The sequence below is a fragment of the Colletotrichum orchidophilum genome (genome assembly GCF_001831195.1).
Source record: "Colletotrichum orchidophilum strain IMI 309357 chromosome Unknown Scaffold_45.1, whole genome shotgun sequence".
Taxonomy (NCBI): domain Eukaryota; kingdom Fungi; phylum Ascomycota; class Sordariomycetes; order Glomerellales; family Glomerellaceae; genus Colletotrichum; species Colletotrichum orchidophilum.
In genome coordinates this window covers 165,199-309,377 of record NW_019173001.1, presented here as the reverse complement: position 1 = coordinate 309,377, position 144,179 = coordinate 165,199, and the positions used below count along the sequence as shown (strand labels likewise).

The following is a 144,179-nucleotide window of genomic DNA, read 5'->3' as shown; positions in this document are numbered from 1 at the left end:
AGAGGCTATCTTAAGCACTTTAACGTTTCTTAACACAAGGACTATAGTCTAGATTAATTAAATAAGTATCTTAAGTTTAATAATCTTTTAAATAAGCTCGCTTTTGCTTACGTTTAAAACGCTTAGGAGCTTAAAAATAGTGTTTATAATATCTATAGGTTTTTAAATATTTTCGATAATTAAGCTAGCCGTAGTTATAAATAATACTTTTATAGTATCTTTTTTTAAATAAAAAGTAGTTTTATTGAAATATATATTATATATAATTATTACCTATTTAAATATAAAAACTTAGATTTTATATAAATTATAAATATTTATTATGTATTTAATAAGGTATTCGATATACCCCTATAGAAATACTTTATAATATTTTCTTTCTATTCCTTTTTTATGATTTTTTAAAAACGGGTAAGCTTTATAATTATAAGTATAAAGGCTTTTTTAATATAAGTATAGGTCTTAAGTTATTTTATAAATAAACTTAAGCGCTTACTATTTAAAATATTATTTAAATTATTTTTTTTTATTTAGTTAAGCGATTTTTAAATTATATTTTAATATAGTAAGATATTATAAAAGAATATTTTTATTAATATATATTTATCTTATAAGCCTTTTAGAAATTTAACTATTAGCTTTATTTTAATATTTTTAATAATTACTTTTTTTTTTACGCGCTTACCTTTTCTTATTAGTTTTTTTATATACGTAAAAGGGAGCTTAAAATCGATCTTTTTATTTTTTATTTATATTTAAAATAGGGTTTTTTTACATATAGCGATTATTATTTTTTTATTATTTATATAGATTTTATAAATTATTAAGCCTTTTTAATAACGTATTTAAAATTTAAAAACTTTTATGATTTTAAAAACTAATTTTATTTATTTACTTTTTAAAAGGAATTTAAAAAGCTTTATAAAATATTTATTTTTAATTATAAATAATTAAAAATAGCTTTTAAAAGATTTTAGGAAGTCGAAAAGGTTTTAAAATATATAATAATATAGTCTTAAGGCTCGATTTTTTAAAAAGGATTTAAAAATTATTTTTTATATATATATAAAAGCGTAGTGCTCGTATTTCATTTTTAATAGCCTTTTTATATTTACTTTTTAAGCGCTACGGATTAAATTTTAAAAGGCTTTTAATCTTAAATAGTTAGCTCGGAGGTACTAAATTATTACGTCGTTTATTTTATTTATATAAATTATATTAAAATTAGGTTTATAATATAATAAAATATTAAACTAAACCGTTATTATAAAATATAAAAAGCTTATTAATATTAAAAAATAGGTTATAAAGTAATAAGTAATAAGCTTATATTAAAAAAAATAAGATTATTTTTTTTAAATAATTAGGTTATTATTATATTCCTATTTATATTTTTAAAATATAAAGTCGTATCGAGGCCATAGTACTAAATTTTAGTTTTTAATAAGCGCGTTTTAAAAACGATATTAATATAAAACCCTTTTATAATAGCGACGTCTTTTAAAATGAGGTTTTTAATATTAAAGCCTTTTTTATTATAAAAAGCTTTCTTAAAGACTTTAATATTTATTTTTATAATATAAATACGGGTAGTATTTATTTTTATAAATTCTTTTTTTAAATAGGGTCTATAAGAACCTTTTTTTAATAAGGCCTTATTATTAATTAAATAGTATCCTTTATAGCTATTATAGATTATATTATTTAATAAGGCGTAGCGTTTTTTAAAAAGTATTAAAAATATTAAAAAGCTTATAAAACCGCTTTCCTATAGTTCTTTATTATTATTAAATATAATAACCGTTACGATGTTTTTAAAATAGTTTTTTAAACGGGTTTTATCGTCCCTTTGGTTTTTTTAATATACGCTTTTAGTATTATTAATTAATTACCCTTTTTTTTAATATTTAGCTTAAATATAATTAAAAGTTAATAATATTACTCGGTTTTTTATTTTAACCGTTTTTTTATTTATAAGCTTTTTTATATATTTAAACGTTTTTATAAAAGCTTTCCGGACTTTTTTATAATTTTATAAGGATTAATAATAATCTTTTTTATATAAATAGGCCCTAAATGTCGTTATTTAATTATTAAGCTTATCCGAACGTCTTTTAAAAATAATAAAAAAGCTAAGGCTTTTATTATTATTTTTTAAAAGTTAATCTTTTTAATAAAAGATTTTAAAAATCCGTCCGTATTTTTTTAAAATTAAAATAAAGCGCTTAAGATTTTTATTTATAATAAGCTCGTTAAGTATTTATATTATTTAAGTCGGTATAAAACGGGTTTTAATAATTTTAAAAAAGCTTTTTATTATTAAAACCCTTTAGACCTTAGGTATATTATAAGCCTAAGATCGCTTATATACTTTATATTAATCGAAATATTAAGTAGTTAAGGAGACGTTACCTTAAGAGGCTTTAAAAAGTATATTATTATACTTTTTATAAATTATTAAAAAAGTTATAAATTTAAAAAGTATTAAATTACGTTTTGATATACGTATAAGCTTTTAAAAGTTAGTTTTATTTTTATATAAAAGTTTTATTTAGGCGTTTATAAGCTTTTATAAATTAATTATTTAGAAAATAAAAGATTTAATCGTTCGATAGTTTATTATAATTATTACTTATATTTAGCTTCGATTAATATAGTTTTTAATAAGTCGTTTATACTCGTTTTTAATATCGTTAAACTTAATAGGACATGGTTTTATAAGCTTATTAATTAAAAAAATTTAAACTTAATTAATTTTATTATCGTTAAGCGTTTGAATTTTATTTTTATTACTACCGTTCTTTTAAACGGTTAATTATTTATAATAATTATTTTTTAATTTAATAGTACGCTTAGTAATTAATTTAGTAAAGTTTAGTTTTTTTAATAATTAAATATTATCGTCGCTAACATACTTTATATTTAAATTAATAAGATTTTAAACGAATACGTTTTTTATACGTATTTAGAAATTAATATACTAAGCTAGCTAGTCCGCTCTTATATTAAAGCGTTAACTATTATTAAATATAAAAAGTTAAGCAATTATTAATAACATTAATAAGCGCTTTATATTTTCATAAATTTTAAAATAATAAAAATATTCGTTCGCTCTTATATTTTAAAAAAAAGGTTTATAAAAGCTAAGTTTATAATTATTATAAGCTAAGAATATAAAAATATAATTTTTATAATTTAAAATATTTATTTTTTTAAAAAGATTTTTTATAAATTGATTAAATAAATATACCGGCTAAGGGCGCCTAAGAAGTAGGTTAGTGGGCGCACTTAAGCGGGTACTACCTCAGCTATACGTGGCTATGCGCTGGACCTCCTACGACATATATTTTATAATATAATTCTTAAGCTTTTAAATTCCGTAATAATCAGTTCCTTAGTCATAACTACCGGTATACTTTCGGCGTTAAGGGTTTATTTAAGGGTTATTAGTCCTCTTCCTCTTTTAAAAGCTATCCTAAGCGCTTCGACGTCTTTTAATATAGGGATTATAATCTAAATTAATTAAATAAATATCTCGAATTTAATAATCCTTTAAATAAGCTCGCTTTCGCTTACGTTTAAAACGCTTAAAAGTTTAAAAATAATATTTATAATATCTATGGGTTTTTAAATATTTTTAATAATTAAGCTAACCGTAGTTATAAATAATGTTTTTGTAATATCTTTTTTTAAATAAAAAGTAATCTTATTGAAATATATATTATATATAATTACTACCTATTTAAATATAAGAACCTAAATCCTATATAAATTATAAATATTTATTACGTATTTAACAAAGTATTTAATATATTTTTATAAAAATATTTTATAATATCTTTTTTTTATTCCCTTTTTATAATCTTTTAAAAACGGGTAAGCTTTATAATTGTAAATATAAAAGCTTTTTTAATATAAGCGTAAGTTTTAAATTATTTTATAAATAAACTTAAGCGCTTACTATTTAAAATGCTATTTAAATTACTTTTTTTCTATTTAATTAAGCGATTTCTAAATTATATCTTAGCGTAGTAAGATATTATAAAAGAATATTTTTATTAACGTATATTTATCTTATAAGCTTTTTAAAAGTTTAATTATTAATTTTATTTTAATATTTTTAATAATCGCTTCTTTTTTTATACGCTTACCCCCTTTTATTAATTCTTTTATATACGCGAAAAGGAATTTAAAATCGATCTTTTTATTTTTTATTTGTATTTAAAACGGGGTTTTTTTATATATAATAATTATTACTTTTTTATTATTTATATAGATTTTATAAATTATTAAGCCTTTTTAACGGCGTATTTAAAATTTAAAGATTTTTACGACTTTAAAGATTAATTTTATTTATTTATTTTTTAAAAAGAATTTAAAAAGCTTTATAAAATACTTATTTTTAATTATAAATAGCTAGGAATAGCTTTTAAAGGATTTTAAAAAGTCGAAAAGGTTTTAAAATATATAATAATACGGTCTTAAAGTTTAATTTCTTAAAAGAGATTTAAAAATTATTTTTTATATATATATAAAAGCGTAATGTTCGTATTTTACTTTTAATAGCCTTTTTATATTTATTTTTTAAACGCTACGGATTAGATTTTAAAAAGTTTTTAATTTTAAATAATTAACTCGGAAATACTAAACTATTACGTTGTTTATTTTATTTATATAAGCTGCGTTATAATCGGGTTTATAATATAATAAAATATTAAACTAAACCGTTATTATAAAATATAAAGAGCTTATTAGTATTAGAAGGCGGGCTATAAAGTAATAAATAATAGGCTTATATTAAAAAAAAGTAAATTTTTTTTTTAAATAGTTAAGTTATTATTATATTTTTATTTATATTTTTAAAATATAGAGTTATATCGAGGCCGTAATATTAAATTTTAGTTTTTAATAAGCGTGTTTTAGAAACGATATTAATATAAAACCCTTTTATAATAGCGACGTTTTTTAGGATAAGGTCCTTAATATTAAGGCCTTTTTTATTATAAAAAGCTTTCTTAAAGACTTTAATACCTATTTTTATAATATAGATATAAGTAATGCCCGTTTTTATGAATTCTCTTTTTAAATAAGGTCTATAGGAACCCTTTTTTAATAGGGCTTTATTATTAATTAAATAGTATTCTCCGTAGCTATTATAAACTATACTATTTAATAAGGTATAGCGTTTTCTAAAAGGTATTAAAAATATTAAAAAACCTATAGAACCGCTTTTTTATAGTTTTTTATTATTATTAAATATAATAACCGCTATAACGTTTTTAAAATAGTCTTTTAAACGGGTTTTATTATACCTTTAGTTCTTTTAATACGCGTTTTTAATATTATTAATTAACTACCCCTTTTTTTAATATTTAATTTGAATATAATTAAAAGTTAATAATATTACTTAGTTTTTTATTTTAACCGTTTTTTTATTTATAAGCTTTTTTATATATTTAAATACTTTTATAAAAGCTTTTTAAACTTTTTTATAATTTTATAAAGATTAATAATATTTTTTTTTATATAAATAGGCCCTAAAAGTCGTTTTTTAATTATTAAGTTTATTCGAGCGTTTTTTAAAAGTAATAAAAAAGCTAAGGCCTTTATTACTACTTTTTAAAAATTAATTTTTTTAATAAAAGATTCTGAAGATCCGTTTATATTTTTTTAAAATTAAAATAAAACGTTTAAGATTTTCGTTTATAATAAGTTTATTAAATATTTACGTTATTTAAGTCGGTATAAGGCGGGTTTTAATAACTTCAAAAAAACTTTTTATTATTAAAACCCTTTAGACTTTAAATATATTATAAACCCGAGATCGCTTATATACTTTATATTAATCGGAATACTAAGTAATTAAAAAAGACGTTGCCTTAAAAAGCTTTAAAAAGTACGTTATTATACTCTTTACGGATTACTAAAAGAATTATAAACTTAAAAAATATTAAATTACGCTTTAATACGTATATAAACTTTTAAAAATTAATTTTATTTTTATATAGGAGTTTTATTTAAACGTTCGTAAGTTTTTATAAGTTAATTATTTAAAAGATAAAGGATTCGATCGTTCGGTAGCTTATTATAATCGTTACTCGTATCTAGCTTCGACTAATATAATTTTTAATAAGTCGTTTATATTCGTTTTTAATATCGTCGAACTTAAAAAGACGTGGTTTTATAAGCTTATTGATTAAAAAAATTTAAATTTAGTTAATTTCGTCGTTATTAAATGTTTAGATTTCGTTTCTATTATTACCGTTCTTTTAAATAATTAACTATTTATAATAATTATTTTTTGATTTAATAATATACTTAGTAATTAATTCGATAAAGTTTAGGTTTTTTAATAATCGTATATCGTCGTTACTAACGGTTTTCATATTTAAATCGATAAAATTTTAAATAAATACGTTTTTTACGTATACTTAAAGGCTAATATATTAAGTTAGTTAGTCCGTTTTTATATTAAAATATTAATTATTATTAAATATAAAAAGTTAAGCGGTTATTAATATTATTAATAAACGCTTTACGTTTTTATAAGTTTCGGAATAGTAAAGATACTCGTTTACTTTTATATTTTAAAAAAAAAGTCTATAAAAGCTAAGCTTATAATTATTATAAACTAAGGATATAGAAACGTAATTTTTATAATTTAAAATACTTATCTTTTTAAAAAGATTTTTTATAAATTAATTAAGTAAATATACCGGCTAAAGGCGCTTAAGAAGTAGGTTAGTAAGCGTATTTAAGCGGGTATTACCTTAGCTATACGTAGCTGTGCGCTAGACCTCCTGCGACATTAAATTATTATTATATTCTTACTTATATTTTTAAAATATAAAGTTATATTAAAACCGTAATATTAAATTTTAATTTTTAATAAGCGCGTTTTAAAAACGATATTAATATAAAAACCTTTTATAATAACAACGTTTTTTAAAATAAAGTTTTTAATATTAAAGCCTTTTTTATTATAAAAAGCTTTTTTAAAGACTTTAATATTTATTTTTATAATATAAATATAAATAATACCTATTTTTATAAAAAGAATTTTTAAATAAGGTTTATAAAAACCTTTTTTTAATAAGGCCTTATTATTAATTAAATAATATCTTTTATAACTATTATAACCCGTATTATTTAATAAAATATAACGTTTTTTAAAAAATATTAAAAATATTAAAAAGCTTATAGAACCGTTTTTTTATAATTTCTTTTTATTATTAAAAATAATAACCGTTACGATATTTTTAAAATAGTTTTTTAAACGGGTTTTACCGTCCTTTTAATTCTTTTAATATACGTTTTTAACGTTACTAATTAGCTACCCTTTTTCCTAATATTTAACTTAAATATAATTAAAAGTTAATAATATAACTCGGTTTTTTATCTTAATTACTTCTTTATTTATAAGCTTTTTTATATATTTAAACGCTTTTATAAAAGCTTTTTAAACTTTTTTATAATTTTATAAAGATTAATAATAATCTTTTTTATATAAATAAGTTTTAAACGTCGTTTTTTAATTATTAAACTTATCTAAATATCTTTTAAAAATAATAAAAAGGTTAAGACTTTTATTATTATTTTTTAAAAACTAATCTTTTTAATAAAGGATTTTAAAAATCCGTTTATATTTTTTTAAAATTAAAATAAAGCGCTTAAGACTCTTATTTATAATAAATTTATTAAATATTTAAATTACTTAGGTTAGTATAAAGCGGGTTTTAATAACTTTAAAAAAGCTTTTTATTACTAAAACCCCTTAGACCTTAGGTATTTTATAAACCCGAGATCGCCTATATATTTTATATTAATCGAAATACTAATTAATTAAAGAGACGTTACCTTAAAAGGCTTTAAATAGTATATTATTATACTTTTTATAAATTATTAAAAAAGTCGTAAATTTAAAGGGTATTAAATTACGTTTTAATATATATATAAACTTTTAGAAATTAATTTTATTTTTATATAAAACTTTTATTTAAGCGTTTATAAGCTTTTATGAATTAACTATTTAAGAAATAAAAAATTCGATCGTTTAATACCTTATTATAATCGTTATTTATATTTAACTTCGATTAATATAGTTTTTAATAAATCGTTTATATTTATTTTTAATATTATTAAACTCAATAAGACGTAATTTTATAAGCTTATTAATTAAAAAAATTTAAATTTAATTAATTTTACTATCGTTAAATATTTAAATTTCGTTTTTATTATTACCGTTTTTTTAAATAATTAATTATTTATAATAATTATTTTTTAATTTAATAATACGCTTAGTAATTAGTTTAATAAAGTTTAGTTTTTTTAATAATCGTATATTGTTGTTACTAATATTTCTTATATTTAAATTAATAAAATCTTAAGCGAACGCGTTTTTTATATATATTTAAAAGCTTATATATTAAATTAACTAATCCGTTTTTATATTAAGGCGTTAACTATTTTTAAATATAAAAAGTTAAGCGATTATTAATATTATTAATAAGCGTTTTATATTTTTATAAATTTCGAAATAATAAAAATACTTATCCGCTTTTATATTTTAAAAAAAAGGTTTATAAAAACTAAGTTTATAATTATTATAAATTAAGAGTATAGAAATATAGTTTTTATAATTTAAAATACTTATCTTTTTAAAAAGATTTTTTATAAATTAATTAAATAAATATACCGTTTAAAGGCGCTTAAGAAGTAGGTTAGTAAGCGTATTTAAGCGGGTATTACCTTAGCTACACGTGGCTGTGCGCTGGACCTTTTACGATAAGTTAATAATTAGACTTTTAAAAGGCTTATAAGATAAATATATATTAATAAGAATATTCCTTTATAATATCTTACTACGCTAAAATATAATTTAAAAATCGCTTAACTAAATAAAAAAAACATTTCAATAATATTTTAAATAATAAGCGCTTAAATTTATTTATGAAATAATTTAAAACTTATATTTATATTAAAAAGGCCTTTATATTTATAATTATAAAGCTTATCCGCTTTTAAAAAATTATAAAAAAGGAATTAAAAAAAACATTATAAAATATTTTTATAAAAGTATATTAAATATTTTATTAAATATATAATAAATATTTATAATTTATATAGGATTTAAGTTTTTATATTTAAATAATTAATAATTATATATAATATATATTTTAATAAGACTATTTTTTATTTAAAAAAAGATATTATAAAAATATTATTTATAGCTATAGTTAATTTAATTATTAATAATATTTAAGAGTTTATAAATATTATAAATATTATTTTTAAGCTTTTAAGCGTTTTAGATATAAACGAAAGCGAGCTTATTTAAAAGACTATTAAATTTAAAATACTTATTTAATTAATTTAGATTGTAATTTTTATATTAAAAAATATTAAAAAGTTTAAAATAGCTTTTAAAAAAGGAAAGAAATTAATAACTTTTAAATAGACCTTTAATATTAAAAGTATATTAATAATTATAAATAAAAAACTAATTATTATAGAATTTAAAAACTTAAAAATTATATTATAAAGCATATAAATAATTAATAATTTAAAAATAATATTTAATAATAACAATAAAATTAAGTACCCGGATTTAATATTATAAAAAAGGCCGAGCGGACTAAAAGCGTAATTATTAACATTATTTTAATAAAGGAATTAATATAAAGGCATGCAGAATTAATACAAAGGCATACACCTTACAACGGCATACACATCTACTATCCTAATTAACTTAAAATTATAATACATTCCCGTAAAGGCGGTAAAAGTATTTAAAATAATATTTCGATAACTTAATAATTCTAAAGCTCTTACTAAATAGTATATACCCTAGGTTATTCCTTACAAAGTATTTATAAAATCTTTAGAAATAACAAAAAAATAAATAGATAATTACCTTTACCTTAATTATAATATTAATTTATAATAAATTATTTAAATAATAAATAAAATAAATAATCGTAAATTCTTTTATTCGCTATTACTTAATATTATCTATTACTTATTTTACCGCTTTTAAATATTAAGTTATAACGGCTTTCTATTTATACGACCCCTTATTATCTTTCCTTTATTAAATGTATTAAATTAACTTTTTATCTACCGTTAAGATTAGTCTAAGGCCTAATTAGAGATTAAATAGCCGGCCCTTTATAAGCTCTTAATTAATAATGATTTATTACGGCTTCCCGGTAGACGGCCTCGCTTGCGGCCGGTCGAGCCTTAGTTATCCTGTATTACGGTAGTTTAATATCGAAATTATTAGCTTTATTAAAGTAGCATAAACTTTATAAGAACTTATTATATTACGTTTTTTAATCTATTATAGAAAGACGTTATAATTTTTAAATCTAAAATCTAACGATAAGGATTAAAAGAAAACGTTATTTAAAACCGTTATTGTAAATAAACCTTTTATTTATTAAAAATCGATAATTCCGCTATTTTTAAAAAAATCTTATAATAGTATAGGATACCTAGCTTAATTAATATAAAATAGTTATTATTATATTCCTTAATAAAAGGTAAAAACGGCCTCTTTTTAAAAAGTATTATTTTATATATAAGCCGGTATTATTTAATAATTAATTTAAGATACCTTAATAAAACTATAGTTTAAAGTTTATTAAAATATTTTAAACGAGGGCCGAGATAATCCCGGCCGGTAAGCACCTCGTTTTTTATATAAACTTAGCGAAAGCATAGCTCTTAATTACTAATTATATCCTATATAATATCGATAAGCTAATATTAATAACTAAAACCGTTAAAAAAATAGCCCTTAATATTATTATTACTAAACTTAATATTAAAAATAACATAAATACTAAAATTTTAATATTAATAAATAAAACAGCGAGCCTATTATACTTTTATAAATAAATATATTAAATATAAGTATTATAAAATTAGGCGTTAATTATCGAATTCGTTATAAAATTTTCTTTACGCTTTCTTAAAAAATTACTTTATTTTAATAAAAATAATAAACTTCTATATAATAAATACCCCGCGGTAAATATATAAAATAGCTTAATTTATCGTTATATTAATATAAATACGGTCTTCTTTATTAAGCTTTATTATTATTTATATTACTAAATAAAAATCCTTTTTATTAAACTTATTATTATTATTATTATTACCGCCGGTTTTAATCCACTTTTACTTAGCCTTAAATATAATATTAAAATTAATATAATAAATATAGAGCTATTACTAAGTATTTAAAAACTCTTCGCTAAGTATAGCTTTCATCTACTTATTATAATTTATAATAATGATTATAGGGCGACGAATTAAATATTAATCGACTAGTTATTTTATACTTTTAAAAAGAAATCAAAAGCCTTTTAACCTTTTGTTATCAATAAGACTAAATATTATATTATAAATAGATCTAAAGTACGTCTACTTAGTTATTTAGAATAGTAAAAATTTAAAGCGATTAGTATTATAAGTATTATTAAAACTAATTACTTTTAAAAATCGCTTTTATATTTAAAAATAATAGGAAAAGGTTTAAATAAGCCTAATAAAGTAGTCCGGCTTATTATTAACCCACTTAATAATATAAAAAATCTATCGCTTATTAAATAATTTAATTAATACGGCCGTCGGTAAATAACCGTTCAGCTTTTCCTAATTTAAACGTATTTTAACGTTATAAATATCGCGCTAAGTAAATACGGAATCCGGGAATTACTTTTATATAATAGCACGGACGTTACGTACTTAAATATTAATATAATAGCTTATATTTTTAATAAAACCTTTAATAAGCTAGGTAAGCTTTTAGTATAAAAAGTAGGTAAATACCTTAAAGTTTAATTAATAATTAAATTAATTATAATAAAAGTTTAGTAAATAATATAAAAATTATTTTTTTTCCTCTTACGCTTTTATAATTACTTATTATTAATAGCCGTACTTCCGAGACCTTTATTATTAAATACTTACGCTTTTTAAAAAACCGGGTTTACTAAATTAATTATATTAAAATAAGTATCGTATAAACCGACCTATCTAGAAGATATATTTATACCGCTTTATAATACTAAATCCGTTAGCCTTTATAAATATATTAAAGTAATTAAAAAAAGCCTCTACGGTAAGCTCTAAGTTACCTAAAATTAATAAATTTAAAATAACGTTTAAAAAGAGGGAAAAGGATTTTTTAAATTAAATATAATAAAAAGCTATAATTTAGAAAAATAATAGATTCGAAAGAAGGTCTTATCGTAAAAATAAATATAAAAATAGTAAGTTTATTTAAAAACCTTAAGTTTTCTATTAATAGCGGCTTAGTTTATATTATCGAAAAAGGGCGGTTGTTAACTTTTTATTAATATTAATAATTTATTAAATAAGTTTAAAAGTATTATTAAAATACTTTAAAATACGCTACTAAAGTTTTTAATAACTATTGTTAAAAAATAATAAACTCCGCTTTAGCGAAATATAAAAAAAAATAGTACGTTAAATACTTTATATCCTTTTTAAAAAACGGTATATAAAATAAAATATAAATTTAAAATATTTAGTATTACGAGAGAGGGCGCTATAAGTAAATAAAAATCAAAATAATATAATAAATTAAAAAAAATTAATTCTATTAAAAAAACGGCGCCTAAAGTAAAGTCTTAGTTCGATTCTAGGGTAATAAGGCTAATAATAGGATAATAATTATATTTCTTATAATAGCTCGGCTAATAAGTCGCTAATTAAATTATTATATAATTAAAGATCGTTAACTCTATAGAATTAGCTAACACTAAGATAGCTACCGATTAAAAAAAAAAGATAATAGTATATCTATACGTTAGCGTTTTAGAGGATATATTACGTTACTAAGGCTACGTTACGTAGCTCGGCGGCGTGGATTACGCCAGGGTTCAGCTATTAAAAGCAATATACGTTAATACTAAGTATAAAGACTACGATAATAAAAGAAATTTAAAATAAAGAGAATATATAGGAATAAACCGGTAGAATCTAAATATATTAATAATAAAATTTTAAACTAATCAAGATAATAGATATACATGCCGCTGTAAGGTGCATGCCTCTATATTAATTCTACATACCTTTATATCAATTCCCTTTAATAATTTATATTAAAAAAGAAATAAAAAAAGATAATAAAAGTATATAAGCCGTTTATATATAAAAGCGTACGGACTTAAAAAGCAATAATAAACTTTATAATTATATATAATTTTACTAAATAATTAAAAAATATAGAAAATAGATTTTTAAATAATTTAAATTAAGATCTTTTATAAACTTATTTTTTTAATTAAAAAATACAAAATTATAATTGTAATTTTATATACTATATATTTTATAAAATATTATAAACTATAATATAAATAATCAAATTTAATATAATACGATTATTAATTAAAAATAATATATATTAATAATGTTTTAAAATTTTTAAAAAATTAAAAAGAACTTTTTAAACTTTTAGACTATTTATAAAAGCTTTTTATTAAAATAATTTATAAAAAATTAGAAAAAATTAAAAAAAAAATTTAAACGGTTTTTAATTATTTAAAAATATATATAAAATTATTTTTATTAAAATAAATATTTATATATAAACTTAATTAATATAATAAATTTTAATGTTATAAAGCGTGGATTTATATTTATAATAATTTAAAATTAATTACGATTTATAATATATACGTAATAATGCTTATAATTAAGAATTTTAAATTAATAATAGCCTTAATAACGTAATTTAATTTAAAATTATTCTAATATAATATTATAAATGCTTTCCTAAATATAAAAATTAATAAATATAACGAATTGATTATTTATAAATTTTTAAATAATTTAAAAACTAATAAGAAATATATTTAATTTAAAAAAGCTTTATATAAACTTTATAATACGTTTTATTTATAATATAAAGCGTTTTTAAATATATTTAAAAACTTAAGCTTATTTTTAATAACTAAATATCTTTATATATATTAAAATCTAAACTATAAAATCATTATTATTTTTTATATAAATAATATTTATATACTTTTTTATAAATATTATAAATAATATTTTTATATTCTTTTATAAAAATTATAAATAATATATAATTATTATTATTAATATTATAAAAATAGTATATAAATTATAAAATAAAAGATTTATAAAATATTATTTAAAAATTTGGATTATATAAAATAAAAAAAATAAAAAGATCTATTTTATATATAATATTTATATAAAAAATTTAATTAAAAAGTTTAATTTTATAAATAATATTTATTCGGTTATATTATTATTTATTAATAATTTAAAAATATATGAAAACTAATTTATATTTATATAAATAAAAATATATTAAAAAAAATGGGTTTTTAATATTTTAATTTTAATACGTCCGGATTATATATAAACGGTTTTAATATTATTTAAATATTTTAAAAGCCTAAGCCCTAAGTATTTTTAAATAATAAATTAGGTTATTAAATATTTATATAGGATATATTATTTAGCGATTTATTATAATATATAAAAAGGTAAAATAAGTTAAGAACTTAACCGTAATTTATTTTTATTTATAGCCGGCGATATTTTTTTTATAAACGATAAAATTATAAAAAGGTTATTAAAAAAGTATATTATAATACTTTTTAATAATTTAATTTAATAAAAGGTGTTTAAATAATTAATAATATTGATTTTTATAATTGAAATAAAACTCTTTTATTTATAAGAAATTATTAAAAAAATAATAACGCTATAAAGATTTTTTTATAATTTTATATTTAATTTAGAAGTTTTTTATATAGTTTATTATAATAATAAATAAATAATTAAATTAGTAATAATAGATATAAAAAGGGTTTTTATATATTTATATTATATAAATATTTAAAATAAATAGTTTTATTAAAAATATATTATTAACTATTTAAAAATTAAATATATAATTATAAAAATTTATTATTAAACGGTTTTATAAAAAACTTAATTAAAAAAGGTTTTTAAATTTTAAAACTTATTTAAATTTAATAAATATATAAAAAATAATTATAAAAAAAATTTAAATATAAAAGATTAATAATTTAATTATAATCCGAATTTTAAAAAGCGTTTATTAAAAAATAACTTACTTTATAAAACTATATTAAATAAAAATTAACTATTTTATAAAGCTATATTAAAAGAAAATAATAAAAATAAAAACGATAGTTTTAAAAAATATATTTAATTTTTATTATTAATAATAATATAAATAAATTTTCTTTTCATAATATTAAAAATACAACGGCCTTTAATAATAGAATTAATAAAATATATAAAAATATTATTATTATTATTTTATTAAAAAAAACCATTTATAATAATAAATTTCATTTTTTTTAATTTTTTTAAAAATAAAGAGGATTTAAAAATTTTAGCTTTATAAATAGGGAAATAAATATAAATTAAATTTAATATTATTAATTAAAAATATATAAAACGGATTTTTAAAAACTTATATAAAAGTTAATAAAAAAGTTATTATAAAACTATAAAAAAGTAAATATTAAATAAAATAGTAATATAAATACGACCGTTTTAAAAGTATTTAATATATTTATTTTTAATATAAAAAGCCTTTTTCATAATAATAAAACGTACATAATACGTTTTAATATCTTTATTAAATTTTATTAAAATAAAACAAAAAATATAAAAAATAATATTTAAAATATTAAGCTTTTTTTTTTATATTCTTTTTTAATTATAATAGTTTATTTTTAATTTATTTTTAAATATAATTATAAATAGGGAATTAATAAACGGGTATAACTCTTACGCAGGCATAACAGCTATACACTATTATTAGCCTAAAGAAATACATAGACTATAAATACTTCGTCCTAAAAATAATAAAGGCTCCCTTACTAATATTTTCTTATCCTAACGTATTTATTTAAATTATTCTATATTAAATTATAATACATTTATTTTTAGTTTTTATATTTTTTATATTTTTTTATTATAATATATAATAAATAGTAAATTAATATTAAATTTTATTAAAGTCTTTTTTAAATAATTGCGTCTATTAAAGGACGGCTTCGTTATTATTATTAATTAATATTTTTTACTTATATTTTATCCTTGAAATACTTATTTATAATACCCGTTTATTAGCTTATACTCTTATAAATTTCCTCATATTAAATTTAATAAACTAATTTTTAATTTAAAATTATAATAAGGTTATAAATAGTTACTTTTTTATTACTTTTTTTTTTATATAAACTTTATAATAATCGCTTTATTATAGCTTTTTAATAGACGGCCTTGTTAAGTTATTTTAAAAATTATTAATAATATTTTCTTATATTAAGCCCTTAAACTATTATCTTTTTATATAACTAATCAATTAAAAATAAATTATATTAAATTCTTTAATTTATTACGGAAGGATATATTAATCTTAAGATTTAAAATCCGACGATATAAGTCTTTTAAAAACGTTTCCCTTAGTCTTTAATAAAAATAAACGTCTTATTTTATAAAAAATATCCTAATTATAAGCTTTATTTAAATTATATAATAATAAAAAATACTTAACTATACCGAAATAAAATAGTTATTTATATAATTTTTAATAAGAGAGGGCTGTAGATAATTATTAATTAATAATACTATTTTTATTATCCGGTATTACTTTATAATTAGTTTTAAATATTTTTAAAAAAGTATATTTTAAAGTTTATTTAAATATTTTAAATTAATTTTAATATATTAACGAATAATTAGTACTTTATTATTTATATAAGACTACGTAAACCGTAACTCTTAATTTCGAATTATATCTTATATAATATTAATAAATCGATATAAATAATTTAAATTATTAAAGAGATAGCTTTTAATATTGTTATTACTAAACTCGGTCCTTAAAATAACGCGAATATTAAAATTTTAATATTTTCGAATATAATAACGAACTTATTAAGCTTTAATAAGAAAGTATATTTTATAAAAATAATGTAATATTAATTATTAATTATCGAACTTTTTATAAAAACTATCTTATACTTTTTTAAAAATAACCTCGGTTTTAATAAAAATAATAAGTTTTTATATTATAAAAACTCCGTAATATATATAAAGGGTTAAATTATTAATAAATATATAAATATACGCTTAGTCTTCGTCATTTAATTCCGTTATTAATACTTTTAAAAGCTTAATATTGTTTTTATAATCCGAGCTATTACCGGTACTTTTTAACCGTTTTTTTTTTTATTTATTTCTATTTAGCTTTAAATATAATATTAAAATTAATATAATAAATATAAAGCTATTATTATATATTAGCGAACTTATAAACTAAGGCGGCTTTTATTTATTTATTATAGTCGGTAATAATAGTATTTAATAAGTAAATCGAATATTAATTAACTAATTAACGGATATTTTCTAAAAGAAACCGGAACTTTTTTAATTTTTTGTTATTAATAAAACCGAATATTATATTAAAAATAGATTTAATATATATTTAATTAATAGTTTAAAATAGCGGAAGCTTAAAGCGATTAGTATTATATATATTATTAAAACTAATTACCTTTAAAAAGCGCCTTTATATTAAAAAGTAAAATAAAAATATTTATACTAAGCTAATAAGCCGGTTAAGCTCGTTATTAACTTATTTTATAATATAAAGTACTTCTTACTCATCGAAAAGCTTTATTAAAACGACTATTAGTAAATAACCGTTTAATTTTTTTATTTATAAAGGTTTTAATATTATAAATATCCTATTAAATAAATACGGAATTTAAAAATTATTTTTAAACGATAATATAAATATTACGGGCTTTAATATTAACTTAGCGGTTAATAACTTTAATAACGTTTTTAATTAATAATATAAGCTTTTAATGTAAAAAATATATTAAAAACCTAAGGCTTAGCCTATAGTTATATTAAATATATTCGGTTTTAATATACCGTTATAAAAGCTAAGCGCCCTTTTCTTTTATTTTAATAATAATTATTTATTTATAACTATATTTTTACAATTTTTATTAATATAACCCCGTATTTTTAATAAGCTACGGTTTATTAAAACGATTATATTAAAATATATATTTTATTTTTTTATTTTTATATATATATCTATATCGACGAATAATACTAAACCTTTTTTTTTTAATAAATACGTTAACTTAATTAAATAAGCCGTCGATTATAAACTTTAAATTATTAAGAATTTATAAGTTTAGGATTAAGTTAAATAAAAACGAAAACGAGTATTAACCCGAGGAATAAAAACCTTATAATAATAAAATTATTAAATTTATTTAAAAATCGATAAAAAATACTTTAAATAATAAAGAAGGGAATATAAAAGTAAAAGTAATAAAATAAATATATTAAATAAAAATAATAAATAACCCTATTTTTATTATTATTATTAAACTTATTTAAAAAAATTAAAAAGTTCTTTAGTTAATTATTACCTTTCCCTTATTATTTCTTTAATTAAACGTAATATAAATTTAAACTTTTTTATAAAAATAGTTTATATAAATCGATACTCTTTGTTTTATAAAATAAACTTAAAAATAAAATATAATAAAAGTAGACCGTATTTTGGGCTAAATATTAATATAATAACTTAATAAGTTTAAATAATTATTATTAAAAATATCTTATAAAAAGAATTTCGTAATTATTTTAAATTTTAATAAGTACTACGTTATTTTTTTATAAACCGTAAAGTTAAATAACTTAATAAAACCAATTTAAATAAAAAATAAAACTATTTTTAAACGTATTATTGTCGCTAAAACTATAATAATTACTAATATTTATATCTAAATTATTAATAATAAAAGGTCGTAAAGTAAAAAAATACTTGTTACGTCGCTATTTTAAATTAGGCTTATTATTTAAGCTTAAGCTCTTAGCTCGACGTAGTGGGTTACGCTTTAGTAAGAGAGGGGCGGACTCGGGCATAAGGGATTTTAATATAAATAATATAACGATAAAGCTTTAATTAAATAGACGACGCGTTACGATTATATATTTAAAAAAATTCTTAAATACTTTAAATAGGACCGGCAGAATTAAAATAGGGCAATAGCTTTTTTAAGCTAATAATAATAAGTATCTATTATGCCCGTGTAAGAGTCATGCCCGTATATTAATTATTCATACCCGTGTATTAATTCCCTATAAATAAAGCTATATAAATTTTAAATTTAATTAAAAATTTAACCGTTTTAATAAAAATAATATAAAAACTAAAACTTTTTTTTTTATAAATTATTTAAATATATTAAAAATAACGTTTTAAAAAGTTTAAAAAAAAAAAGCTTATAAGCTTTAATAACGGCTTTTTTGAAAACGTTATTAAAAACGGCCTTACGGCTCGCTTTTTTAGCCCGTTATTTAAATTACTAATATAAAAGGTTTTTTTTTTAAAAAAAATCGATAAAATAAGGATTATTAAAGTTTTATAACTTTTCCTTTTTTTTTACTTCCTTTTTAAAGTCCTTAGGGCCTTTACTAACGAGCTCGTTAGTCTCCTCTTCGGTAACGGCCTTAGCGGCGACGTCGGTAGCCTTTTTAGCGGCGGCGGCGTCGGCGGCGTATTTAGCGGCGGCCTTTTTAGTAAAGGTAATGCCGGCTATTATATATATATATATATATATATATATATATATATTTAATTAATATATTATAATTTATTAATATTAAAAAGGGGTTATACAAGGCTAAAAACTAATTTAAAAAACTTATAAAAACAATCTATAAAAAAAAAAAAAGATTTAATAAAAAAGCGGGTAATAAAAGAAAAGTATTTTGATTACTTATTAACCTGCTTAAGTAATAGCTTAATAATCGACTATATAATAATTTATTTATTAATAAATATATATAATAATAATAATAACGCGCTTATATAGAAATATTATAACGTTATTATTTATAAAATAACGTAAAATTATTATTTCTAATAAGTTCTTTTTATTAAATTTAGTTTTTTTTTATTAATTATCTTTATATCTATTCAAAAAAGATATAAAAAGGATTTATATATATAATTTAATTATAAATAGCTTCGTAATTAAAGGGCTATATTATAAGAAGTTTAGTATATAGTTATATATAACTAAGGTAGTACCCGCTTAAGTACGCTTACTAACCTACTTCCTAAGCGCCTTTAAACGGTATATTTACTTAATCGGTTTATAAAATATCCTTTTTAAAAAGATAAGCACTTTAGATTATAAAAACTACGTTTCTACGCTCCTAGCCTACTACACAACGTAATTTAACTTAAAATTATTTTAATATAATATTATAAATACCTTCTTAAACACGAAAGTTAATAAATATAATAAACTAATTACTTATAAATTTCTAAATAAATTTAAAATCGATAGAAAATATATTTAATTTAAAAAAGCTTTATATAAACTTCGTAGCATACTTTATTTATAATATAAAACGTTTTTAAATATATTTAAAAACTTAAACCTATTTTTAATAATTAAAAACTTTTATATATATTAAAATCTAAATTATAAAATTATTATTATTATTTATATAAATAATATTTTTATATTTTTTTATAAAAATTATAAATAATACGTAACTATTATTATTAATATTATAAAAATAATATAATATATATACATAGCGAGTCGCCTATTATAATAAGTTGCCCACTTTCCTTTTTTTCTACACTTTTTATTCTAATAACTATTTTTCTTTATATACGATTATAAATTCTTTTTTAAATAAGAATTATATTATTTTTAAATTTTAAATTATTAAAAAAAACCTAAATTTATTTATATAAAAAATAATTTTTATTTATAATATTTTAGAAATAATATTTCGCGACCGACGTATTAATTTATTATTTTAATAAAAAACTTATACGAATTTAAAAAAAATAATTTTTTTAAAAGAAACCATAATTTTTAAACGAGTTATTAATTTAATTAATTAAAGATTTTTACTATAACTTAATAATATATAAAACATAGCCGATTATTTTTTTAATAAATATAACGTAACGTATATTAAATTACGATAAATAAAAAACTTTATATAATATTAATTATAATTAAAAACGCATTTTTAATATAAAATCGATTATTAAAAAGCATTAATTAAAAATCTTCTAATTATCTAAATTTAGTTTACTTTTATATAAATTATAATTATAAACTATAAAATATATAATTATAATATTTATAATTTTAATAAAACGGGCTTTTTAATAAAAATACTTTTATATATAAAGGTTATTATAACTTTTAATTATTATAAAAAGCTTTATATAAAATAGTTTAAGAATTAAAAATGAGTTTTTATTATTTAAAATATATATATAAATAGCTAAATATTATTTTAATATATTATTATAAAAAGTAAATATTACTTTTTTTTTATAATATATTAATAACTAACTCCTTTTTAAATAGCGTATTTATTTTAATAAAAATAAATAAATTATAAATAAAATTAGTTTAAATTAATTAAAATATTTTAAATCTTATATAAAAAGTATTAAACGGCTCTTAATTTTTAATAATTATAGTAATTATAAATCGATTAAATTTAATAATTATTATAAAAAGCATAGTATTATCGTTTTTTATATACCTCCTTATTTATTATATAAGTTATAGCTTTTTAATATTAATTATTTTAGCTTATTAAAAGCTTTATATAGTAAAAAAATTATAAAAAATAATATAAATATAAATTACGTATATTATTAAAAATAACTTCTTTTTTATTTTTAAAATAGCTTTTTTTATTTTAATAAGTAAAAAAAATATATAAACTAGTTTTAAAGAGGCTAAAATTATATTTTTTAATTTAAAAATTATTTTTTTTATTTAGATTTTTAATTAAAAGTATTAATATTATTTAATTTATATTTAAATAGCTAGGGCTTTTAAAACTTAAAAATATTAATTATAGTATATAACGCCATATAAAGCTCTATTTTATTTAAGAAACGGATTTATAATTATTAATATAGCTTATTAATATATTTATATAAAGTTATTAACTTATAAATTAAAAATATTAATAAATTAATATATAAATTAGCTCTTATTAAAACTAAATACCGCAGTCTTTATATAATAAATAAAATATTAAATAAACGTTAAAAGGCTAAAAAAACATAATTACGTTTTAAAAGCTTATTTAATATTACTAAGGTTAAAATAATTTAAATAAAAAAAGGGGTTATTAATATTAAAAACGAAAATATATATTAAAAAGGTATTTATATAAAAAGGGTTAAATCGCATAGGCGATAATATAATAATTATAAAAAAACTAAATATAATATACGCATATATTAAGTAATTCAAAAAACTTCTAAAAAAAAAGCTAATAAATAATTTTAATTAATTTTATACGATATAATTTAACTAATTCATATAAATAATAAGAAGGTATTTAAAAATAGGCGACTCGCTATAATAAGCGACTCGCTATGTATATACGTTACGAATTATAAAATAAAAAACTTATAAAATACTATTTAAAAATCTAACTTATATAAAATAAAAAGAAATAAAAAGACTTATTTTATATATAACGTTTATATAAAATATATGATTAAAAAGTTTAATTTTATAAATAATATTTATTTATCTATATTATTATTTATAAATAATTTAAAAATATATAAAAACTAATTTATATTTATATAAATAAAAATATATTCAAAAAATAAAATCGGTTTTTTATACCTTAATATTAATATATTCAAACTATATATAAACGGGTTTAACGCTATTTAAATATTTTAAAAACCTAAATCTTAAGTATTTTTAAATAATAAATTAAATTATTAAATATCTATATAAAATACGCTATTTAGCGATTTATTAAAATATATAAAACAATAAAATAACTAAAAACTTAATTATAACTTATTTTTATTTATAACTAACGTTTGCTTTTTTAAAATAACAAAATTATAAAAAGGTCGTTATAAAAATATATTATAATATTTTTTAATAATTTAATTTAATAAAAAACGTTTAAATAACTAATAATAATAACTTTTATAACTAAAATAAAACTCTTTTATTTATAAAAAACTATTAAAAAGATAATAATATTATAAAGACTTTTTTATAACCTTATATTTAATTTAAAAACCCCTTATATAGTCTATTACGATAACAAATAAATAATTAAATTAATAATAACGGATATAAAAAAGGTTTTTATATATTTATATTATATAAATATTTAAAATATATAACTCTATTAAACATTCGTTATTAACTATTTAAAAATTAAATACATAATTATAAAAGAATATATTATAAATAATTTTATAAAAAACTTAATTAAAAAAAAGTTCTTAAATTTTAAAACTTATTTAAATTTAATAAATATATAAAGAATAATTATAAAAAAAATATAGATATAAAAAATTAATAATTTAACTATAACCTAAACTTTAAAAAATATTTATTAAAAAATAATTTATTTTATAAAACTATATTAAATAAAAATTAATTATTTTATATAACTATATTAAAAAATAAAAATAATATAAATAAAAATAATAGCTTTAAAAAACGTATTTGATTATTATTATTAATAATAATATAAATAAAAAAGCTTTTTTTTAATAATATTAAAAATATAATAGCCTTTAATAATAAAACTAATAAAATATATAAAAACGTTATTATTATTTTTTTATTAATAAAAACCATTTATAATAATAAATAAGCTTTTTTTTTAATTATTTTAAAAATAAACTTTTTTTTAAAACCCTCGGTTTTATAAATAATAAACTAAATATAAATAAAAATTTAATACTATTAATTAAAAATTTATAAAACGGATTTTTAAAAATTTATATAAAAATTAAAAAAAAAGTTATTAATTAAAAAGCTTATTAAATAAATTATAAAAAAGCGAATATTTAATAAAATAATAATAAAAATATAACTGTTTTAAAAATATTTAATATATTTATTTTTAATATAAAAAGCCTTTTTTATAATAATAAAATATATATAATACGTTTTAATATTTTTATTAAATTTAATTAAAATGAAATAAAAAATATAAAAAATAGGATTTAAAATATTAAGTTTTTTTTTATATTTTTTTTATTATAATATTTTTAATTTTATTTTTATTTTTAAATATAATTATAAATAAAACCTTATTAATTTTAATTTTAATTAAAAATTTAATTATTTTAATAAAAATAATATAAATATTAATACGTTTTCTTTTATAGATTATTTAAATATATTAAAAATAACGTTTTAAAAAATTTAAAAAAGAATTTATAAACTTTAACGACGGTTTTTTTTAAAAACGTTATTAAAAAGGGTTTTATAACTCGCCTTCTTAGCTTTTTATTTAAACTATTAATAAAAAAAAACTTTTTTTAAAATTAATAAAATAAAAATTATTAAAAATTTATAATTTCTTTTTTCATCTCCTTTTTAAAATCTTTAAAGCTTTTATTAACGAGCTTAGTAGCCTTTTTTTAAATCACGGCTTTAATAATAACGTCGATAGTTTTTTTAATAATAGCGGTGTCGGTGGCGTATTTAATAATAATAACGATATAAATAACGGCCTTTTTAACTTGAGTAACGTAAACGGTTTTAATATACTCGGCGGCGCCTTTTTTAATAAAAGTAATATCGGCTATTATATATATATATATATATATATATTTAATTATCATATTATAATTTATTAGCGTTAGAAAGGGGTTATATAAAGCTAAAAACTAGCCTAAAAGACTTATAAAAACGACTTATAAAAAGGTTAAGAAAAAAATTTAATAAAAAAGTAAATAATAAAAAAAAGTATTTTTATTACTTACTAGCCCGCCTAAGTAATACCTTAATAACTAACTTTATAATAATTTACTTATTAATAAATACGTATAATAATAATAATAATACGTTTATATAAATATATTATAACGCTATTATTTATAAAATAATATAAGATTATTACTTTTAATAAGTTCTTTTTATTAAACTTATTTTTTTTATTAATTATTTTTATATTTATTTAAAAAGATATAAAAAGAATTTATATACGCGATTTAGTTACGAATAGCTTTATAATTAAAAAGGTATATTATAAAAAGTTTAATATATAGCTATATATAGCTAAGGTAATACCTATTTAAATACGTTTACTAACTTACTTTTTAAACGCCTTTAAACGCCTTTAAACGGTATATTTATGTAATTAATTTATAAAATATCTTTTTAAAAAGATAAGTATTTTAAATTATAAGAACTACGTTTCTATGCTCCTAGCCTGCTATAATAAACTACTAAGCTTTTTTAACAATATATTTAAAATTTAAAAACTTTTATAATTTTAAAAAATAATTTTATTTATTTATTTTTATAATAATATAGCTAAGTATTTAGACTAAGAAAAATATAAAAAAGTAAGCCTATCGTAATTTAAAAACTCAAGTTTAAATTTTTTTAAAACTATCGTCGGTTTTTTAAAATCTAACTTAATTTAATAAGGCCGAAGATTTGCTAAACCGTCCATATTTAAACGTAAAGTAGTTAAATTAATGTAATATACGATAATAATATGTTTATAATTACCTCTTTTTCTCTAAGTTTCGGTCTTTAAAACGGAATATTATTAATATATATTTTCGTTAAGCGGCCGGCTAGTTTTTAATTCAGGCTTTATAATATTATAACCCTTAGCGACCTATCGGTATTAAAACGTTATACTAATTTTAATCCGTTTATTATAATTATAATAATTTTTTTTTACATATTATTAATTCGTAGCGGTTATAATAATACCGTTTTTAATTGTATTTTATAAGTTTTTATATTATTTTTTTCAATATTATTATTATAATTCTTTTTATTATTATTTTTTTAATAATAAGTCGGTAATATATAGTTGTTATTATATAAAAATAGTTTATTTATCTTTAAAATTTAATATTTTATTTTTTATTCGTTTTATTATTTTTTTTTTTTTATATTCAAGTTTTATTAAAATTTTATAAACTTTTCTTTTTAATATTTATCTATATAATTTTATATTTTAATTAATTCGTTTTATTATTACCGTCGTTATAATAAATATTATTTTATAAATCGTTAAGGTTATTAATTAAAATTATAATTCTAAAATCGGCTTTATTAGCTTCAATAATAATATTCTTTATTTTAATTATTTAATATTATTTTATCGTAATATTAAAAAGCTTATATATATTTATAAAAACTATATAGAAAAATATATTACTTATTTTATTTTAAAAAAAGTATTTTATAATATATTTATCTTTATTTCTTTTTTTATATATATTTACTAACTAACTTATTTAAATCCTTGTTAAATTTTATAACCCCGTTTAAACAATTTAAAACCGGTTTATAAAATTCCGCGACTTTAAAATAATAAAAAATTACTTTTTTAAACTTATTAACGTATTATCGACGCTTTTAAAATTTTAAATTCGGTATAAAATTTAATTAATATTTATATTAAAAATCCTTTTTTCAGCGTAAATAAAGCGCGCCTTAAGTAAATTATAATCTAAAAAACAACATTTATTAAAAAGTATTTAATATTTTTAATTTCAATATTTATAAATTTATTTAATAAGCTCTTTATATATATTTACTATTAATTAATATTTAAGCCGGTATAATAACTAATCCTTAAAAGATTAATAACCGGCTTATTTTTATATAACTAATTTACTTTTAAAATAATAATCGTACTTCCGCCTTTTATAAAAATATTAACCGACTTATCGTTAATAAGTTTTATTTTTAAAATTTTTAAAATAAAAATATCTGTTTATTATTATAATTCGAAGTTTAAGCTACTTTTCGTACTATTATCGCCGACTATTTTAATAATTTAATTTTAATTTACCTTATAATAATTCTTAACTTTATTTTTATTTCTTACGGTACCTATATTTAAACCCCTTAAGAACTCGTAAAATATTAAATAAAATCCGACCTTAATAATAATACCGTCGTTAAAAAGCTAACGCCTAAGCATTAATATAAGGCCCTTAGCTTAGGTTTACTTAATTAAACTATATTTAATAATAAAAATTCGTTTAATAATGATTTTCTTTTAAATCTAATAAATTAAGCTTTTATAATATTTTCGCCGACCTTATTATTAATTTTCTTTTTAATCGAAACGTTAATAGCTTACCTTTATATAACCCTATCGTTAATCTTAATAATAATTCTTTATTAAACGTTTATTAATCTATTTTACGGCCCTTTTCCGTTATTTCTAATAATCTTAATAAAATTTATAATAATAATTTCGATTTACTTATTTTTAACATTACCGTCTTTAATATTATCGTTTTTAACGTTATTATTTTTAATATTATCGTTTTTAATATTATTATCGTATCCTTTTTTTTTTAAAAAAAGTTTATATTTATATTTAATTCCGCCGAGCGTTTTATATTAATTATAAAATTAATCAAAAAATATAAAAATTCTTTTTAAAAAAATATCTCTTTACGCCCCGTCCCCACGGCCTTATGATTAAAACTTTTATTAAACGCCGCCATATCGATTTTATTAAAAGTAATATAAAAAACTTTTTTTAAAAAAAAGATCCCTTTATGCCCCGCCTTTATAACTTTATTATTAAAACTTTTATTAAATATTGTTATATTAATCTTATTAAGCCGCCTTTAAGCATTAAACCCCGTTATAATATATCTTTTAATAAACTAAATAAAACTTTTATAATTCTTGTTATTTTTATATTATTAAATAATTATTTTAAAAAATATTTATTTTTTAATATATTCACGGCTATAAACGCCTTTATTTCGCATGTCTTTAATTAATTTTTTATATTTAAAACATTTCCCTTTAATATATTTAAAAAGAATATTAATAACGATTATTATTTTACTAACTATTACGCTTCTTTTTTTAAAGAGTATTATGTTATCGTTAATAATTATATTAATTATTTTTAATAGATCGCTATAATATTTAAATAAAATAGCGTAACCTACCGGATTTTTAATAATATATCGGCATAAGCTCGTCGTATCGCCGCCTTATATATTAAAATTAAAACTAACGCTATTTATAAATATAAACGTCGCTATATCTTATTACTTAACTTAAATCGACCGGTTAATTAATAAAATGAATTTTTATATTTTTAATATCATTAAAGGTTTCTTTTTATTATAATACCGGTATATATTTATTATTTCTATTACGCTGTTATTTTTAACTATATACCGTTTATTAATTATCCTATTTATTATGAAATTTATATGTCTATTTTTTAAATTTTTAGACCTTTTTTATCGTATTAACTAAATATAATAAAGACTTTTATATATTATACTCCACCGGCTAGCCCTTTTATTTAATTAAATAACGTATTTAATTTTTATAACCTTATTTATTTATAACTTCTTTTACTTCTTACTTTTCTAAATTATCTTTTAATTTTAATAATTTTGTATTATTACCACTAGTACTTTAATAAGCGTTCTAAAATTTAATTAATATTATTAAAAAAACTTCGTATATTCTTTAATACTATTTTGAAAAGTAAATTTAATAAGCTTAAGAACTAATCTTTTTAGTAATTATAATTTATATAAAACGGGGTATTAACTTTTTATTTTTAAATCGGAAATTCTTTATTAATAATCCGACGACTTATCCTTAGTAATATTCTTATGCTTTATATCTTTAATTATACCCCTTTATTTATACCTCGACCGTTTTTTATTAATATCTTTACGCCTCGCGTTTTAAATTCGTTATATAATTCTTTTTTTTTAATATTTTAAATTATAACCTTCGAAGTTAATAAAACGTATTCAACCTATTTAAAATTATAACTATGATACCTCTATCGATAAAATTTTAGTCGTTAAATATTAACTATTATTATATATAAATTTAACCTTTAGGAGTTATATAGCCTATTTATTTAATAAGCCCTTGGCGTAAGTATATAAGTACTTTTTTAACGTTTAATCAATTCTTTTTATTTATCTATTTATTTAAAAATAATAAGTAGTAAATAGTTAATAATATATCGCTTATTTTCTTATAAATTCTTTTTAAAAATAGCTAATAATAAATTTATCCTTATGACTAACTATTTTTTTAAATATACTAAACTTATATTTGATATTTTTATATAAATAACGTATTAATTAAAACGCCGTAATATTTTTTTAAATTCTTAAAAATATCGTAAACTTCGTTATCTTATATATTATAACGAAAATATTATTGTATTTAGCGCCGTCGTTATAAAAGCTTAGCGTAAGTCTTATAATAAAATCTAAACTAATTTTTTAAAACGGGTATATTAATATAAATAATAATTAAAATTATTTATATAATTTATATTATAAAATACGTATCTTTTAATATAATTTATAATTTATTATATATTCTTTAATATTTTAAAAAACGTCTAGCTAATAAAACTTTTTTATAATAAATTTTACGATCTTATTTACTTTTATATACCCCGATTTTAAATTATTATAATATTAACGAAAAAGAATTTTTTAAAAAAAGCCTTTTTTAAAATAACTAATTTCTTTTTATAAAATAAAACATTTTTAATGTTTTAATAATAGCCCTTCCTTTTACCGGTTAACTTATTAGCTTTTATGAATTATATTTAATAATTCTTATCTTTATTTTTAAAACTCCGGACTAAGTTTTTTAAAATATTGAATAATTATTAAAAAAATATTACTTTTCGCTTTATAAATTCTTTTATAATTTTTTTAAATATACGCTATATTAAAATATTTATTTTAATTTTTAATAGGGTTTTATTTTTAATATATTATCGCCGAAGTTAATTCTTTATTATTTCGTTTTTATTATAAATAGTTATTATTATAATATCTATAATATAAATAACTAATTTAAAAAACGCTCGTCGAGTTATGAATATGAGGCCTACGTTTTTAACTATTTATATTACGGAAATAAACGCCTTTATTATTTCGGATTTCCTCTTTAATAATAAAATTCTTTATGATATTTTTAATAATAGCTCGTTAATAAAATTTAATTTATTAATAAAAGTTAATAATACGTTTTTATAATTTACTTCTCTTTTTATATAATCCGGTTTTTTTAATAACCTATCGACCGGGTTTATTACACTTAGTTAGTATTAAATATTAAAATTAAATGTTAATAATTTATATATTGATTAAATAAACCTTTTAAAAAGGTCTTATACCGACGTATTAACTACGCTTTTAAAAACTTAATAATTCATAAATACGATAAACCTTTTTAAAATATTTTATAAATCACGTACTTAATAATTTAAACTTTTTATAATAACAAAAAGCTTTTATTATTCCGTCGCCTATTTTTATTTTATATTAATAAGCTTTTAATTAAAATATATTATAAAACGCTATTATGCTTTTATTAATTATAATAAAATACTAAATATAACCTTTTATAATATATCCGTCTCGACCTATATTTTTTTTAATAAAATCTTAATAATATAATATAATCGTTAAAAAAAAAGTAATTTTTAATTTATTAAAAACTTATTATATTGCGATAAGTTATAAAAAGTTTTTTAATTTCTTTTTTAATTCGCTCTTTTTTAAAAAAGTCGTTATAAATATTATAATCCTTAAATATTTAAAAATAAACTTCTTATAAAAATTATAAAACCCTAAAAATATTTAAATTTTTTTATATATAAAAAGCGATTTTTATTTAGTAATAGTTTGTTGTAGGCCAGGAGCGTAGAAACGTAGTTCTTATAGTCTAAAGTGCTTGTCCTTTTGAGAGGATATTCTATAGACTGATTGGGTAGATATACCGGCTGAGGGCGCCCAGGAAGTGGGTTGGTAGGCGTACTTAAGCGGGTACCACCTTAGCCACACGTGGCTATGCGCTGGACCTTTTACGATATACCCCCTTAGTTACGAAGCTATTCGCAGCTAGATCGTGCGTACGAATCCTTTTTATATCCTTTTTAAATAAATATAAAGGTAATTTATAAAAAAAAATAGGTTTAATAAAAAAAACTCGTTAAAAATAGTAATCTTATACTATTTTATAAATAATAGCGTTATAATATACCTATATAAACGCGTTATTATTATTATTATACGTATTTATTAATAAGTAAATTATCGCGAGGTCGGTCGTTAGGCTGTTGCCTAGGCGGGCTAATAAATAATAAAAATACCTTTTTTTTATTACTTACTTTTTCATCGAATCTCTTTTTTTTTTTAACCTTTTTATAAATCGTTTTTATAAGTTTTTTAAGCTAATTTTTAGCCTTGCGTAACCTTTTTTTAACGTTAATAGATTATAATATAGTAATTAAATATATATATATATATATAAATATATATATAAATATATATATACTTATATATATATATATATATATAATAGCCGGTATTACCCTTATTAAATAAACCGCCGTTAAAAAGGCCTGCGCCGCTAAGGCTAAGAGGGCCGTTGCTTACGCCGCCGCCGCTATTAGATACGCTGCCGACGCCGCCGCTAAAAAAGTCGCCGAAAAAGAGGTTAATAAGCTCGTTAGTAAGGGCCCTGAGGATCCTAAGGAAGAGGTGGTGGAGGGTAAAGAGTTATAAGACTTTAAAGACCCTTACGCTACCGACTCTAAAGAGGAGGAGCTCCTACGCCTAGAGCTTGAGTAGCGGGCCGAGAAGGTAAGCCGTAAGGCCGTTTTTAATAACGCCCTTAAGAAGGCTATCGCCAAGGCCTATAAGTTTTCTTTTTTTTAAACTTTTTAAAACGTTATTTTTAATATATTTAAGTAATCTTTAAAAAAAAAAAGAGTATTAGTATTTATATTACCTTTATTAAAGCGGTTAAATCCTTAGTTAAGTTTAAGGTTAGTACGGCTTTGCTTATAGTTATATTTAAAAATAAAGCTAAGGGTAAGGCTATTATAATAAAAAAGAGCGTAAAAAAGGAGCTTAGTGCTTTAAATCCCGTTTTTTATATTTTTTATTTTATTTTAGCGAAATTTAATAAAGGTATCGGAGCGTGTTATATGCGTTTTATTGTTATAAAAGAGGCCTTTCGTATTAAAAATAAGTATGCCGAATATTTTTTAAAACGGTCGTATTTATATAGTTATTTAGCCCGGTATCCGCTCGTTTATAGTTTATTTAATAGGCTTTTTAGTTAATAACCCCTTTATTAACTCCTACGTAAATCTTTAGGAATCTATTTCGTAAGTTTTTAGTTAATAATATTAAATTTTTAATTACGCCTACGCCGTCGTCCGTAAGGCCGAGGGCTTTAAGTCTTTTTTTATTTTTAAAAAGGTTAAAAAGGAGGTTAAGTTTATTATTATAAGCGGTTTTTTTTAATAAAATAATAATAATAACGCTTTTACGTACTTTATTAGCTTTATTATTAAGGGCCGTTATATTTTTAACGTTATTAAAAAAAAGATTTTTTATTTACGTCGTTATTAATAATAGCGGTTTAATATGCCCTCCGGGGCTATTATTTTTATTTTATTATTTTTATTTTTTAATATAACCCTACGGGGTAGTTAATTTTTATTTAGTATGGCTTTATAAAGTAAATTATTTTTCGATAGGCGCCCTTCGGGGTTTAGGTTATAATTAAATTATTAATTTCTTATATTTATATTTTTTTTATAACTATTCTTTATATGTTTATTAGATTTAGATAAGCTTTAAAGTTTAAGAACTTCTTTTTAATTAAGTTTTTTATAAGACCGTTTATTAGTATATTTTTCGTAACTATATATTTAATTTCTAAACGGCTAGTAGCGTACTTTTGACGGAGCTATATATTTTAAATATTTATATAGCGTAGGTACGTAAAAACTTTTTCCGTATCCGTTATTACTAATTTAATTATTTACTTATTATTATAATAGATTATGTAGGGGGCTTTTAAATCGAATACGAGGTTATAAAAGAGTCTTCGCAGCGTTATTATTTCTTTAATAGTTTTTTATAAGTAAAGGAGTTTTATTTTAGTTATAGAGGTCGTTATTATTAATTATTTAGACGTTTTTTATTAAATTAGGCTATTAAAAAATATTATAATATATTTTTATGACGACTTTTTCGTAGTTTCGTTGTTTATAAAAAAGGTATCGCTAGTTATAAGTAAAAGTAGGTTATAGTTAAGTCCTTAGCTTATTTTACCCCCTTACGCGCCGTAATAAATCGTTAAGTAGCGTGTCCCGTATAGATATTTAATAACCTAGTCTATTACCTAAAAGTATTTAAGACTTAAGTTTTTAAAATATTTAAATAGCGTTAAGACCGCCTATACGTAGTCTAGACGTGTTAATATCGAGGTATAAAAGACCGATCCTATTTTCTTTTAGTATACTTTTATTTGTGCGGGTATAAATTAGTCTTTATACGCTTTTAAGTCGCTTATAAATAATAACGTAGTTAAATAAATATTATTTACGAGGTCGAACTTCTTAACTATATTTTTTATATAGGCATTATATACGAGATAGATTTTTCTATTTTTTTTATTTTATATAATCCGAACTCTTAAATAATACTTTATAAGTCTTTTATTTTATAATTTGTATATTACTTTTATAATATTAATGATAATAGTTGCGTATTGCTTATAATTTTTATAAAAAAGTATAAGAATGTCGTTTATATAGAAGATAATAATGATTTTATAGTTCGGATCTTGGTATATATAAAGATCCTTAGCTATTGGAAATAGGCCTAGGCTTTTAAGTATATTTAAGAACGCTTTATATTATAAATAAAGCGCGTCGTAAAGTCTATATAAAGCTCTTTTAAATTAAACGTATTTCCCGTCGATTTTAAATCTATTTAAAAGTTTATAAATAATTAATTCGTTGTACTTATTAACTTCCGCGTTTAGAAAAGCGTTTATAATATCGTATTAAAACAATTTTAAGTCGAACTGCGCTACTAAAGCTATTATTAATCTAAATATCTTAGTTATAAGCGTTGCTATATATATATTATAAATCGTAGCTAGTTATAAATCGCTACGAATGCAAATCCGTGCCTTATAACGTTTAAATTTATTATATTAATCGAGCTTATATATAAATACTTATTTTAATAAAAGTAGTTTTGTGCGCGTTTTTAAGCGGTTAATAACCGTTTAAGTTTCCTTTTTTTTTAACTTTTTTAATTTTTTATAAGTTATTTTAATAAAAAGCTCTCGTAAGTAGTTTAAAAACTTAAAAAGTTTTTTTTAACTTTTTAAAGCTTTTAAGAGATTGTTAGTATGTATTATCTTTTAATTAGTAGTCGTATTATATTTAACTTAATTACTTTATACTACGGCTTATAATACTTTATAAAGTGTACGGTACATAGGATTATAATCGTAATATCGTACTTTTTAATTAGAGAGGTAGGTTTATAAAAGATCCTAACTTAGGCTGTTTAAAAGTCCGTTTTTTACGTTTTTTAATTATTTAGCGAAGTTATACGTAGTTATAAAGTTTATTATCGTTTTTTAGGTCCGCGCGCTTTTATATATAAACGGCTTATATACCTTTACTATTCTTTTTCGCCTCCTTTTTAATATAGTTTGCTAAAATAACGTTAATAATTACGCCTTCGGTCCGCTCGGCCTTTTTTATAATATTAAGTTTAGGTATTCGGTTCCGTCGTTATTATTAAATATTATTTCTAAATTGTTAATTATTTATACGTTTAATAATATAGTTCCTAAGCTTTTAAATTCCGTAATAATCGGTTTTTTATTCGTAATTATCGGTATATTTTTAACGTTAAAAGTCTATTTAGGAGTTATTAATCCTTTTTTTTTTTTAAAAGCTATTTTAAACGCTTCGACGTCTTTTAGCGTAGGGATTATGGTCTGGCTTAGTTAAGTAGGTATTTTAAGTTTAATAGTCTTTTAGGTAAGTTTGCTTTTGTTTACGTTTAAAACGTTTAGGAGCTTAAAAATAATATTCGTAATATCTATGGGCTCTTAAATATCTTTAATAACTAAGCTAGCCGTGGTAGTAAATAATGCTTCCGTAGTATTTTTTTTTAAATAAAAAGTAATCTTATTAAAATATATATTATATATAATTACTATTTATTTAAATATAAAAACTTAAATTTTATATAAATTATAAGTATTTACTACGTATTTAATAAAGTATTTAATATATTCTTACGGAAATATTTTATAATATCTTTTTTTAATTTTTTTTTTACAGTCTTTTAAAAGCGGGTAAGTTTTATAATCGTAAGTATAAAGGCCTTTTTAATATAGGCGTAGGTCTTGAGTTATTTTATAAATAAATTTAAGCGCCTATTATTTAAAATATTATTTAAACTACTTTTTTTTTATTTAGTTAGGCGATTTTTAAACTATATCCTGGCGTAATAAGATATTATAAAAGAATATTTTTATTAATATATATTCGTTTTATAAGCCTTTTAAAAGTTTAGCTATTAGCTTTATTTTAATATTTTTAATAATCGCTTCTTTTTTTATACGCTTACTTTTTTTTATTAATTCTTTTATATACGTAGGAAAGAGCTTAAGATCGATTTTTTTATTTTTTATTTATATTTAAAATAAGGTTTTTTTATATATAGCGATTACTATTTTTTTATTATTTATATGGATTTTATAAATTATTAAGCCCTTTTAATAGCGTATTTAAAATTTAAAAATTTTTACGATTTTAAAAACTAATTTTATTTATTTGCTTTTTAAAAGGAATTTAAAGAGTTTTATAAAGTATTTATTTTTAATTATAAATAGTTAAAAATAACTTTTAAAAGATTCTAGGAAGTCGAAAAGGTTTTAAAATATATAGTAATATGGTTTTAAAGCTCGATTTTTTAAAAGGGATCTAAAGATTACTTTTTGTACGTATATAAAAGCGTAATACTCGTATTTTATTTTTAATAACCTTTTTATAATTACCCCCCGAGCGCTGCGGATTAGATTTTAAAAGGTTTTTAATCTTAAATAATTAACTTAGAAGTACTAAACTATTGCGTCGTTTATTTTATTTATATAGGCCGTATTGAAATCGGGTTTATAGTATAGTAAAATATTAAATTAGACCGTTATTATAAGATATAAAAAGCTTATTAGTATTAAAGGGCGGGCTATAAGGTAATAGGTAATAAGCTTATATTAAAGAAAGGTAAGATTATCTTTTTTAAATAATTAAGCTATTATTATATTCTTATTTATGCTTTTAAAACGTAAAGTCGTATCGAGGCTGTAGTACTAAATTCTTATTTTTAATAAGCGCGTTTTAGAAACGATATTAATATAAAAGCCTTTTATAATAACGACGTCTTTTAAAACAAGGTCCTTAGTATTAAGGCTTTTTTTATTATAAAGAGCTTTTTTAAAGATTTTAATGCCTGTTTTTGTAATATAGATACGGGTAGTGCCCGTTTTTACGAATTCGCTTTTTAAGTAGGGTCTATAGGAACCTTTTTTTTAATAAGGCCTTATTATTAATTAAATAGTATTTTCTATAGCTATTGTAGACCGTATTATTTAATAAAGCGTAGCGTTTTTTAAAAGGTATTAAGAATATTAAAAAGCTTATAGAACCGCTTTTTTAAGGTTTTTTATTATTATTAAAAATAATAACCGTTATGACGTTTTTAAAGTAGTTTTTTAAGCGGGTTTTATTATTTTTTTGGTTTTTTTAGTGCGCGCTTTTAGTATTATTAATTAGCTACTTTTTTTCCTAATATTTAGCTCGAATATAGTCGAAAGCTAATAATATTATTTAGTCTTTTATTTTAATTGCTTTTTTATTCGTAAGCTCTTTTATATATTTAGAAGCTTTTATAAAAGCTTTCTAGACTTTTTTATAGTTTTATAAGGATTAATAATAATCTTTTTTATATAAATAAGTTTTAAACGTCGTTTTCTAGTTATTAAGCTTATTCGAGCGTCTTTTAAAGGTAATAAAGAGGCCAGGGCCCTTATTACCGTTTTTTAAAAGCTAGTCTTTTTAATAAAGGATTCTAAAAATCCGTCCGTATTTTTCTAAGGTTAAAATAGGGTATTTAAGACTCTTATTCGTAATAAGCTCGTTAAGTACCTACGTTACTTAGGTCGGTACGAGGCGGGTTTTAATAGCTTTAAGAAAGCTCTTTATTATTAGAACGTTTTAGACCTCGGGTATATTATAAGCTTAAGATCGCCCGTATATTTTATGTTAATCGGAATGCTAGGTGGTTAGGGAGACGATGCCTCGAGAGGTTTTAAAAAGTGTATTATTATACTCTTCGTAGATTATTAAAAGAGTTATAAACTTAGAGGGTATTAAATTATGCCTTAGTATATGTATAAGCTCTTAGAGATTAGTTTTGTTTTTATATAGGAGTTTTATTTAGGCGTTTATAAACTCTTATGAGTTAATTGTTCGGAAGATAAAGGATTTAATTATACGGTAGCTCGTTATGATCGTTACTCGTATTTAATTTCGATTAATATAATCTTTAATAAATCGTTTATATTCGTTTTTAATATCGTCGAACTTAATAGGATATAGTTTTATAGGCTTATCGGTTAAAGGAATTTGGATTTAATCGATTTCGTTGTCGTTAGGCGTTTAGATTTTATTTTTATTGTTGCCGTTCTTTTAAGCGGTTAATTATTTATAATAATTATTTTTTAATTCGATAGTTCGCTCGGCGATTAGTTCGGTAGAGTTTAGTTTTTTTAATAGTCGTATATCGTCGTTATTAACGTCCTTCGTATTTAGATCGATAAGATCTTAAACGAACGCGTTTTTTATATATACTTAAAGGCTAATATATTAAGCTAGTTAGTCCGTTTTCGTATTAAGGCGTTAATTATTAATAGGCGAAAAGGGTTAGGCGGTTACCGATATCGTCGGTAAGCGTTTTATGTTTTTATAAGTTTCGGAATAGTAAAGATACTCGTCCGTTCTTATATTTTAAAAAAAGGGTCCGTTAGAGCTAGGCTTATAACTATTATAGGTTAAGAGCGTAGAAACGTAGTTTTTATAGTTTAAAGTGCTTGTCCTTTTGAGAGGATATTTTATAAACCGATTAGGTAGATATACTGGCTGAGGGCGCCTAGGAAGTGGGTTGGTGGGCGCACTTAAGCGGGTATTACCTCAGCTACACGTGGCTGTGCGCTGGACCTCCTGCGACATAGTTTGTATTTTTTATTATTTATCGATATACTTTTTAAAGAATTATATATTTAAAAAACTTTATTTCTATTAATAAAACTATATTTACTAAGCTTGATATATAAATAAAACCGCTATAAATAAAAAAAAAATTTAAAATCGCTTAAATATTACTTTTTTATTTTAAAAAAATAAAAATATATATTATATATATAATATAATATATATTTAATAAATCGACGAGCGCTTAATAAATATACGTTTAAAATAAAATTAATACGTTTATAAGCCTAAATAACATTATTATATACTTAAAATATTTATATTTAATATAAAACGCTTTTTTTTATTCGTCTATCGATTTAATATTAATTTAATAATATATATTACGGATATTAATTTTAAAAATTTATTAAATTCTCTATAACCTATTTAATAGTTTATTAGTTAATATCAATAAATAGCGGTTTTTAATTATAATATTATCTAACTTTTTATAATCTACGTATAGCTTTAAAATATTATCTTTTTTAAATATAAGTATAATAAAGGCTCTTGTTTTATTTATAAATAAAACGATTTTGCTATTTATTATATTTTTAGCGATATATTTATAAAACTCGTCGAGCTATTATTTATTAAAAAAATATATTAAATTATAAAATAGTTTTATACTTTTTTAAAGATTAATAATATATTCCGTTTTTTAAAAAATAAATAAGTTCGTCGTCGTATCCTTATTAAACGTTCTTTATTTATTTATAAATTCTATTAAAAAAGTAATTTTTAATAAGTCTTTTTTTTCTTTTAAAGATTTTATAAAAGCTTTTATATCCGTAATTATTTTATATATATAAAAAACGTATACCGTTTTTCCTTTTTTACGATTTTTTATATAAATACCGTGAGTTTTATAATTAAAATACGGTTATAATGCTATATATTAATTCTAATTTTAATTATTATATTTTTTAATTTTATCGATCGTTATAATAAAAAAAGGTTACCCGCCTTTATAAACTAAAGGGTATTTATAAATAATTAACGTATTTTCTTTAATCTTTTTTTAAAATTTATTAAAAAAAATATTAATTAATATATATATTTTATTTCCTTTTTTTTATTATTAAATCTATATTAAAAAAAAGCTTTTATATACGCCGGTTTAAAGCTTAGCCTTTTAATTAATTAAATATTAATTAAATCGATTTAAAAATAACTATTTATATTTATAACGACTTTTTTTTTAAAAAGGCTTTATAATATAAACGCACGGCCTTAAGCTATAGCCTTAATAAATACTAATTCCGTTTTTAATATAAGTAATATTAAAACCCGGCTTACGTTTATTTATTTTTCAAATTATTTTAATTAATACGTTATAACTTTATTTAAACCGTATTTATTAAAACTTTAAAAACGTTTTATTATAAACCGATTAATATATTATCTAAAATATTAAAATAACTAGATATAATATACCTCTATTTTTTATATTTATAATAAATAATTAAAATAATTTATAACGCAGCCGTCCGGTTTACTAATCGCTTAATAAAATATTTTTAAAAAATAATAAATTTTATTAAAAATAATAAAACGGTATAAAAATAACGTTATAAAGACCGACTTTTAAAACGGTATAAGTCTTTTTAAAAGCTCGACGTTTTTTTTAAATCTTTTTTTATTTTTATTTCGTAATACGTCGCTAAATTAATTTATATATAATATATAAAATCGTTCCGCTTTATAAACAACTAATTTAAGTTTATTAATAAAGACTTAATACCTAATTATCTCTTTTTATAATTTAAAAAAAAAATAAAAAAAAAATTATAAATTTCTTTTTTATTCGTATTAACATACAAAATTGTTATATATTATATTTTATTTAATAAAAAATTAAAATAGTATATCTTTTTTTTCTTCTTTATCCTTTATAATATTTTCTTATATTTCCTTTTTTATATTTTAAAATCGATATACTTTTAGTAAATAAAAATTAAAAATATTTCCTAAGTAGTTTTTTTTTAAAAAGCTTATTTAATAATTTCTTTATTAAATCTAAACTATTAAAATAATTTTAAATAAGGCCTATTCGATTTTATACTTTATTAAAGTTTTAAAATAGAGGTTATTCGCTTTTTAAATAATTTAATCTAATTATTTATTTATATTATTGTCGTTAATTTATTAAAAAAGCGGTAATTATAATTAAAAGGTTTTTCGTATTCTTTATATTTATCCCTTTTAATAAACTAAATAGCTATAATTTTAATAATTAATTCGTAAAAATTCTTACGTTTTTCTTTTAATATCGTTATAAATTATAAAATAACGGCGTTTTAATTTATTATTTAAGTCTTTAATATAATCCTATCTTTTATATTACTTTATTAAGGCGATAACGAGGCGCTTCGTAAGGCGTATTTATTATTAAAGCTTTTAATATCGTATTAATATTAAATAATAAAGTCGTCGATCGGATCTTTATTAGCCTTTAATATTTTTTTATTTATTAAATAAAACGTCCTTTCGATTATCCTTTTGTTAATAATATATCGGCCTCGGCCTATTGTAATAAATAATCCTTATAATTTATTAATATTCATATTTATTTATATAAAAAACTAAAGTATATTTTCGCTATTTTATTGATTATTATATTTATTATTTTTAAATTATGTCGATATCTTTTAGTCCGTATTAATCATATTAATTTATAAAAATTATAATAATATAACTAAATATTTAAATTAAAAAAAATATAAAAGTAAGCCTATTATAATTTTAAAACTTAAATTTGAAATTCTTTAAAACTATTACTAATTTTTTAAAATTGAACCTAATTCGGTAAAGCTAAAGATTCGCTAAGCCGTCGCTATTTGAGCGTAAAGAAGCTAAGTTAATATAGCGTATAACAGCGGCATCTTTACAATTTATTAAAAAGAATTTAAAAAACTTTATAAAATACTTATTTTTAATTATAAATAGTTAAAAATAGTTTTTAAAAGATTTAAAGAAATTAAAAGGATTTTAAAATATATAATAATACGGTTTTAAAACTTAATTTTTTAAAAAAGATTTAAAAACTACTTTTTATACGTATATAAAAGCGTAATATTTATATTTTATTTTCTATAGCCTTTTTATATTTACTTTTTAAGCCTTATAAATTAGATTTTGTTGCAAGCTAGGAGCGTAGAAACGTAGTTCTTATAATCTAAAGTGCTTATCCTTTTAAAAAGATCTTTTATAAACCGATTAAGTAAATATACTATCTAAAAGCGCTTAAGAAATAAGTTAATAAGTATATTTAAACGAGTATTACCTTAGCTATACGTAGCTATATACTAAACCTTTTATAATATACCCCCTTCATTATAAAGCTATTTATAATTAAATTACGTATATAAATCCTTTTTATATCCTTTTTAAATAAATATAAAAATAATTAATAAAAAAAAAATTTAATAAAAAAACTTATTAAAAATAGTAATCCTATATTATTTTATAAATAATAACGTTATAATATACCTATATAAACGTATTATTATTATTATTATACGTATTTATTAATAAATAAATTATTATAAAGTCGGTCGTTAAGCTATTATTTAAATAGGTTAGTTAATAAATGATAAAAATACTTTTTTTTTATTATTCGCTTTTTTAATAAATTTTTTTTTTAACCTTTTTATAAATCGTTTTTATAAGTTTTTTAAGCTAATTTTTGGCTTTACGGAACCCTTTTTTAACGTTAATAAATTATAATATAATAATTAAATATATATATATATATAACGTATATATATAGCGAGCGGGCCATTTTTAAATACTTTCTTATTATTTATATAAGTTAATTAAGCTATATTATACGAAATTAATTAAAACTACTTATTAGCCTCTTTTTTAAAAGTCTTCTAAACTATTTAATATATTTATATATTATATTTAGTTTTTCCGTAATTACCGTATTATTGTTTACGTAATTTAACCCTTTTTATATAAATACTTTTTTAATATATATTTTTATTTTTAATATTAATAACCGCTTTTTTTATTTAAATTACCTCGGCTATAATAATATTAAATAAGTTTTTAAAACGTAATTATATTTTTTTAATTTTTCGATATTTATTTAGTATTTTATTTATTATATAAAGCCCGCGGTATTTAATTTTAATAAAAATTAATATATATATTAATTTATTAATATTTTTAATTTATAAATTAATAATTTTATATAAATATATTAATAAGTTATATTAATAATTATAAATACGTTTTTAAAATAAAATAAAGCTTTATATAGTATTATATATTATAATTAGTATTTTTAAGTCCTAAAAGCCTTAGTTATTTAAATATAAATTAAATAATATTAGCGTTTTTAATTTAAAATTTAAATAAAAAATAATTATTTTTAAATTAAAAAGTATAATTTTAGCCTATTTAAAACTAGCTTATACGTTTTTTTTCCTTATTAAAATAAAAAAGGCTATTTTAAAAATAGAAAAAAAGTCGTTTTTAGTAATATATATAATTTATATCCGTATTATTTTCTTAATTTTTTTATTATATAAAGCTTTTAATAAATTAAAATAATTAATATTAAAAAGTTAAAATTTATATAATAAATAAAAAAGTATATAAAAAATAATAATATTGTATTTTTTATAATAATTATTGAATTTAATCGATTTATAATTATTATAATTATTAAAAATTAAGAGCCGTTTAATACTTTTCGTATAAATTTTATATATTTTTTAAAATATTTTAATTAATTTAGGCCGATTTGTTTTATAATTTATTTATTTTTATTAAAATAGATACGTTATTTAAAAGAGAATTAGTTATTAATATATTATAAAAAGAGATAATATTTATTTTTTATAATAATATATAAAAATAACGTTTAGTTATTTATATATATATATTAAATAATAAAAACCTATTTTTAATTACTAAGCTATTTTATATAAAGCTTTTTATAATAATTAAAAGTTATAATAACTTTTATATATAAAAATATTCTTATTAAAAAGCCCGTTTTTTTAAAATTATAAAAATTATAATTATATATTTTATATTTCGTAATCGTATTTTATATAAAAATAAATTAAGTTTAAATAATTATAAAATCCTTAATTAATACTTTTTAATAATCGATTTTATATCGAAAACGCGTTTTTAATTATAATTAATATTATATAAAGTTTTTTATTTATTATAATTTAATATACGTCGCGTCGCGTTTATTAAAAAAGTAATTAATTATATTTTATATATTATTAAATTATGGTAAAAATCTTTAATTAATTAAGTTAATAATTTATTTAAAAATTACGATTTTTTTTTAAAAAAGTTATTTTTATTAAATTTATATACGTTTTTTATTATAATAATCGATAGATATATCGGTATTAAAATATTATTTTTAAAATATTATAAATAATAACGGCATTTTATATAAATAGTTTTAAGGTTTTTTTAATAATTTAAAATATAAAGATAATATAGTTTTTTTTTAAAAAAGAAGTTATTATTATATAGAAAGGAAAGTTATTATAAAAAGAAGAGGTATAGATAATAATAAAAATAGCCCGCTTATTATAATAGCCCGCTCGCTATATATATACATTATATAACGTACATATATAGCGAGCGGGCTATTATAGCGAGCGGGCCATTTCTATTATTATCTATACCTTTTCTTTTTATAATAACTTTCCTTTATATATAATAATAGCTTTTTTTTTAAAAAAAAAGCCGTATTATCTTTATATTTTAAATTATTAAAAAAGATTTAAAATTATTTATATAAAAAGTCGTTATTATTTATAATATTTTAAAAATAATATTTTAATATTAACGCGTCGGCCGATTATTATAATAAAAAACGCGTATAAATTTAATAAAAATAACTTTTTTAAAAAAAACTATAATTTTTAAACAAATTATTAACTTAATTAATTAAAAACTTTTATTACGATTTAATAATATATAAAATATAACCGATTATTTTCTTAATAAATATAACGTAATATATATAAAATTATAATAAATAAAGAACTTTATATAACGTTAATAATAATTAAAAATACGTTTTCGATATAAAATCGATTATTAAAAGGTATTAATTAAGGATTTTATAATTATTTAAATTTAATTTACTTTTATATAAAATATAATTATAAAATATAAAATATACGATTATAATATTTATAATTTTAATAAAACGGGCTTTTTAATAAAAATAATTTTATATATAAAGGTTATTATAACTTTTAATTATTATAAAAAGCCTTATATAAAATAGCTTAATAATTAAAAATAAATTTTTATTATTTAAAATATATATACGGATAATTAAACGTTACTTTTATATGTTATTATAAAAAATAAATATTACTTTTTTTCGTAATATATTAATAATTAATTCCCCCCCGAATAATATATCTATTTTAATAAAAATAAATAAATTATAAATAAAATCGGCTTAAATTAACTAAAACATTTTAAAAAATATATAGAATTTCGTACGAAAAATATTAAATAACTCTTAATCTTTAATAATTATAATAACTATAAATTAATTAAATTTAATAATTATTATAAAAAGTGTAATATTATCGCTCTTTATATACCTCCTTATTTATTATATAAGCTTTAGCTTTTTAATATTAATTATTTTAACTTATTAAAAGCTTTATATAGTAAAAAAATTAAAAAAATAATATAGATATAAATTACGTATATTATTAAAAACGACTTCTTTCCTACTTTTAAAATAGCTTTTTTTATTTTAATAAAGAAAAAAAAACGTACGAGCTAGTTTTAAATAAGTTAAAATTATATTTTTTAATTTAAAAATAGTTATTTTTTATTTAAATTTTAAATTAAAAACGCTATATTATTTAACTTATGCTTAAATAGTTAAGGCTTTTAAAACTTAAAAATACTAACTATAGTATATAACGCCGTATAAAGCTTTATTTTATTTAAAAAACGTATTTATAACTATTAATATAATTTATTAATATATTTATATAAAATTATTAATTTATAAGCTAAAAGTATTAATAAGTTAATATATAAACTAACTTTTATTAAAACTAAATACCGCGGGCTTTATATAATAAATAAAATATTAAATAAACGCCGGAAAGTTAAAAAAATATAACTACGTTTTAAAAGCTTATTTAATACTATTAAGGCCGAGGTAATTCGAATAAAAAAAAGGGTTATTAATATTAAAAACGAAAATATATACTAAAAAAGTGTTTATATAAAGGGGGTTAAATTGTATAAACGGTAATATAATAATTATAAAAAAACTAAATATAATATATAAATATATTAAATAGTTTAAAAAACCTCTAAAAAAAAGGCTAATAAGTAGTTTTAATTAATTTCGTATAATATAGCTTAATTAACTTATATAAATAATAGGAGGGTATTTAAAAGTGGCCCGCTCGCTATAATAGCCCGCTCGCTATATATATACGTTATATATATATATATATATAATAGCCGGCACTATTTTTATTAAAAAGGGCGCTACCGAGCGCGCTTACGCCGCTTACGCTGCTAAGGCTAAGAAGGCCGTTATCTATACCGTTACCGTTATTAAACGCGTTATTAACGCCGCCGTTATTAAAAAAGCCGCCGACGCCGCTACTAAGGCCGTTATTAAAAATAAGGCTAATAAGCTTATTAATAAAAACTTTAAAGACCTTAAAAAAGAAATAAAAAAAGAAAAAGAATCAAGAAATTTAATAATTTTTTTATTATTAATTTTAAAAAAAAAAGTTTTTATATTAATAATTTAAATAATAAGTTAAAAAAGCCGTTATTAAAACTTATAAATTTTCTTTTTTTTAAATTTTTTAAAACATTATTTTTAATATATTTAAATAATTTATAAAAAAAAATAATAATATTCGTATTATTTTTATTAAAATAATTAAATTTTTAATTAAATTTAAAATTAATACGGCTTTATTTACGATTATATTTAAAAATAAAATTAAAAATAAAGTTATTATAATAAAAAAAATATAAAAAAAGAGTTTAATATTTTAAATCTTATTTTTTATATTTTTTATTTCGTTTTAATAAAATTTAATAAAAATATTAAAATATATTATATACGTTTTATTATTATAAAAAAGGCTTTTTATATTAAAAATAAATATATTAAATATTTTTAAAATAGTTATATTTATATTATTATTTTATTTAATATTTACTTTTTTATAATTTATTTAATAAGTTTTTTAATTAATAATCCCTTTATTAATTTTTATATAAGTTTTTAAATATCCGTTTTATAATTTTTAATTAATAATATTAAATTTTTATTTATATTTATTTTATTATTTATAAAACCGAGGGTTTTAAATCTTTTTTTATTTTTAAAAAAGTTAAAAAAAAAGCTAAGTTTATTATTATAAGCGGTTTCTTTTTAATAAAATAATAATAATAACGCTTTTATATATTTTATTAATTTTATTATTAAGGGCCGTTATATTTTTAATATTATTAAAAAAAAGATTTTTTATTTATATCGCTATTAATAATAATAATTGAATACGCTTTTTAAAACTATTATTTTTATTTTTAATATGGTTTTATAAAATAATTAATTTTTATTTAATATAATTTTATAAAATAAATTATTTTTTAGTAAATGTTTTTTAAAGTTTAGGTTATAATTAAATTATTAATTTTTTATATTTATATTTTTTTTAACTATTTTTTATACGTTTATTAAATTTAGATAAATTTTAAAATTTAAAAACCTTTTTTTAATCAAGTTTTTTATAAAACCGTTTATTAATATATTTTTTATAATTATATATTCGATTTTTAAATAGTTAATAGTATATTTTTAATAAAGCTATATATTTTAAATATTTATATAATATAAGTATATAAAAACCTTTTTTATATTTATTATTATTAATTTAATTATTTATTTATTATTATAATAAACTATATAAAAGGTTTTTAAATCAAATATAAAGTTATAAAAAAGTTTTAATAGCGTTATTAATTTTTTAATAATTTCTTATAAGTAAAAAGGTTTTATTTTAATTATAAAGGTCGTTATTATTAGTTATTTAGACGCTTTTTATTAAATTAAGTTATTAAAAAATATTATACCATATTTTTATAACGACCTTTTTATAACTTTGTTATTTATAACTAAGGTATTATTAGTTATAAATAAAAATAAGCTATAATTAAGTTCTTAGCTTATTTTACTTTTTTATATGCCGTAATAAATTATTAAATAACGTATTTTATATAAATACTTAATAATTTAATTTATTATTTAAAAATATTTAAAACTTAAGTTTTTAAAATATTTAAATAACATTAAGACTATTTATATATAGTTTAAACATATCAATATTAAAATATAAAAAACCGATCCTATTCTTTTTAATATATTTTTATTTATATAAATATAAATTAATTTTTATACGTTTTTAAATCGCTTATAAATAATAATGTAACTAGATAAATATTATTTATAAAATCGAACTCTTTAATTATATCTTTTATATAAGCGTTATATATAAAATAGATTTTTTTATTTTTTTTATTTTATATAATCCGAACTTTTAAATAGTATTTTATAAATCTTTTATTTTATAATTTATATATTATTTTTATAATATTAACGATAATAGTTACGTATTACTTATAATTTTTATTAAAAAGTATAAGAATATTATTTATATAAAAGATAATAATAATATTATAATTCGGATTTTAATATATATAAAGATTTTTAGTTATTAAAAATAGGCCTAAGCTTTAAAATATATTTAAAAACGCTTTATATTATAAATAAAGCGCGTTACGAAGTCTATATAAAACTCTCTTAAGTTAAATATATTTTTTATTAATTTTAAATTTATTTAAAATCTTATAAATAATTAATTTATTATATTTATTAACTTCCGCGTTTAGGAAAGCGTTTATAATATCGTATTAAAAGAATTTTAAATCGAACTACGTTATTAAGGCTATTATTAATTTAAAAGTTTCAACCGTAAATATTATTATATATATATTATAAATCGTAATTAATTATAAATTATTACGAACGTAAATCCGCGTTTTATAATATGTAAATTTATTATATTAATTTAATTTATATATAAATACTTATTTTAATAAAAGTAGCTTTGTATACGTTTTTAAATAATTAATAATTATTTAAAAAAATAAATTTTTAATTTTTTTAATTTTTTATAAATTATTTTAATAAAAGGCTTTTATTAATAATTTAAAAATTTAAAAAGTTCTTTTTACCTTTTTAAAGTTTTTAAAAAATTATTAATATATATTATTTTTTAATTAATAATTATATTACGTTTAATTTAATTATTTTATATTACGGCTTATAATATTTTATAAAGTATATAATACATAAGATTATAATCGTAATATTATACTTTTTAATTAAAAAAATAGGTTTATAAAAAATCTTAATTTAAATTATTTAAAAGTCCGTTTTTTATATTTTTTAATTATTTAACGAAATTATATATAATTATAAAATTTATTATTATTTTTTAAATCCGCGCGCTTTTATATATAAACGGCTTATATATCTTTATTATTTTTTTTATTTTTTTTAAATATAATTTATTAAAATAATATTAATAATTATGTTTTTAATCCGCTTAGCCTTTTTTATAAGGAATTAATATACGGGCATAAATAATTAATACACGGGCATGACTTTTATATAGGCATAATAGCTATATACTATTATTAGCCTAAAAAAATACACAGACTATAAATACTTCGTCCTAAAGGCGGTAAAAGCTCCCTTATTAATATTTTCTTATCCTAACGTATTTATCTAAATTATTTTATATTAAATTATATTATATTTATCTCTAACTTCTACGCTTTCTATATACCTTTATTATAATATATAATAAATAATAAATTAATATTAAATCCTACTAAAGCCCTATTTAAATAATCGCGTCTATTAAAAAACGGCCTCGTTATTATTATTAATTAATATCTCTTATTCGCACCTCCTCTTTTAAATATTCGCTTATAATACTTATTTATTAGCTCGTACTTTTATAAATTTCTTTATATTAAGTTTATTAAATTAATTTTTAATTTAAATTATAAAAAGGTTATAAATTAATTATTTCTTTATTACTTTTTTTTTTATATAAGCTTTATAATAATCGCTTTATTACGGCTTTTTAATGGACGGCCTCGCCGAGTTATTTTAAAAATTATTAATAACGTTTTTTTATATTAAGCCCTTAGACTATTATCCTCTTATACGGTTAATTAATTAAAAATAAGTTATATTAAATTCCTTAGTTTATTATAAAAGGATATAATAATTTTAAAATTTAAAATCTGATAATATAAGTCTTTTAAAAACGTTTCCTTTAATCTTTAATAAAAATAAACGTCTTATTTTATGAAAAATATCCCGGTTATAAACTTTATATAAATTATATAATAATAAAAAATACTTAATTATATCGAAATAAAATAATCGTTTATATAATTTTTAATAAAAAAGGGTTAATATATATATATAGCGAGTCGCTTATTATAACGAGTCGCCTACTTTCTTTTCCTTTTATACCTTCTATTTTAATAATTTTTTTTCTTTACGTATAATTATAAATTCTTTTTTAAATAAAAATCGTATTATCTTTATATTTTAAGCTATTAAAAAAGACCTAAATTTATTTATACGAAAAGTAACCTTTATTTATAATATCCTAAGAATAATACTTTACGACTAACGCGCTAGCTTATTATCTTAATATAAAATTCGTATAAATTTAAAAAAAATAACTTTTTTAAAAAAAACCGTGATTCTTAAATAAGTTATTAACTTAATTAATTAAGGATTTCTACCGCGACTTAATAATATATAAAATATAACCGATTACTTTCTTACCGAACGCGACGCGATACGTATCGGACTATAATAAATAAAAAACTTTATATAATACTAATTATAATTAAAAACGCGTTTTTAATATAAAATCGATTATTAAAAAGCATTAATTAAAGATCCTATAATTATTTAAGTTTAGTTTACTTTTATATAAAATACGATTATAAAGTACGGAATATATAATTATAATATTTATAATTTTAATAAAACGGGCTTTTTAATAAGAATATTTTCGTACGTAAAGGTTATTATAACTTTTAATTATTATAAAAGGCCTCGTACGAAGTAGCTTAGTAATTAAAAATAAGTTTTTATTATTTAAAATATATATATAAATAACTAAGTGCTATTTCTATACGTTATTATAAAAAGTAAATATTACCTCCTCTCGTAATATATTAATAGTTAATTCCCCCCTAAATAATATATCTATTTTAACGAAAATAAATAAATTATAAATAAGATCGGTTTAAATTAGTTAAAGTATTTTAAAAAATATATAAAATTTCGTATAAAAAGTATTAAATAGCTTTTAATCCTTGATAGTTATAATAGTTATAAATCGATTAAATTCGATAATTATTATAAAAAATATAGTATTATTGCTTTTTATATACCTTTTTATTTATTATACGAGCTTTAGCTTCTTAATATTAATTATTTTAGTTTATTAAAAGCTTTATATAATAAAAAAATCGAGAAAATAATATAGATATAGATTACGTATATTATTAAAAACGACTTCTTTTTTATTTTTAAAATAGCTTTTTTTATTTTAATAAGTAAAAAAAATATACGAGCTAGTTTTAAATAGGCTAAAATTATATTTTTAATTTAAAAATAGTTATTTCTTATTTAGATTTTAAGCTAAAAACGCTAATATTATCCAACTTACGTTTAAATAGCTAAAGCTCTTAGGACTTAAAAATATTAATTATAGTATATAATACCGTATAAAGTTCTATTTTATTTAAGAAACGGATTTATAATTATTAATATAACTTATTAATATATTTATATAAAGTTATTAACTTATAAATTAAAAGTATTTATAAGTTAATATATAAACTAGCTTTTATTAAAGTTAAATATTATAGGCTTTATACGGTAAATAAAATATTAAGTAAGTACCGGAGGGTTAAAAAAATATAACTACGTTTTAAAAATTTACTTAATATTATTAAGGCCGAAGTAATCTAAATAAAAAAGGGGGTTATTAATATTAAAAGCGAAAATATATATTAAAAGGATATTTATACAGAGGGGGTTAAATTACGTAGGCGGTAATACAATAATTATAAAAAGATTAAATATAATATACAAATATATTAAATAGTCTAAAAGACTTTTAAAAAAGAGGTTAATAAGTAATTTTAATTAATTTCGTACGATATAGCTTAATTAACTTATATAAATAGTAGGAGGGTATTTAGAAGTGGGCGACTCGCTATGATGGGCGACTTGCTATGCATGTACGTTATATATATATGTATATTTCATTATTATATTATAATTTATTAGCGTTAAAAAAGGGTTACGTAAAGTTAAAAACTAGCTTAAAAGACTTATAAAAACGATTTATAAAAAAGTTTAAAAAAGATTTTAATAAAAAAGCGGGTAATAAAAAAAAGTATTTTTATTATTTATTAACTTATTTAAATAATAATTTAATAACCGACCTCGTAATAATTTATTTACTAACAAATATATATAATAATAATAATAACGCGTTTATATAAATATATTATAACGCTATTATTTATAAAATAATATTAGATTATTATTTTTAATAAGTTCCTTTTATTAAACCTATTTTTTTATTAATTATTTTTATATTTATTTAAAAAAGATATAAAAAGGATTTATATATACGATTTAGTTATAAATAGTTTTATAATTAAAAGGGTATATCGTAAAAGGTTTAGCGTATAGCTACGTATAGCTAAGGTAGTACCCACTTAAATACGCTTATTAACTTATTTCCTAAGCGTTTTTAGATAGTATATTTACCTAATTAATTTATAAAAAATCCTCTTAAAAGGATAAATATTTTAAACTATAAGAACTACGTTTCTATGCTCTTAGCCTATAATATTAAACTTTTTATAATTAATTATAAATCTAAACTTCTTTTTACTTTTCTTAAGTATAAAGAAAATTAATACTCTTATTAAAAAACATAATAGTTTAATATAACCTTTTTTAAATTTAATATTAATATACTTATTAAGTTCGTTGTATTTAAATTAATTTATAAAATATAATCAATAAAACTTAAGTTCTATTTTCTTTTTAATTCGATTTTTACATCTTAACTATTATATTTTAATAATCTTAATTTTTTTTAAATAAATAGTTTTATATAAATCCGGTACTCTTTAGGTATATTTTAAAATAAGTCCGAGCCTTAATCGTTTATATTAAGTATAAATATCTTAATAGATTTAATTATTTTAATAAAAATAATATATTTAGTTTATATTTATTTATCAAATATTATATAAAACTTATTTAAATCTTTTTTTAAGTCGTTGAATAATTAAATTTATTTATTAAAATTAGCTAATTTTTTAATTTATTTATAAGTTATATTTTCGTAATTATAAGATTTTTAAAATAACGTCGGTATTTCTAGTTTTTATAATATTATGTTTTAATTATTTTAGTTAATTATTAATATATATTATAAAATATATAATTTATTAATTAATATATAATTATTATTTTATTTATTTTTTTATATTATTTATAAAATATATAGGTGTATTTTTTATATTTATAATAAATTGTATTTATTTACTATTTTTAATAAAATAAAAATTCTTTAAGCGCCGCTATCGATAACAATATTTATATCGTATCCGTTTATTTAAAATTTAATTTATAAATATTTTTTATTAAAAATACTATTAAATAGAAAGACCTTTTTATTTTAGCCACTTTTTGCCGTTTTTTTATAATTTATATAGTTAATTTTTTAAATTTTAAAAGTTAATACTTATCTTTTTTTTATAAACCGTTTATAATTAGTTATTAAATTAAAACGTTTTTATTTTTTAGTAAATAAATATAATATATTAATAATATCGCGGATATTATTTATTTCCTTATCGGTAGGTTCTTTCTTTTTAAAAAGTAATCTATAATTTTTAAATATTTTAATATTAAATTATATATTTAAAATATATTAATTATAGAAGTAGTTTTTTAAAGCCTTAATAAGCTAATTTAATTATTTTTAAAAGCTTTTAGATTTTTATTATTTTAATTACTTATTTAAATTAGTTTCTTTTTTAATAGTAAAGTTATTAATATTAAACAATATCTTATAGTTAATTTCTAAATAAGCTCGTTTTTAAGTAACGCTATAAAGTTTATTTAAATTATAAAATAATTATTAATTTATTAACTATTCGTAATTTAATACCTAAATATTATTTAAAAAAAGCTCATAATCTAATCCCTCGGTATTAAATTTTATAAATATATTATTAATAATTTCTCTATTTAAACTATTTAATTTAATATTTTTTATAAAATATAAAAAAGTTTTATTTTAAATAGATTATATCGTTCTTTATTATTACTTTAAGCTACTTTCTTATTTATTATTATATAATAATAAAGATTATTTTTATAATTAAATATTAATAAATATAAGCGTTTATTATATAAGAAGCTTTATTTACTTTTTTAATACGGTATTAACAGCGTTTTTTATTATTTAAAATCTATAAATTAAATTTATTTTTTTATTAATTTTATCTTTTAACTAAAAGAAATCTTTTTTTTATTTTAGCTTTTGATCGTTTTTAAAATTATTACTAAAATAAAATAAGTATTATTTTTATAAGTAATTATTTATTCTTTTATAATTAACCGGCTTTATAATAATTAATTAAAATACAAATATAATTTTTATTATAATCTTCTATTATTAAAAAACGATATTTATAATATTTATTATCTTTTTTTTAAATTTATTTCTTATTATTATAAAAGTTTATACTTATATAAAATAATTAATAAATTATATTTTAATTATTTTATATATTATTAATAGTATTTAAATATATTCCTTATTATATTTTTTTATAATTTTCAAATATTAAACTATTTTTTATTTATTTACTATAATAAAGGTTTTATTAAAAAAAATATTATTATAATTATTTTCTATTATTTTAATAAATAAAGTAATTATCGTCGTAATATATAATTTAAAAAAGTAATTTATAAAGTAGTTTTTTAAAAATAATATTAATTTATTTTTTTAAAAATAAATCGTTATTAAATTTATTTAAGCTATTTATAATTCTTAATTATATATTTTAATTTATTATAATTATAATATTTAAAAATTTTAATAAGGTTAGTTTCTTTTTATTATTTTAAAGTTTATAAATTTATTAAATTATTTTTAAATAATAAATTATTGACTATTATTATTCTTATTATAATAATATTTTTAATTAAAATTATATTAAAGTTATTATTGATATTTACGTTCTAAATTTAATTCTTTTTATTGTTTTTTTTAATAAAAATAATTATTAATTTTAATTATAAATTTAATATATTTATTTTTAATTTACTAAGTTTAATAAATTCATTTTTAATTTCGTCTTTTAGTTTTTAATAAGATATAAAAATCTTAATATTATTAATAAATTAAATTAAATATTAAAACGTCTTAACTTAACTAAATAATTCTTTATTAATATAATTTATTAAAATTATATTATACTATACTTAGCTATTATTTTTTATTTAAATTTTAAAAAATTAATTTAAAAACCTTTTTAAATTTTTTAAAATTATAATAAATTTTTTATATTTTAATAAAGTATTTACTAAAAGTTTCTTTTTCAAAATAGTTATTTTTTAAAAAAGTTAATAATATATATAATGTTTTTTGTTTTATTATTAAAACTTTTATAATAAAAGTTTTAAAAATTCTTGTTTTAAATTAAAACTTTTTTTAAAATACTGAGAATATTTTTAAAAATAATAAATATATTAAATTTAAACTTTTATTATCTTTTATTAAAAATAATAATAATATTAATAACTTTTTAAAATATTATAATTTATTTAATTTAATATTTAGTTTTTTTAACTTTTGTTTTTTAATTATTCATAATTTTATTAATTATTCTTTATATTTAAACAATATTTTTATATTTTTTCAAAAACATTTTTTTATTTTTAAAATAAACTTTTAAAATAAGATTAATTTCTTTATTAAAATTTTTGATATTTTTTATTTTTTTATTTAAATATTAAAAAAAAATAAGCTTTTTTTAAAAATAATTAAATAAAGAAATTAATAAAATTATTTTAAAAAATATTGTTTATATTATTTAATTGATTTTTATAAAATTAATTTATTAAATAAAAGTAATTAAATATTATTATTAATTAATTATAATAAAGTTTATATTACTTAAAATTAAAATTAAAAAACTTATAAATAATAATCGGTATTAAAATAATTTTAAAAAACTTATTATTTATAAATTATAAAATAAAAAAACTTTTATAATTAATCGTAATTTTATTAATAAAGTTTTTAATAAAATAGTTTAAAATAAATATCAAATTTAATATAAAAAGTAATTATTAAAAAAGTTATAAAAATTTATTTTTAAGCTTAGCTTAAGTTATTTTATATATAAATTTTAATCGTAAATATATTCTTTATAATATTTTATTTATTATTATTTAATTATTTATTTTATATTTCTATAATTATCCGTTTTATTTACTTATAAGCGTTCGTTTTTTATTTAATTATATAATTATAATTACGTAACTTATTTATAATTTTTTTATTTCAAAAAGAGCTATTTAAATTCTTATTATTATATATATAGTATAGTAGCCGTTATAGGTCTTATGGGGCAGGGCCTTAGTTTAGTTATACGTATTAGTGTTATAATAATATATATACCGTATATATATAGCGAGCGGGCTATTATAACGAGCGGGCTACTTCTAAATACCCTCTTATTATTTATATAAATTAATTGAACTATATTGTATAAAATTAATTAAAACTATCTATTAACCTCTTCTTTAAAAGTCTTTTAAATTACTTAATATATTTATATAGTATATTTAGTTTTTTTATAGTTATTAACGTATATATATAGCGAGCGGGCCATTATGACGAGCGGGCCACTTCTATTACTATTTATACTTCTTCCCTTTATAATAACTTTCCTTTATATATAATAATAGCTTCTTTTTTTAAAAAAAAGCCGTATTATCCTTATATTTTAAATTATTAAAAAAGATTTAAAACTATTTATATAAAAAGTCGCTATTATTTATAATATCCTAAAAATAATATTTTAATACCGACGTATCGGCCGACTATTATAATAAAAAACGTATACGAATTTAATAAAAATAAATTCTTTAAAAAAAACTATAATTCTCGAATGAGTTATTAACTTAATTAATTAAAGATTTCTACCGCGACTTAATAACGTATAAAATATAATTAATTACTTTTTTAATAAACATAATATAATATATATTAAATTACGATAAATAAAGAACTTTATATAATACTAATTATAATTAAAAACGCGTTTTTAATATAAAATTAATTATTAAAAAGTATTAATTAAGGATCCTATAATTATCTAAGCCTAGTTTACTTTTATATAAAATATAATTATAAAATACGGAATATATAATTATAATATTTATAATTTTAATAAAACGGGCTTTTTAATAAAAATATTTTCGTACGTAAAGGTTATTATAACCTTTAATTATTATAAAAGGCTTTATATAAAATAGCTTAATAATCAAAAATAGGTTTTTATTATTTAAAATATATATATAAATAATTAAGCGTTACCTCTGTATATTATTATAAAAAATAAATATTACTTCTTTTTATAATATATTAATAATTAATTCCCCCTTAAATAGCGCATTTACTTTAACGAAAATAAATAAAATATAAATAGAATCGGCTTAAATTAACTAAAATATTTTAAAAAATATATAAAATTTTGTATAAAAGGTATTAAACGGCTCCTAATCTTTAATAATTATAATAATTATAAATTAACTAAATTTAATAATTATTATAAAAAGCGTAATATTATCGCTTTTTATATACCTCTTTATTTATTATACGGGCTTTAGCTTTTTAATATTAATTATTTTAACTTATTAAAAGCTTTATATAGTAAAAAAATTAAAAAGATAATACGGATATAAATTATATATATTATTAAAAACGATTTCTTTTTTATTTTTAAAACAACTTTTTTTATTTTAATAAAAAAAAAACGTATAAACTAATTTTAAATAGGCTAAAATTATACTTTTTAATTTAAAAATAATTATTTTTTGCTTAGATTTTAAATTAAAAACGTTAATATTATTTAATTTATATTTAAATAATTAAAGCTTTTAAAACTTAAAAATATTAATTATAATATATAACGCCGTATAAAGCTTTATTTTATTTAAAAAACGTATTTATAATTATTAATATAATTTATTAATATATTTATATAAAGTTACTAATTTATAAATTAAAAATATTAATAAATTAATATATAAATTAACTCTTATTAAAACTAAATACCGTAGGCTTTATATAATAAATAAAATATTAAATAAGCACCGAAAAGCTAAAAAAATATAACTACGTTTTAAAAGTTTATTTAATATTATTAAGGCCGAGGTAATCCGAATAAAAAAAGGGGTTATTAATATTAAAAGCGAAAATATATGTTAAAAGGATATTTATATAAAAAGGGTTAAATCGCGCGGGCGGTAATATAATAATTATAAAAAAACTAAATATAATATACGAATATATTAAGTAATTTAAAAGACTTTTAAAGAAAAGGCTAATAAATAGTTTTAATTAATTTCGTACGATATAACTTAATTAACTTATATAAATAATAAGAGGGTATTTAAAAGTAGGCGACTCGCTATAATAAGCGACTCGTTATATATATACATTATTTTTATTTTATTGTTTTTATTTTTAATATAGCCTTATAAAGTAATTAATTTTTATTTAGTATAGCTTTATAAGGTAGATTATTTTCCGATAAGCGCCCTTTGGGGTTCGGGTTATAATTAAACTATTAGTTTTTTATATTTATATTTTCTTTATAATTATTTTTTATACGTTTATTAGATTTAAATAAGTTTTAAAGCTTAGGAACTTTTTTTTAATTAGGTTTTTTATAAGACCGTTTATTAATATATTTTTTATAGTTATATATTCGATTTCTAAATAGTTAATAATATACTTTTAATAAAGCTATATATTTTAAATATTTATATAGCGTAAGCGTATAAAAACCTTTTTTATATTCGCTATTATTAATTTAATTATTTATTTATTATTATAATAAATTATATAGGGGGCTTTTAAATTAAATATAAAGTTATAAAAAAGTCTTCGTAACGTTATTATTTTTTTAATAGTTTTTTATAAATAAAAGAGCTCTATTTTAGTTATAAAAGTCGTTATTATTAATTATTTAAACGCTTTTTATTAAATTAGGTTATTAAAAAGTATTATAATATATTTTTATAACGACCTTTTCGTAGCTTTATTGTTTATAAAAAAGGTATCGCCGGTTATAAATAAAAGTAAGTTATAGTTAAGTTTTAATTTATTTTATTTTTTTACGCGCCGTAATAAATCGTTAAATAGCGTATTTTATATAAATATTTAATAATTTAATTTATTATTTAAAAGTATTTAGGACTTAGGTTTTTAAGATATTCAAATAGTGTTAAGACTACCTATACGTAGTCCGGACGTATTAATATCGAAATATAAAAGACTAATTTTTTTTTTAATATACTTTTATTTATACGGGTATAAATTAGTTTTTATACGCTTGGAAATCGCTTATAAGTAATAATATAGCTAAATAAATATTATTTATAAAGTCGAACTTTTTAATTATATTTTTTATATAAGCGTCGTATACGAAATAGATTTTTTTATTTTTCTTATTTTATATAATCCGAACTTTTAAATAATATTCTGTAAATCTTTTATTTTTTAATTTATATACTATTTTTATAATATTAATAATAGTAGCTACGTATTATTTATAATTTTTATAAAAGAATATAAGAATATCGTTTATATAGAAAATAATAATAATCTTATAGTTTAGATTTTAGTATATATAAAGATCTTTAGTTATTAAAAGTAAGCCTAGGCTTTTAAATATATTTAAAAACGCTTTATATTATAAATAAGGTGCGTTATAAAGTCCGTATAAAGCTTTTTTAAATTAAATATATTTCTTATCAATTTTAAATTTATTTAAAAACTTATAAATAACTAATTCGTTATATTTATTAATTTCTATATTTAAGAAGGCGTTTATAATATCGTATTAAAATAATTTTAAATCGAATTACGTTACTAAGGCTATTATTAGTTTAAAAGTCTTAGTCGTAAGCGTTATTATATATATATTATAAATTATAGCTAATTATAAATCGCTACGAATATAAATCCGTACTTTATAACGTTTAAATTTATTATATTAATCGAGCTTATATATAAATATTTATTTTAATAAAAGTAGTTTTATATACGCTTTTAGACGGTTACTAACCGTTTAAGTTTTTTTTTTTTTTTAGCTTTTTTAGTTTTTTATAAACTATTTTAGTAAAAAGCTTTTATAAATAGTTTAGAAGTTTATAAAGTTCCCTTTAGTTTTTTAAAGTTTTTAAGAGATTACTAATATATATATTACTTCTTAATTAATAGTCGTATTATGTTTAACTTAATTATTTTATATTACGGCTTTTAATATTTTATAAAATATACGGTATATAAGATTATAATTATAATATCGTACTTTTTAATTAAAAAAGTAGGTTTATAAAAGATCTTAATTTAGGCCGTTTAGAAGTTTATTTTCTACGTTTTCTAATTACTTAGCGAAGTTATACGTAGTTATAAAGTTTATTATCGTTTTTTAGGTCCGTACGTTTTTATATATAAATAGCCTATATATTTTTATTATCCCTCTTTACCTCTTTTTTAATATAATCTATTAAAATAATATTAATAATTATATCTCCGATCCGCTCGGCTTTTTTTATTATATTAAGTCCGGGTGTTTAACTCTATCATTATTATTAAATATTATTTTTAAATTATTAACTATTTATACGCTTTATAATATAGTTCTTAAGCTTTTAAATTCCGTAATAATCGGTTTTTTATCCGTAATTACCGGTATATTTTCAGCGTTAAGGGTCTATTCGGGGGTTATTAGTCCTTTTCTTTTTTTAAAAGTTATCTTAAGCGCTTCGACGTCTTTTAACATAGGGACTATAATCTAGATTAATTAAATAAGTATTTTAAGTTTAATAATCTTTTAAATAAGCTCGCTTTTATTTATATTTAAAGCGTTTAAAAGCTTAAGAATAGTATTTATAATATTTATAAGCTTTTAAATGTTTTTAATAATTAAGCTAGCCGTAGTTATAGGTAGTGTTTTCGTAATATCCTTTTTTAAATAAAAAGTAATTTTATTAAAATATATATTATATATAATTATTATTTATTTAAGCACAAGAATTCAGATTTTATATAAATTATAAATATATATTACGTACTTAATAAGGTATTTAATATACCCCTACGGAAATATTTTATAATGTTTTTTTTTTATTCCTTTTTTATAGTTTTTTAAAAGCGGGTAAGTTTTATAACCGTAAATATAAAAGCCTTTTTAATATAAGTATAGGTCTTAAGTTATCTTATAAATAAACTTAAGCGCTTATTATTTAAAATATTATTTAAATTATTATTTTTTATTTAGTTAAGCGATTTTTAAATTATATTTTAGCGTAATAAAATATTATAAAAGAATATTTTTATTAACGTATATTTATTTTATAAGCTTTTTAGAAGTTTAGTTATTAACTTTATTTTAATACCCTTAGTAATCGCCTTTTTTCTCATGCGCTTACTTTTTTTTATTAGTTTTTTTATATATATAGGAAGGAGCTTAAGATTAATCTTTTTATTTTTTATTTATATTTAAAACGGGGTTTTTTTATATATAACAATTATTACTTTTTTATTATTTATACGGATTTTATAAATTATTAAACCCTTTTAACAATGTATTTAAAATTTAAAGATTTTTATGATTTTAAAAATTAATTCTATTTATTTATTTTTTAAAAGGAATTTAAAAGCTTTATAAAGTATTTATTTTTAATTATAAATAGTTAAAAATAGCTTTTAAAAAATTTTAAAAAGTTAAAAAGGTTTTAAAATATATAGTAATACGGTTTTAAAACTCGATTTTTTAAAAAGGATTTAAAAATTATTTTTTATATATATATAAAAGCGTAATATTTGTATTTTATTTTTAATAGCCTTTTTATATTTACCCCCTAAGTATTACGAACTAAATTTTAAAAAGCTTTTAGTTTTAAATAGCTAACTTAAAAATATTAGATTATTATGTTATTTATTTTATTTATATAAATAATATTAAAATCGGGTTTACGGTATAGTAAAATATTAAATTAGACTATTATTATAAAATATAAAAAGTTTATTAATATTAGAAGGCGGGCTATAAGGTAATAAGTAATAGGTTTATATTAAAGAAAAGTAAGATTATTTTTTTTAAATAGTTAGGCTATTATTATATTTTTATTTATATTTTTAAAGTATAAAATCGTATTAAGGCCGTAATACTAAATTCTTATCTTTAATAAGCGCGCTTTAAAAACGATATTAATATAAAAACTTTTTACGATAGCGACGTTTTTTAAAACAAGGTCCTTAATATTAAAGCCTTTTTTATTATAAAAAGCTTTCTTAAAGACCCTAATACTTATCTTTATAATATAAATACGGGTAATACCCACTTTTATAAATTCGCTTTTTAAATAAAGTTTATAAAAACCTTTTTTTAATAGGGCTTTATTATTAATTAAATAGTATCTTTTATAACTATTATAGACCGTATTATTTAATAAGGCGTAGCGTTTTTTAAAAAATATTAAAAATATTAAAAAACTTATAAAACCGTTTTTTAAGGTTTTTTATTATTATTAAAAATAGTAATCGTTATAACGCTTTTAAAATAGTTTTTTAAACGGGTTTTGTTATTATTTTAATTTTTTTAGTACGCGCTTTTAGCATTATTAATTAGCTACCTTTTTTCTTTATATTTAACTTAAATATAACGTACATGCATAGCGAGTCGCCTATCATAACGAGTCGCCTACTTTCTTTTCCTTTTATACTTTTTATTTTAATAACTATTTTTCTTTACGTACGATTATAGATTTTTTTTTAAATAAAAATCGTATTATCTTTATATTTTAAGTTATTAAAAAAAAATTAAATTTATTTATACGAAAAGTAGTTTTTATTTATAATATTTTAAAAATAATATTTCGTAACCGACGCGTTAGTTTATTACCTCGATATAAAACTTATATAAATTTAAAAAAAAATAACTTTTTTAGAAAAAACCGTGATTTTCGAACGAGTTATTAATTTAATTAATTAAGGATTTCTATTGCGATTTAATAATATATAAAATATAACCGATTATTTTTTTATTAAACGCGACGCAACGTATATCGAATTATAATAAATAAAGAACTTTATATAACGTTAATTATAATTAAAAATGCGTTTTTAATATAAAATCGATTATTAAAAGGTATTAATTAAAGATCTTATAATTATCTAAGCTTAGTTTATTTTCGTATAAAATACGATTATAAAGTATAAAATATACGATTATAATATTTATAATTTTAATAAAACGAGCTTTTTAATAAGAATATTTTTATATATATAAAGGTTATTATAATTTTTAATTATTATAAAAAGCTTTATATGAAGCAGCTTAATAATTAAGAATAGGTTTTTATTATTTAAAGTATATATATAAATAGCTAAGCGCTACTTTTATACGTTATTATGAAAAATAAATATTACTTTTTTTTATAATATATTAATAACTAATTCCTTTTTAAATAGCGTATCTATTTTAACAAAAATAAATAAATTATAAATAAAATCGATTTAGATTAACTAAAATATTTTAAAAAATATATAAAGTTTTATACGAAGGGAATTAAACGGCTTTTAATCCTCAATAATTATAATAGTTATAAATCGATTAAATTCAATAATTATTATAAAAAGCGTAATATTATCGCTCTTTATATACTTTTATATTTATTATATAAGCTTTAACTTTTTAATATTAATTATTTTAGCTTATTAAAAGCTTCGTACGATAAAAAAATCGAGAAGATAATATAGATATAAATTACGTATATTATTAAAAACGACTTCTTTTTTATTTTTAAAATAGTCTTTTTTATTTTAATAAATAAAAAAAACGTATGAGCTAATTTTAAATAAGCTGAAATTATATTTTTTAATTTAAAAATAGTTATTTCCCGCCTAAATTTTAAGCTAAAAATGCTAATATTATTTAACTTATGCTTAAATAGCTAAGGCTTTTAGGATTTAAAGATATTAATTATAGTATATAACGCCGTATAAAGTTCTATTTTATTTAAAAAACGGATTTATAACTATTAATATAGCTTATTAATATATTTATATAAAGTTATTAATTTATAAACTAAAGGTATTAATAAGTTAATATATAAATTAGCTTTTATTAAAACTAAATACTACGGGTTTTATATAGTAAATAAGATATTAAATAAACGCCGGAGGGCTAAAAAAATATAATTACGTCTTAAAGGCTTATTTAATACTACTAAGGCTAAGGTAATTTAAATAAAAAAGGGGGTTATTAATATTAAAAGCGAAAATATATATTAAAAGGATATTCGTATAAAAGGGGTTAAATTACGTAAACGGTAATATAATAATTATAAAAAAACTAAATATAATATACGAATATATTAAATAATTTAAAAGACCTCTAAAAAAAAGGCTAATAAGTAATTTTAATTAATTTCGTACGATATAGCTTAATTAACTTATATAAATAGTAAGAGGGTATTTAAAAATAAGCGACTCGTTATAATAAGCGACTCGCTATATATATACGTTAATACGTTTATATAAATATATTATAACGCTATTATATATATTATAATATAGAATTATTATTTTTAATAAGTTTTTTTTATTACTTCTTTTTTTTATTAATTTCTTTTATATTTATTTAAAAGGAATATAAAAAAAATATATATATATATATAATTTAATTATAAATAATCTTATAATTAAAAAAGGTATATCGTAAAAAGTTTAGTATATAACTATATATAATTAAAACAACATTTATTTAAATATGTTTATTAATTTATTTCCTAAGCGCTTTTAGTCGGTATATTTACTTAATAAGTTTATAAAATATCCTCTCAAAAGGATAAGCACATTAGACTATAAGAACTACGTTTCTATGCTCCTGGCCTGCCACATAATTTCATTAAAAGAAAAACACTTTCTTATATAAGAGTTACGTTTCTATGCTCCTGGGCTGTTATAATATAGAAATGCCATATTGCCTACGGGTTTGTGTACGTCGTTATTACTCAAGTTCCTCTAGTCCGTGTCGTCCTTAATATGCGGCTCTGCTTCACAGCATGATGCCTCAGGCCATCGCCGGCATCATTCCTGCCCCGGCCTGTCAACGACTTATCAATCTGTAGCCGAGCTCGCCTCCTACAACACTGAGAACCTGGTAATCGCCGACTCGCTACTGGCAGTCCCAACTTGTCCTATGTTACTAACTTCTCGCCAATAAGCTCCTCCTACCCCAATCAAGATTTTTATTGTGGTTCTGACGCAATTGAATCGACTTTGCCCTGTCTCATCATGTCGACCCGTCAAGCGGCATTGTGAGCCTTACCCCAATATCAACGACCGAGCCTACAAGCTGATTGTTGACATCACAGGTCGCTTTACCGACGGTCGCTGAAGCTAGCTCTCGACTGGGCTGTTCACCGTCACCTTTGGAGAGGCCAGGCACTGTACATACGCTCGTTGTTCGAAGCTAATCGATCTGTAACGGATTCACGACAGAAGAGAGTGAGCGACCTGTCCACCAGCCTTCCCGACTAGGCTTCGAGCGTCACATATTGACCTGGAGATTTACAGGAACTTTTGTCCCAGACAGAGAAGTTGCTGTCAAAGTGGAAGCACCCAGAGCCTTACGTGCACCCGACGGCACCCGGCGGTTTGTAACATCCTTTGCTCAAGGCAAACGTCGTTATACGAATATCCCGAACGACGCTGACAAAGATTATACAGGTTCCAAGTTCGAGCGCAACCTTCGGGCACCGATTCTTGACCGTGAGTCGACGCGTCTGATTTCACACCAACCTCTGCTAACAGAGAAACAGCGCCACCTCCATTGAAATTCTGAGCGACGCGCGATGGCGGGAGAGTGAGGAAGAGTGGGACTTTAACACGCTCATCAGTTGACTGCTAAACATAGAATGCCAGCTCTGTTTGAGATTTATTTCGCGGTCTTGACCAATACTGTTCTGGGGCCTGCAGACTTGACCATTGGTGCAAAGTCGTGCGAAATATGCGTGGGTTGGCGACTGTAAGCCATGCTAAAGGGTTGGCGCCTGGCAACACGTCTGTACAGCCTGTTGTCCATAAAGATAGTCATTGCCAATAATTCGACCCTATTTAGTATGCTGCCGTCGTTCGATACCAAGGTGACACAAAGTCAACGGAACTTTCGCATCCACGATGACGTGACAAATCCCGTCACTCGTGTTAGAGCCTTCTATCAACAGGCAAAAGCCGATGTAGTAGCTCAAATTTCAAGTCCATAGCTCATATGCACAGCAAACTGCCTGGGTTTTGCCCCACCCGCTTCATGCAGAATAGGAGTGTCCCAGTATCGCATGCTGGTGAGGAATAAATCAACCGCGCACACCTTGAGCGACTCGCGTAGCCAAACCACGTAACAGCTTAGATGAACAAAACGATTCCAATACGTTAAATACGATCTTCAAAAGGTATTCTCATTCGTAACCATAGCTTCCTGCCGTGGTATTATTGTACAACCCAAACGTGAAAATCAACCATGAACCCTGAACCGTGACCCCGATGTCATGACAACCCAAAGCAGCCGACCAGCACGAAAAAAAAGACCAATCCCAACACCCGCTTACAGCTCTTGGCTCTGGTTCTTACCAGTCTTGCCGGTCTTCTTGGGCAGCAGGTCTTAAGAAATCGTTAGCATTTGAATACTTCTGACATGAGAATGTGAACATACTCTGGTGAATGTTGGGCAGAACACCACCCTGTGCAATGGTGACGTGGCCAAGGAGCTTGTTCAACTCCTCATCGTTGCGGATGGCAAGTTGAAGATGACGGGGAATGATGCGGGTCTTCTTGTTGTCACGAGCGGCGTTGCCAGCAAGCTCAAGAATCTCGGCGGCGAGGTACTCGAGGACTGCAGCCAGGTAGACGGGAGCACCAGCACCAACGCGCTGGGCGTAGTTGCCCTTGCGGAGCAGACGGTGAACACGACCAACAGGGAATGCGAGACCGGCCTTGGAGGATCGACTGCAAACCAATTAGTGACCAAAACTTGACCAAGCAACGCACCAAAAAAAGGTCGCCCGCAGGCAGAGCCAATGCAGGCGCCATCTTTAAAGGGCGGGAGAAGAGCTTACGATTGCGCGTTCTTGGAACCGCTGGCCTTGCCGCCGGACTTGCCGCCTCCAGTCATTTTGTGTGAATTTGGGTTTTGGGGTTGTGTTGGAGAGGAAGTATTGATTTTGACGCGTAAAAAGCGACTTGGCTGGATGCTGGCTGGGAGTTGTCGATGGAAAAGTGAGATGATGAAGGAAGGAAGGGCGTTGGCAGTGGGGAGTCAAGAAGTTAAGTAGTTTTCGCGTTGGAGGAGCTCAATCACGGATCACCAACGCGCAAACCAGCGCTAAGCCGAAAGCAGAAATTCGATGTTGTGATATCCGTAGACTTCGGGTGGTGCATCATTTTTATGGGCCCAGGCTAGAAGCCGGGTACGTACCTTATCACTCCTGCCGCAAGCTCGGAGGGAGCCAGCCAGATGCAACTGCGTCCAGAATCCAGTGCAATCAATGCTACGTAGGGAAAATGAAATAAAAGTAGTCGGGTCCCGCTGCTTTCACCGGTAGCAGTGCTGGAGAACACTAAGGTACAGAAAGGTCCCCTTTTCCATCTCATGGCCCGTATTTCTTCTTCTCTTCACTACGTACACTCTCTCTTTCCCCCCTTTGCTCCTATGATCGTTATCCCACCTTCCTCGACGCGTAGTGTTTCGATTTTCGAATTATCTGACTGGTCAGGAAAGCAGCCATCTAACCGAGTAGCAGACTACTCACAGCACTTAATCACTATTCCACCTTCTTTCTCTTTCCCCGCATCCTGTTCCCCTTTCTCTCTGTTGGAGAAACCATGGCCACGACGAATCGCGACGACACAATGAACTGGAGATCTCCTGACTTTTGGGTTAGGACGGCGCAAATACCTCCTTCTAGTGACTGTGACTGTGATTGGTTTCTTATGGTATGTATCGGATGCGTACCAGCATGGCACACATTCTGACGTAGCCTTGCGGCTTCAGAGCATCGAGAGGATAGAAAAAACCTTATGGAAGATGGCGGTTCGTCATCAGCGTTGAACTGATACCAGGTTGTAATTAGGTGTGTTTACCACCATCGCCCAGATCTAGAAGCGTTACGTTATCTCATGGAATGAGAAAGAATACTATTTCGCACCCGAACCAATTTAATGCGAATCCCATGCTTCATTCATCCAGTGACATTGAAACCCCATATGACTTGCATCCAGATGGATCTCAGATCTACCGGAACCCGCTGTCCAGCACGAATAGAGTCCCATACGTGTGGTACATGTGAAGAAGCCTAACGAGTGTCGAGGCCCAGGCATCTGGCCCTATCATGGCCCTATCATGGCCCATCGTTCGGCTCCATCCCACATCGGGTCCGGAGAAATCTTCAATCGACAGCCCCGCGTCCTGTCTGACCCTGTCGGGTAGAGCCTCATTGAGTACATTATACAGCGACCCCTGTAGGCCACTCGTGGTGCTTCCAAACGGGCCTGGCCTTGTACTGACACTGACAGTGGAGGGGTGTTGGTTCGCAGAGCCCACCGTAATACCTTTGGCCGCTTCCCCAATAGGTCAAGAACGGACGAGGTGTCTCCTGCTAGGAACTGCATCTCAGTTTCTCCACGTTCGATTCCTCAAGTTCACAACTTCCCTCTGACCTCCATCTGCTCGACCTGGTAGGGGTCGCGCGTGCTACCTGAGGGCGAGGCGGGTATGGATGACAATGTGCAGAGACTGAGCCGCATAAGCAAAGCCATAAGCAAAGCCATAAGCAAAGCCATGCGGGCCTAGGCCAAATGGAGATCGACGCGTTCGATGCAGCTCGCGGCATTGTGGTCGCTGGCCCGCAACTAAATCGAAGAGGGGAGGAATTTCCTGCTAGCTAAGAGACTGACTGCCCTCAGCGTTCCTCGTTTCACCGAACAAAGGCAGGGAGAAGCTCCAGAGGGCAGGGTGTGAGGTAGATTGAATGGTTGGTGACTCCATCCGGGCCAGACAGTGTAACCGTAGGCGCATACTGGACAGGGCTAAATACGGCGGCTCACTCGCACGGGAATCTGAACATCATCATGAGACTGCGACCTCGGACAAACTCTGTTCCTATGTGCGTCGAAGAGCTGAAAGATTCGACGCGACCATCGGTTGTTCCAATGTCCCACTGCTCCGTGAACATAACCAAGTCTTAGAAACACCGGCGAGTGATAGACAGACAGTTCTGAAATGTAGCAATTTCAGAGTCAAGACTTGGGATGATTTCTTTCTTATGCCCGTAAATTTCCTGATTGGGGTTTATTAACTACATTTTGTTCGGTAAGGCAGCTCTGCTCACCTTGAGCAATGGATGGGCAGGCGGCCTTTGATGATGGGAAATTGCTGGTTGGTTTGTGAAGAAGCGCTGCCATTGGCTGCTGCCCACCTCTCAGTCTCCCCTGCCCGCTTGGTGATACGCGAATTAAAAAAAAATACTTTGGGCGTCACGTATTTGTTTTTTAGCGCGAACGCGTGAGCACCCCAGTCCGGCAGCCGCTCTCGTGGTTTGGGTCTCTAATCTCTATATGTCTGGCCCCACCTATCCAGCCCCCAGCCAACCAGGGCAGCTGTCTGTCCCTTTTGCCCAGGCAAGGCCACACCAGTGCAAGCCCCCGGGACCAGCTCAGTGTGCCACTGATGCCTACTGACCACCCACCCCTCCCCAAAATCACTCTGTCCTCGCATGAAATCAGTAAGGCCGTCAGAGCCCGTCACGTCCAGCTACAAAAGCCCAGCCCACCCCCCTAAACTTCTTCCTGCCACATCAACTTTCCCTCACCTTATCATCCAGCTCACCCACGGCCGCCAGTCACAATCCAATCCAACCAACTTACCCACATACTCCCAATTTTCATCTTCACTAATTCAAACCGCCAAAATGCCCCCCAAGGCCGCCGACAAGAAGCCCGCCTCCAAGGCCCCTGCCACGGCCTCTAAGGCCCCCGAGAAGAAGGATGCCGGCAAGAAGACCGCAGCTTCTGGCGACAAGAAGAAGCGCACCAAGTCTCGCAAGGAGACCTACTCCTCCTACATCTACAAGGGTGAGTAGCATCAATAATTCGCTACCCGGGTCGGCGCGTCGCGTTACAACATATCTCCACGGCACTCGTGTTTTCCTATAGCATCCAACGCGCAAACATGTGCTAACTTAGCCACACAGTCCTGAAGCAGGTCCACCCAGACACTGGTATCTCCAACCGCGCCATGTCTATCCTCAACTCTTTCGTCAATGGTAAGCACCACCGGTTCACAATCTCAGTAGTCTCATATCTAACCCGTCCTCAAGACATCTTCGAGCGCGTCGCTTCTGAGGCTTCCAAGCTTGCCGCCTACAATAAGAAGTCCACCATCTCCTCCCGCGAGATCCAGACCTCGTACGTCACCCTTTGCACATATGGCAGTCCAACTATCTAACATATTTATAGTGTCCGTCTTATCCTGCCCGGTGAGCTGGCCAAGCACGCCGTCTCGGAAGGCACCAAGGCTGTGACCAAATACTCCTCATCCACGAAATAAAGGGTACTTATGTTGCTTTTCTTTTCGGGCATTGGATTTTACTTTGCAGTTGGGTGTCATGATGAGACCTGCTAAGGTTCCCAATACCCTTGGAGTCTCTTAATGCGTTACGGATGGTTTGCTTTTTTTTGGGGGCAATGTCTTCACGGTCAAACGGGGTTCGCGGGCTGTACAATACACCTTGAGAATAGGGTTTTCGGACGAATGAAATCGTACACATGAACATCAACATTGGCTCTCTGTTTCTCTATCAAATGCACAGGGGTGTATCGTCCCCACTAAACTAGCGCAGGTTCCAAGCGTGCCACTTCGACAAGAAACGGGACAAACCTGCCGCGCAACATCGAAAAACGACCAGCTGCTACTGTTATCCAAGCCCAGCCTTGCTTCGCTTCACGACGTGGACGACAGGCTGCAAGATGCCCTTGTTGTTCATCGCGCCCAGTGCGGTACCGCTGCTCCAACCCATCTTTTCGAGCATCGTGCGACCCTTGTTTTCCTGGCTCAGTTCCGGCGCCGAACCACCGACAACCTCACCATCCCGATAAACAACGCCAGCGTGCCCGCCAGCGCCCCCTCGACGAGCCGATTGCCTCTGTGCGGCGGCCCGCAGTGTCGTGTCGTTACGGGGGAAGTACTTGCGACCGACCCGAGCGATAGCGATATCAAAAACCTCGTCAGCAAACTTGGCGGTTCTGAAAGTGCGATGAAGTATGGGCCGCCTTTGATCACCGGATCCTGTCGACTTGGATTTGATATTGAATTTGCTGGCCAACTCATGAATCACTTTTCGAGCATGATTGTCCATGGGCGGTAGCGTGAGACTGCGGCAGCTAGTTAGCGTCCAACTCCTCGATTGCATTGAACGCATATTGGGGAACTTACCTCGGGTGTGTGCCCAAAAGGAATGTCCTCAGCTCGTCGGCGATTTGTTCCAGTCCCATCCCGTGCGGGTATTTGACTCTAAGGTCTTCCGGATTGGCATGCTTACCCAAGAGTCCCAGAGATCGCAAAGCCTGGCGTTCTTTTTTTCTCTCAGCTTTTTTCAAGCGGTCATTCTTCCACGCAGCCTGGATCTTGCCCTCCAGCTCAGAGTCTGAAACGTCGAATACAGGAACCTTGCCTCTAGCACCCTTGCCCTTCTTGCTCTTAAGCGCTGGGCGGTTCCAGTCCATGTAATCGAAGTCGTCGATCTCATTTGCGAATCTGTCTGCCGCTGATGTGAAGATATTATCTTCCACGTCGTCCTGGTCGCTCGAATCCGAATTCGGTGATGCGTCCTCGACATTAGACTGCTCGAGTGATGCCAGGTAGGAGGCATCCGTCTCGAAAATCCCCGTCAATGTATCATCAACTTGTGTAATTTGGCCTCGTTTGGATTGCATTTGTGCGTCCCATAGAGGTTTCGGGTCGCTTGCTCGAGGTACTACGTCAAACTCTGCTGCCGTATTACCCAGATCGTTGTCGACTTCTGATACCGCCTTGGCCATGCTCGTAGCGACGACAGTCTGAAACGAGTCTTCGATGGCTCCAGACTCACTCAGAGAGCCGCCTAGGTCCCGGCGAGAATAAGCATCCACAGGCACCAGCACCTCATCTTCGCCATACTCCCTGAGATTGGCAATATAATCTGCAATCAAGTCGTCTTCCTCCTGTCTCTTGAGGTCTTTGACGTTAATTGGATGTGATTGCCTGTAGGAATTTTCCCCGGTCTTCCTAGGTGCATCCCCTCGGCTGTTTTTCTTTGATTTGACAGTCCTCTCGAGAACGTCGATTTCCGTAGAAATGCCGTCCAAGTTGAAAGCCTTCAGCTTCGACTTGGTCTTGGGTTTCAATTTCTGCCTATCTTTGGGGACCTTGTTACGGCCTCTGAAGAGAATTACTTCCTCGCTGGAATTGGACGGCGTGGGCGACGGGGATCGAGTTGGGGTTTGATCTAGAGGGGTGTCGAGTAGTTGATTCTCTCCCACCACGTCGAAGAAGAATGGCAGAGGCGAGGCTGTTTTTTCAGTGGACAGAGCCTCCGTCCTCGCACTATCTTGTAGCTGGGAGATCGTAGCCTGCGCTGCCTCAGATGTGTCTAGAGAGGCATCCGTGGTGCCAACGGTAGCATCAGCCGGTGCCGCTTCGTGGACTTTGGCTTCATCAGACGCAGAAGCAGACTCGTGGTCGTCAAGAAGTGCATCGTCGGCTTGAAGGTGGGAAATGTGTGGACCATCGGGTGCCTCCTGGGGTCTATTTGTAGAACCCTCCTCATCTTTTTGCAAGATATTTTCTAATTGTTTGAGAGGCTCTGCGGCTCCAGTGTTGATAAATGTAACGGGCCTATGGCGTAGTCTTGAATCACTGCTCCAGGGTGACGAGCGATGAGCAGTGCTGCGGGCTTCGTCTTGCAAAGTAAACCCTACAACGATCATGGTTAATTTGTATGTCAAAATTAGGAGGGACTTCCTCAAACGATTCCCTCTCAGAACGACATATATTACTGACCGGATGAGCTTACGGCAGGAATGAAGCCGTTTGCTATGCCACCACTAGGACGAAGGCGAGGGATCTTGCGCGGCGGCGCGCGGGCGCCACCTCTCTTCCCACCGCGCGGCATCACTGGCCACGTGATGGAGAGGACTCTCTGAAATCCTGCCTGGATGCACCGTCTCTGGGCTAGGGAATGGGTCGTCTTGTCGACTAGAAATGCGATTGTGGGAGCTCTGTCACCTTCTGCTTAGGTTGGTAGTCTACATGCTTTCCTAGGGTATGACAAAACGGTCAAAAAAATTCCATTCCATGAGGTAAATCACAGAGCGGAGTAAGGTACGGTACGGATACTACCACGCTTACCTACCTAGCCTAGGCCCCGGCATAAAGTAGGACAGGTAGGTACGGATATGGTATCACTCATCCTACGGTTATCGATAAAAAAATACGGCTGAGTGACCTAATGTACCTAGGTAGGTAGCGAAGGCACTGTGGGAACCTGGCTTAGGTCACCTCCGGGTTTGGGATCTAGGTCCACTGCTGCGGTGGGTAAAGTGGACGCTCTGTTCCTAAGGTATTCTCAACCTCCAGGATCACTTAAGGTAGTTGCCGATCAAAAGAGGACCTCGGCCCTTCAACACCCAGCGTGGGGTATGATACCTACCTACTATGTATGTTGGGTATTCTGCCCGTACCTTACCTACCTTAGTTTGGCCTGAGAGGGCGGGTGCCACATCAAGAGCCCCGCTATGTTCGGCCGGTGCGTCACAGGGACAGTCCGCCCGTCATCGGCTGAGGTAGCTGAGGATCTGGGTTGCAGGCAGCCTTTCCGCTGCCGGGGAGGGTTACTTCCTATTGCATGGTCTGAAAGTGCTGGCTTGTTTGCCTCTACACCTACAGCGTCCAGTCCCCGTCGCATGCCTCAACATTGCCATCTTCACTACTCTTCCGTCCTCTTGTGGTTTCCCATCCCCTCTCCCAACAGACCAATTTACCAACCCGACCCTGACCGTCTACGACGCCTGCGGCCACGTTCAGCATTCATCTCTAGTGCAATCACCTTACTCATCGACCTTGCACTGTTATTGGCAACCTTTGATATTCGATCTGCTTTTGACTTCTTGCAAAGTCACCTATAGATTTCACGAGAGAGGACTGCTAGATTTGCCTCGTTGCCGCCTGCGCATCTGCAAATAAGCGACTTGAGGACGAGTCGCCAACGTCGCAGGACTTTGTAGCCAGGCTTTGCAGTCAAAAGGAACCTCGATGGCTGCGGTGGACCTAGGCCGATACCGTCGCATCGTTCAGATGTTTTGGGATCCCGAACCCACCAACGATCACCAGAGCGATCTTCCAGTCTGGTGCTTGGGTCGCTCCTACACGCTGAATACTAAGGTTACCAGAGAGAAAAAAACAGATGATCGAAGCCAGACCCCTCCTCCGACCGAACCTATCGAAACCAACCCAAAATCTGCCCTGGGGTCAGCTACAGCGTCAACCTCGACCAAGAGCCCGGAAACCCCGCCAGATTCTGTGTCCAGCAGCTTTTCGTCCTCGCTTGCTTACGATGGAGATTACTTGGATCAGGATGGTGGATGGCCCTCGGCCTTTCTCGACGATTTTGAATCCAAGTTTTGGATGACATACCGATCAGAATTCCAAGCCATAGCAAAATCTACAGATCCGCGAGCCTCTTCCGCTTTATCTCTCTCAATGCGGATCAAAAGTCAGCTGGTAGATCAGAACGGCTTTTCATCTGACAGTGGCTGGGGATGCATGATTCGGTCAGGTCAAAGTTTACTGGCGAACGCGATGGCGGTCATCAACCTGGGACGCGGTCAGTAGTTCCGGTTCTTTCAACGGACATCCTGGCTGCAGAGGGTGTGTTGAGCCTTTCGCTGACTTTGGGGACAGGATGGCGGCGAGGCGAAAAAGTCGAGGAGGAGAGAAAGCTGCTTTCTTTATTTGCGGACAACCCGAGAGCGCCTTATTCGATTCATCAATTCGTCCAGCATGGCGCAGTTGCGTGTGGGAAATACCCTGGAGAATGGTTTGGACCATCAGCCACTGCTCGCTGCATTCAGTAAGCCTTAGTGTTGCCAGAATCAGACACATAGGCTAATGTACCAAACCAGGGCCTTGGCCAACGCTCAAGAACAGCAGCCTCTCCGAGTGTACTCCACCGGAGACGGACCTGATGTTTACGAGGAGAACTTCATGAAGATCGCTAAACCCGAAGGTTCTCGGTTCTATCCGACACTTATCTTGGTTGGTACAAGGCTCGGAATCGACAAGATTACCCCGGTCTATTGGGAAGCTCTCATAGCCGCACTACAGATGCCACAGTCCGTGGGCATCGCAGGGTAGGTATCTCCACAAAGGCCAACAAACCGTGTACTCGCTCATAATCTTTACAGTGGCAGACCTTCCTCTTCTCACTACTTCATTGGCGCACAGGGTTCTAACTTGTTCTACCTTGATCCACACCACACGCGACCAGCCCTTCCCTTCCACACGGATCCTTCTCGCTATAGTGAAGCAGATGTTGATACAGTGCATACTCGACGCCTACGCCGGCTTCACATCAGGGAGCTGGATCCGAGTATGCTCATTGGGTTCCTGATCCAGGACGAGGATGATTGGGTTGAGTGGAGGCGCAATGTGAAGCACGTCCAAGGAAAAGCAGTGATTCATGTCGCGGACTACGATCCAGTCTCCAGTGGTGGTGGAGGAGAAAGACACAGCGCCATCGACGAAGTTGAAACGCTTAGTGATGACGACAGCGACACCATCTTGAACGCTTGAGACCTTCCGTCGTATGCTTTGATCCTCCATTTGGGATCTGAAGCCGAAATTGATGGGCGTTAGAAATGCACCCAAGTACATGACCGGACGCAGGGCTTCCTCGCCTAAAGCTGCTGGGATACTTGGAAACGGTCATATGGTTGGCGCACAGGATCCTTACTTTGATAATTAGATTGGGCAATACATGGTCGGGTGCGAACATTGGTTTTGATTTGGGATATGACTTCACCTTTCGACCATTAGATAATTACCCAAGGCGCCTATGGTAGCACAGCTCTACATACAAATGTCAACTTAGCGTCTCTTCTTCTTGGCGCCTCCTGAGGCTTTTTCAATTGGTGCTGCGTGATTGAGATCGCGGATATGACTGAATAGCTGCGTTTTGGAGGGAAACGATGCATTGCAAACACTGCAATTGTGCTATGGATCAGGTGTTAATAATTAAACAGTAATTGCCTTCTGTTTCGTCCAGAAAGAGACCTACCGTGCTAGCTTCGGCATCCTCCGCTGCTTGACGTGCTGCTCTTTTTTCACGCTTCGCCTTGGCTTTTCCCATCTTCTTAAGCTGCGGCCCATCTTCGTGATTAATGCCCCCGTCTAGTGATAAAGTTTCGAGGTTTGCTGATACTGTGCCAGCAGTAGTTTCCATATCATCACCTTGGTTCGCACCGGCGAGGGTAGTCTCTTCAGCGAATAGCCTCTGCTCAACGTCGGCGCGAGAAGCATATTCGTCGTCTTCGGCAAGGTCTGACGATGTATCAGTGAGCTCTACCTCATCGTTCTGAGGGGCCGATTCTGCCGGTATGTCATCCTGGCCCCTGACAGCGTCAGTATCAACTGGCCCATGAAGGCTAATTTCTTCTTCGGACTCGTCTCTCGGCGAGGCCTTTTCGGGAGCGGCAGAAGCGCCACGTAGATCCAAATTCACATCCTCATTCTTCATTTGACGCCTCAAGTTTTGCACTGCCTTGACGTGTTTCTTGCTTCTCTCATGTGCTTCAAATGATTTCTCGCTCTTGAAGGTCTTGTTGCATACAACGCATTCGATCTCCTCCACTTCTGACTCTTCCTCCTCGCTACTTGTAAAGCGGCCGGACGCATCACCGTCGTCTCGTGCTTGGGCCCAGTCGGAAACGAATGCTTCGACCAGCTTCTCTTTGTTGGCGGCGCGCGAGCGTGCGGCTTGAGCGGCAGCGGCGGAGCGCAAAGATTCCTGGCGCTCGGCAGCTGTCTGTGTGTTTGGAAGGTAACGAGGATCGCGTTTTCGTACAAAGGTGACGAGAAATCTGACTGCGTCATTGAATTCACGTATGGCTTCGTCACGCATTTTCTTATTCTCCTTCTCCATGGCACGCCTTATACGACGATCAGGGGCATCCGCGAGCCGGTATTTATCCTTCCACGCAAAGGACTTGCGAGTCGAGAAGCTCGCCCAGGAGCTGTAGAAGGGCCTGGCCGTATGATCATAGCTATCGAATGAGGAGCCAAAAGTAGGATAATTTGGAGTGTCTTCCATCGCATACTCGCCAGCGACGATTTCTTCGTCGACAAGATGGTCGAATGTTGCCTTGGCAATGCCGAAGAAACCTGAAGAACCGTCCGTGAAGGGGACGGTGGAATCGAAGCGGCGGATGAGGGAGAATATGTCCTCGGTGGATGTGAACTTCACATCGTTGTACTCTGGATTATTGATGCCTGAGTCGTCGGGATCGGCTCCGCGCAGGATGGCCTCGCGGTGAGAGTCGTACCATGCTCTCTCTTGGGGGTCGGCAAGAACTTCATATGCCGCCTGGACCTCGGCGAAGCGCCGGGTCGCATTCTGAACATCGTTCAGATTTCGATCTGGGTGAAGCTCAAGGGCGCGTTTTCTGTAAGATTTCTTGATTCTGCAGGCCCGAGAACGATTAGTGAAGGCTCAAGAGCAGTGATAGGTGAAGAGCGAACACGTACTCGTCGTCAGAAGCATCACGCCCAACTCCGAGGAGTTCATAGTAACATGTCTTGACCGGTTGGGAGGAGTTCTCACTCTGGTCTCGGCCAGATGATTGCTGAGCACCCATGGCACGCCGAAAATATTGTTGAGCGCAAAAGAAGTAGACGGCTTTTACTGCTTGCTAGAGTTGGTCTCCAGAATGTGATGCGAAAACTGCCACGAAAGAGTGCATGAAAGTCGGCGAGTGATTGTCAAAAGCTGATGGCCAGTAGCATAGCTCGAATCTGCTGCACAACAAGGCGCAGGAGTGCAATTAGGCTTAAGAGGACAGGATAGGAAATGCGATGATGTTCGCAGCTCCGGGGTAGCGGGTAAGGTCCGTAAACAATCTGCTTCAACTGGTCCAGGCCGGTGACTCAAAGGATCTCGTGGGGTCAAGTCAACCCTGGATTCAATATACCTAGTGCATTGCCCTTTGCTGCGGTGTCTAAAGCAAGCCTAGGAGGGGTCGAATTTGGTTTTTCGCAAGTGCCCCTCCATTTGGCGCTGCTGAAACGCCCCGCAAACATTCATTCACTTCGGTTCAGATAATGTAAGAAAAGCAAGGGGTGTCGAAGTACCCATGCGGGAGTTCCACTACAAGTACCTATTCTATCTTCTTCGCCTAATTTCTACAGCCAATCCAGAGGCAGTACTTCTAAATCTAAAAGCCAATATTTTTCCTAAATACTAATTCTCTTATTTATATATATTTCACTATTTTCCCGCGGATTTTCTTATTAATTTTATTATAGTTTTAATTATTTTTAATATTTTAATAAAAATATTTTTATTTCATTATATATTTTATATATTAATATAAGTATTGTGACTTGTAAGGCTGCTACTAATTTTGGTAAAGTCTGTTAGTAAGTATTACGCTAACTTATGAAACCCCGGTGGAGGTGTAAGAGGGATAGCGTCTTGAAAGAGACGGGAGTGACAAATATCCACCTAGATAGAAGTTCCTCTATATATCCGTACTGCTTTGATGCATACCGAGATATTCGGCGAGCGAGGCAGCCACCCGTGCAGGCAGTATTATTCGTACTTTGTACTTCTTGTAAGGATCACAAGGACGAACCATGACTCTTGCTTGGTCCTACTGACGAGGCAACGTGCTAAGCCCTAGATTGGCGATTGGACTGAATACAACACGCAGCATTCATCAGAGAAGCTGCTTTACGGCCTCGTGGCGCCTCGTGGCAGAACCAGCAAGCTCCAATGCCACCCTGTGCTAGGTGCCAGGGCGCTTTGGGGGTTTCCAGATGGTGTTTGTAGACCTCCCGGGGCCGCCGTCGGGGATAGGATGGCGCACCCATGCCATGCCCAGTCACGGAGCCTAGCCCAGCACGTCGCGGCCGGTGACAGGAAACCAATTTGGTTACGTACTCTTGCAGTGTCTGCGATTGAAATTTTATATAGTGCAACTACGCCACCGGGTCTTTACATACCCTCCCTCCAATTACAAGCCCCAGCCCTTCTTTCCTGACCATTCGTCTGTGAACCCAAGGCTACCCTACCCACGTCTCGAAGAGAAAGCCATGTCTATACGCCTTGCCAAGACACCTGTCCGAGTATCGAGTGTCGTTGCACTGCTGATCCGACCGATTTCGATACGCCATGAAGTTTGCGCACGATTTCAAGGAAACGCTTAGGCGTCAAGGTGAGTCTGATTTGTTGGCCGTCTTGTCTTCTTGCTCTTTAAATCCTTTCTGTCAAGCTCCTAGGAATGTCTGTCCATGCGTTCCTCAGGTAGCTAGCCCGGCCCATCGTCCCCATTTCCTCACTTCACCCGTTCGTCCCATCTCAGACGCTTTCCGAATATGAAAATTGTGGAATGAGACGATGCATTGCCTGACGCTGCTGTATTTCAGACTTTCCACCTCATTGGATTGATCAAGCCATCCCATACGGCCAGCTGAAGAAGGTTCTCAAACGTGTCGCCCGCGAACTCAGCGACCTGGGGCTTGATCCTGAGACTCTACGCCAGCTTCTCGACCCGGCCAATGATTCGCCGCTGGCTGCCAAATACCGCCTCGATGGTAAACTCTATGCCCTTCCCCGTCCAACGGCTTTCGGATCGCCGCCACCCTCCACGCCCCTATCATTACCGGCTAACTCGCTCATAGCTGCCGGCAACTCAAAGTTATTGAGGCCAAAGCTGACCGTCTTGGTGCACATGCGCGACGGCAATGCCGTTGATGCATCCCTGACGCCCGCATCCCGTTCCCTCATTGAACGCATCGCCGCCTTGCAGTCCCACGATCCGGTCCAATCCATCCCGGCGGCAGCTCCGCAAGAGTCCATATCAATAAGGTCGCCTGTTTCATCTGCCGAGTCTCTTGCCAATGCCGAGATCGAGTCATCAGACAACCAAAGCTGCATCCAGGATCAAGCCCACTTACCGCCTACGGAACACTATGAGCGAATCGAAGTTCCCCTCGTCTTCGATAGTGAGTTCTTCGACATCCTGCAGAGCGATGTCAACAACTTGGATGCACTTCAGGCGAAGGAAGAAAAGGCCATGGTCACAGAAATTGTTGCCCTGAGACAGGAGATCTCGCATTTGACGAAACCCAGCCGACTGTCCAAGAGCGACCTTGCGAGGTGGCGCGCCATTTTTGAACTGTATCTGGACGCTCAGGTCTTCTTTTCAACCAACGAACAAGATCACGGATCACGAACCAGCCAAACGGCCGCAAAGCAGCTTCAGTGGTTTCAAGAAGAACTTACGAAAAGAAACCTCGCTAAGTCCTTCAAGATTGCCGAGAGTCGCGAGGCCCTAGTTCGCTTCTTGAGCCTCAATGCCGTTCTTCTTAAAAACCTGCAGTTCCAGGAGATCAACCAGGTGGCAATCTACAAGATTCTGAAAAGTGAGCCTCGCTTCTCCAGACGCCGCTATCAAACTAGCTTCATTTTTTTGAGCGAAGCTAATTATCGGTAGAATTCGATAAACGGACCTGCCTAGGCGTTTCCAAATCTTTCCCAGTTGAGGTCCACTCCGACAAGTTACTAGCCGGCTCTGTTGCTAAGGATATCTGCGCCCAAATGTCTACCGACCTAGTGTCAGTCGTACCACAGATCAGTGACTATCTATGCCCAATTTGCTTTGCCATCGCTTATCGGCCCGTCCGGCTGGCTTGCCAACACGTTTTCTGCATCCGATGCGTCGTCAAGATCCAGCGTCAGAACGAGAAGCACTGCCCCTTGTGCAGAGCAGACACCGTCATGAAGGCCTCAGCAGGTGAGTAGAACAATTCAGTTCATCTAGAGTGTAAGCTATCTGACATTGATGACTGCAGATAATTTGGATATCCAGCTAGAAAGATATATGCGCAAGTACTTCCCCAAGGAGGCCAAGGAGAAGCAGCGGGCCAACGAGATCGAAAGAGGCGTTGAGGACTATGGTCCCGAGTACGTGCACTCCGATTGCTCCGTCATGTAAATGCGGCTAGCCTTGTCAGATTCTGTCATGTTTAATTTCTTCTTCTTCTCTTTTCCATAGATTTCCCAGAGATACCCATGGCCTTGGCATTTGCAACTTCAGCTTCCTGTTACGACTAGGCTTGAGGGTGAGAGAGAGTCTTGAAGTCATCCCTGGCGAGTGCTTATTTACTGTTCCTTTTTTAAAAAAAAACTCCGTCTTCTGCTTCCGCATGCCTCCTCCATGTCCAATTCTGCGTTACCACTCCTCAAACCCCGTGTTTGCTTGTGATTCAAGCATCTTGAGATTTTTCAACTGCTTCAAGAGCACTCGTGAAAATCTTCTGCAACTCGTCTGTCTCCTCTAGACCGACACTGACTCGAATGAGGTCCGGATCAACACCCAACCCGGCAGCCCAGTCGAGCTCTTGGTAGTGCGCTAGTAGCACATAGGGCGAAGTCAGAGTGAAGTTTGTACCCAGACTCGGGCCCTTGGCCGTCTCAAGGGCGTCGAAGAATGTAATGGCGTGGGCCGTCTTATGGAACGTGACCGAGAGAAGCCCGCCATAGCCCCCAGCAGGCAACTTGCAGAGGTCGTAGTTGGCTCTTGTCGGGTTAACTCTTGGGTAGTAAACGCACTTTACCAGCGGGTGAGCCGAGAGGATGTCGCAAATGGTCTCGGAACTCTCGTTGATGCGTTCAATACGCGATGCAAAGTCGCGACTATTACGTTCCATGAAAACGACGTCCTCTGGCCAGTACGTGTCTTCCAGGTCTTCGGCCCACGCACGCTTCAGGGCCTGATAGTACTTGCCGCTTGGATTCAGGATGGCGCTGCCACCCATGACGTTGCAGTCGCCCGAGAAAATTTTGGTCAGACTGCTCACGACGATGTCGGCGTATTGTAGCACGTCGATATTGATGAAGCTGCCGATAGTCTCGTCGACGACGACACCGAAACCGTACCTGTCTGCAAGCGTGCGGATGCGCGCCAGGTTCGGGCAAGTCAGGAGAGGGTTGCCGGGAAATTCACAGAAAAGCGCCAAGAAGCGCTCGCCACCGTTTAGACGCTTTTCGAGGTCGTCGAGATCCTTCTCTGAAGCGCGTCCGTAGAAAAGACAGCCAGGGCCAAACTTCTGCAGAATCTTCAGCGTATCGACATAGGGGAAGCCGAAGTTGACAGACTGCAGATCCCCCCTGGCGCACAACATGGCCCGGTGGGCGTTGTAGATGGCGTTCATGCCGCAGGGAAAAAGGTATACGTCGCTCTCTTGGAGATCTTTCTGATTTCTGGCGTTGTCTCCCATGGGAGGCAGTGAACTGATGCTGGCCTCCACGTCGGCCGCTATGGCGCCGGCAATTCTACGCTTGATGGCAGACCTAGCACGCTCGACGAGGGACAGGTCGAGGTTGCGGCCAAAGCGCTCCTCGAGGAAGCGCAGGCTTTCCATCGTTTCAGACGCACTGTGAGGATCCGACCTGGCTGCGGGGTGATGAGCCATTTTGGTGTCGTCGATGGAAGACGTGCGTTGGTATCTCTTTGGGCCTCTGCGCGCTTTTCCCACGGGAGAATGAGGCCTTTCCACGGGAACAAGGAGGCCCTCCCTCAATAGACCGTGGCAAAACTCGGCCCTCCGGCTTGAAATTCCGTCTCCCGTATGCTGCCAGTATTGTTTGGCAAAGGGAAAAACCTCGGGGGTATACACTACGGCAGAAACAGTTGGTGACAATGAGCGCAAGAGCGGCGAGATGTCCTTGGTCATGTCCAGCTCGAAATCAATGACACTAGTATCAGCAGCAATTGAGGCATCTGCGTGTTTCTTTACAAAGGCTAGGCACCTTCTCGCAGAACGAAGGGTGGGGAACAGCATGGCCTTCTGACCAGAGGAGCCATGCTGGGTAACCAGGTCTTCAGCCAGGGCCACGATGCTCCTATGAATGAAAAACCTTGACAAGGTTAATAGTCTCAGCCGGGTACAGCTAATTAGGGTTGGGTCGACCGAGCCACCGGTGAATTGATTCATGAGGAGAGGCTTGGCTTACCTGGGATATCCGGTTGTCATCTTATCGACGACCCATGACTCTCCCTCCTCGTACCCGACGTTCGCCCTCCACGTAGGAAGCTGGACGCTCACTGCCTGCATCGGTTGTCAGTTGCGATGTCACATGGCTCTGAACAAGAGTGATGCACGTGGGAATAGCTGTGGCGTACATGGGCAGTATCTGGCGGGATGGATTGTCCTAGCTCCAAGGCCGGCATTGTTGCAAGCTTGTCTAATGCTTCTGTCTGTCTGGGGAAACAGCTCGAGTTGTTAGATCGCGGTTGGAAGCGTGATTGATTACATAGAGAAAAAAAAACATATAAAAAAAAGAATAAGAAAAAGGTTCGACTTGTTCCAGCACTCACCGTAGGCGATTGTGTGTGAGCTTTTATGCGTCGTTTGGATCAGGTACCCACCAAATAGTGACCGGTCTGAATGTGAATGAGATGAGTCAAGTATCCGTAGACTGAAGTGGGCTAGGTAAGACAGTCATGCAAGCAGAGCTCTCCACACATACACTCTTTTCTCTCTTTCCCTCTCTGTCTCTATAGAAAGCTGTGTGTGGCTTTGTGCGTGTTGAAATAAAAGGTGGTATGGACGGTTATTGTTGTGGAGAAAATGGGACCAGATTCAGTGGCCTTGGCCGAGGATATTTGATCAGTTCAGTTGCGAATTTTATCAGCTTCCCCTCCAGTGTCCCCCGGTTTGCCGGCACTTGACTCGATGTGCGTGAAGGGAAGTAGGTGGAAATCTGGCAGAGGGCACTTAGTTACGGGGGAGAGGGGTTTTTGGACATTGCGCGGGCAGTATGTGCGCTTGATGCCCTTCTGGGCCATAGTCGCCTACCGGTGACTTTAGGACCTAGGACACTACATATATGTAATATAACTAATATATATTATAACTTTTTTTCGAGTTTTTTTCATCGAGAATCGACTTATTTGAAGCTTATGCAATCAATTAAATGACAATTTTATTTTTTCAAAAAAAGAACAATTTCAGACAAGTTATTTTGTATACTATACATGTTTAGATTATTTTATAAACGCTATGGTCAGGGCTGCAAATAGTGCATACTTCCAGTATAAGCATAAGGCATTTTTGTTTTTAAAAAAGACCACATCCCGGGTAGGTACCTTTTGGCGGAGCAGCGTATCCGTAGATTGAGTGACTGGCAATTCTTGGTCCGTGCCATGGCATGCCGGGCGCCGAGCATCGGAGTGAAATATGTGGGGGCACAGGGAGTCGTCTACCCAACTACCCCGCGATCCTTACCCGTGGCCCCTACTTACACTACCGTTCACCCTTGTGCTCCCCAAAGTGCATCTACACTGCAGTATCTACCGAGAGGAATGCCCATCGACGCTGCTTCATTGGGCTGCCATCCCACACAACGCTTTCGCTTCAAGTAATCAGTGATAATATGTGTTGCCATCGCACAGTTATAAATGCGAACAGACCCGCATTGCTCAAATCCCAGTGTAGATGATGAATAGTGGCAATGTGGGCTATGCAAAGTCAAAACGTAGTCCATTGCTTTGGCCCGGCTTGTGATCTAGTCGGATTCTTGTATCCCAGTAAGTCCTACTCAATGCCAGTCCGGCCGTCCCATATGCTCAGCGCAAAAGAATACATGTGTATGAATTCGGAAAAGTGGGAGACCTCTGCATCAGCTTGTAGAAAAGAGTACAGAAAAAACTGTCTCCAAAAGAGCGTTTCTAGCATCTATCTTACCACTGATCAGTCCAAGGAAAAGCAATTCAATATGACTCCGTCTGATAATAACCTCATCCTCATTGCTCCAGCCTCATACTGCGAACATTCTTCGTGAATAAAACAACTGCCACGCAATGCATCCGTATCCGTTTTGAACTTGTAAAGCCGAGCCTCTAAAAAGGATATAAAACCTGCAATAGCCTCGGCACTCGTTCTGTACGGCCGAGTAATGTGTTGATCGTTCTCTGTCACTCGACTGTCGAGATCTTGTCAGCCTCGACGGCTATTCCTGACCATGCTGATGGAAGAGACTCTCAGTCTCTTCAATGATACTGGTGTCTGCTCGTCTTGCTGCCGATGCAGCTGATGCTATCACTTGGTGCCACACTGACAGCGTCATCTTCCCAGACACTTCGACCACTGTCAATATGGCTCTTTGGCGGGGGAATGCCGCGTGTCGACACATATGTTGGTGCTCGCGTGGCAGGGGGATAGGCAAAGACCTGTTGCGAGTTTCGGACAACCGTTGGGGCTCTGGTAGGTGCTCTGGTAGGTGCTCTGCTCGGTGCTCTACTCGGTGCTCTACTCGGTGCCTTACTAGGTACAACAGTAGCCGGCACCGCCTGAGTGGGAGCCATACTCGGGGCCCGGCTGGGGGCCACTGTTGGAGCTCTGCTACGCACAACAGTCGGAGGCCTGCTCGGCGCCATGGTCGGCGCTTTACTGGGTGCGCGGCTCGGGACGAGGCTCGGGGTCTTGGTCGGGGCGCCACTGGGCGCAAGGCTGGGTGCTACACTCCGCCCGCCCAGAATCGTCTCGACAGTGGGAGGGGGCGGGCGGACGGTGGACTGAGACCTTCCACTTCGGGCTGAGACGTACGTTCCGGTATCGTCGACGACGGTACGGGGTACGGCTGACCTGCCGGCCATGCTGTGTCTCGAGCCTGCATTACTCTGGTGTTCGTAATCAGTGAGCATCAGGGGACCTGTCCTGGGAACAGCGGCCTGGCTGCGCGAACGAACACTGCTTCCCCTTTCGAGTTGGTAGCGAGACGAGTGTCGACTCCGGGTGTCGTCGTACAAGTCATCGGCCGCACGGCTTCGGGCGCCGACCTGGCTGTACCTGGCCATGTACTGCGGAGGTGCTCGGTTGTCGGACAGGGCCGGGTAAGCCTCTGGATACCGAATTTTCTCGACGGTTCTCTCGACCTCGACATAGCGTCCGGCCTGCGGAACCGCATGTTGATCGGGGAAAGTGGCACGGCGTTGAAACGGGGGGGCGGTGCCGGAGCCGTCAAACTCCTGGCGCGGAGCTCGTGCACGTTCCTTGCGCATCATTCCGTATGTGACGGCAGCGCCGGCGGCGGCGCCAACAGCTGCACCCAAAAGACTCCCGACGATAGTATTAGTAGGGATTCCGCTCGATGGAGAGGGTAGCGCAGGCGCCTCGTCTCTCTTGGACGGCGATTCGATGACCGAGGTGGTGACGCTTCGACGGAGCATTGTGTACGGTTCGTCACCAGGAAATGAACCAGAGCGAGCGGCCATGGCGAAGGCAGAAGAAAAGGATCCGGCAGTTACAGAACCCGAAACAGAAGGCGGCGGCGGCTCGGAGGCTGCAACGTCGTAGTTCCAGTCCAGAATGTGACCAGCCTCCTCGGTGGTAGAATGTGTTTTTCGAACAGTCGAACCAGCGTGAGAGGGAGGGTAGTTAGGAGGGGGTTGATATACAACCTCCATGATGTTACCGTCCAGGTCGGTCACAGTGGCCCGGTGGAGATCGCCACTTTGAGTGATTAAAGCGGGACGAGAGAGCTGGTCAGCCGGGACGCTAGACAACAGGCTCGGATTGGCCCGCACGGCAAAGGCGTGGAAGTCGGTGACGGCGTTGGGCGAGGGAGCAGAAAAGACGGCGCGAGAGCGCTTCAGGGGTTCAATGGAAATGCGGGCCTCACGGATCTGAAAAACAGGGGTGAGCGGGGACAGGATACCGTAGGTGACGGTGTTGGGAAGTCTGCCAGGGCTCGAGGTGGTGATGGTCGTCTTGGAATCGCTGTCGACGGCTTCGTTGGCGTTGGAGTTGTACGGAGGAGCGGTCTGCGCACCCGTAGATATGTAGTGGATGCCCAGGGGTTGGAGGACGGCCGAGAAGAAGGAGGCTGACGAGGGGAGATGGGAGACGTCGAAGTAGGGAGTCATTTGGGGCGGTTGGCAATAATAGCTGATAGAGAACCAGGCAGGGCAATTATTTGGATGAGAGTGAAGCGAAGAAGGGCGAGGTGACAACAGGGCGTGGATAGATGCGTGTAAGTGCCGTTGCGCTACCGCGGAGGCGAGAGAAAGGGGCGCTGGCAGACGATTCGGCAGCCTTGAGGAAAGGACGTGTCGTTCGTCGAGGTGGCTGCAGAGGAAATTCCGAGCGAAACCACCAAGGGCAACCTATTGATATTGATAATGGTGGTGGAACTAGTGTGAGATAATACCAGCTAAAGTATGTACCTAGGTGATGAAAGTTTCGACGAAGTAGTGGGCGGCGGGCATAGCACCGGGGGCAGGAGACCCAATATACGCAGATAGACAGCGGAGGGCACAGGCAGGTAATAAGAGATGGAAATCAACCTAAGCTCAACAGCTCCCGACTGCTGAGTGAAAACTGCTTGATGCTGTCAAGTCTGGCGAGGGAGAAAAGGGCACACACAACTGGCACGTAGTACCAAGCCGTGTCAAGCGAGCCCGCATCGATGTGTCTTATGTACCTTACATTACAACATCTCCGACAACCCGTCCATCTGCAAACAGCTACGGATGCCTTACGCAACTATGGTACTTTGTCGTCAGGTTGCCCAGTCTCCTCGCCCCTTCCTCAACTTCAACGTGCCTAGTGTGCCTAGGTACCTTCCTTACCTTACAGTCAGGTAGGGAGGGTATCATTAGCAGCACACCCATCACTCCAGAGTCCCACTCACAAGTCGGTTCCATACCATAGTAGGTACTCCCGTCTTGCTCTGCTCCAGTGCTGTCTCGCGGGTCGCTCAATGCCTTCTAAGTTCTAGCTGAATCCGATATGCTTCCAGCCCATTCCGGCCGAGTCCGGCGCAGCTGTGACAGCGATGTCACGCCCACATTGCGCCGGGGCACACAGCCGGAGACAAGCGTGAAAGAAGTAGAGGACCACCTTGGTCTTGGTCTGCACCCAAGATTGATGAGGCTATCATCCAATGCTGATCCAGCCACTTTAGCATGTATACTAAAGACGCGTAGCTTGCCCCGTAATCAAGAGATGGTCTCTATATCTCGTTCTGGAGCGTGACTGGATAACAGAGGTGGCATCGGACCGTGGCCAAGCCCAACGACCGGTCAAAAGCGAATGACACTTATGTCGGGAGCTGGAGCTGGAGCTGGACCAGGCTGGGCCATGATCGATCAGTCCAACAGTCAAGCCATGCTCTGTGAGTCTATCAAGAGCATCCACTAATGAGCCAAGCCCGGCCTGAATACTGGGGCTTGGCTACGTGTACGCAGTCCATGGCAGACTGGGGAGTGAGGATCGAGAAGTGGTGCCCTGGGGAGTCAGGGGAAAGATCAGTCTGCAACGCCTTCCGCATCTCACAATCCCGATCGCGTACGGATAGAGAGAATGGTACGGATAATTACCATATGTCCGCACTGGGGCACCCTAACGTGTCGTGTCGTGTCGTGTCGTGTTGTGCTGTGCTGTGTCGTGTCCGGCTGCGATTCGCCTCCTCGGGCCCCGCCTTTACCCAGCTGTCTTGTGTGCTGCAGACTCGTTTGTCGTGCCCTGAGTTAAGCCAGGATGAGGCTAGCCAACATCTCGGGGCCGCAAAAGAAGGCGGGGGTGAAGACTGAAGAATCCTAGGCCTACCTATACAAATTCTCGAGGCGGTGGAAGCGCTGAAAAAAAAAAGTCACTCTTACTTCTGGTAGGTGTCTTGGAAACTTCCAAAGTATCCGTACCGTCACTCGAGCAAATCATTCCAAGCCTTCCAGGCAGGTGACAGAGCTAGACCGGCCGAGAAATGCCGCACTGCAGATTAACAAAAGACGGTCGTCACAAGTCATTCCTTGGAAATTGAACGAGTGTCGCGTCGATGGGCGGCTGTCATTGGACGGACGACTGTGCAGGATCGGTTTCCGCATGTCAGCGGTCCAGTGGAAGCAGCAACTGAGGTGATGGAGATAAAGAGCCGCTCGTTGCGCGCGGCCCTAAACGGTTGGCTGCGTGGCTAAGGGAACGTGCCTCCGGCATCCACCCTCCCGCGAAGTGTATCCACTTTCCCGGTCTTCAGAGTTCAATGAACATTCCCTGCGAACACCCTAGGTACCCAGGTGCCGACGATACGGACACCTCAGTCTCCAAGGTAGCTCAGGTAGGTAGGTACTTTACCTAATGTAAGGCACTTTAAGGCAATGGAAAAGTAAGGTACCTTACCTAAGGTAGGTCAAGTAAGAGCTACGGATACCGGGAGTAAGGGTCCCAAGGTGAATCAATCGCCTTGGTCTATGTAGGCTGGCGAGGCACCTCCCACGTTTGTATCTCTTTGTAACTCACCGCGTCGATTCTATTTCCATTACGCCGCAGGTTGCCAGGTTCTTTTGCCTTGACCGACTTACCTGACTCTACTCTCTATGTTTATCAAAACCCCAAGAGGGTTTTTGCGATCCTGTGTCTCTCCACTTTGCTTGGGCACCGCAGCCCCCAACCTCGCGCTTTCCGGCTCCCATGCCTCCATATCAACTTGACTGGTGAGCTGGTCAACGTCGGTTTATAGGCCGTTTCAAGTCTCGGCTCCATACCAAAAGAGCACTAATGCAAAAATACGTCCACCTTGTCTGCTGCCCAACCTCCAACATGATCTCCAGTCCAGACTTGGTTTGTGAGCTTGGTGCGTATGGAATCCCTTCCAGCCAGTCGGGCACCTCGGTCCGCGCCGCCCTATTCCCAGGGTCCCCAGCTACCCTACAGCCTCCTTGTGCCAATTTCGTCTGTCACTTCCGTGCGCACATGCAGTCTAAGGTACGAGTAGACATCAGCCGCGCTGGACTTTGTCGCGTCGGAATCGTCCCCGAGCATAGTGCGATGGCTTAACACATGGAACACTACTTGCTATCTATGTCCCCTATTCCTACTATTCCGGGCTCCTGCCTTTTCTATCATTTCTCTCCTCGTCGGCTTGTCCCCCAACATTTAACTTAGGCATCAATGATATGTCAAATCACCACAACCGTTGCATCATGGCACAACACGGATACCTCGGCCGCCAAACGCCGTCCTACTTATGTCGTTCGACCTTACCTAAGGCATGCCCAGTGACCAATCAACGTGGCAAAAGACTGTCGCTCCCTCCCGCCCTCTACTTTTCCTCATGATGCTAACAGCACCCCATTGAGTAAGCTAGGCGGGCAGATACGGCATCAGAAAGCTCTCTGCTCATCCTCAGTACATACTCGGGCATATCCTACTTTTGTCACGAGCATTTTGGTAGGTGATATGGTCTGCAAACCCTTCAAGACGGTATATTGTCCTTCTCAGCTGCCTGCAAGTAAGAGGCTTTGTACGGTCTACCCATGCAGCTACTGGTATCCAGGTAATCCACCAGTATTCCTCACGACGTGGCTGTTTTTTTTTTTTTTGTGCAAGCCCCGCAGAGGCATCACTGACCCTTCCATCTCGGTGCACCATGTTCCAACTAACAGTCGCATGAATCCCCATTCACGACCACACTTGCCGGGAGCACCAAGATACTCAAATATTTCTGCCAGCACCAATAACTAGGTAGAGCCGAACCACACAACTACTCGATAGGAGTAAATAAAAAGAAATTACGGCTTAGGTTGAAGTTGGACCGCCTAGGCGAAGAAAGCGTCTTGGACCCGGTGTCGAACACCCCGGTTTTGGTTGCAAAAACAGCGAGAGCGCTAGGACGGGTGACCCAAGTTCCCAAGGTCGCGAGCGGACACCATGATGTTGTATCGCGGTTCCACGAGCTAAACCCCTCGACTTTCAATTTGAAGCTCTGGGCGCGTATGGCAACTGCGCGCGCCTAGGGGCCACCACTTACATCGCCACTCTGATTCGTCGTCTCTGCCACTTGGATTCGCGACACTCAACATCACTGACTGGCACGATGTCGAGTTCCGACTATTGAATGTCCCAAGAATCCTCAGCGGCGTGGCAAAACTTGCTGCAAGCGACACTGGCGGACAAACTGTAGTTGCTGATGGAAATCTTCTCGTCCACTAGGCCATCGGCAAAGGTATCGGCACCCTTTGCCATGGCACCGACGAAGACGCAAACACTTTCCTTGGGAGCGAGTGTGTCGATGTAGTCCCTCACGTGTACCAGAGGGGCCTCGAAACTGAGAGTCACCTTGCGGCAGTTGGGCGGAAGGTGATCAGTGATGGGGTTCTGGATGACGCGGAGGAGCTTCTCCTGCGAGTTGGTTGAGCGGATGGAGAGACGATGTAGTAGCTGAACCATTAAACCAGCAAAGCGCTTGAATGTACGCGGAATACGGACCGACGGCGATACCTCAATCAAGACACCCTTGGCGGTGTGAATATAGATCTGAAGCTTGCCGGCCTTGTTAATGGGAGAGTCGAGCAGGGTAAGGAGACACTAGTCAGTATGGTCAGCATGTTGGATGCAGACACGAAGGGCTAGGCGCGTTGAGGCGCATCAGAAAGCAGAAGCACTGGCACAGGCAAAAGCAGTTCGCTGGTGGTATCCAACCTGATGTGTAATATCCGGGCGCGCATCACTAATGTCGCGATTCATCTTGCGCATTACTCCGATGTGCTCGTCGCTGTTGAGCAGTGAGTACTTCTCCTCGCGCTGGACGCCATTGCGGCCAGTGCCGCCATGCGAGGCCTTATACGTCTCGAGACTGGCGTTGGATAGGACGACGATGAGGCGCTGGGAGTCCTTGTCGGTGGGAGGGATGGCGGTTTGCTGCTCAGCAACCAGCTGTGGGAGGGCCGGAGGAGGAAGTGATTGGGTGCCTGTTTAAAAAAAAACAAAATGTCAGCAAACAAAGACAATAGACCATAGCTGTGTGAGCTTGCCCTTGAGCGGATTTTCTGCCGTGTCTGTCATACTATCGCGATTGCCAACGTCGCGCTGGGTATGAATTGTAGCGCTGGGGTCAAAGGCGGGTAGAAGGGGGTAGGGCAGTGGCGTAGCTACGGCTTATAACAACGAGATGATACTCGTAACTAAAAGAAGGGTAACTGGCGAGGAGGTTGGCCGTGGAAAAAGAGGTTCATGGAACGGCAACGGCAGACAATTGCAAAAGGAAGGGAGTTTTGGCTCGAGTCCTGCACTTGATGCAAGGGAAACGTGAGCCGCGCAAGGGACACGCACGTTGGGAACTTACGAGGTCGCTTGACGCCAGCACGGGCCTCCGGTGAGGACATCTTTTTTTTTCTGAAGGAGGAGTTCGATGATCGTGTGTTAGAGTGTGGTGCAAAATTTTCCCCAGCTCCTTCTTTCCTTCTCTCTTATTGGCGTAGTTGCACAGGGAGGTGCGTACAGCAGGCGCGTTGTTTTACAGAACGTAGAATGGATAAATGAAAAATGCGATGAGCAACCGCAAGTCGAAAAATGTGAAGTATAGATGCCAGTGGCGGAGAGGCACTAAGTGAAGAATGGTGTGTGTGAGTCGAGAGGGAAGAATGTTGACATTAAATTTTTTGAGGAGCGAAGGACCAAATTTGAGGGAGGATGCAAGTCGGATTTCATTAGCAGGGCGGTTTGCGAGAGAGGACGAGACTGGGCTGACCTTATGAGGGACACCCAACACCCTGTCCTCTATGACTCTGTCCAGGTCCCCTCTCACTTCGAACCTAATTAGGTACCTTACCGATTGGAAGCGGGGTGGGTGGGTTGGAAGCAAAGCTCAGATAAGGTACTTTAGGTACCTTACGGATACATGGGACACAGTGCACATACTTTCTAAACTCAGGTAAGCCTGTCCCGTAGCCTATCGGTGGGCGTGGCCTCATGTACCGATGGAAGGCAAGCACTGCAGGTACCTCAGGTATGAATCTGGGCTTGGACAGTGCGGGCCTGACATGCCTAGGGTACCTTACCTTACCTAGGCCCACCGAGGGTCCGAGACTTCTCTCTGCTGCGTTTCTCCCACGCTCATGACTCCCCCGGTTTCTGCCTGGGTCTCACTCACTCGACTTAGCCGGTGACTTAGCCGGTTGCAATATAAAACAACAGAAGCTCGAATCCCAACTCATAGGTTTCCCATCCTTCTACAACACACAAGGAAACTCGTCCTACCTGAATAATAAGTCAGGTCGGTCCGGTGCCTTCAAACACCCATGCTCAATGATGAAAATGCAGTACGGCCCATAGGCTGAGTAGCGGAAGTACATATATTACACGTGTGTGGGTGTTATTTGACTGATGTTTCGAACGGACGTCGGAAAAATTAATCATGACACAGTCAAGAACTTGCACCCCTCGGCTGTCTCGGGTAGCACACGCCACTTCACATTGGCAGCTGCTTGTGCAAGGCAGGAAAAGGCTGATAAACTTGCAACATGCGGTCATCGGATAAGTAGAGATCTTGACAAGACACTCAGTATACTTGCAGCCCCCGTGATTCCGCAGGGAGACAATTTTAAAAAGACCTCGGAAGTGATATGAAGACTTCTCGTACATCATATCAGTCGTACGGTAAGTTTCGTGCGGTAATCCTTGCCCTTTTTCAATTCTTCACGGGTAGCAGGACTCGCTGCGGTCGACTTTTCTCCCCAAGTTCGGCAGGCATCCAGGAGATAATTGCTACTTCTGAATATGGTAGGTCGTTCCAACCTAGACTCGCTCGTAGGATTTGGTACTTGGCTCATGGCCTACCGCGATCGGATGGTAGAGCTACCTGGAGTCTATAGTGGCCCCAACTATATCAATAAAAACGCCTTTATCGTCTTTCGAGAAGACTTTATTGAACAATAAAACGAGGCATTCCTATGAAACAAATCATCCGCAGCGACGATATATCCTTTGATTTCATAAAGTCCTGGTCCTGTGCCCAAGCTACCACGGCCTTTATACAGCTTGGGGGAGGGCTGCTGTTTGTAGGAACCGTGACACGTTCGACTTCGAACCCCCTACCCAAAAAAGCCTCTTTTTCTGTCCCAGGTCTACTTGAATTCCACTATACACATGCAAAGTCACCCCGAATCACCGTATTCAGCTGAGGACCACTCTTGTATGAATGCTAATCGCTCAGGGATACCGAGGATGTTTCCGAGTCAAGGCAATGAAGTCCATCGGCGATTCTGCCCCGATGGCCAAGAGTCACGAATTATTAAAAGCTGCTATAGAGGAAAGATACGCAGTAGCCGAATGAGCTCGACCTCGCGACACCAAACACAAATGAGTAACTCTCGACGGGCAGTTACAGAAAGCTACAGGCCAAGCCAGACTAGGTACTTTGTTAAATTTAAGGTTATCTTAGCGTCTGATCTTTCCACACTGTCGGATTCGATACTGGCAGGGTGGCGGACGGGTGGTCTAGGCTTCGGTAAAAAGATGGCCCGGCGAGCCAATGAGCAGCAAGAAGCCAGGTTCAGTTTTCAATTTTCTGGCAAGGTCTCTGTCGAGCTCACTCTCAAAGGTCCGTCACCGATACCCGACTCGATACCTGCGTGGGACTGACTCTGCAATTCAAAGTTACTGCCAGCGTATTCTAACCTTCGTCCATCATGTCAGCCCAGACGATGGCGCAAGCACGCCAAGTTGTACGCGAGCTCAATGGCGTCGTTGTGAGCGCCGGGCTCATGCCGAAAACAGTCAAGGTGCGCGTGGGCGGCCAGCAATGGAAACAGAAGGTCCAAAAGGTAAAATATCGAATGCCCCAAATGCCAGGCTCAATCCGTGGCTCCCCTGCCTGTGAGACTAACAAGCTCCGTCTTCCTAGATGTTTACGAAACCGAAGAACTACCTGGTCCACGACCCCAACTCGTCCCTCCGCACAGGGGATGTCGTTTCTATTGTTCCTGGATGGAGGACTTCACCCCATAAGCGCCACGTCGTCAAGAGCATCATCGCGCCCCATGGTATACCCACTTCAGAGCGCCCACCGATTCCGTCCGAGGATGAAAGAATCGAAGCACAGGTCCGGAAGAGAGAAGCAAAGGTGGCGAGACGAGAGGCGCGGAGGCAGGAGAAGTCTTCAAAGTCGACCCCTGAGCCTGAGGTTGACTAAAGCCTTGTTTTGGCGGGAAAACGTACACAGAAAACCACGAAGATTGAGGGGCAACTGCAATACGACGCTGTACAAAACGAAGAGTAGGGGCGTTAAACGCAGGATACTGGGCATCGTCTTATTCAAATGACGTAGCCATTATCCTGGCTCATTAGAGCCGCGGGGATGAAGCGTTGGAAGTCGCCAGCGAATCATTGTAAAAACACCAACACCATTGCAATAGTCTCATGTTTGAGCCATTTGCGCCAAATATATTGTAAAACTTCATTTGCCTTGTTGTTTTGCCGATAATCGAGCGCCTCCGGAGGGTATCACTTTCACGTGCGCTCCCTTAGCTAAACTACCTGTTGCTATGTCACACAAAAACAAAAAACAGAAAACAAAACACCCGACACCTCATATGTCTGTTGCCCTACATCACCCACCTCGCTCGCCGAACTCCCTGGCCCAATCCTCGTATTCTTTCAAGCCCGCCTTACTCACACTAGGCCGAATAGTGGTCTGACTTGCCTCAAAGTCTGCCAACGAAATCGGTCGAATTTCGTCCATGGTCATGTGCAAGAGAGCTTCGCCGAGAGAACGGAGCGGACCCATGGCCGCATCTTTAGCTAACGCCGTAATATCGGAACCCGAGAACCCTGTGCCCTTGTCAGTATCAGATCCGCCAGTATGGTTGTCTCTGAAACGATGAGGAACCACTCACCATCTGTAAGGAGAACGAGCTTTTCAATGTCCGCATCAGATAAAATGTGCTTTTGCTGTCCTAGGAGGGTTCGGAACTGAGTGGAGCGAGTCTCAGACTCGGGCAGCGGTATGTATTGACGCCTCACAAACCTGCGGCGTGCGGCCTCGTCAATGGCCCAAGGGAGATTGGTTGCTGCTAAGACGAGCACTCTGTTTGCATCTCCCCTGTTCTTGTCCCTTTCGTCAACGGCCCGACCAGCGGCAGCTCGCTGTAAGTCGCTCCATTGTATGAGAAACTCCGTCTTGATTCTCCTTGTCGCCTCGTGCTCCCCTGACCCGGACCTCTGAGAAAGTAAAGAGTCAATTTCGTCAACGAAGATGATACTTGGAGCTAGAGTCTTCGCCAGGGAGAATAACGCTCGGACAAGCTTCTCTGATTCGCCCAAGTATTTGCTGGTCAAGCTGCTTGCTGAAATTGAGAAGAATGTTGATCGCGATTCTGTTGCTACGGCACGCGCCAGCATGGTCTTGCCCGTGCCTGGCGGTCCAAAAAGGAGCATTCCTCTTGCAGGCTCCCGCAGTCCCATGAATAAGTCGGGTCGTAGGAACGGGTAGACCACGTTTTCCCTGAGAGCGTTCTTGGCTATTTCCAGGCCTGCAACATCACTCCAACGGACCTCATCACCTTGGACAATAATCTCGTTGAGGATTTGCTTTGCCGCTGCTTCGTCTACACCGGTCGGCAGATTATTCATGATCTTCTTTTTTGTTGCCTTCCAGGCCGCTTTGAGAGAGGAACCCTCGATTCCATCATCGGCAGATGCTTCAGAAGATGGTGCTTCAGCGTCAGCCGTGATTGCGTTTTCCTTCCTCTTGCCCTTTCTCTTCTTGTCAGATACTTTGGGACTATTTTCCAGCTTGTCCGAGCAACTCGAAGAAGAACGTCTCCTCGACCGTTGGACTTCACGACGAGACCGATCGACTTTGTCCTGTTCTGATCCGCTCGTGAGATTGTTACTGGGTCGAGTGGGCGTGTCCCCGACAGGCTTCCTTCGTATTCTGGTCGCATCTGGCGTAGTCTTGTGTCGTAACTCTAACTCGTCAGCGTCAAGGGGCGGCGGCTGTTCGTAAGGTGACATCTTGAATCGCGAGATTATTGAGGAGGTTTGGTCTCTTGAATGAGATGTCCGCTCTTGTCTCGGTGTGCCAAGTTCAACCGTTGGAGCATCTTGATAAGAGACGGCATTCAGGGCACTAGATGCCGCACTGACAGATAAAGCTGATGGGCGCATGTGAGAAAACTCTTCAGAGGTTCTTGCGCTACCAGTTGCGTCCGAGAAAGGCGGAAGAGCTTCTCTAGGCGTTACGAGCCTTCGGGTATGTACATCCCACTGCATGCCAGATAAGGGCGGCTTGCGGGACTGCTCGGCAGGCGTTGCAGGTGCGGACGATGAGATCTCTGGCACTCCCGGAGACGCTCTGGCCGGTCTTTCTCTGGAGCCCAGAGCAGTCCATGCAAGAGTCGCGGCTTTGCTGGCGCCAGGTCCTTCGGTCTTCAACAATTTGCGACTTGACTTTGCAGCTTTCTCTGCCGTCTTCCCAGTCCGTAACGTCGTCCGCATTGTGTATTTTTCAGGGCTCGGGGACCTCATGGTCAACTCTTTCTTGGGGGCTATCCGGGGAGAGTTCGACGGGCCAACGAAGTGAGAAGCCACGGGGCTTTGGTCGCGACCGACTACAGCCTGCTCGGATGAAGTTCTGTACGGTAATGAAGGTCTTTTGGGCAACGCAGGCCGTGAGAGATCGGGATATCTTATAGCTGGAATAGTACCCTGGCCAATATAGCCTCGTTCTGAAGTCGACATGGTGTATGGTTCAGGGGAGGTCGAGCGGTTTGGGCCAGGTGAATTGGAGGGCTGAGGAGTCAAGGCGTCCTGTCGGGATATTCGTAACGCTTCAAGCAGGTCAATGCGCTCCTTGCACTGCACTTCGAGCTTGCGCAAAGAGTCTATCAACGCGTCTTCTGTTTCGGTTCCAGAGACGTAATTGGGTAGCAGCTTGGTGATGCGTTGGTCGTTGAGTTGTTCGAGGGCATTCCTCCAGCATCGCATCGCCTCGGTCTCGTCACCCTGGAAAATCAAAACACTTGGATCAGCACAATCATATTATTGGCACGCCACGCCGTTGAAGCTCGGACAAGGAAAATACTACCTGGCTTTCATAGTATACAGCAGTGGAGCATTTCAAATAGCTGTCGTCGTAGGTCTTCTGGAGGATGGCAAGGCCCCGGGAGCGTGACATGGTACTGGAAGCCAGACCATAGTATCTCCAAGTGTGAATGGCGACGCAATGTTGCTCTGACGTGGACACGGGCAATTTTACACGATCTGGATCATTGAGTTAGTCGAAGTGAGGGTGGAGTAGGACGGAATCTGGAGCTGAGGTTTAGGTCAGGCAAATTCCAGGATCGGGATGCCTTTGTTTCTCTCATAATAAGGAATCCGCCGGGGAATGGTGGCGGGGGGACAACAGAAGGCTAGCGGGCCACAGTGACGTCGCTACCGGTGGCTGAGTGGGGGTAAACCTATCTTAGGTAAGGCGCACCGATTGACCAGGGTCACGAAAGGTAGGTTCCTGTAAGGAAATTACTAGAGTGTCGACCTGAGGTTGATCAGGCGCCTGCCAATACGTGATCATACCTTCATCTTCATGCCTTATACGCAGATGCTCGCGCAATGTTAGATGTACACCAGGGACAGTCAACACAAAGAACAGACAAGCATCTGACAGCAATTTGGCACCTTGCGCTGCAAGTCACATAACAAAGCGGAGGAGGTGGCCTATGCATCAAATCGGGAGGCAGCAACGTACTGCGACAACTGGTTATTGAAGATGTAGGAGGTTGAATAGTTTCCTCTATGGTTACTTGTCCACCTGTGACGTAGTCTCCTCAAAGCCTGAACTCGACCACCGGACGTACCTAGTCCCGCAGGCTACCTTATACCTTTAGGTAGAGGACGGAGATTGGTCAAGCCCGCCACTCTGCCCAGTACCCAAGGCCAGGTAGGTAGGTATGGCATACCAGTACCGCGGCGTTCTTTCCATCCCTTCGGCATGGGCCTCGTACCTCACTTATACCTTGCCAAACACCTTGTGTCACACCGCATTGTCCTCTTTACGACAAGAGGACCCTGATCTCCCCCGTCGTCCTGGGAAACAAGTCTCGCAGGGACTGGAACTCGTCACCCTCGGCGCCCGAGGTACAGTGACCGGACGACAGCTCGTCCGCCAAGAGCAATAACTGCTCGATATGCTCAAACTCGTCGCAGAATCTCTCCGCAGCCTTCTCCGTGAGCTCTCGCGCTAGACTTGAGTCTTGCAGGCGCTTCACATTCTCCATAGCGTCCATCAGCGCCGACGGTAAGAAGTCGTCAAGAGCCTGGCTCGCTTGACTCAAGACTGGGGGCTGTATTTCCTCAAGCGATGCTACTTTCTTCACATCGCTGGTTTCTGTCGTAAGATTGCTCAAAGATCCGAGAATCTGCCCTAGCCCCGAACCGCGTCGGAAGAATTGGTACTGCTCTTCAGTGAGCTTTTCGCTCTCTTCTACAATTCTCTCTTGCAGCCGTTGTGTTCTCCTATTCGTGAAGTCGAAGGGCTCTAGCGTATGCTTTGCTGCAAGCAAGCAATTGGTTATGAAGATGGCACCAGCCGGTTGTCTCACACCCTTGGCCATATTCTCGCAGCCCACCAGGAAGGGCTCAAAAGCCTCTGCAAGAATTGGTTGGAAGTCGGTCTCGCGGTCCGATGATGCTGCCAGCGAAATCTCATATGTCTTCATGACCGCCTTCAGCTGCTTCAACGCTTCAAGCAAGAAGTCTGGAGGGACAAGATCCGAAGGCGTCTGCTGAAAATCGCCTTGTAGCGTTGCAATATGATCCCTCATGAGCGATCGGAACTGCCTCAAGGCGCCTGTCTCGAGCCCCGTCATAAGTTCCAATAACCCGCACTCGTTACCCAAAAGCTTGGCAAACGTGTATCGATAGAAGCCAAGGATGTTTGCCAACTTGTAGGCGAGGATGGTCTCTTCGTTGGACTGAATAACCTGCTCAACCCTCTGCCGCAAGATTCTCGTTGCCCCCGAGACATCTCGGTCTACGAGGTCGTTAAGCGCTTTGAGAGCATCAAAATCGGGTGCTGTATCAGCGTCACCTTCGCCCAAAAGTTGCCACAGCTCATTCGCCCGGCCCATCTGAAGTCCCTTGGCAATTTCATCGCCTTCCGATACGAAAAGGATTTCTAGAGCCTCTCTTTCACTGACAGTGGCCGAATGTATCCAGGCGAGCATGTCACCCACATAACGAAGCGGATCGTGGGCGGCCATCTCAATCGGTTTGACCAAGTGATCTTCTAGACCCGCGGTCGTTGTGCCAGTCAAGGCAACGTGAAAAGCGTCGGACAAGATGCGTTCTCGAGCTTCCGCAAAAAAATCTAGGCAATTTTGGAAGAGCGAAGGCCGTTCTGCTAAGACTCTAATGGCGCGGCGAATAGATGAGTTCATCTGAGGGTTCTCAAGATTCAGTGTTCTGAACTCGCGTTGAACCCATTTATACAACTTTTGGAATGCAAGGCCGATATTCTTGGACGTCTGCTCCATGAGTTGTAGGCCTAGCGTCTGCTTCTCGAATCCGAGTAGGATCTCGCAGTCCTGACTTACTCGTTTTGCCTTGTAAAGAGCCGTGAAGAATTTGTCGTCAACAGGCTCGGCGGTCGATGTCAAAGAGGCAACCTCGTCATCAGAGAGGATAAAGTGGCTGCGTAACGCCTTGAGAAGTTGCTGTTTAGATTCCACGTCTGCTCGCTGTTTCAACAGGGATGAAGCCTCTTCCAAGATAGGTTCCGTCTCCTGTTGGGCTGCAGTGATTCGACTCCTCACATCTTGATAGTTGTTATTCAGCTTGTCCAGGGTAGCCCCTATGCGGCGCAATTGCTAGATTGGATGTCAGAGAGAAAAAAAGATAGACTGGGGACATTAAGCGGAGAGACTCACATCGGCAACTCGGCCAAATTGGAAGACAATCTCTCCATTGCTGTCAATCACCTCCTTCTGCAAGTCTAGTCGTAGCTGACGGCGTGTCTCGGGGGTGTTCTTGAGGTTCCGGTTGTCGAGAAGTTGCAATGCGTCCCGGAATTCGGAATCGGCGTATGATGTTGAAAGAACGGTTGCCACCTTGGATGAAAGAGGATTCAGTGCCCTCATCGATGATGTGGTCGAGGGTGACTGAGGCATACTGCCGATGCTAGAACTGGACACATCTCTGCCGGGCAGTGATCTTAGGGAAGGAGGCGGCTGAGCTGAGACCATGTTGAGCAAGAGTAAGTGAGCCAGCCGAGCTCACTGCCGCGCTCGGAAGAATAGCTGATGACGAAATTGAAAATAATGTTGGTTGGCAGCCCCTGTCTACCTATGAAGGAGTTTGATATGCCCTCCTGTGGTCGAATAGCTTGTGGGCACAAGACCTTGGAATATAGGACTGCTGGTTATTCCTATGGCACTCAAGGGGCGCTGGCGCTCATGGACAGTGAAGATGGCCGAAGTAAGCAACTTTACCCGTCTCATTAGACGCTTCAGGCACCTTAGGTGCCTACTATCTAAGGTACCTTAGTATCCGTAGGTGCCTTCTTTTTCGAAGGAACATTTATTAGTAATTAATAGATATTTTGAGCGTGTTATATATGAATATGCAATAGTGAGTATTTGGCTCTTATGAGAGATAGGAAAAGCCTGAGGTACCCCAAAGTGACCCATTTATTATCACTGTAAGCCAATTAGAGCGGGGTTCCCGTCACATCTGCAGCTGCTCCACTCCCCCAGCAATAAGGCCGTTAACTGAGGTGCACTAAGGTAGACATCGTCAATCACACTGCCTTCAGTAGTACTATTTGCCTTGCCACTGATTACGTCAACTACAGCAATTACCATAATTGCGGTGCACTTAAACGCGCTGCCATTAATTTCTCTCCTCTTGACTATGATAGTTATAACTACCCCGATGCCGTCAGTCACGATGCCCTGAAGAGTAACAATTGAATGTAACCTTCTTATTGGCCGGAGGAGAGAAATAGTGGACTGCATCCAGCCCAAACAACACCTCCCGAATAAGGTAAGGTGGCAGAATTCCTTAAAATAGGTAGATAGGCAAGATTCGGATAAAGGTAAGGCACCTAGGTAAGGTATTCGCATGACATTGACTCTGAAGGCGGTCGAGTACGGTACATTCGCGGCCAGAACGACATTCACCGCCTGCTGCCTGCGTCCATATCCCCTCACTAGGTTGCCCACCCCGGGCATGCCGTCACCTGGATGTGTTCGTACGTCACTCTAGGTAGTGTAGCTGGCTGCCTGTGATGATTGACTGTACCATAAGGTAGGCTTGTAGCCGCAAATGGGAAGCCAAAGCGTACACTAATTCTGAGCTCTGATGGGCGCTACAGCTTCGGTTTCTCAAGAGCTAAAGTACGGTATCTTTACTGCCACTGCCTGAGGGGCCCAGGTGAACAGCGTCCGCGCATGGGGTACCCTAGCGTAAGTAGCCGGCACGCCATGTAAGATAGGCAATGTATCTATGCAGAACATGTCGCTCTTCTATGCTCTTCTACTTCCTACTTTACTGGCATGCCGACTACATGATTGTTACCGCTCTTTCGCCGTTTCAGCGGCATTAAAGCCTCGCTAATATGCATTAAGGTAGCTAGCTACCCTGACCTACCTCACCTTGGGTTACCTGAGTTGACAAGGAGGCACACCGCATGGGCTTGTGAGTATCAAGTCGTTCACCCCAACACTACCCAAAGCTTCTGTCACCTGCGACCACCCGAGCTGGCCACATGACGGCCGAACCTCTGATCAAGTGACGACGGCAATTTCATTTTCAAATCGTTTACCTTCCTACACTTCGTCTTTCCCCCGGGCTGACCAAAACCAATTCTAGGAATGCAACACCGAGCCGGCCGTTCCCTCCAAATTCGACTCCTACTCGTTGCGCAAGCTGCACCCGTTCTTTCTTCGAACAACCCTTTAACGCCATGAGCGACGAGCGTTAATTTTGACGACCGACCAGCCTCTACCGAATTTCGATTGCCTTTCCGTCAACATGGCATCCAGCATACTTCCTAAACTCGCCCCGCTATCTCGAGGGTCTAGATCTTTTTACAAAGAACTCAGAGGGGACCCTGACGGCGACCTGGATATTGAAGAAAGGGCAGGTCTGGATGTAGACGAGGAGAATCTGCAAGAGCAGTTCCAAGACTACGACCTGGACCACATACCAGGCCTTACCGCAGAAGACAGTCGAGCAACTCTGGACAGTAATGCCAACCTGCTCAAAACGCCTGCAGGAGCCACAACGGGGCCGGCTAGTCGCGGAATTCCGCGACGGGGAAACCGACAAGAGCCAAGTCCACGATGGCAGGGACAGGATGATGATGGAGATAATGACGTTCCGGCTTCTCTACTAGTTGAACCACACGAAGCTGAGACGCGCTCCAAAGGATCTACACGAAGGAAGCCAGCTACTTCAGCAAGGCAAAACGCAATTCCAGGTCCCTCCAGTGGACGAACCCATGCCCAATGGGAGGCAACGCAAGCGCAGCAAATGCTTTATCCAGCAGATACCATCAGGCCAATCAGGCCTCACCCAAAGCGACATGCTGGAGGCCTCGCATCTAATAACGAGAAAGAAAAGGCTCTTTGGAGATGGGTGAATGTTTCGAACCTCGACTTCTTCGTTCAGGATGTCTACTACTATTACCGAGGTAGCGGTTTCTGGTGCATCGCGTGCGCGCGGGCGTTGCACTTGGTGTGAGTTGAACCTTCAGTCTGCTGGATGTTGACAGCCACTCGGGAGATGCTGACCAAATACCTTTAGGGAATCTGCCTTCTTCGCCGTCTTTCTGACCTTTCTGACTCAGTGTGTTGAGTACACAAAAATCCCAAACAACAACTCGTTGAAAGACGTAACAGTCCCTCAATGCACCAGAAAAATGTCTTTCATGTGGAACACAGGCCTGTGGCTGTACGTCTTCTACTTTATATGGAAAACAGTACAGTTCACCATGGATCTCCGACGTCTGAATCACATGCGCAACTTCTATATACATCTACTTGAGATACCAGAGGAGGACATGCAAACAGTTTCCTGGCAAGATATCGTTGCTCGTGTCATGGCCTTACGGGACGCGAACCCCAAAACAGCCATCAACGTGAGCCCATCTGCGCGACAGTGGATGCGCAACCAGTCTAAGGAGAGGCTGGATGCCGCAGACATTGCCAATCGTCTCATGCGGCGAGAGAATTACTTGATAGCAATGATGAACAAGGACATTCTCGACCTGACACTCCCGATACCTTTCTTGCGGCAACATCAGTTCTTTTCCCGAAGTCTAGAATGGAACTTGCATTTCGCCATTTTGACCTACATCTTCGACTCCAACAACCAAGTTCATCAAGAATTCCTCAAAGCAGATCGCCGAGGCCTTTTGAGCATCAAGTTGAAGTCGAGGCTTGTCTTCGCCGGAATCATCAACTTGCTAATTGGGCCTTTCGTGGTCGCATATCTCATCGTGGTCCATGCATTCACATATTACAATGTAAGCACTTCGTCGTCCCCTCGCGGTGAACCTATCATAAGCTGATGGGTTGCACACTAGGAATATCAGAAAGACCCTTCAACGTTCAGCCATAGAAGGTACACGCCTCTTGCTGAGTGGAAGTTCCGAGAGTTCAATGAGGTCCCGCATCTCTTCCAGGAGCGCATCAACATGTCTTATCCGTTTGCGACTCGGTATATTGACCAGTTCCCGAAGAAAATGACGGAGCAATTTGCTAGGACAGTAACCTTCATCGCAGGAGCCATCACTTCGGTTCTCGCCGTCGCCTCGTTTCTTGATCCACAGCTGTTCCTTGGTTTCGAGATCACATCGGAACGGTCCGCACTGTTCTATATTGGCTTATTCGCCGCCATATGGGCGGCTGCCAGAGGCATGATATCTGAAGAGACAACTGTGTTCGATCCAGATTACGCTCTGCGCAACGTCATTGAGTACACGCGCTACATGCCGGACCATTGGAAGGACCGTCTTCACACAGCCGACGTAAAGCGAGAATTTTCGGAGTTGTACAAGCTCAAATTGGTGATTCTGATTGAGGAGATCGTTGGTATCCTCACGGCCTCGCTGGTGCTGATCTACTCAGCACCGAAATGCAGCGATCAGATAATTGACTTCTTCCGAGAATTCACGATCCACGTGGATGGAGTTGGCTACATCTGTTCTTTTGCTGAGTTCGACTTCAAGAAGGGTGTGGGCAAGGCGAAGCAACATTCCGGACCTGGCGATGTTCGAGAAGACTATTATTCCACGAAGCATAACAAGATGGCGGCGTCTTATTATGGCTTCTTGGACAACTATGTGATAAACCCGAAGACGGGCATTCCGGGTCATTTACCGCCGGGCAGTCGACATCCTTTCCACCCTCCACCAGTGTTTCCCGGGCTGAACTCGCCGACGCTGGCGGCCGATATGCAAAGCTCCAGAATGGGTCGGCATGACCTATCGAGAAGTCGAGCCCCTAGTGGTGGAGTTGGACAGCAAACTCGAACGCCGAGGTTCGGACCCTCGATGACGGCCCCGTCGCCGATGGCATCGATGCTCCTCGACCCACACCACCAACCAGCCGCGACAGGGTTCGGCATCCGAAGTACGCATCGGAGCCGAGCGGGTCGTGGCGGATACCAAGGGGAAGGCATCATTGAAGAGTCGACCGAAGATGGCTTGGGTATAGATGGCCGACTGCATTCTCAAGGACTATTTGACGACGAGGTCTTTGAGGGCTCAGGGCCCTTGGGCGAGTCCGTATGGGAAACGTCGCCGCCGAAAGGTTTGAGTCGAGAAAACAGCATGGCTGACACGAGCGAGCAAGACGCCGGGGTGTTGGGGCTGATTTACCAATTCCAGCAGGCCCACCGCAACAACCCCCAAGGCGGAGGAACGCTCTAATGCTGATACGGCTCAGACAATTTGTGATGGGGTCACCATAGACTTCAATCCGGAGAGTGGAAACTGGATAAACGTGTCATGGGAAGATGTATTTTTACGGCGTTTAACAAATTCAGCACTTGATGTAGGTACCGCGATGCTTGGCGAAGGAATGCGATGGGGAATACCCGGCTCAAAAAGCCCAGTCGTACGGATACAGAGGGGCTACTAATTTTTTTTTTTAGAATTATAGTAGATAGCAATGTTCATTTGGACATCTTCATCACGAATGAGAGGCTTCGACGGAGAGTACACCGGACCAGACCGGAGAAGGGAGATGTCGTATCTCCGAGCAGCCCGCATTTAGAGACCCGTGTTTCCGGGAGTAGTAATCTGCGGGCAAGAATATATAAGGACGCTGGGATGGACAGAGCATCGGTGCGTAAATAAAGGAGGTTCTCAAGAGAGTTAATGCGGTCTGGTTCAAACACCCAGGTGGCTGAAGTAGGAGGCTTCAGACTGCTGGTAGCAGCTCATGCAACAGTGCAGGAGGGAAAGCGGAGCGTTTTTGCCCGGTGCACGTTAAGGTGGATGCGACCGCACACGGTGAGGTGTTATCAGCGGCAGATAGGTAGGCTTCCAGGGCTGGAGATTGATAAGATGAGATTAGATGGTAAGGTAGCCAAGGGCCATGTCAACTTACGTAGGGAACTGAGAACCAAGGCTGACGAATCCGAGAGCCTCCCATCCTCTTCCGCATTGTGCCATTGTATAGATAGTGAGATGACTTTCTTCTTCGCGGTCCTCTATTCCCTCCGTCTCCTTGACTTTGCTTTAATCAAGCTACATATACCGACCCACATTTCACTGGTTTTAACTGTCCTACGGAGTGTAGGGTTTGTAGGTTTGAGAGAGGGGAGCGAGGGAGAGAGAATAGAAGGAAGAATAAAGATGGAAAAGCGTTCGGCCTCCAGTAGTGTACTGTCAACTGTGTCTGTATTCGTACCTCCACCACATTACCCAATTCATTGACAGGGATAGTAGATATGACTCGCCAAAAGGGTGCGGTATTCCAGGACCGAGGCCGGAGGTTCCACGAGGAAGAAGCATCGAAGCGAGTACGCAAATTAATGGGTTATTAATTCCGGAGGTAAACCCAGCTTCCCCCAAGGGTAAGAGGCTCCTTCTGTATTTCTAGAAACTTAGATGTCGCGGGTCTTATGAGGCCCAATCCAGGGATCCTGCCAGTGACGATCTGTCTGTCGGGTTGACCAGCTTTCTACTCTATGGTCACTCGCCGGAGGGCGCTTATATGGGATAGGTCGGGAGACTGGAGATACCGGGGCACACGGAGTCATTGAGAAAGCACGGGCTGGATCTTTGGGGTGGGGGGGCTACCTTGGCGTGCGGTTGACAAAAACTCGCACACATCAAGGATGCCTGAGTTATACCTATGATATAACAATAAATTGATTAGTTAATAATCATTAAAAATATTTCTCGTTTATTAACAAATTAGAATAATTCTTGGAAATATTTTATTAATTATAAACTGTCTTGATCTTGGCATATTTTGATGGGGTCTTTTTGAGGATACTTGTACATTACGGATATGCGGTTTTTTTTTTTTTTTTTTTTTTTTTACTATTTTTTGTTTTTTTTTTTTTTTTTTTTTTTTAGTTTTATTATTTTTTTTTTTTTTTTTTTTTTTTTTTTTTTTTTTTTGGTCAACCGCGTGCTTGGCTGGCTATCTTGGGTGAACAGAAAAACAACACGGCAATCCTCACCTTGGGTACTGGTTCTTCTAAATGTTGATGACTGTGATCGGAGTCCCGAGGCCAAGCATCCCTTATCCTCAATGCTGTTGAGTTGGATGGTATTAATTGGTGGGCCAATTCTGCCGTCCTGGGATTGACAAGAGGGTTGGTTGGATGTTGGATGCAACTGTCATTGGAGTGGATGTGGTCGCATTGGATGTAAAGTCAGCGTCATGAATAATTGTATTTCTGCACGGTCAGGGAAAACGCAGAAACGAAAATGCCAACCTGACGATACAAACACTGAGGCTCACTGCCGCCACAATTCGGTGCTGTTTACGGATATAAGTTTGAATGTAGAGCCAGGTCAGCAGATAGGAGATGAGACTGATAACCAACCCGGGCCCCCGGGAGGAAACCCACAGAGATCTTGCTAGGATAGGTAATCCACTCTGCCATCAACCGGATGCAATGAAATGGAGACTGGGAGACGTGTTGAATACTTCGAGGGTGCAGGAATAAAAGACATCAACTGCCTAATGCTGGCTGCTGACAGTCCAGTCTTGGGGAAAAGCGGGCTGCTGATCTCCGAGGCCGCACAAGACAAGACCCGAGGTTGGATTGTCCATTTGAGCTGGGACACTTTCTTTTGAGGACACGTCTGGCACGGGCAGAGTGGAATGCTGACACAATTTTCCAGTGGTTTTTCCATGTCTTGCCTTTTTCGCCTTACTGTTCTGATATATACAATTGGATCAAAGTGTATCCTGTCTCTGGTCTTCCACTTTGGCAGCCTCCGCTGTCATGCTCTGCTATACCAAGATTCAGTCAACGCACTAAAGTTCAATCAAGAATCGCACCTAATAGGTAAGCATGCCTACAGCTAGCTAGAGACAGATTCTGTTGACGTAGGTGCCTCAAAATAGGTTGGTCTGCTTGTAACTCGCCTGGGAACCCCTGGAAACCCACCTCAACTCCCTTTGTTCGAGCCTGAAAAGCTGCGACTACCGTGCCTTGCCTACCTTGCCTACCTTGCCTACCTATACCTTGAACCTGCACGCGTCTCGTCAAGTAATTACCACCTATCTATCCGTAAGTACCTACCTTAGCTTTTGGGCGCTGTGATCTCTCTACACTCTCGCGCTCTATCTCCCCTCTCTTCCTCGGCCCCGGCATCCACCTCATACGGGTACCAAGTGTACCTTTACCTTCGCCCCCCCTCCACTGCCTGTGCTTTCCCTGACTCTGCTAGCTCCAATTGGCCTTTTTTTTTCTTCTCCCGCTACCATTTGGTTTGGCTTTCCCTACGTCCGCCGTTCCTACAACCTCATCTCTCGCAATTACCGCCTGCATACCAACCGTGCATCGCAACTCCAACGCACGGCGTCGTGAGCTCAAGGCCGCTGTTCCCAGATAGCTCCCACTGAACTTGTACTTATCATTGCACGCCGCTACTCGACCCTCGATTTTCCCAGCCATACCGACCCTCCACGGGCCTTTCCATACCTACGCCAAAAGCCGTAGGTCTTCCCTAGGCATACACGAGAGATTCGCGAGTAAAGAGGAGAGAAAAACAGAGAAGCCATCGAGCCAGACGACCGACGCAATCTTTTCCGCGTCACGCTCAACGAGAGCTCCTCCCACCACATCCGTGGTCGCCATCGCCGACCCCCTCGACCCCCCTCCAGCTGTCAATCTGGCGGCTCTTCAGCCTAAGCCCTACGGCGAAGCATCTGCTGCGGCCGCAATGGCCCAGCCCAATGCAGAGCCCGCCGAGGAATATGAGTGCGCAATGCCCCCATCTACAAACTCTTCACGCCCACATCTTCCGCACCCGCCCTCGCATTCAACTCCCTCTGCAATGCACACACGATTCACTCTTGCTGACTCGTCGGTCTACCAGCTATGAATCTCTACCGCCCAACTTTTCCCTAGCGCAGAACATGGCTGCCGGGGCGTTTGCGGGCATAGCGGTGCGAGATACCCTTCTCTCGCAGTCTTCAGATTAGCTGCCCGCCTTTATGGCTGTTATCTATAGGAACCCGGAAGCTGATGATTCCATTTGCAGGAGCATACCGTCATGTATCCTATCGACGCTATCAAGGTACGATGCGGCTCCTTCCCATAAATCTAGGTATCGCGAACCATTGTCCGCTAACCCGAGCTCTGCAGACCCGAATGCAGGTCCTGAACCCCAATCCCTCGGCCGTCTACAATGGTGTGATTCAGGGCACCTACCGTATAGCCAGTCGCGAGGGCTTCCTGAGCTTGTGGAGGGGCATGTCTAGTGTCGTTGCCGGTGCCGGTGAGTGATTCCCTACTAGCCAGATCCCTGTCCTCTCCAAGGAGACCTTCCCGTTGCTCACGCTCTCAGGTCCCGCTCATGCTGTTTACTTTGCTACCTATGAGGCTGTCAAGCATGTTATGGGTGGCAATCAAGCTGGCGTTCACCATCCGCTGGCTGCTGCGACCAGCGGTGCTTGCGCTACGATTGCCAGCGATGCGCTGATGAACCCCTTCGATGGTGCGTGGCTTCCTAATATCACCACGTTCGTCCTCTTGGTGATCCCAACTGCTGACGTCTAGTTAATTCCAGTCATAAAACAGCGCATGCAGATACAGGGATCGGCCAAGATGTACCGTTCCATGACCGACTGCGCCAAGTATGTCTATAAGACTGAAGGACTGGCGGCTTTCTATGTTTCTTACCCAACCACGCTCTCTATGACGGTGCCCTTCACAGCCCTCCAATTCCTCGCGTACGAATCCATATCCACGGCTATGAACCCCAACAAGGGATACGATCCCACAACGCATTGCTTGGCTGGTGGTGTTGCCGGTGGTTTCGCTGCCGCCTTGACTACACCTATGGATGTCATCAAGACGATGCTCCAGACCCGAGGAACTGCCACTGACCCGGCATTGAGAAACGTGAACGGATTCGTGGCTGGATGCCGTTTATTGTACGAGCGTGAAGGTTTCCGCGGATTTTTCAAGGGCATGCGCCCCCGCGTGGTGACCACCATGCCTAGTACGGCCATTTGCTGGTCTGCCTACGAGGCTTGCAAGTAGGTTGCTCCTGATTTCCCCATACGAGAACCAGTACATTGACGTAAGAACCTCGCAGAGCCTATTTCATCGCTCGGAACGACAACCCGAACCCTTGAAGCGATACGCCGCTGTGCACATACAAAAAGAATGTCAATGACGATTCGATCACCGATTAGAGCGGTTGTGTAAATTTAGAAAGCAGGGTCGAGAACCATGGGGAACTCGAACCCCCGAATTGGTCTTTTTATACGGGAGGGCACGTGAGGCACGATACCACCAATCCTCGCGAGGTATTTTTACTCTTCCTCTGCTAGGTTGTGACGTGAGGAACGACGCACGCAGTCTTCCGAGCGGGGCCTACTTGGTGCCGGGGGGCCGGCGGTTTGGCAAAATGCAATGTTTGAAAGGATACTAAACATGTTGGCGTCAGAAAATGACGGACTTGCCTGGCGTTGGTATGCTCACGGATGGATTTATAGAAACTAATCTGACATGCCGTCTCTCTCTCTCAACCATTTCTGTGTTTCGTGAATATCACAGCCTCCACCAAGGGCCTGTGGCAGCAATACATACCATCGACGGAGCGAGAGTTGGTACTTCGGAAGTCCGGGCATCACAACTTGATTCAACGTGTACAGAGGGCGGACGAGGCAACCAGAACCGGCACAGCCGAATTTCGTCTAGCAAACAAAAATAGCCCGTCATTTTGATGTTTGAGCGCGACCAACTTGCTCCCCAAGAGGCGTGCAGGATTTCTGTTAGGCCAATCCATGACAGCCTCTTAGGATGCAAAGTGTTTTTTTCGTCGATAACATATCGCTACTCAAAGCCGGCTCGGCCGCGTTAGATGTGAAGGCGCGTGGAGCCGCAGGGACGCCTCAAGAATATGTCTATCTGTAGCACTGTACAACGTCCTACATCCTCTTACAAATACCAGCGCAGTAATGACGCAAAGCAAGTACCAAAGAAGCGTCTTAGCAAGAAGGATTTGCGATGCTTACTCTCTACGCTTCATATTCCAACTTCGATACTTTTCTTAGTACCTGTACGTATATTTCTGATTCAAAAGGTGGCTATACTGGCCGCAGAAGAGAAGCGTGCGGTCGACTGGCTTGTAATATCCTGGCTTGGAGCCGTTTTTCCTTCTCATACTACGAATGACGATAAAACATAATGTTGGCCGTTGAGTGAGGCCCCGTGAAACTCCAGGCTTTGACCGATATAACTCCCTGATTCATGCTGCACTCTCTTCCCCATAAGGTACGGTCGTCCCCTTAGAAGGGAAAACCACCGCCGCCTCCTCCACCAAACTTGAAGTGGAATTGCTGACCTCCACCGCCGCCGCCCTGCTGGAACATGAACGGATGACCACCGCCAAAGGGGTTACCTTGAAAAGGGCTACCTTGCTGCTCTTGGTTGTTCGGGTCGTCGCCGCGGTCGAAACGTTCCCGGAGCTCAGGGTTGCTGAGAACCTCGTACGCCTCGTTAATAGATGCCATCTTCTTCTCCGCTTCCTCTTTCGTGAGTCCTTGCTTGGCAGCCTTGTCGGGGTGATGGATTTTAGAGAGCTTGCGGTATGCCTGCTTAATCTGGCGTTCATCGGCGTCGTGAGATACACCGAGCACCTTGTAGTAATCCTTTGTCTTGCTCCGCTTCAGGGCGATCTGTGCCTTTTGCATGAGGGGTTGGATAATGTCGTTCTTGTCTGGACGGACTTTGCTAGCCTCCTCGATAGAATTAATGGCCGCTTCGAACTCTTCCTTCTCCATCATAACCTTGGCGCGGTACAGCAGGCCATAGAACGATTGCTCATTGAGGGCGACAGCCTCCTCACAGTACTGTTTAGCCTTCTTGCCGTTCATCTATGACGGTTGTTAGCCACATCAAACATAGCTTCTTCCGGCGCATGTTGTACTTACGTCGTAGTATCCCTGACACGCCATTTCTGCCACTTGAATGTACAGCAATGATTGTGCGCCAGAGGGTATGGTGCTGTCGGCGCGTAATTCCTCGACTTGGTTCTTGATGTTGGTGATCAATCCGGTCTCGTCGGCGGAGTCGATAAGCAGCTTGACGCCAGTCATGGGCTGGTTCTTCTCGAAAGCCTTGTTGACCCTGTTGAGGGTCTTTTCAATGGCCTTTTGTTGCTTCAGAAGCTTCCTACAGGGCTTCGAATCGGGGTCGGAGTGCAGGCACTTCCGCGTCTGGGCCATGCCGTTCTGGAGGTCACCGAGTCCGTAAAAGGTAATGGCGGCAATCTTGATGTGTGGCGTCGTGTCCCCCGGCCTCATCTGCAGCACGTGGTGCAGATCGCTCATACCCTCCTCGACCTCACCCCGCTGGAAACGACAGCGCGATCTCATCTCGCGCAGAGAAATGGCTCGATTTGCAGTCATGATGGCCTGGCCGGCATGTCCTACGCAGGCTTCCCAGTCGCCACTCTTCTCGGCCAACTCAGCGAGATGGGTGGCGCCCTGGGCCTCATCGAGAGCAGCGAGCTCAGGCGAGGCGGGGTCTTTTTTGGCCAATCTGTACTGCTCCCTTGCGCCATCCCAGTCTGCGGTTTTCGACTTGATCTTGGCCAGTTGCACGTGGGCACCCTCGAAGCCGGGCTTGAGTGACAAAACCTTGTTGAAGTCTTCAGTTGCCTGGTTGGTGCGGCCGAGGGAGAGGTAGGTTGTCGCGCGCTTGAAAAGTGTCAAGTAGTTTGATGGGTCGCGGGCGACAGCGGCATCGTAATATACAAGTGCATCAGACGTCTGGCCCTTGGACAGATGAGCTTGAGCGGTTGTCAGGAGGGAAGACACGGGGGTATCGGAGGGTATCTGGTCGGCGGATATGGCAAGAGTAGGCGTCGAGAACAGGCTGGCTGCGAAAGCCAGGGCGCAAAGGCGGACGTACATGGCTGGCGCCAGGTGAGTGCGACTAACGAGTGGAAAGGGATCTATTGATCAGAGCGAGATGTTTAAGTAGGACTTAGTGGGCAAGCTTTGAGGGAAGAAGAAATGCCGAAGGCTCGAAGAAAGCGGAAGGGGGGCGGGGGGTTTGGAAGGGTTTAAGGAGGTTGATGAAATTGGAAAAGTTGTCCTCAAAAGAAGACGAATAATAATAGCGATGAAAGCTACATATGGCCAACTAAGCTAAGGGTGTGGAGCAAGTACTCCTTAACGGGCTGACAGTGAGAAAGCCTCATTCCTGTCCTCCTTCCGGAGATGTTGTCCAATCTAAAAGGTACACACACTCACGGGCTGCAGCCAGGACTGCTTTAGACCAGGTTATCAAGGCAAGGTATGCTAGGCTTTGGAAATGAACGTGAAAACTTTTTTTTGTCACTTGCGGTTCACACATACACACTGCATGAGAGGTTTAAGAAAGCTGGAGAGCACTTCGCTTTGGAAGTGCCGCCTTGAATGATTGAGTCGCAAACTTGATATTCCGTCAACGAATGCGACGGGGACGACGCGCTGAGGTGTCCAGATTCCACAAGTAGACACGTTGGAGATCGGCTCCACTTCGCACCTCCTTGCAGGGATACATAACGTACCTTGCCTAGTTAGGCAGAGTCCTATACCTCACAGAGCACGTACACGGTACCTTGCATCAAAATCGCCCTGATCCTCAGGGCCTCGTGCTACCAATCAGTCCGTCGGGAGACAAAGCTGGCAGCATCGCAACCAATGCACCTCGAATTCCTCGACGACAATTACAAGCAACAACGATCACAACAACTGCAATTACCCAGCCCAGTATCTCCGCCGCTCATGCCAACAGCAGGCATCTCTACATGATCTCCATGAGATGGGCATTGGAACCTCACCGCATCCCAACATGGCTCATCTCCCACCTTCAACTGCCATCTTCTCACCCTCGATAGCTCGTATTGCCGCCTCCGCCGCCAAAGAGTGGAGCTATGTTGACAGCTGGCTCGCTTCAAAATATCAGGGCCGGTCAATCCCGCTCTTCGAGCGCAATCCCGTAACTCTCAAAGCCCTCCTCGCACTGGCAAACTCCAACGAAGCTGCGGATGAAGAGCGTGAACTAGTTGCTCGGGCCGAGGTCGCCGCCCTCAATGAGCTCAGCGTCGCCCAAGACCACTCCGAAGCCCAGTCAGATCTCCCGACCTCAGCCACCGTCCGGGAGAGGATTCTCGGTACCGTCCAGGATCACCTCACTCGCGAAGGACGCACCGCCCTTAACTCGCTGGCCACATTGTCATGTCAACTCTCCGTGGCTCATCCGGATGCTGAGAGTATTGGCCGCTCCATGATTGCTCTCCACGCTGAAGCCTCGGAGCTAGAGCAGATGCGGCTTCGAGTGCAGATCCTTCAAAAGCACATTGAGCAAGAGTCGGCCATGGCTACCGAGATGTTGCGCACACTGAGAAGTGACGACTATAAACCTGTCGCTGACCTGGCCGGGCAGAACTTGGATATGCAGAGGAGGATTAAGGCGATGGCCGCGCGCATCCCGGAACTTAAGGACCGCATGTCTACCCTCAACCAGTCCCCAGCTGCCTGCTACCCTACCATTGAAAAGGTTGCCCAAGATGAGGCTAGCTTTCTTGACCTCCTCACCCAAAAGAAGGGTCTGGATGCCGAAGTCGGTCAGTTCTCGGCTCTCCCTGATGATGTCAAGACAGCCAGAGCCGAGCTAGAACACCTTCGCGCAGAGGTCCGAGCCGTTGCGCAGCACCGCGATGCCATTTTCGAAGGGCTCGTTGAACGCGAAAGCCCTCGCAAAGGCCGTTGATAATCATCTTATTTGTCTACAATACAGACACATGCATGCTTGCGCTTGCTCGTGTTGTGGGTATTTGAACAACAATTCGCTAAAGGCTACAAGCCGTCCGTGTCGACCATTAGCCAGGTCGCTTTCCCCTGACCGCGCCTCCCAGATTCCTAATCTGCCGCATTCCTAGACCGGATCTCTTGACCGCTGGTGGTGCAGCTGGAGGAGGGTCTTTGACAGGAACAGGCGGCCCGCTAGTATTGCGTACCTCTTTTGCTCCCTTGGAGTCTAGACTTTCTCCAAGCCGCAGGTCCGCAACACCGAGGCCGCCTCGACCTTCCTCAACGTCACCGGAGTGTCTCTGGGCTCGGCGAGCCCTTTCCTGCACAGTGCGGAACTTCTCCAGTAACTCATTCCATCGAATGATGCTATCTTCTCGACTTTTGAGCCTATTCGGCCTATCGTAGCTTGAGCTTGTGGCAGAAGGTGGGTTACTACGGGGCCAGGGTCAGCAACTATCATCAAACCACGCGTTGAAGTTCCTCGCGTTACCAGGGAGAAGCACGGCCTTGCAGCACTTACACTTTGGGAGCGATATGGAGGTAACCGATCGAACTGACAGCGTTCAGGCGATTCTTTAGGGCGGCAAAAGCCGAGGACTGGGGGAGGAGCATCAAAAGGCCGTACAGGCATTTATACAAGTGTGGGAATTTCTCAGGCTCAAGCAGCTGCAACCGGAGGTCTTTGAATCGTTAGCTGAGTGATGATGCGAGCCTTTGGGGACTCACAAGTGAACACAGGAGATTCTATCAACTGCACCAACTTGTCGATCTGTATGAGAATGTTCACCGTCATCTCCAATTCGGCGCTAGCACCATCCCATTAGCCCACCTTGGTCAAAAGATCTATGCAACGAACCTGGGACTCACAAAATTTGTAGAAGGTTATAAGCCTGCTCGTAAGCCTGCGCCAGCAGGCAGAGAGAGAAGGTTGCAACGGCGTTATGGCACCATGAGCGGAACAGCGCGACGAAGAAGGTTTGGCCGTCCTGCATACCATTCGTAAGCAGAGTAGGTTTCATGGTGAAACAGGGATTCTTGCCTTTGACTCCAAATTTCGAAGTCTCTTGCGCAGCTCCGACAGCTCTGGGGCCGTGATGAGGTTGTTGTTCAGATTCTGCACCATAATGCTAGCGAACTCGACGTCTTCCTCCTTTTCTATGCAGTCTGCGAGCGTACGATAGATCCTCTCTGCGCTCAGGCTCACGCAAAGCTGACGAATTATCAGGTTCCCTCGTGTCTCAAGCAGTTTTCTGTCAGTAGCAAACAGCTGCAGTAAATTGACCATGAAGTTTGAAAAGTAGTCGTCTTCACTGTTGCGAGATATCTGTGACAGCAGCTGTAGATCTTTGGTGACAACGGTCTCGGCAGGGTCCGAAAGTGTCTTGAGCAACGCAGGAAAGGTTCCGTCATTGAAGGCGAGTACTTTCCGTGGCGCCTTTCTATGAAGCATAATTAACCACGTCAAGGCAGCAACGCGAGTTGCCTCGTGGTCATTGAGGAACAAGAGCGTCAACGCATTGACTGCCGCGGCATAGTCCAGATCTACCTGGGGGTGGTTACTTGTTAGCGGTGCAACCGGCGTCGAGAGAGAACGATTGTGTCCCTGGGCTGGGGTTGGGCTCCGCAATTCGAGGTCCCGCGAACTAGAGAGGGAAGCTCGTGCACTAGAAGGCCCCTCTTGTCGTTCACCAGATACGGGGATTCGTGACATGGACTGAGAGGCGCCACCGATCTCAGGCTCGTCGGAGAGGGAGACTACGTAGTCCATCAGGCCGGCATTGACGCGTGCAGCAGCTTGACGTATGGATTCAACACCACTGGCCATAGCGGGTAGCATGTGGGCCAGGACCTTTGGGGTGAATGGTAGCACCTCTTCGGGGCAAATGTCCAAAAACTCGACGATCCATCGTAGTGACTCTAGGAGCGAGTCTTCCTCTGTCACATATGGTCAGTTGTGTACGGCATTTGGCTCCGCGACGTCGTGAAATATGGGCCTTACCAAGGGGAGAGTCAAGAGTGGCGGTCAGTATCTCGAGAATTTTTCGGTAGTTAATTTGGACGTCTTGTCCCGGTACCCAGTCTTCCTCGCCGCTGCTGTCATCGTCGTCGGTTTGCGAGTCAACTTCATCGCCCTCTTCCGGGCCAATTTGGAGACTCCCCGAATCTACCGACTCCTCGCGTTTCCGTTTTCCACCCTCGCGCGACTTTTTGCTCTCAGCGATGCCCTTCTTGATCCTAGAAATCCTCTTGATCTCGCTGAGAAACTTATCGAGGCAGGCTCTAGTTGCAACGTGAACGTCTCTATTGGGGTCACTCAAAAACCTGAGCAAACCACCGAGGAAGTCGGGAAGAAAGGTGACGAGTTCCAAGTCCGGAATAGAGTCGAGCAACGTAATCCAGCCAACCAAAAACTGGCGGGTAAAAGGATTGATGACCCAGATACGCTCCTGAAGAAGTGGGATGAATCGGCGCAAGGAGAAGGCGGTGGGGGGGGGAGGGCGGTCTTCAAGTTCGTCCTTGTCGCTGAGTTCCTGTTGATCCAGGTCTCCCTCAAGGACGGACACGTAAGACGCAGCTGACTCAGAGACAATGTCTTTGATGAGTCGGTCGAGCAACTCGGCACCGTTTTTAACAGACAACTCAGAGTCGGCTCCCAGCTGTAGGTGTCAGGTCAGCCATTGGGGTAAAGACGGCACTGGGGGTGCTTTTGAATTTTGGAGTCGTCTGTACCAACCTTGCAGAGGGCGTCGAAGATGTCGTTGAAGTATATCAAGATCTCCCCCTTGGCGACCTTGGCGATATTGTACTTGGCTTCGCAGGCATAGTATCTGACTCTGGCATCTTGGTCGGTGAAGCATGCTAGCACTGGTGGAACGATCTTTTCGAGATAGCGGGGCAGTTCCTGTGAGTGAAATCAGTCTCGAATGTTCGGTTCGAGAAGAGTGGTCACAGCAAGTTCCTATGAGGGGTGTATTGGCAAGGCGCGTTGCATAAACCCGTTCATGGGCCGGGGCTACATCGGGGAGGCAAACATACATGACCGAGGGCGATGGCAGCTGCAGCCAGTCCTATCAAGCCTCCATTTCGAGCATGGGGTTGGTGAACAGCGTATGCGAATTCATTGCAGAGTTGCTCGAGGATTGCTTGGACTCTTGGGTAGTCTCTAGTGACGACCAGCTCTCGGATGACTCGTTCGAGCCTGAAGCAAGTCGAAAATGAAAGAGTCAGCCGCAAGTGAAGAGCATAAGATGAGATGAGATGAGATGAGTGACATGGAAAGCTGAGGGGGGGGGGGGGGGGGTTGAAGTCGTACTCGAGTGCGCCGACCTTGCGCTTGTCATAGAGCTTGTCGTTCAAAGCTCTCTGAATGCTGACTTCCATGGTTGATGCCGAGGTCGAGACAGCGACGACGGGATCATGTCCCGGAATCTTGGCGCAGGACCTTAATTGAGATGTGTTAGCTATGGTCCAAGTGAGGTAAAGTAGGTAGTCTGCGTTGGGTTGAAATGGTAGGTAGAGAAGGATACGGATAAGCTGACGGGAGCCAATTGAAGTTAAGCGGTCAAGTATTGAGCTGAGCCGGTTTCACTCCCGGGTCGCAGGATCAGTACCTATCTTAGTGGAATTGTCGAGAGGCGTCACTGAAAGAGATTGAAGAAGAGAGATTTGGAAGGGATGATGAAGCCCCAGAGATCCAGCGTCGCAGTGTGATGTCGCGATAGGCGCGCGGAAGTGAGGCTGCAGCCAGGTCAGGAGCAAACAAGAGCAAACAGGAGCGAGCGGCCGTGACAAGAAGCAGGCTTTGGACGTCGAAAAAGAGGCGGGTGCAGGCGGCGGGCGGAGATGGTGTGGCGTCACAGGCGAAAGATGAACAACCTATCCGTAAGGTACGGATATATTGGATAACTACGTTAAGGTCTCCGTAGGTAGGTAGGTACCTACGGTAAGGTACATAGTAAGAAAACAGGGCACCGGCGAGGGTCCGGGGTGGTGGGAGGCGGGAAGTGCTCATGGGATGTACCTTTTTCCGTTGCCTACAAACCACCTTACCTAAGGGACTTCCGTTGGGTACCTCCAGTCTCCTCTTTCCTCGCCCCAGAGCGGTTACTCTCAATTCCTAGGCACCACCCTAAGCACTAAGGCACCTTGCACACCTCGCTGCAAGTTGCTGCCCTGGCACCCGAGCGTTAGGTAGCGTGGCTGAACAGACATACAGCGTGGAGGCACCTTGGTCAAAAGTAAGTACCTTTGAAGGCCGTACGATCCCCCTGCCACTCTGATAATGGGAGAAGACACCGCTCATCATTCTTGGAGGAGAAACCAATCACGACTTGGTCCTGTGACCGACGTCAAAGCATCTGCGGAACCTCATTTTCTCTCGTTCCTAGGTGCATTGTTCAAAATCAGCACCTAAAACCAACGCGTAAGGCAGAAAGGTAACCTCGGCCACGGTCAAGTACTGATACTCGCTCGACCTGGAACCTTTTCTTTTTCAAACCCATCCTCGCCTCTCGCCTTTCGCTTATCACCCCTCGCTCCTGGCAGCCCCGATTCCTTTGGCATGTCTGTCTGTCCGTCGCCCTGGTTTTACTGTTGGCGGCCAACAACACGGGCGCTCAATACTACCAGTCGGCTTTCATCACCAATGTGTGGGCATATCTCCTAACAAGACCTCGGCGGTGCCTTGCCATGACGAAGACAACCACACAGCCTACGTCCTACCCACGCTCACCACGCTATCTTTCGGTATATGTGTAAAGTAAAGATACAGCAATTAGGGGACGCTGTAAGTGTGTTATATATGGATATGCGATATGGAGTATTTCGCCCTTGTGAGGGATAGGAGTAGGCGCAGATATACAGTTCCCATAGGACCACAGCGGCCTCTCCAACGTTTCCTTGGCGCGCCTCGGCTTCCCGGGATGCGTCATCCAGCCCGTCGCACGAATAACAATACAATGGTTCGGCGCCATGTCTCGGAGCTGCAGGCAAGGTCTTCGAGGAGCAGGAAACGCTTGATTAAGCAAACAGTGAACAAGAGGCCTTCTATTAGGTAGCTGTCAATCAAGCCTTCGTCCCTAACGGATTCAAATCGGCACAGCCACGTTGCCCGGACCCTAGTGGATTGCAAGAGGGGAGAGGCACGAGGGGACGGACGGCCCTCTGTCGAACCAATGGCATCCTGTACCAACTGGCCGATCCTGGTACCCAAGCCAAGACCACGGCCTTGATCCCAACCAGTCATGTTGGACGAGTCTCCTCAAAATTCCAGCGGTTTGGTTCAGCCTGGACGACTTCCATCTACCCCTGCTCTCAACACTCTGCTGGGTCTGCGACTTTCTTTTTCCTCAACCCCCTCTCCTTTCTCTTTTACCCAGAGTAGGGCTGACCAAAGGGTGGAAGGACTGAGGGCAGATACTACAGCGGATTCGATACCAGTTACGTAGTGTACTACTCCTTGATCAACGGTTTCCCTAACCTTCGTCATCGAACAAGAATCTCGTCTCATCTCTACTTTGCTGCAATTGCTTCATACACTCTGCCCTATTCCACCATTGGCAACCACTGTCGTCGATGAAGCGCAGCTTTTCTGTTAATGCCTCCACCCTCATGGCTCGGCTCCCATTCCGCAGCTCACAAGTAAACAGGGCAGGATCATGCACATAAGACAGGTGCTCGATCTAATGCAATCCAGTGGCCTCCGAAACGTCGTATCAAGTACCTAGACAATATTTCACAATGTTCTTCCACCTTTTCTTCATAAAAAAGACACTATCAACCCCTCACTTCTGACTCCCACCTTCCTGCTGACCGCCACCGCTTACGTGGCACACTTGTTGGTCATTATTCGACGGGTCCTTGTCCCTGTTCTTCTTGGCGGCCTTGGTAGCTCGCTGTGCAAACCCGTCCTATTATCTATGAGCTGGCGGACCATGTGAGGGTAGTTTGCAGCTGGATGAGCAGCCGTTCCGAATACTTACTCCGTCGCCCCGGGCGCTGCGGATTCGAGCCACTGCCTTGTCGTCCATCTCGTTACTCTTGGTCATGGTCGGAAGCTTTGGTGGTCCTCTACCAAGGCAGTCGACAGATGATCTATGTCACCGCAGTTTAGCTAGCAAAACTCGATTGGGCTGCTGGTTGGCCTGGTCAAATCGCCGTTAACAGGTCGTTCATGTGACGGACTGGATCTCGCTTTAATCTGGATAGTGACTGGAGGCCAGGTCGTGGTAGGACGCCCAAAGAAGTTGTGGAGCTGAGGTTGAATTTGAGATCTGGATAGGCTAAAGACGCTGCCAAGAGACTGCCAGGCAGATAAAGTCAACCCGGCATGCTCTAAGACGTCTGGAAAACATTATATACTTTGATCGCTTGCGCATCAACTGCCATTTAACAGAAAAATTGACGAACGGCCTACGGCCAATCCACGAGCTTCGGCCACACCCCCTCAGTCTCCCCGGTCAGCAGCCGCTGAGTGGCTGTTGAGGAGCTGTTCAGTCTCCCCACGGCCTTGCCCAGAAATGTGGCCACAGGAGTCTATCGGTCTGTCAGATCCAGGCCACGCTTTCACCAATCCAGAACCGTACCCGCACTCTTGTCCCGAAAGAGTGGTGATGGGGTACAACGATTCCAAGGACAGTCTCAATTGCCGAGAATGGCTCTAAAATACAACTACACGGCCAGTACATGCATTGTATGGCCGTCAACTGCTGGAGGAATGAGCATGAATACTCGGCCAACGGCTGTTGTAAGACATCATGTCGCACTCACGTTTTCTTTCGAGTGCTTAAGGTACGGTGAGCCGGGCTGCCCTTTGTGACCGCTCCATGTCGACCCGAAGCCTTGCGTCCATATCTGCATTTTTGTCCGCGCGTGTGCTGCAACCAAGAGGCCGGTGTCTCGCACTCGGCGACAGGGGCCCATCTTTATTCAATACTCCTTTGCCATTACTCGCAGTACACTTAAGTGCCTTTAGTTCTTCTATAGACCCCTATCGGCGTGCTATGAAGACTGTTCGGATACCTTTGGGTCCCGTTCCACCTGTTCTCGTCCCGTGGCTATGGGCCTGTTTTAAGGAGGCCGGATCACCGTGTACCGAACTATAGGTAGGTGGGAAGCCTCACAGGAGATTTGATAGGTAGACTGCTAGTATACGATTTGATTCATTCAGTTGCAAGGAGAGAATTAACTTTGTCTTCTGTCGCAGTAGCATTGCGACCCTGGATCGCGCCTCTTGATCATCCCGCATTCCGACTGAGGGTACGTGTATACATGCAAGCTCTGCTCTCGTATCCATTGGAAAACCGGGGAGAAATCCCACGCCGGTTGAAGCTTCGGTTACAACGGTTGCTAGTTCCCCCTTCCTCTCTCTCCTTTTCCTCTCCTTTTCTCGTCCACCTTCCTCACGTACAGACAGACACAAGGTAGGGAAAAGAAGCATGACAATCATGAAAGCGGGCCCAGTTCGAAGAGGCACAGCCGGGACCTCGGAAGTTCTTGAGGGACGAGGGGGCTTGAGGAAACAGGGACGAAGAACTCGGATCGGGCAACCCGATCATGCCGTGCAACATAATGTGTATCGACCGCATATGTTCGTCATACCGCATGCATGCGCCCTCGCTCACACACAGAATACATGCCGTATCAGATGGATTTGTTTCTAGATATTACAGCCAGTCTTGACTCGAGCGCCACAGGCTACATGGTTGGTACGCATGTCTCCTCCTCACCTCAACCCCCCTCCTCCAATCGCGATTAGAATGCTTCGCTTCCTCTCTCAGCGCGCCAGAGAAATATATTATGCAGCTAGAGGGAGAACAGGGGACCCGTACGAGATTAAGACTCAGGACCGAAACGGCCAACTAAACGCGATCAGTGACCATGGCCGCCCTGGATGTGATCAGCCGCGACCTTTTGGCATTTTGCCAAGATGGCAGCCTGCCGGGACACCTCAGCGAGCCGACCGATCACATCCTTGTTGCCTTCGACAAAGCCGTAGAGGGCATACGGAATGCCCACGTCGTTGCAAAATTCCTGCACGAGCCGCTGCGTCTTGCGCAGATTGTGGCGTGGAATGCGCGGGTACATGTGATGGACGACCTGGAACTGTAAGCCGCCGTGGAAGAAGTCGAGCCAAGTCGGGCAGTCAACGTCCATGGTCGTCCGCAACATCTTTTGCGGGAATGACTCGTAGGGCCCCAAGTCAGCAGTGCTCATGGCGAAGTGGGATAGTGTGATCTGAACATGCAGCGGAGCTTGGAACATGTGGCTGATGATCACAAAGACGAAGCGGTCCCAGTTAGTGGGAATGGACTTGAACACGATGCCATAGCCGAACCAGATCCAGAAGAAAATCTGGCCGGCTATCTCGAGCCAGCGATGCCACCAAGCGATGCCCTTTTTGGGACCGCGACCCATGATGAGGTGATCCCATGAAAGTCTGTACAGGTTGAAGCGGCCAAACAGCATGATGGGATAGTAGAGATACGACTGCGCCTTCAGAAACAGCTTCGCGGCGAGATCGTACTCCATCACACGCTCATAGTAGGACGACGTCAGATTCCCGAGGAAGCGGTGGGAGATGGCGAAGAAGGGCAGATGCTCAATGTCTGGGTCATGCTCGGGAGAATTCGTAACAATGTGGTGGACGTTGTGATTCCGTTTCCACCATCCAATGGACAGCCCGCCCATGAAATCGGCGATGAAAATGCCAATGCATGTGTCGACATGGAAGTTATGGGTAATGCCCATGTGCCCGGCGTCGTGGGCGGAGAAGACGAGCTGGTGCCAGAAGCAGCCCAGACAAGCTGCACTTGGGAAGTACCAACCCCATCGCAAAAACGTCAACATGGCGGCGAAGAGGAGTGTATACCGCGTCACCTCAATAGCATAGGCACGGTAGTCGCAGTCGTAAAGCCCCTCGGCCTTGATCCGCTTGTCGAGGAGCCTGTACTTGCGCACAATCTCTGACTGCGTCTCGTCGTCCAAGGCAGGGTACTTGTCGAGGTCGAGACGGATCTGCTTCCGCGTCTCCGAGTTGAGAAAGGCAGTACCGTCCATTTCCTTGTCGTCGTAGCAGTCGATGACTGATGTAGCCGAAGAACCAGAAGCTGATTCTGGGCTCTGGCCGGCGTTGTGTCTGTGGCGGACGTGGTTCTCGGTGGTGTCAAAGACGGGGGAGGCTTCCCGTGAACTGATATCGCAGGGGGAAGAGGTGCCGAAAAAGCGCAGTGCGTCGTCGTCTTCGGCATCATTGAAATCCGGGCCGCGTTGCTCGATCGTCCTGAACCTGCCCCCCTGGATGGGTGGGACGAAGTTCCTCCAGTAGCCCTCGATTCTCCCAATTCGATACCGGGCCATCTGTGCCTTGGCTTCCCGGGAATGCAGTCTGCAGCATTGCAAGACAATAAGCCAATGTTTTCTCTTCGTCTTCACAGCCCGAGACGGAGAGAATCCGATGGATATCGAAGAGGAGCAGGGTTGCGCTTACACGGTGACCTCGTCGGTGGCATCTCGACCGATCATGTGCTGGATAGCCTTGTCGCCGCCAGGGTGGTATGCCAGCCACCCGTCCAACTTGACGACGAAGTCGTCAATGATTGTGACGACTCTGCCTTGCGCGATCAAATGCTCGATCTGGCGGCGCGACATGAGCGGGTATTCCTTCGTTCTTGTTTGCTTTCCGCATGATGCCGGTCCCGAGGGGGTAGCCATTGTGGTTGCGACTCCGACACGTCCGCGTTGCATGCGACGTTGGAATTGGGTTTAGTCGTCGGGGTCAGTGTGAAAATAATTTTTTTGAAAAAGTAGAAGGAGGCCTGGGACGGGGAATGGCTGGAACAGGTATTGAGTTACCCATGGAACGAATTTGAGTTCTTTTGAGAGAGAGAGAGAGAGGGAGAGAGAGAGAGGGCGGTACCCGAGATGAAATAAGGGGAGAAGCGGGAGAAGCGCTTCGGAGGGGTGGTTGGAAGAAGGAAAAACAACTGATGGGGAAAGGGATGCTGCAGCGTGGTTCGCCGAAGCTCACCGCATCTTGTTGATCCGGCCGTGTGAGGTACATCAAGGTAGGTAGGTGCATGCCTTGAGGTAGGCATTAATAAGGTAAGGTAGGGAGCAGCCCCTCCCACTTTTAGGCCAACAAGTGGCGTCCCTACTCATCTGAGGTTTCTCAGTCAAGCTCGAGATACTCTGGGTGTCACAAGAGTATTGTTCTACACGGTGCGCACACTTAGTATTCAATGGCTGACGGACAGGTATTGGCGCACTCGTGTAAGTGGAAGTCGGCATTTTGGAGGGGCTCTGCGCAAGGATTTGCGACGATAACCCATCCGCTCTGTAATTCCCTAGTACCTTGGACCTAAAAGCGCCGCGCGTGGGCCCTTGAGTACCAGTGTAAGGTAGGTACCTACCTAGGTACCTTGCCGCAGTTGCCTTATCTCACCCAAGGCACCATTGGAGCATTCCGAATGGGTGATCGGGGGCCGCTCGAGTCCGCTCGCCGTTCCAAATATACGGCCACTGCCACAGTCTTTCTTAAAAGATCATTCGAGAAACATCACTCGACAGTTCCACCATAGCGTGTTTCTGGCCGTCTCGGCTAACCTCTGCCCATGGATGCTCTTTGACTACCCCATTTCTCGTTCTACACGCGTAGGCTCTCAGTATCACTCTGTACTTGTCTGGGTCAATTACGCAATCAATTCTCATTCAGCCTCTCTCCCGCATCTCCTGACTTACTCTCACCTAAATCACATGTGCCTTTCTTGAAGCTCTTCTGCAATGGATAGAATTCTACGGAAGACACAATTTGGAGCCGAACCTACCGACAGATCGAACTAGCCTTATTAGGAACGCTTCCGGTGATTTCAGCCTCTGTGGGGCCGGGCGGCCGGATGTGCAGATTCTCGGCCGCGGCCCACTGGTACCGGACCAAGCACAGACAGCTAGCTGTCTAGGCTCCGAGGTCCGCTTGCAGAAGTGTGACTTCTGTGGACTGCATATACGTTCGTCTAACCCCACTGTTAGGTGCAAATGTAAAATAAAGGTCCGTTGGCTATGCTGATGCTTTGGATCACTGCCATCCGAACTATGTTGACAACTGCCAAGTGGCCCTCGTCAGCACCAATCCATCCACTCAACTCTCCCGGAAGCGGGCTTCGTCACTCGATAGCATTTGCACGCTGGAATACCAACAAGCTCCTCCGTTCTCTTGTCTCAGGCCAGCAGTCAAGCCAAATAGCGCAAGTCGCAGACCCTACAAGAGTGCCCGCGCTAGCCTAGCCTCGACCGACAGTCAGTCGGACGCCAACGCCTAACAAATCTGGCTTTGGCAATGAACACCGTATTCGCCCTATTCTCGACACGATGCGCTCTATCATCGACTGGCACAAGGTCAAGCCGTTTGTTCTCCGTTGCCTTATGTGAGCTAGACTATCCATGCCATTCTTCCACAGCTTTGCTAACAACAAAGTCCTTGTTCCTAAGCCTCCCAGCCCAGGAGCTCTGTTTGCAAAGAGTCCAATCATCATCCTTCCACTATTCAACCCAAATTTGACAGCATTCCAAGAAGCCCATTCATCATATTTATAGGCACCGCCAAGAAGTTGTAAGGGCCTATCAGGAATAAGTACTCATTTTATCTTGAAAAGGTTATTTGGGCTTGGAGGCAGGGACCGATTCCAAGAAATTGGTATGTAGCGTATGGTACATGAATGGTTCAATACTCGTCATCTCAGCCCAAACATCAAATGTATCCGCCTCGTCCTTGGCTTGCCCGCAGCCTGGCAAGAACAAACGACCGTCTCACTGGCCTTTCTCGTATTTCTTCTGCTATTTTCCAGACGCCGAGTACAAAGCTCCAATGCCCCAGTATTGCTCCGCATTGAAGGTCGCTGCCTCGGCGCTCTTCCAGAGGTCGTTGAAGGCTGAGAAGAGAATGACGTCACCTGGATGGCTTTCGTATGCCTTCTTGATCGAGTCGACAGCCAGCTTCTGCTCACTGAGACCTGGGACGGCAACACCGTTGGCGTTTCCCTTCCATGGCCACCCAGTCTCCGTGCAAACAATGCGCTTGCTGCGGTCAGAGAGCTTCGCCTGGACCTGAGCAACCGTGCTAGTGATGAACGACCCGGCGTCCTTCGCAGCCGTATTGCTGTCGAAAAAAGGGTGAATGTTCATCGCGCAGTAGTCAGAAGCATCGCAAAGAGAGGGGTTGGCAAGAACCGCCACGAAAGTATCAACGGTGACGACAGGACCGGTGTACCCGGCAGCGCGGAGAAGCTGGCGTGTCTGACCGACGGCTGTTACAATTTGCTGCGCCGTGGCCTTGCCATTGTTGACCAACTCGTTACCGACACTGACAGTATCGATCAGAGACCAGTCGTTGCCGACAGCTACGATAATGGATGCGACCTGAGCAGAGATTGAGCTGATGTCAAAGATGCCCAAGAAGAGTTTGAGACCAGCCTTTTTGGCCGCGGGAAGGGCGTTCGCGATCTGATTGCAGTCGGTACCGTATGTGCGAACTACCAAGTACTTGCCTTTGAGCTCCGTGAAGTCGGCGTCGATCTGAGCAGCCGATTTACACAGTCCTGCTGCTGTGTAAGGTGCATAAGCAATGCCGTAGAGAGTCGAGTTCGAAGCAAGGGAGGAAGATGGTGTTGGCGTAGAGGACAGTGTTGACGAAGCGGTAGCAGAAGTGGTCGAGGCAATCAAAGAAGAAGACGAGCCCACGATGCCGTTGGTGAGGTCTCGCGACGTAACACGGGTGGCTAATTCTTCGGAGCGGGTTTCAAGTTCGATAGGCGAGGGGTGCTTGAGTGTTTGTGGCCCCGGCACGAAGCGGACCGTCTCGACAGTTGTTTCTACCGGAGTGCCCTCTTCGTCGACATAAACAACGAATTGGGGGGCCTCGGTGGCCTCGTTGAGCGAAGGCTCAGTGAAAAGGATCTTCTGAGGCCGAATAATTGCTCCCCTGGCACCTCTAGTGCCTATGTAACAATGTCAGAAAGGTCTCTAGAAAATCGGCAGTTATAGAACGCAGAAAGGAACAAGCCTGGCTCACCCTTGGGATGAGCAGCCGAGAGCCCAAGCAAGACAGCGAGTGCCAGCGTTGACGAGAGACCGGCTGACTTCATTTTTGTTTTGCGAGTTTGATAGCGCGTGGTCGATAGTTCTGGGCCCGAGACAGGAAAAGTGAAGATACTAAACAAAGGGATGTAGTCGCCCGTATTGGAGGCTTCGGCCGACGTTTGTATTTCGGTGTAATAGGATTGTTCAAAGTTGGGTTCTGTAGCGACAGACTCGTGACTTCAACAGTTTGGAATCAGATTGAACGAGAGAGAAGAATGGTAGGTGGGAGAACGAGTGACTAGAACGAGAGCAACAACATCAGCAGGAAAGGAACGGATCGCTGTCGATACAGCTTTGCGCTATACGAAGCCAACGGCGACGAGCAATAGTAAAGGAAGAGTGAATGAAGAAAAGAAGTTGAAGGGACAGGAATCTCGAGAGGAGGTAGAGATGGCGGGCATGGTTTAATCAAGTAGTATAAGGTACTCCCCCACCCCCTCGGGGGGATTGTCCATGGTGCTTGGCCGTCTTCTCATAGCCCAATCAGTTGATCAAGATATCCGGGTGGGGCTTGCTTTCCTCCCAGCATAAATAGCCAAGAACGACAGGAACGGGGTAATATGAGGTACGTGGGTAGGCATGCGCCGGGAAGGGAGTGACGAACGGAGGGAGAGGCAGCTTAGCCGGGGGCAGGAATGTTGGTTTCCGCTTGTAAACAGCAACAAATTGCACCTGGGAAAGAGCCAGCAGGGACCTGAAATGCCGGGGAACCCCTCTCGGGAATTGGAATACCACAGGAATTCGACGCAGGTTTCTCAACTCACTTCTGGAAATAGGTTCCTTAGCCACGGGTGTTCTTGGTCCGTAGAGTGTCAGCCACACTTTGTTCTCAGTATCTGGAGATAACGATCATCAAATGTAGAGCCGTTGGGAATTTCAAGTGTCTGGTTCTCAATGCCGTCGAGTTCGACCAAAATAACTTCAGTCGCTCCGACTTATTAGGCCCCCACGATTAAGAAGAAGAGATGTAAACTCGCAACTCACACTAGGTAGAGTGGTAGGCAGCGTTGCACTTTGGCTGCCCGGTTTGGATGCTGCGACGAAAGGAATGTTGTTTCCACTTGAGAGATAAAAAGAAAGTGGTGGGAGGCAATCCAGACGGCCGTCGTAGACGATTCAACAAATATGTCAAGATTCCGAGAGCCGAAAGATGGCAGACACTGAGGTTGAGACATCTTATAGAACTCAAGGTATGACCACGATACATTACGACTCGGATCTAGATCAAACAGACAGCTTACAGCTTTCCCGCCTTCTTCTTTGACTACCTTAGCCTTTGAGGAAAGCGATCACACAGCCCAATGGGGACGCATCTCACCTGAACCCTCATCAGGGACATGTAATCAATTGCGGCGCCCGGCCATCAAGAGGTGGTCTTTGAACGCCAACTTCACACGGGTCCCTGATCCAAGCATCTTGGTAGCGCGACAGATCTCCCGATTTATACCTGCCGTACACGACCCTTGCGCAACACTCGTCACTTCACGGGCCAACATGCGGGGGCTTGACCAAAAAAACCAACTAAGCCATTGGAAGGAGGTAGAAAACGGGCAGTAGAGCATGTCTGAGAGAGGTATCAGTGGTCTAGAACACTAACAGGATCGGAAGCCGCGAAAACTTCAATTTCTCCAATTCGGCCGGATGTAGAAGGCAAGGGAAAGGACATTCTCCGACGGGTCTAGACTTACGAACTGCGTCGACAAAGGTGGAGGGCGGCGTCAAGACGGGTTGCTGAGGCCATCTGACCGTCCACCGATGTAGGATCCGGAGCCGACTTGACACCGGAGAGTGGGTGGGGATACGGCCTTTGTGTTTGCTGTCCTCACTTCCATTCCCTTCAGCCAATCTTTTCATAGCGTCCAGAACTCTCTGTCTCTCTCTCTCTCTCGCGCGCGCGCGCGCACCGCTCCGCACCCTAATTGATTCGAATTCATGTGCCACAGGAGACATCCCAGATGTAGATATTGACTGCCGTTTCATCTTCTATGGTTAATTAGTATCTATTTGTTCATCATTACAAGAGAGTCCGCGAACTCTGTAAGGTAGCCGAGTCCTGAGCCGGCCCGAACTCGATCCCGGCGTCCTATATTCGACACAAGTGCAACTGCACCTACGAGAAATAATACTCGCACAAATCATCCATTCTAATGCATGGTAGTAGTTACGCTATGCCGACTTGGAGCTCGACTTCCTGGTCATAATCTTGGTGATGGCATGTCGGATTGTGACACCTGCCTTCTCGATATCCTTCCTTGGCAAGCCGGTGGTGATGCACACCTTGAGCGCCGGCTGGATCTGCCAGCTGTCGTCTTTGGGGTTTAGGTCGTTGGCAATAGGCATGCTCTTGAGGCGCGTAATGAGAACTCCGTTGGCGAGAGCCTTGACATGGGCAAACCACGGTTAGCGCTGTCTTCTTCCACAAGCTCTACATTTGTTCATCCACTTACCTCATCGACGCAGTCTTGTAGCAGCCTTTCTTGGTCCTCTCGTGTAAGCTTGCGCGCTGCGACGACCTCGGCCTTGAGTACTAGTAACATGATGGGATTCTCGGGGGAACTGGTGCAGACGACCCAGTCACTGCGAGGATCCAGCTGTGCCCTCATGGCCTTGGTATTCTCACGGCACTGGGTAAGGATGTCCGGGTTGGATTGCAGAACACTGAGGGTCTCGCTGGCCGTGACCGCAAGCATGGCAGGCAGGGCAGCCGAGAAGGTGTAAGAAGCTGCCGTGAGACGCTGGTGCTCAACTACATCCTTGGCGCCGGCGCAGAAGCCGCCGCCGGCACAAAGAGGGCCGGCAAGGGAGCCAGCGATCATGTCTACCTGAGAAGGGTCGACGTTCTGCGCTTCAGTAAGGCCCCGGCCGGTTCGGCCGAGGACGCCAAAAGACCAAGTCTCATCTAGGATAATACGGAATCTGTACTTTTCTTTCAATTCAACCTGCACGCCTTGTCAGCCAACACACCTCGCCTATATTGTGGCACAAGTAGCGTCGGGACCAACTACTCACAAGTCTAGGCAGGTCTGCGCTGTCTCCCGTGATCTCGAATAAGCCTTCTGAGACGATGAATCTTCTTGTCAATTTTTTGCCCTTTTGATCTTTGACCACTTTCCGGATGACGCGTTCGAGGTCGTCCATATCACCGTGATTGTACCACTTGATGGTGCTTCGGGACGCCTCCATACCCTTGCGAATAGAGTAGTTGACGGCGCGGTCAGCAACAATGATGTCACCGCGCTTGCAAAAGGCGGGAATGACGCTCGAGATGGTGGAGAAGGCTTGGGCGTAGACAATGCAGGCTTCGGTACCAAGATAGACGGCGATATCTGCCTCAGTCTTCATGTGCACGTCCTGAGTGCCGTAGAATTGGGGAGGGCCGCATGGGCCCACGCCGTAAGTGCGCAGCGTCTGGATGGCCTTGTCCTTGATCTGTTCGTTGGCATTGAAGTTGTAAAAGTTGTATGAAGCGAGGTTCGTGACGGTGCGTCCGTTTGCGAGCTTGGTCTTGGGGCCGGTCGGGCTGGGCATTATTAGTCAAGTGGCCTCGAAGTGAAGGATCGCTCACCGGAAAGGGGGATTGGTCGTACCCAACAATCACAGGCAGCCTTTCGGCCTCGATCTCCTCGAGAGCTGTTTGGGGAGCAACAAGCGGCTCTGGGGTCCAGTCTTCCACTAACTCGTCGATTTCCTAGCAAGCAGCATCAGCGAAACCTCAGGGGTTCAAGGTTGAGAGTGAAGAGCGAAGGAGTTTCGGGCGCAACGTACATCGTCGCGGAGTTTGATGAAGTTCTGCTTCTGGGTGGAATAGGAGGGCGACAGAAGGTAGCGGACGAAGAATATGAAGAGAACCAGCTCGATACCAGAACGAATGGGGTCGTTCTGGTAGCTCGACTGGATGTATCGAATCAGAACCGCTGATCCAGGGACTTTTTGAAAGGCCTCGGAGGCCTCGTGGAGCCAGGCGATCAGCTTCATTTGGGCCTCGCCTGCGTCCATGATGGCTTTGACGGGAAGGTAGAGACAGGGCAATGAACAGCGATTGCACCAGAATGACTGGGAGAGGCGGAAGGGTACGGCAGGTGAGTCGACAATTTGATGTGTTGCACAGTGGGTGAAGAGTCGCGGCCGAAGAGTCCGGACCTGATGGTGGGAAGGAAACGAGGATGACGGGATGGTGCGTTGGACCGTTGGCCAATCCGGGTGCGATCGGAGCGTCGCGCTATCTCAAGGCACAGAACACAGGAGTGCAGGGTCCGGGACTAAGCGGTCAAGAAGGACGTGTCGCCTTTTCTTTTCGAGCAACAGAAGACGGTAGACACTCGCATCAGCCTGGACAAATTTCGGTACCTAGCAACGAATTATCAAGGTGCTTTGTGAGGGAACCCAAGGGAAGTAGGGAGCCAAGTGCGCTCAGGTGTGAAATTGCGCCAAAGTGACAGCACCTCCGACGTTGTTTTTTCCCCGAGCGCGGCCCCTGGCGGTCAATCCTTGTTCTCTGCATTCGAACAGGTTCTGATTGGCTCGCAAAGCTCCCTGCCCCTGAGCGCCTTGGCTGACTAAGGTAAATAGGCATAGGTGCTCGTACGGATACAGTGATACCGTCATCTAATTAGCGCCATCTGATGTTCGCTGCCACTCCCATGCACGTCTGCCCCGCAAGGTACCTTACTAAGGATGGGGCGTCGCCTGCTGAGGTGCCTTGTGCCTGCTTACATAAGGTACAATACCGGCTCAAAAGTCTGGTTACACTATTGAGCCCCCCCTCTTTTATCCACCCCTTTCTTTACACCGCGCTGCCGGGTCTAGGAATAATTCCTTAAATATTAAAACGTCATTTTAAATAATTGATTTGATATAAGAACTACCTGATTAGAAGATGTTTGAAAATGCTGTGCTTGATTAAAATAATAGGATCTTGGGGGTTTTTGTGGTGGGGTGACCTTTAATAGTGTAACTAGACTTTTGAGCCGCCGGTATTGTAACTACGGATACCTTACCACACCCAAGTTTCCCAAGTGTAGATGCCATCCTTTCTCAATGCTTGACCAGTCTCACTCACACCTCAGTAGATAGTTGTATTCTCATCTACTTGAAAACCCTATAGAGCAGCAGCGCCTTGAACCCGGCATCCTGGCTTAGCCGACGTGACTATACACATCCCCCGCTGTTGGTACTCTATTGCAGTGGCCACATCAGCTTGCGTTCATTTCACATCCAAGCATGTGTGCTTGCATCTTGCTAGGTTGGACTTCTGTGAACAAAATGGGACTTGATTATACACCCATCTCAAGTAGTCTCACTCTGGGCCTTTGGTGATATATGTAATCTACAGGCCTTCACAGCCGTGGAATCCATTCCAGCCATGTTTTCCTGCCCGTAAAAAAGAGAAATGAATAGGTAGCAGTCGAAAGACACAATACACGCCTGATGATGGACATTAAAAACCTGTCGCCAACGTCTGGGGGGTTCATCCTTCCTCGAAGACATCCCTAGACCGCTTGTGGAACGACGACTTCCTCTACCGCCCCCAAATGCGTCTATGATACAACTTGTACAATTAGAAAAGGCGCACTCTTTCCGAGTTGCTCGTCTTGGATGCCTTCGCCGACGATGAAGTCATAGTGAGGTAGGCTCCCGAGTAGTCTGGGGCTCCGGTACCAGTTTCAGTCTTGCCATGTGTGTTGTCGTTGTTGAGGCTGGTAGGTTGGATCAGGGCCAGATCCGTCGAGTCCAGAGACTTGAAGATGCTCATGGGGATCATATCACCAGCAACGGCAGGGCCAATCATCAGGGCCATGAAGAGAATGAACATGGTGAAGTACAGAATGGCATAGCGGAAGACACGCTTGCGTCTCAACTTGGACTGTTTCATAGAGTAGATGGGCGGGCGGATTTGACGACTGGGAACAGTTTGTTAGCCATTATACAAGAAAGATCCGGCAGGTAACAGTAGTACATACCCAGGACGAAGCCAGAAGAGCATCATCGAGTGCAGCATGTCAATCTTGGGCACAAGAATGACCGGAAGCATGATGAAGAGAAGGAAGTGACCCAAGACAAAGTCGGCCGCGAACATGCTCAACTCCGTGATCTTGCAGAGGAATTCACGAGCGGGTTGGGAGACCGAGTGCCATCCCATAGAGTACCACTTGCCCGTCCAGAATGCAATGTTCGCCGCGTCCGTCTTGATCTCACGCGTCAAAGTGAGCGAGATAATCAGCTTGAAGACAAAACGCTGGATAGCAACCACGGCGATCATGCCGAGCAAAGTCCGGGCGAAATCGAAAGACTCAAGCAGGAACATGACCTCGAAGAACACGAGTAGCATAACCACTGCTATGCCGTGGGCAATCGCTGCAAGGACGCTACCAAACTTCTTGCAGCACATGCTCAAGAGAGGACCCATGAAGCAGGCCATGAAGAAGAACATCATCAACGCGCCAGCGTTAACTGCGATGGGGGCCAGTGCGACGAGTCCGACTCTGATCAACGAGTTGGTGCGCTTGATCTCTGAAGATGAGGCATTGGGGTTATTAGTCGCAGAGACACCGGTCTGGGCGTTGATATACAGGTACGGGATAACAGTAACCGCCACGAGAAGCAGAGGGGTAAGGATCTCGCCCCAGAACATGTTAGTGATGGCCGCACGTGGGACATCGGAAGACATCTTTGCAGATGGGTCACCGAGAGCCTTGCGCTTGTAACCTGTGATACGGGTTCGAGACAAACGGCAAAAGGCGATCCAGGAAGATGCGTGAGAGCGAGAGTTACCACGTGACAGCCACCTCAGGAAGTCGCGGTAGTCGATGAAGAAATCGCTCCAAGCAAACTGATGCGGGTTGTACAGGAATGGCGAAATAACCAGGGCAAGGAGAGAGATCCAGAAGTAGACAAGAGCGGCTTGCCAGATGGTAACGGTAGCGAAGAGAAGCATCATCAGGAGTCGAGATCCAAAGTAAATCGAAGGGCCGGCGAAACGGGAGTACAGTACACCGAAGGGGATGCGAGCAGTTGCAAAGCCACGACCAGTACCAATGTACCGGGCACCGCCAAACGAGAGATCCTGCTGTACCGAATTTGCGTAAATTTGGCAAACGAAGACCTCGAAGAACGGCGAGAGCGAAGAGAACTGCTTGCCAAGACGTTTGGCGGCGCGCCAGAAACCTTTTTCCGTCAACTCTTGAACTACCAGTGGCACGAAAGCCAACAGCAACACGAAGATGATTGACAGAATGCATCGGTACACCCAGTCCATGAGAGCATCCGTGTTCTGGCAACCAGTCGGGTACAGAGGATCAGTAATGGGAACGTCGCGGTTGTAGTCGCATGCCTTGGTTTCTTTTCGGAGGGCGCCCAAGCTGAGCAGGCAGATCATGAACATCTGAACGGACAACATGATGAACATATTGTTGAGATGGAAACCGGGATGCGCATAATAGAAAGAGAGGAAGCGGTCCAAAGGCAGTTGGGTTCCGAGGTAGTAGTACTCGCGAGAGAGCATCTGCTCACCCATACCAGTTCCAATCTTGGTGGTGAAGTTAAGAATTGAGCCGAAACCCAAGTCACGACCCTTGCCACACTGGTAGTATTCGCAGTGCTTAATTCTGCCACCTCGCAAAAGGGCGTTCATTCCGGCGTAAATATCCTCGTTGAGATGCAGACCCTTCTGGGCTTTTGAAACACCACCACGGGTGGTCATGAAAATACCGTTGAGGAAATCCGGGTGACCATAGTGAAGTTTGCCTCCAATTTGGGAAAGAGTACGGGCGAAGAGGGTACCGAACGTCTGCTCCTTTCCAGCGGCGACGTCACCAAGAATACCAATGTTCTCCGAGAAAATATACTCGCGGGCACCCAAAATAGCGACGGGGTTTGTCATCTTGCTCTTGACGCCAGGAGTGTAGGGGCTGACATTTTCAGTCTTCATCTCCTCGAACTCTGCAAGCACCGATCGGATCTTGAGGCATTCCTCGAGATAGTTATCCTGGTTGGCGTCGATGAGCTGAATGTATTCACCGCGGTAGAAGATGAGTGAATGGTTCTGGTTGTCGGATTTACCGTCTCCCAAAATGGGGTTGCCAGAAAGCTGGATGCGGAACTTGGGCTTGCGCATGCCGTTTTCCATGATCTCAGAGTGACCGTCGATGAGAGCAGAGTATAAACGAGGCTCCTCTCCCTCTGCCAGAGGGGGTTCTTCGTCGAGATAGGCGATCTGGAGATCGGGGTAGGCGCGAAGCAAGAACTCGGCGTTTTCCATCTCCTCCTTCTTGAACTTGGCATAGCGCTGCATAGACACGCAAATCTTGAACTTGCGACGGGCCATGCGCTCAAGCTCACGCTCCAACTTGTCGGAGTTGCCACCGAACATCTGGACGACCTCCGGGTTTTCTACGCGATACAAAAGTTTGATGGCTCTGCTATAGTTCATAAACCCAGAGATCGTGCGGTACAAGGTCTGGAAGCGAAGAGATGCCCATATACGGGTTCTGAGAGTGTACTCGGGCGCGGAAGATTTGAAACCAATGCAGTAGAAGGGCAAGTCGTCGATCTTGCTCTTAGCGGTGTCCTTTTCGTTTTTCTCATTGCTGTTACCGTCGCCATTAAATTGAGATGTTTCATCCGCCAAAATCTTCGTGTCCTTGACGAAGCAGTCCCACTCGTGCGGATGAAGCTGTTTGAGATACTCAAGCAATGTCACGCGAGAGTAGGGCTCATCCTCACGAATAATCTCACGGAGAGAAAGGAGGATCTTTTCGCTGTAGTGGGGAATAAGAACAGTGAAGGTCGGCATGTTGTCGACTGGCACAGGCTCCGGAATGGGAGTCGACAGCGATTGCGCGAAGAAGGAAAGACGTCGCTCTGCTTCGCTGTCGGTGGGGAAGAACTCTGTCTTGAACGAGTGATCTTCCTGGGAGACGAAGAATGTAGGTGCTCTCAGTGTTCTCTTGCCCTCTTGTTCGGAAGGAACCTGGTGATAGAGAAGCTTCTGGACGTGGTCGATGGCCAATAAATGTTCTCGGTACATAGAGATGACAATGGCGTTCCATACTTGGGAGATGAGCACCTTTGGCTTGTACTTGATCTCCATATCGCCAGTAGCGAGAACCTTCGAGTAAATCCGCTTTGGCAAGCGAGAGAAAATGTTTCTCCAAGGAGTCCAAATGGAAGAACCTATGTAGAAGGATCGGGCAATGGAGAAAATGGCGTTGATCAAAACATACCAAAGGTAAGTATCGAGGAAGAAGAAGATCAAGTCGGTAAACGCCATCAGAGCCAGCAGAACGTACGGCTGCTTCTTGCACAGAATATCGCCAATGATCTTGTCGCCGAGACAATCAATGTTCATGATGGTGAGATAACGGATTGGATCTCTGAAGGACAATGTCAGGTAGACGTATGATTCTCCGAACTTGGCACCAAAAACGGAAACCCAGAGACCGTAGGACATGGCCATGTCGTTGCCCTTCAAGCGCGGGTAGCTTGCCGTAAATGTCTGGCTGGCAACGTACTTCCGCGAGTTCTTGGTGAGGTAACTTCCGAAGAGACCGCCGAGCGGCATAACCGAGAAGAAGATGAAGGTGAGGAGCGCAATAATGAACTGCACAATGGCGAGGATCTTAGCAATCTGCTCGTTGGGGTTCGGGAGCACAAAGACGTAGACGAAGGGCGCAAGGTTGATGATCAGAATGAAGATCAAGAACAAGAGACGCTTGGTCAAGTGCTGCGCGCCAGCCCATTTGCGCGGCACGTATGCCCACTCAGCCAGAGTGGCCAAGACCTGAATTAGCGCGGCGATCGTACCACCAAATCCAACGATAGAGAAGTTCTGGGCAGTCGTCGGCTGTTGGTTGGCTTGCTGCTCATACGAGGGACCGACGACCAAACTGGGGGAGTTGTGTGAAGTGTAGAACCAGAACATGGTCAAGTGGATGATCCAGATGCGGTTGAAGTTAACAAGCAAATGGAACCATGACCGAGTTTCCTTGTACGTCTTGAAGAAGCACTTCTTCCAGTTGATGTCCTTGAACTTGAGGTATCGCTCGGCAGGAGGTATATCTACCAGCTTGGACTTGTCCTCGAGGACGATCTTCTCAATTCCTTCGGGGTACCAAAAGAGCTGGTTGCAGTCGTCGTATCCAACAACCTTGTCGTGATCACGCTCACGTCGCACGTAGACGCCGTCCGAAATTTCGTAGCCCTGGTCTCTGCAGAATTGGTAAAGAGGTGTGATGACGTTGTTGAGGAACGTGAACTCCTCCACAGGCTCCACCAAGTTCTGGCATGCGGGAGTGTTGAGGTAGTCGTCGGCACACTTGAAGATGAAGCACAAGCACTCAGGCATGAAGCGGACCTGGTTGGCTTCACCCCAGCAGAGCAGGTACAAAGCAAGCTGGCGAACACGGTCATGCTGAGACATGCGGTTCATGCGCGTCTTCCAGCGATACTCGGCAGCTTCAAGACTGTTGTCACCTTCCAGGTCATCCAAAGCCTCGGCCTCGTTCTCGGCTTCGCCCTTCTTCTTCTTCTTGTTCTTAGCCTTGCGACGCAGACCTTTGCCCTTCATATTGGCGAATCCCACTGCGTCATCCAAGTCCAGATGGGCGGCGAAGTACCACTTGCGGTAATTGGCATTGTCACCACCAATGTAGTCGGCATGGAGAGACAGCAAAGCCTGATTAGGAGTCATGCGGGAAGCTCTCGAGTCCAGCAAAATCATGAAGTGGTCGTACATGTTGCGCATGCTGTCCCGCTGGAATCCGAACTTGGCACAGAGATCGAGGAAAATGTCCTCAATCTCCTCCTTGGAAAGGGGAATCTGAGCGTCCGCACTCCAGGCAGGGTACGGCTCGCGAGAAGCAGCCGACATCATATTGGCGTAGTCCATGCCATAGTTGGGAGTTGAAGCCCCAGAAGAGCGGTTGCCGCCATAAGAAATCTGGGAGGAGGGGGGTCTGAAACCGCGAGCACCGCCCTGGTCATAGCTGTTGTAACGTTCGTCGCCGCGGCCGTAGTAGTCCATATCGGCGGCCCTGGCCATGTCGGATCTCATGGTGAAGTCACTGAAGGTCTCAGAATCCTCCTCAGAGCCTTGATGGCGTTGACCGCTAGCATGTCCCTGGTTATAGTCCTGGTCATAGTAGCCATTGGGGTTGTTGTTGCCGTTGCCGTTGTTGGTATGGCTGTTGTTATTGTCATAGTAGCCGTCCTGGTACTGCTCGTTGTTGTCGTAGTATCCACCATCCTGGTGATAAGCATTGTTCGGATCGGCATTGTAGTAGCCCCTAAAGAACGTGGTTAGCCCGGCTTTTCAGGTGAAGTCGGCGAAAACGGAGAACATACGACTCATCGTAGTACCCATCACCACCTTGCTGGGGGTGACCATGGGCATCGTAGGCACCATGCTGATCATAGTACTGTTGGTCGTCCTGGTAGTAGGAATCGGTCTGCTGAGTACCATTTCCATGGCCGCGACCTTGTTGGCCGTAGCCGTCATCGTAGTCCTGATGGCCGCCGCCACCAGCACCACCGGCTGGATATCCCGACATTCTGAAAAGCGATTATCTAGCAGAGCCTTGCAGTCAGTACAGGCGAGCCAATGATACTATGGGTCACGTCTCGTGGCTGAGATGCTGTGAAGAGAAGGCGGCCTTCGGGGGAGAGGGCGGGTTTGGTTACTGACCGTCCAAAAGTCATCAGGGAGGATTTGAGAGAAGATGGTGGTAGGATCAGTGGGAGGGCTGATGAAGGTGAGCCCCAACTGATGTGGCCGGCACAACAACAAGAGTAGATAGCGACAGTTGTTTGGATTGCAAAGTCGTAAACCGTCCCGTGGCTCGGCGGCTTGAGTTGTTGAACCCTTGTGGTAGTCGAAGGGGGTTGCGTGAGCACGGCAAGGCCGACTGGCGTAGTTGGCTTGATGATGATTCCTCTGGAAGAAATGAACCAAAGGGATTGGGCAAGGTTGGCGCCGAATGCAAGATGCGTTGGACGGCTTTACGAGAGGGCAAAGCACGACCTCGCAGTAGACTCAAAAGCTTGGCCGGCTCTGGAGAAGACGACGAAGCGATTGGCTGATGGTGTTTTTTTTTTTTTTGTTGTTTTGAATCCGCGACTGCTTGAGTAGGCCGTCTCACAAACGAGCGTGATGAATTAAGAGTAGAAAAGGCGCAGGTAAAGGAGGAAAGAAAGGGGACGACGGATCGCGAGTGTGGAAAGTGCGAACCGGTTGTAGTGTGGAAGGAAGTGAGAAGGTGAGGTCGAGGTGAGGTAGAAAGAAGGGGTTGGGTGGAGGAGGGAGTGGAAGTGACAACGGGCCTGGTGGTGCTAAGGTAACAGAAGATGAGCTAAGGAGTCAGTAAGTACCTTTACACAAGCAGCACCCACGCCACGCCACAATGCTTCAAAAAGGGGGAAGGCGGATGGGTGGACAAGTAGATGGATGGGCGGTTAAGGGATAAGACGGGGATGCAGCACAGTGGCAGACGACCTGGGATGGGTGGGGTGGACAGACGGGAGGGAACCACCACCTCAGCGAGAGGACAGAACAGGAGGTGCAAAATGAATGCATATCTAATTGTACCTCCCTAGAGATTGATCGGAGGTGCTTTCCACGACCAACGGCAGACCGGAGGCAGGAGGAGCTGGCAGGCTGAGGCAGTCCGCAGGCACACATGCACAACTTGGAAAAAGAAGAGCGGAGTAGATTGAAGAACCAAGCAAACCCTGCCCGGTCTCCTTTCCCTGCCTGCGCAGTAAAAACCGTCCGGGCAGCAACAGCCAGCATTGCGCTATAAAAAAAAAAAAAAAACAAGACAGGAAAAAATGGAAGAGGAAAAGGAGAGACACGCCCCTCACAATCCCAGACGGGGCCTTCCTGAACTGCTGCAGCGAGCAGGAAAAATTAAAACAGGGATGGGCCCGGACAGGGAACACTTGAGAGAGCTGCAGTAAGTACCATTTTGTAAGTACTCACTAAACCACGAGAGGCGGGAGCAGTGCTATTGGAAGCGCTACCAGAGCCAGGCCAGATTTAGACATGCCGGGTGAAGGACAGGAGGAAGGACAGGAGAGCGGACAGGGCTTGGTGATGATGATGAAGGTGGCCCACCTGTTGCCCAGGCTCGAATTCGTCCAAGGAAGTACCTTATCCAGGCACAAGGATCAAGATACTTCTGCAGTCGTAACCGTACCTCGAAAGTTGGAACGCGTCTGGAAGTGGGGGACCGGGGGGGAGGGGGGGGGGTTTGTTCCTCCCTTCTTTTCTTCTTTTCAGCCCCCTATGGAGACTCTCTTCCCAGTCCCAAGTATTGCAAGCAGTAAGCACACCTCTTCGGCTTTACTACAGCTGGTTTTTTCCTCTGACAGGAAAGCGTGGCTGTGCGACTGCATTCCAGCACGTTGACTGGTCAGACGAAAAGAACAGACAAGTCCAGCAGGGCAAAGAGCCGGGGCAAACGGCTTGTTGCGTCTGCGGGCAGAAAGAGTGGGATGTCCTGGCCAGTCAAGAAAGGTAAGTCCCTCGCGTATCATCGCACTGTGCGAAGTACGTTCTTCAGAGGGTGGGGAATTATGATAGACAGGGGGTTGGTCCCGGCAGGAGAGTGACGGGAAGATGCTGGTAAACCTGGCAAGCTGGCAGGATGGCAGGCTGGCAATGCTGCCGTCATTGGGTTTTGACTGGTGATGACAGTGTCAGAGCCCAGATCAAGGCGAGAAATCCTCCCGTCACCTCCGACATCAGTCAAACCTCGGACCTGCCACCTGCACCAGACTGGGGCTGTGTGGAAGGGGACGATGGACATCCAATGTCATTGGATGCCAATTGGCTTTTTCGGGCGCGGCTCCACCGGAAAGGAACGTCAAACACCCCCCCACTCACCAGCCACCACCCACTCACACGCCTGCTCACTTCACTCTTCATTCACCCGCCTTACTGCGTACTATGTAGAGCTACGAGGTGCTGCTATTCATAGCTCGAGTGTCCACTCCTCTTTATCACCTGTCTGTTGAGTCTGTACGGACTACGGACGCTCACTTTGAATGCAATCCCCCCGGTCACCACCTCCTATAACCACGGCCTGGAGGCAACTGCACTGAGTGAGTGGCTCATGTATCTAACACGTCTGACCTCTACCGGGGTACTTTCGATGCTGTACAATGCAGAGTGACGGACTGGTGTCGGAGTCGCCTTCTATGCCGCAAGATGCCCGGCAACTTGCAGTGAAAGTTGAAGGGCACTCACTTCACGCGTCGTCCACGGTCCTCGCTGTCGTCACTAACGCCCGCGGCCTGGTGCTTTCAATCCTGGCAAATGTGATGGTCTTGAAGCTTGAAAGAGTTGAATTTCGTTATCCGCATCCATGACACATGTTCGTAATCTATCGTGCGGTCCTTGGCAGCTGCGTGCTGAGTTCGAGCTTCATTGGGGCAAATTTAGCCCTCCATCGGCCAATTCTCTATAGGATTATCAATCCGTCCTCTGTCTCTTGTTTTCTTCTCGATTGGTTGTGGACAAATGTCTCAACGAGGGAGGACTTGCTGATCCTCTCACGGGACAGGGGTAACCGATCCGGGCAACAGGGGGCACTACTGAGTACTGCGTATCTGGATCCTTGAGTTCCGTCCCAGAGCAAGGCCGGGCGTTCCGGTACTTCTGCTAGGGAGTTCAGAGCTAGGGCAGGGGTCGACTGACGACTCAATGCCTCGTCCAGATCAGAACAGAGATCGCTGTGAATTGGGCGAGCGAATCTGGGTGAGGAGGGACAGAGGGTTCGTCTCGTCGCGGGAGCGTCTGACCTCCGTGCCTCCCAAACCTGTAGTTCTGGCACCGCCGCCTCGCCTATGGGCGTTGGTTGCAACTTTGCGCTTCCCACTCCAGCACTCCAGCCAGCAAAGTGCTCCCCGCCTGGGAGACTCGGCCCGTCGCGGTCGCCGTTAACGCCGTATCGATCTGCAATACGAGGTGGACGCGTAAATCGTCCGCAGCTAGCGAGAAACGGAGCATCCTATCCTCAAGATGCTGTCAAACTCGTCTCGCTTCGCACCTTGTCACTGTTCCCTTGGCCCCGATCTCAAATCGTCTTTCCCGAGGACTTTTCCCTTGCTCGCGACGCTTCACCTTCACGTTGTCTGCCAAGACATTTGCCGCATACTTGTAGCAGCCGCATTGTTTACACTACTCGCATATATTCCGAGCCACGGTGGCGGTCTGCATCAGCCGGCCACAGCCAAGGCGCTGGGAGGCTGAGGAATAAGCAACACAGACTTTTGCGGATGGTCGTGGGTGGGCAGCCGATAAGCAACTGCAGCTCTCGCATAGAATCCATGTGGCTTTTGTTCGCTTTGACCCTCGGCCTCAGCGAGCTGTTAGCTGCAGCTCGCAAGCAGAGACAGAGGCGGAACCCAGCATACTCTGACTCTTGCACGGAGATCGGATTGATTGATCGCAGGTCGGACTCTCGACGGCGAGCACAAACAAAGTTTGGTAACGTGAGTCGACTGCGCCAGCCCATCAACAGCAACCAGGACCGAAAGATTCTATCAGTTGTCGCGGGCTATCTGTACATCTTGAACAAGACGGAAATGGTTCCTTGTCACTGCTGCTGGCCTTCGCGGGTACGAGACTGGTAAATCTTCCAGAGTCGAGAGCCCGTAGTTATGCTGGTTGCACTTCGT

At 36.7% G+C, this 144,179-nt stretch overlaps 23 protein-coding genes across 23 annotated transcripts; 8 read left to right on the top strand and 15 right to left on the bottom strand.

The window, feature by feature from the left end:
* Positions 1–10,431: 10,431 nt before the first annotated feature.
* Positions 10,432–10,590, bottom strand: CORC01_06196 (uncharacterized protein; the record flags this gene model as incomplete). The annotated part of the gene is made up of 1 exon (XM_022617838.1): positions 10,432–10,590. A coding segment is annotated over one exon (159 nt), but the record flags the coding sequence as incomplete, so codon positions are not given.
* A 54,482-nt stretch (positions 10,591–65,072) lies between these two features.
* On the top strand, positions 65,073–65,622 carry CORC01_06195 (complex 1 protein; the record flags this gene model as incomplete). The annotated part of the gene is made up of 5 exons (XM_022617837.1): positions 65,073–65,095; positions 65,153–65,285; positions 65,355–65,433; positions 65,508–65,549; positions 65,600–65,622. 5 exons carry the CDS (start codon positions 65,073–65,075, stop codon positions 65,620–65,622), a joined length of 300 nt encoding a protein of 99 aa, XP_022475723.1.
* Positions 65,623–66,381: 759 nt separating this feature from the next.
* On the bottom strand, positions 66,382–66,948 carry CORC01_06194 (histone H2A; the record flags this gene model as incomplete). The annotated part of the gene is made up of 3 exons (XM_022617836.1): positions 66,382–66,437; positions 66,490–66,782; positions 66,893–66,948. 3 exons carry the CDS (start codon positions 66,946–66,948, stop codon positions 66,382–66,384), a joined length of 405 nt encoding a protein of 134 aa, XP_022475722.1.
* Positions 66,949–69,742: 2,794 nt separating this feature from the next.
* CORC01_06193 (histone H2B) lies at positions 69,743–70,380 on the top strand (the record flags this gene model as incomplete). Its single annotated transcript, XM_022617835.1, has 4 exons — positions 69,743–69,905; positions 70,025–70,096; positions 70,151–70,238; positions 70,290–70,380. The coding sequence occupies 4 exons, from the start codon at positions 69,743–69,745 to the stop codon at positions 70,378–70,380; spliced, it is 414 nt and encodes a 137-aa protein (XP_022475721.1).
* Positions 70,381–70,747: 367 nt separating this feature from the next.
* On the bottom strand, positions 70,748–72,982 carry CORC01_06192 (G-patch domain-containing protein; the record flags this gene model as incomplete). Its single annotated transcript, XM_022617834.1, has 3 exons — positions 70,748–71,204; positions 71,266–72,784; positions 72,871–72,982. 3 exons carry the CDS (start codon positions 72,980–72,982, stop codon positions 70,748–70,750), a joined length of 2,088 nt encoding a protein of 695 aa, XP_022475720.1.
* Positions 72,983–74,121: 1,139 nt separating this feature from the next.
* On the top strand, positions 74,122–75,660 carry CORC01_06191 (peptidase family C54; the record flags this gene model as incomplete). The annotated part of the gene is made up of 3 exons (XM_022617833.1): positions 74,122–74,486; positions 74,991–75,218; positions 75,273–75,660. 3 exons carry the CDS (start codon positions 74,122–74,124, stop codon positions 75,658–75,660), a joined length of 981 nt encoding a protein of 326 aa, XP_022475719.1.
* Positions 75,661–75,954: 294 nt separating this feature from the next.
* CORC01_06190 (DnaJ domain-containing protein) lies at positions 75,955–77,720 on the bottom strand (the record flags this gene model as incomplete). The annotated part of the gene is made up of 3 exons (XM_022617832.1): positions 75,955–76,080; positions 76,145–77,546; positions 77,611–77,720. 3 exons carry the CDS (start codon positions 77,718–77,720, stop codon positions 75,955–75,957), a joined length of 1,638 nt encoding a protein of 545 aa, XP_022475718.1.
* Positions 77,721–79,255: 1,535 nt separating this feature from the next.
* CORC01_06189 (uncharacterized protein) lies at positions 79,256–81,080 on the top strand (the record flags this gene model as incomplete). Its single annotated transcript, XM_022617831.1, has 4 exons — positions 79,256–79,298; positions 79,510–80,508; positions 80,580–80,879; positions 80,938–81,080. The coding sequence occupies 4 exons, from the start codon at positions 79,256–79,258 to the stop codon at positions 81,078–81,080; spliced, it is 1,485 nt and encodes a 494-aa protein (XP_022475717.1).
* Positions 81,081–81,351: 271 nt separating this feature from the next.
* On the bottom strand, positions 81,352–83,318 carry CORC01_06188 (cystathionine gamma-synthase; the record flags this gene model as incomplete). Its single annotated transcript, XM_022617830.1, has 3 exons — positions 81,352–82,990; positions 83,102–83,196; positions 83,271–83,318. The coding sequence occupies 3 exons, from the start codon at positions 83,316–83,318 to the stop codon at positions 81,352–81,354; spliced, it is 1,782 nt and encodes a 593-aa protein (XP_022475716.1).
* Positions 83,319–85,139: 1,821 nt separating this feature from the next.
* Positions 85,140–87,014, bottom strand: CORC01_06187 (uncharacterized protein; the record flags this gene model as incomplete). The annotated part of the gene is made up of 1 exon (XM_022617829.1): positions 85,140–87,014. The coding sequence occupies one exon, from the start codon at positions 87,012–87,014 to the stop codon at positions 85,140–85,142; it is 1,875 nt and encodes a 624-aa protein (XP_022475715.1).
* Positions 87,015–90,975: 3,961 nt separating this feature from the next.
* Positions 90,976–92,249, bottom strand: CORC01_06186 (essential for mitotic growth 1; the record flags this gene model as incomplete). The annotated part of the gene is made up of 3 exons (XM_022617828.1): positions 90,976–91,452; positions 91,567–91,835; positions 92,210–92,249. The coding sequence occupies 3 exons, from the start codon at positions 92,247–92,249 to the stop codon at positions 90,976–90,978; spliced, it is 786 nt and encodes a 261-aa protein (XP_022475714.1).
* Positions 92,250–94,553: 2,304 nt separating this feature from the next.
* CORC01_06185 (ribosomal protein S17) lies at positions 94,554–95,056 on the top strand (the record flags this gene model as incomplete). The annotated part of the gene is made up of 2 exons (XM_022617827.1): positions 94,554–94,688; positions 94,769–95,056. 2 exons carry the CDS (start codon positions 94,554–94,556, stop codon positions 95,054–95,056), a joined length of 423 nt encoding a protein of 140 aa, XP_022475713.1.
* Positions 95,057–95,473: 417 nt separating this feature from the next.
* Positions 95,474–98,041, bottom strand: CORC01_06184 (ATPase; the record flags this gene model as incomplete). The annotated part of the gene is made up of 3 exons (XM_022617826.1): positions 95,474–95,694; positions 95,760–97,869; positions 97,952–98,041. The coding sequence occupies 3 exons, from the start codon at positions 98,039–98,041 to the stop codon at positions 95,474–95,476; spliced, it is 2,421 nt and encodes an 806-aa protein (XP_022475712.1).
* Positions 98,042–98,915: 874 nt separating this feature from the next.
* On the bottom strand, positions 98,916–101,105 carry CORC01_06183 (uncharacterized protein; the record flags this gene model as incomplete). Its single annotated transcript, XM_022617825.1, has 2 exons — positions 98,916–100,730; positions 100,791–101,105. The coding sequence occupies 2 exons, from the start codon at positions 101,103–101,105 to the stop codon at positions 98,916–98,918; spliced, it is 2,130 nt and encodes a 709-aa protein (XP_022475711.1).
* Positions 101,106–102,894: 1,789 nt separating this feature from the next.
* CORC01_06182 (autophagy protein Apg9) lies at positions 102,895–105,796 on the top strand (the record flags this gene model as incomplete). Its single annotated transcript, XM_022617824.1, has 3 exons — positions 102,895–103,601; positions 103,669–104,389; positions 104,450–105,796. 3 exons carry the CDS (start codon positions 102,895–102,897, stop codon positions 105,794–105,796), a joined length of 2,775 nt encoding a protein of 924 aa, XP_022475710.1.
* Positions 105,797–109,009: 3,213 nt separating this feature from the next.
* CORC01_06181 (uncharacterized protein) lies at positions 109,010–110,604 on the top strand (the record flags this gene model as incomplete). The annotated part of the gene is made up of 6 exons (XM_022617823.1): positions 109,010–109,317; positions 109,436–109,505; positions 109,601–109,636; positions 109,705–109,837; positions 109,907–110,056; positions 110,129–110,604. Coding segments are annotated over 6 exons (1,173 nt in total), but the record flags the coding sequence as incomplete, so codon positions are not given.
* Positions 110,605–111,857: 1,253 nt separating this feature from the next.
* Positions 111,858–113,486, bottom strand: CORC01_06180 (DnaJ domain-containing protein; the record flags this gene model as incomplete). The annotated part of the gene is made up of 2 exons (XM_022617822.1): positions 111,858–112,445; positions 112,503–113,486. 2 exons carry the CDS (start codon positions 113,484–113,486, stop codon positions 111,858–111,860), a joined length of 1,572 nt encoding a protein of 523 aa, XP_022475708.1.
* A 925-nt stretch (positions 113,487–114,411) lies between these two features.
* Positions 114,412–115,332, top strand: CORC01_06179 (uncharacterized protein; the record flags this gene model as incomplete). The annotated part of the gene is made up of 1 exon (XM_022617821.1): positions 114,412–115,332. The coding sequence occupies one exon, from the start codon at positions 114,412–114,414 to the stop codon at positions 115,330–115,332; it is 921 nt and encodes a 306-aa protein (XP_022475707.1).
* A 109-nt stretch (positions 115,333–115,441) lies between these two features.
* On the bottom strand, positions 115,442–118,754 carry CORC01_06178 (uncharacterized protein; the record flags this gene model as incomplete). Its single annotated transcript, XM_022617820.1, has 9 exons — positions 115,442–115,805; positions 115,894–116,053; positions 116,100–116,179; positions 116,241–116,359; positions 116,401–117,308; positions 117,373–118,030; positions 118,108–118,275; positions 118,410–118,572; positions 118,687–118,754. 9 exons carry the CDS (start codon positions 118,752–118,754, stop codon positions 115,442–115,444), a joined length of 2,688 nt encoding a protein of 895 aa, XP_022475706.1.
* Positions 118,755–123,242: 4,488 nt separating this feature from the next.
* CORC01_06177 (fatty acid desaturase) lies at positions 123,243–125,084 on the bottom strand (the record flags this gene model as incomplete). The annotated part of the gene is made up of 2 exons (XM_022617819.1): positions 123,243–124,758; positions 124,861–125,084. 2 exons carry the CDS (start codon positions 125,082–125,084, stop codon positions 123,243–123,245), a joined length of 1,740 nt encoding a protein of 579 aa, XP_022475705.1.
* A 2,118-nt stretch (positions 125,085–127,202) lies between these two features.
* On the bottom strand, positions 127,203–128,509 carry CORC01_06176 (cell wall glucanase; the record flags this gene model as incomplete). The annotated part of the gene is made up of 2 exons (XM_022617818.1): positions 127,203–128,362; positions 128,437–128,509. The coding sequence occupies 2 exons, from the start codon at positions 128,507–128,509 to the stop codon at positions 127,203–127,205; spliced, it is 1,233 nt and encodes a 410-aa protein (XP_022475704.1).
* A 2,161-nt stretch (positions 128,510–130,670) lies between these two features.
* On the bottom strand, positions 130,671–132,500 carry CORC01_06175 (aminotransferase class I and II; the record flags this gene model as incomplete). Its single annotated transcript, XM_022617817.1, has 5 exons — positions 130,671–130,883; positions 130,952–131,443; positions 131,514–132,024; positions 132,092–132,192; positions 132,270–132,500. 5 exons carry the CDS (start codon positions 132,498–132,500, stop codon positions 130,671–130,673), a joined length of 1,548 nt encoding a protein of 515 aa, XP_022475703.1.
* Positions 132,501–134,061: 1,561 nt separating this feature from the next.
* On the bottom strand, positions 134,062–140,050 carry CORC01_06174 (1,3-beta-glucan synthase component FKS1; the record flags this gene model as incomplete). The annotated part of the gene is made up of 3 exons (XM_022617816.1): positions 134,062–134,404; positions 134,465–139,786; positions 139,845–140,050. 3 exons carry the CDS (start codon positions 140,048–140,050, stop codon positions 134,062–134,064), a joined length of 5,871 nt encoding a protein of 1,956 aa, XP_022475702.1.
* Positions 140,051–144,179: the final 4,129 nt, after the last annotated feature.